The sequence below is a fragment of the Dysidea avara genome, chromosome 6 (assembly GCF_963678975.1).
Source record: "Dysidea avara chromosome 6, odDysAvar1.4, whole genome shotgun sequence".
NCBI classification, from domain to species: domain Eukaryota; kingdom Metazoa; phylum Porifera; class Demospongiae; order Dictyoceratida; family Dysideidae; genus Dysidea; species Dysidea avara.
Window position 1 is genome coordinate 34,400,723 of NC_089277.1, and position 112,625 is coordinate 34,513,347.

Sequence of the window (112,625 nt, forward strand, 5' to 3'; positions counted from 1 at the left end):
ACAATTTAGCTTCCGGCCACTGACACAGGATGTCAGTGGACCATCAGTGTGCTGCCATATGTCCCAATTCTATCATACCAACATCTGCAACTTGTATGTATGTAGGTATATGTACACTGTAAAGTTAATTATTATTATTATTATTACAAATTCGCTCACATAATATTATGGTAATGATCTATACATGCCTACACTCAGTTTACTATTGAAGCTATTGTTAAGTCATGATGAGTTATTGAAGAATGATCTTCTTGTTTAAATGTGCCGTAGCTATAAGATATTTTATACAGTTCCCATGTAAATGCTCTTGAAAAGCAAGTAAAATTACAACATTATTGTTGACTCAATTCACTTCCATACTTGTATGGGCTGATTACAGAATCATGATTCATACTTTAAGAAAGCGTTTTAACTATTATATTATTTGTCTTTAAATATGCATACATAATTATTATGGCTGCTGCTGCTGTTGCTGCTGTTGCTGCTTGGAGTAGCCGTGGAGCATAATACCAAATTTAAAGATAAGTACTGTGGTTAATTCATAATTTTTAGTATAAGCGCCCCGAGGAATGTAGTCATAAGCGCGGACAATATTAATTTCAGGCGTTTAAAAAAAATCCTGTTTCGTGTTCTCGTAATTCGAAGGTTCAAACTTGTGTTTTGGCAATATGTCCCAGGGTGCTGGTGATTCCAGTGGTCCCCCAGAAGCAACACGTGTGGAGCAGAGTCAGCAGTCCTCAATGATAGATCGTGAGTGATAGCTACACATAAAGTAGGCTAACTATGACTAGTTCATTATTAGTCTTACGACATATATTTCTCTGTGGTGGTCTCTGGTCTTGTGTTCGTAAATGATGTACGTAAGTACGTACACAGTACGTCGTTCAGTTTTTTCCTATTACGGCGAACTAGGGCGTCACTGTCTATTGCATAGAAAAAACCTGCACGACGTACTGTGTAGCTACGTACGTACATCGCTCACGAACAGAAGACGGCCAGTGACCACAAAGGAATTTAGTGATAAAGGGCGTGACCCTTTGTAGGGCGGATATTATGCATTGGTTTACCGGTATTCAACCCACCCCTTTTAGTATTTATTTTTGTAAATAACCATGCTTTTCGTAAATAACCATGCTTTCGTAAATAACCATGCTTTTCGTAAATAACCATGCTTTTGTAAACAGCCATGCTTTTCGTAAATAACCATGCTTTTCGTAAATAACCATGCTTTTGTAAACAGCCATGCTTTTCGTAAATAACCATGCTTTTCGTAAATAACCATGCTTTTGTAAACAGCCATGCTTTTCGTAAATAACCATGCTTTTGTAAATAACTATGCTTTTGGTAAATAAGCTTAACCATGCTTTTGTAAATAACCATATGCATGCTTTTGTAAATAACCATGCTTTTCGTAAATAACCATGCTTTTGTAAATAACCATGCTTTTCGTAAATAACCATGCTTTTGTAAATAACCATGCTTTTCGTAAATAACCATGCTTTTGTAAATAACCATGCTTTTCGTAAATAACCATGCTTTTGTAAACAACCATGCTTTTCGTAAATAACCATGCTTTTGTAAATAACTATGCTTTTGGTAAATAACCATGCTTTTCGTAAATAACCATGCTTTTGTAAATAACCATGCTTTTCATAAATAACCATGCTTTTCATAAATAACCATGCTTTTCGTAAATAACCATGCATATTCTACAATTATTTGCAAAAAACCATGAAATGTATGTAAATAACCATGAAAAACACAATGTCTAAAAAAAGTGGAGTTTTGACACAAATGGCACCCCATATTTTTCATAGTGGCTACTTTGATTGCAGAAGTGCTTTTCCAGCAGTTCTTGATTCATAATGCTGTGTAACAGGTCGAACATAGCTGACAACAAAGATTGCTGGGTTGCAAGGCAACTTTTCTTTCTTTTGATGTGGTATGTGTGGGTTCACCGGTCATAATTATTTTATTTTACAAAGAAAAGTAAACAAAAAGTAGACACAAAATTTTTGGATTTTTCAACTATAGCAGGAATCATAGTACATCAACAACTGTAGTAGTGCATGATATTAAATCACAGTAAAACTATTAAAAGTATTATATCCCTACTGTGCATTTCCATTATGTTATCTTGGGCATAGTAGGGATATAACACTTCTCATTGTTTTACTGTGATTTAATATTTTGCAGTATAGCTACTCCAACTTGTTTCAGTGCTTTTAAACAATGCGCTATATTATATGGTCCCTACTATAGTTGAAAATTCTAATATTTTTTGTTGCTTGTTTGTTAACTTTCTTGTAAAATAATACTATTATGAATGTTGAACCCAAGCATACTGCATCAAAAGAAAGAAATGGTGCCATGTGCTGCAGTTATCAATTACGCTTCGTAGTCAGCCATTACACAGCATTATGAATCAAGAACTGTTCAAATAACACCTCTGCAAATACAGACAGTTTCTATTAAGAAGGGAAGCCATCATGCACTACAGCCATATCAACACCTTTCGATGTCAGCAAAGATGAATGGGACACAAACTGGTAAGTCGGGAGTTTGTAAAAGGCGGAATAAGGAATAGCGGAATAACGGAATAATGCGCATCACAATGAACGGGCATTTATATGGCTTATGCAATGTTAGGGTGATTGTACTGTTACAGCTGTGAACTCATCCCTCGTAGATATCCTTGCAATGTTAGGGCGATTGCGTGTACTGTTACAGTTGTGAACTACACTGCTTCGTCGCTCATAGCCGTCCTAGCGAAGTGATTACTATATGCTCTTACTACTACTGTATGTAGCTAAGTATCATTGCGCTAGCGCAGCTAGAATATACAGTAGTTAGCTATTAGTTTCGTTTTAAGTCTTCATCCTTAACGGCTGTCACACCCCTTTTTGCTTTCGACATTGGTACCATACTTTACATACAGTAGTAGCTAGTAAGAGCTATAATCAAATGTAATTTTGCACTTCTTAAGCGGGTACTGTATGTTAAGTATGGTACCAACATCATGAGCAAAGGGGGCGTGGCAGTCGTTTTGTTTCATCCCTCCACTGGAAGGATTAAGACTCGAAAACGAAGCTAATAGCTAACTACTGTATATTCTAGCTTAGCTACATACAGTAGTAGTAAGAGCGTATAGTAATAGTAATCATTTCGCTAGGACATTTATGAGTGACGAAGCAGTGTAGTTCACAGCTGTAACAGTACATGCAATCACCCTACATTGTAAGGATATCTACGAGGGATGAGTTCACAGCTGTAACAGTGCAATCACCCTAACATTGCATAAGCCATATAAATGCCCGTTCGTTGTGATGCGAGTTATTCCGTTATTCCGCTATTCCTTATTCCGCCTTTTACAAACTCCATGGTAAGTCCATGATGAATGCATTGTATGATGCCAAAATGTATGTGTCCAGCTGAAATAACATTGAACAGTGAAAATATCAAGCCCGTAGCCTTAGTTGTTAATGTCTGAAGGTATATATACCAGTCAGTCGGTTACTCAGTCAGTAAGCCAGTCAACAGAAAATTCCATTTTTTTAAAAAATAATTCTTTTAAATTTTATAGCAACTTGTTGAAAGTGTTTTGAGTCATTCTGAAGGCTAGTTTGGACTTAGTTTTACCTAACCAATACTGCCTCATCATTGCCAGGGAAAGATGAGGGTAGTTTTTGGGTGATGTTTCTTCATGGGCCATGCCCAAACCCTTGTGGTCCCTACTATACAGTACGATACACAAGTATAAGGAAAATCAGAAATTTTAAGATTAGGTATCATAGAAAAAGTAGGGAAGCTTAAGATTGAGGATCATAGAAAAAAGTAGGGAGGTTATCTACACTTACAGATCAAGACACACGGTATGTCATTCCACCAAGAAAGCTGGCGCACCACACCATGAGTATATTTACAGGAAAAAACAAAATATGGTTTTCATGTATACATAGCTCCATGTTCCCTTCTCGATTTGGAATCATTTTTATACTACAAATGCCCTCCACCTTCAGGACCCCACATACCAAATTTGAGCAAGATTGCTTAACACTGTCGTGAAATATAAGCCTTCAAAATTTGGCTTAATTTCTTTTTTTATTTGTTAGTTCGTTTCGTTTGAGGGGATGGGGGGCTTAGATTCTTCTTTTGTACACTTTATATAAACACAAATGGTTGCTCTATTGTCTTGAGTTTTGGTTGAATACTTTAAGAATACATAGCAGCACAATCACGTACCAAATTTGGTGCAAATCTGATTAATACTAATAGAGCTATGGACAATTATTTGTGTTAAAAAAGATTGACTTGTTGTCATGCCTACACAGTAAACCACTTATGGAAATAACTTAAAAATCGGTATGCGTATAGGTTAACCATCTTAGCTGAAACCTTTATTGGTTTAAAAAGAAATCGCATTGACAGAGTTGCATGGCAAAAACCAAACAGCTGTAAATCGCGGGGTTGGAATGCTTTAATAGAGTAGTTGCCGCATGGTAAAAAAGGTGAATCAAAATGTCAAAAAAAAGTTACTGACTAGCATTCGAACCAGCAGCCTCCATATTGAACACCCAAATCCTTAACCATTGAGCCACTACTATCACAGCTGTTCACCTCACTTTATTTCTACTTTATAAATGAAAATTCTAGGTAAAATCTACTCAATAGTCAAGTTCATAATTTTATAGATCTACAAAGGAACAGCTAGATTGTTCTAGAACATTTTACAAAAATTATGAAAGTAGCCATGTCATGCGGCCAAGTACAGCCAGTATGGGCAGGCAACATACCCATTTTACGGAACCAGAATGCCGTTTTCATGCATCCTTTACAGGTGAGAATCTGCCTGCGATATGCAACAGCTAATAATGAGGATGGAGCTCTTGTAAATGTTTATGCTTCAGGATTCTGGGGAGGTAAGCAAACATGTGAAGGCATTTTTTGATGACAAATTTAGCTTTAACCCTTCTACAATTAAGCTCTGGAACGATTTGCCTTCGCATATTGTTGATTGCAGATCATTAGATGATTTTAAGGACAAGAGTGGAATGTACTTTAATTGAGAATGATTTTATTTCCCCACCTCCTTCATTCCCCAATTGTAATTATACTCATTATATGTGGTTATACAATTATGACTATAGTATATTATATTATATTATGACAAAGTTAAGGCTACTGCACCTTCATCATGGTACCCAAGTATCCTCACCATAGTTTATCGACGTTTTGAATATGAGAAACAACGGAAGTATGAACAACAAAATTGAGATTTCAACATTAAGGGTGGTATGGGTCATGCTACTCAGTACTGTATTTTACAGAATACGTGCTCTCCTTGGAAGGAGTATTATCATATAGTTCTGTGATGTCAGGGTGGTGGCAAGGTGTGCTGGTAACCCTAGGAAAAATAATAAAAATCTAAATAAAAGTTTTCATGTATCTGTAGCTCCACAGTGCTTGAAAGGTATAATTAACTAATTCTGCATTGGAAGCTTCTTCAGGGTAGGGAATCTTCCATTCCTAGTTTGAATCGAATCTGCCTAGCCATTATTGGGGTATATGCACCTTTAAAATTCATCTTATTTCAGTTCTTCATATAGCCACACAGTCCTGTAGTAAAGGGAAGAAAATTAAAAGGAATTATCAAGGTCAACCATAGACTGGCTTTGGAACTTGCAATTACAGAAAGAAGTAATATCTGCACAAAACAGTGAAGTTGTGAAAAATGGTGCAGCCTTGAAAAGCCTGGGTGAAAATAAAAGTTGTGAAATCAAAAGTGGTGGCCAACAAATGGCTGCAATGATGTTAATGCTAATAAAATTTAATAATTGTTAAAATTTATTAGTATTAACATGATTGCAGCCATGTGATGGCTGCCACCTTTGATTTCACAACTTTTTCACCCAGACTTTTAAAGGCCACATCTTTTTTACAGCTTGGTTGTTTTTGTGCGGATATATACTAATGGACATTTAAAACCTACATCAGTCTATACCCATAACTGGATTAGCAGGGCCAGAGGAAGCAATTCTAAAGTGGTCAGGCCAATGGGTAGGAACTATGAAATACTGAGTACTTTGTTGTGTGAATGCTATGGGGGTCTGGGGGCATGATCCTCCAGGAAATTTTCAAAATTGCATGCTATGAAATTAAACCTGAGACTATGTTCAGCTGTAAATTCCCTAGCAATATACTATCTAATCAAAAACAGCCAAGCTGTAAAAAAGGTGCGTCCCCCAAAAAGGCCATGGTGAAAAAAGATGTGAAATCCAAGGTGGCGGCCAAGAAATGGCTGTGATGGTAGGTTAATGGTAAAAATTTTAATAACGACAATTCAGGTGAATTTGGTGCCAAGACCAAGCGGCACAAAATTCATCTGAATTGTCGTTATTAAAATTTTTACCATTAACCTAACATCACAGCCATTTCTTGGCCGCCACCTTAGATTTCACATCTTTTTTCACCATGGTCTTTTTGGGGGCTGCACCTTTTTTTACAGCTTGGCTGTTTTTGATTAGATATCACTTCTTTTTGTATTTGTATACTGCAAAACCGGCCAATGGCTGGCTTTGGGGGTTTTTTAACCCATGTGTTTTTTCTTTACCACAGTAAGAAGAAAAGAACTTAAAGAAGATTTTTAATACTTCAATTATTTTTGATTTTATTAGTAATTATACAAATTATATACATCTATTTATTACATGCCCATTATTCCCCACAGGATATTATTTTGCAGCTGATCTCTCTACTGGGTGACTTGAAATGTAGCTGAACTATCTATAAGGTGACCTCTTCTAGCTGATCTCTCTACAGGGTGATTTGTTTCTAGATGAACTCTCTACAGGTGATTTGTTTGCAGCTAAACTCTCTACATGGTGGTTTCTTTGTAGCTGAACTCTCTACACGATGGTTTCTTTGTAGCTGAACTCTCTACAAGGTGACTTCTTCTAGCTGAACTCTCTACAGAGTGATTTGCTTGCAGCTTAACTCTCAGAGTCTACATGATGGCTTCTTTGTAGCTGAACTCTCTACAAGGTGACTTCTTCTAGCTGAACTCTCTACAGAGTGATTTGCTTGCAGCTTAACTCTCAGAGTCTACATGATGGCTTCTTTGTAGCTGAACTCTCTACAAGGTGACTTCTTCTAGCTGAAATCTCTACAGGGTGATCTTTTTGTAGCTGAACTCTCTACAGGGTGATTTGTTTGCAGCTGAACTCTCTACATGATGGTTTCTTTGTAACTGAACACTCTACAAGGTGACTTCTTCTAGCAGATCTTTCTACAGGGTGCTTTCTTTGTAGCTGAACTCTCTATATGATGGTTTCTTTGTAGCTGAACTCTCTACAAGGTGACTTCTTCTAGCTGAACTCTCTACAGGGTGATCTTTTTGTAGCTGAACTCTCTACAGGGTGATTTGTTTGCAGCTGAACTTTTTACATGATAGTTTCTTTGTAGCTGAACTCTCTACAAGGTGACTTCTTCTAGCTGAACTCTCTACAGGGTGATTTCTTTGTAGCTGAACTCTCTATATGATGGTTTCTTTGTAGCTGAACTCTCTACAAGGTGACTTCTTCTAGCTGATCCCTCTACAGGGGGATTTGTTTGTAGCTGAACTCTCAACAAGTGATTTATTTGCAGCTGACCTCTTTATGTGGTGGTTTCTTTGTAGCTGAACTCACTACAAGATGACCTCTTCTAGCTGATCTCTCACCAGGGTGATGTGTTTCTAGCTGAACTCTCTACTGATGATTTGTTGCAGTTAAACTCTCTACATAGTGGTTTCTTTGTAGCTGAACTCTTTACAAGGTGACTTCTTCTAGTTGAACTCTCTACAAGGTGATTTCTTTGTAGCTGAACTCTTTACATGATGGTTTCTTTGTAGCTGAACTCTCTACAAGGTAACTTCTTCTAGCTGATCCCTCTACAGGGCAATTTGTTTGTAGTTGAATTCTCTACACGGTGAATTGTTTGAGGCTGAACTCTCTACATGGTGGTTTCTTTGTAGCTGAACTCTCTACAAGGTGACCTCTTCTAGCTGATCTCTCTACAGGGTGATTTGTTTCCAGCTGAACTCTCTACAGGTTGTTTGTTTGCAGCTAAATACTCTACATGGTGGTTTCGTTGTAGCTGAACTCTCTACAAGGCAACTTCTTCTAGCTGAACTCTCTACAGAGTGATTTGTTTGCAGCTTAACTCTCAGAGTCTACATGATGGTTTCTTTGTAGCTGAACTCTCTACAAGGTGACTTCTTCTAGCTGAACTCTCTACAGGGTGATCTTTTTGTAGCTGAACTCTCTACAGGGTGATGTGTTTGCAGCTGAACTCTCTACATGATGATTTCTTTGTAGCTGAACTCTCTACAAAGTGACCTCTTCTAGCTGATCTCTCTACAGGGTGATTTGTTTCTAGCTGAACTCTCTACAGGTTATTTGTTTGCAGCTAAACTCTCTACATGGTGGTTTCGTTGTAGCTGAACTCTCTACACGATGGTTTCTTTGTAGCTGAACTCTCTACAAGGTGACTTCTTCTAGCTGATCTCTCTACAGGGTGATTTGTTTCTAGCTGAACTCTCTATAGGTGATTTGTTTGCAGCTAATCTCTCTACATGGTCGTTTCTTTGTAGCTGAACTCTCTACATGATGGTTTCTTTGTAGCTGAACTCTCTACAAGGTGATTTGTTTGCAGCTGAACTCTCTACATGTTGGTTTCTTTGTAGCTGGATTCTCTACAAGGTAACCTCTTCTAGCTGATCTCTCTACAGGGTGATCTTTTTGTAGCTGAACACTCTACAGGGTGATTTGTTTGTAGCTGAACTCTCTACATGATGGTTTCTTTGTAGCTGAACTTTCTACAAGGTGACCTCTTCTAGCTGATCTCTCTACAGGGTGATCTTTTTGTAGCTGAACTCTCTACAGGGTGATTTGTTTGCAGCTGAACTCTCTACATGATGGTTTCTTTGTAGCTGAACTCTCTACAAGGTGACCTCTTCTAGCTGATCTCTCTACAGGGTGATTTGTTTCTAGCTGTGTGAACTCTCTACAGGCGATATGTTTGCAGCTGAACTGTCTACATGGTGGTTTCTTTGTACCTGAACTCTCTACAAGGTGACTTGTTTCTAGCTGATCCCTCTACAAGGTGACTTCCTCGAGCTGATCTCTCTACAGGTTGATTTGTTTGTAGCTGAACTCTCTACAGGTTGATTTGTTTGCAGCTGAATCCTCTACAGGGTGATTTGTTTGTAGCTGAACTCTCTACAGGATGGTTTCTTTGTTACTGAACTCTCTACAAGGCAACTTTTTCTAGCTGATCTCTCTACAAGGTGACTTCCTCTAGCTGATCTCTCTATAGGGTGACTTGTATCTAGCTGTACTATCTACAGGATGATCTGTTCATAGTTGAACTCTCTACAGGTTAATTTGTTTGTAGCTGAAACCTCTTGTTTCAAACTGATCTCACTGTAGCATAACTTCTTTGTAGCTGAACTCTCTACAGAGTGATTTTTTTTGTAGCTGAACTGTATATAGGGTGATTTGTTTGTACCCGAACTTTCTACAGGGTGATTTGTTTATAGCTGAATGCTCTGCAGGGTGATTTGTTTGTAGTTGATCTCTCTACAGGGTTTCTTTGCAGCTGAGTTCTCTACAGGGTGACTTCTTCTAGCTGAACTCTCTCTTGTTTCTAGCTGATCTCTCTACAGAGTAACTTGTTTGTATAGCTGAACTCTTTACAGAGTAGTATTTTGGTTGCTGAAATAGTTTCTTTGTAGCTGAACTCTCTCCACAGTGACTTGTTTGTGGCTGAATTCTCTAGAGAGTGTAGCCGAACACTCTACAGGGTGCATGACTTGTTTATAGCTGAACTCTCTTCAGTGTGACTTGCAATGTTATGAATCACTACAACGATATATTTGTAGCTGAACTCTCTATAGGGTGACTTGCTTCTTGCTGAACTGTCTATAAGATTAACTGTTTGCAGCTGAACTCCCTACAGAATATGGTAATAGAATTCTATAATGGAGTAAATAAATTAGCTGAATGCTCTATTAGGGTGACTGTTCTATTAGAGTATCTCGATCTCGCAATTGCTACACGGAGTTGGCTTTAGAATCATAACTCAGTGGTTTGCAATCCAATTCTTCTATACTACTGCAAGGACTTTCAATGAAGAGTATTCCAACTATACACCGATTTTCAGCTCATTGCTCTAAGCGGTTTGCCTAGTATAGGCGTGAAAACTAATACTTTTTTATTCATAAAAATCGATCGCGTAATTGTGACACAGGTTGGGTTTTGTGTCATATCTCCATGGTCTTTATCTCGATTCCTTTCAAACCACCAAAAGGCACTCCTACGATGGTTACTCCATCTACATAGCAATTTTCAACTCATTCCATGAAGCGGTTTACCCTGTAGGCGTGACAACAAATCGATCTTGTTTTACGCGAATAATCGGTCATAACTCCTGAATCATTCACCGGATTTGCACCAAATTTGATGCTAGGATTCGCCTTTGTACTCCCCTTCTGTGTGCCAAATTTCAAGGCGATCGGAGTACGCGTTTGCGTTTTATAACAATTTTGCAAGACGAAGAAGTAGAAAAAAAACGAAGAAAATAAAAACGAAACTTTGGCCACTCGTATCTCGGAAATGGCTTGAGTGATTTCCTTCAAAGTTGGAATGTAGACTCCCCTAGCTGGCGGGCAACTCTGTAGCAAATTTGGTTCCAATCGGATGAGGTATCACCGAGATACAAATGTGTGAAAATGACGTTTTCTTTCTTCCTGTAAATATACTCACGGTGTGGCGCGCCGGCTTCTTGGGCCGCACGACACACTACCGTGTGTCTTGATCTAATCAAAAACAGCCAAGCTGTAAAAAAAGGTGCGTCCCCCAAAAAGGCCATGGTGAAAAAAGATGTGAAATCCAAGGTGGCGGCCAAGAAATGGCTGTGATGGTAGGTTAATGGTTAAATTTTAATAACGACATTTCAGGTGAATTTGGTGCCAAGACCAAGCGGCACAAAATTCACCTGAATTGTCGTTATTAAAATTTAACCATTAACCTACCATCTCAGCCATTTCTTGGCCGCCACCTTGAATTTCACATCTTTTTTCACCAAGGCCTTTTTGGGGGCCACACCTTTTTTACAGCTTGGCTGTTTTTGATTAGATATCACTTCTTTTTGTATTTGTATACTGCAAAGCCGGCCTATGGCTGGCTTTGGGGCTTTTTCAACCTGTGTGTTTTTTTCTTTACCACAGGAAGAAGAAAAGAACTTAAAGAAGATTTGTAATACATACTTCAATTATTTTTGATTTTATTAGTAATTATACAAATTATATACATATATTTATTACATGCCCATTATTCCCCACAGGATATTTTTTTGCAGCTGATCTCTCTACTGGGTGACTTGAAATGTAGCTGAACTATATACAGGATGGTTTCTTTGTAGCTGAACTCTCTACAAGGTTACCTCTTCTAGCTGGTCTCTCTACTGGGTGATTTGTTTGCAGCTAAACTCTCTACATGGTGGTTTCTTTGTAGCTGAACTCTCTACATGATGGTTTCTTTGTAGCTGAACTCTCTATAAGGTGACTTCGTCTAGCTGAACTCTCTACAGGGTGATTATTTTGTAGCTGAACTCTCTACAGGGTGATTTGTTTGCAGCTGAACTCTCTACATGATGGTTTCTTTGTAGCTGAACTCTCTACAAGGTGACTTCATCCAGCTGATCTCTCTACGGGGTGTTTTGTTTCTAGCTGAACTCTCTACAGGTGGTTTGTTTGCAGCTAAACTCTCTACATGGTGGTTTCTTTGTAGCTGAACTCCCTACATAATGGTTTCTTTGTAGCTGAACTCTCTACAAGGTAACTTCTTCTCTACAGGGTGATTTGTTGTAGTTGAATTCTCTACAAGGTGGTTTGTTTGCGGCTGAACTCTCTACATGATGGTTTCTTTGTAACTGAACACTCTACAAGGTGACTTCTTCTAGCCAATCTTTCTACAGGGTGAATTGTTTGTAGCTGAACTATCTACAAGGTACCTTCTTCTAGCTGATCCCTCTACAGGGGGATTTATTTGTAGCTGAACTCTCTACAAGTGATTTATTTGCAGCTGAACTCTTTATGTGGTAGTTTCTTTGTAGCTGAACTCTCTACAAGGTGACCTCTTATAGCTGATCTCTCTACAGGGTGATTTGTTTCTAGCTGAACTCTTTACAGGTGATTTTTTGCAGCTAAACACTCTACATGGTGGTTTCTTTGTAGCTGAACTCTATACATGATGGTTTCTTTGTAGCTGAACTCTTTACAAGGTGACTTCTTCTAGCTGATCTTTCTACTGGGTGATTGTTTGCAGCTGAACTCTCTACATGGTGGTTTCTTTGTTGCTGAACTCTCTACAAGGTGAATTCTTCTACCTGATCTCTCTACAGGGTAATTTGTTTGTAACTGAACTCTGTACTAGGTGCGTTTTTGTGGGTGATCTCACTGCAGGTTGATTTGTTTGTAGCTGAACTCACTAAAGGGTGATTTGCTTGTAGCTGGACTCCTTGCATTGTGTCTAGTTTCTAGCTGATCTCTCTACAGGGTGATTTATTTGTAGCTGATCTCTCTACAAGTTGATTTGTGTATAGCTGATCTCTCTGCAGGTTGATTAATTTGTAGCCGATCTCTCTACAGTATAATTTGTTTGTAGCTGAACTGTCTATAAAGTGATTTGTTTGTAGCTGATCTCTCTGCAGGTTGGTTTGTTTTAGCTGAACTCTCTACAGGGTGATTTACTTGTAGCTGAACTCCTTACATTGTGTCTAGTTTCTAGCTGATCTCTCTACAGGGTGATTGTTTGTAGCTGATCTCTCTACAAGTTGATTTGTGTGTAGCTGATCTCTCTGCAGGTTGATTAATTTGTAGCCGATCTCTCTACAGGGTAATTTGTTTGTAGCCAATCTCTCTACATGGTAATTTGTTTGTAGCTGATCTCTGCAGGTTGATTTGTTTTAGCTGAACTCTCTACAGGGTGATTTACTTGTAGCTGAACTCCTTACATTGTGTCTAGTTTCTAGCTGATCTCTCTACAGGTTGATGTGTTTGTAGCCTATCTCTCTACAGGGTAATTTGTTTGTAGCTGAACTCTCTATAAAGTGATTTGTTTGCAGCTGAACTCTCTACATGGTGGTTTCTTTGTTGCTGAACTCTCTACAGGGTGTTTTGCTTGTAGCTGAACTCTCTGCAGGGTGATTTGTTTCTAGCTTATCTCTCTACAGTTTGATTTGTGTGTAACTGGTCTCTCTACAAGTTGATTTGTGTGTAGCTGATCTCTCTGCAGGTTGATTTGTTTGTAGCCGACCTTTCTACAGGGTAATTTGTTTGTAGCTGAACCCTCTATAAGGTGATTTGTTTGTAGCTGATCTCTCTGCAGGTTGATTTGTTTTAGCTGATCTCTATACAAGTTGATTTGTTTGTAGCTGAACTCTCTGCAAAGTGTTTTGATTGTAGCTGACCTCTCTTCAGGGTGATTTGTTTCTCTCTACAGGGTGATTTTTTGTAGCTGACCTCTCTTCAGGGTGATTTGTTTCTAGCTGATTGCTCTACAGGTTGATTTATTTGTAGCTGATCTCTCTACAAGTTGATTTGTGTGTAGCTGATCTCTCTGCAGGTTGATTTGTTTGTAGCCGACCTTTCTACAGGGTAATTTGTTTGTAGCTGAACCCTCTATAAGGTGATTTGTTTGTAGCTGATCTCTCTGCAGGTTGATTTGTTTTAGCTGATCTCTATACAAGTTGATTTGTTTGTAGCTGAACTCTCTGCAAAGTGTTTTGTTTGTAGCTGACCTCTCTTCAGGGTGATTTGTTTCTCTCTACAGGGTGATTTTTTGTAGCTGACCTCTCTTCAGGGTGATTTGTTTCTAGCTGATTGCTCTACAGGTTGATTTATTTGTAGATGAACTCTCTACAGGGTAATTTGCTTGTAGCTGAACTCCTTACATTGTGTCTAGTTTGTAGCTGATCTCTCTACAGGGTAATTTGTTTTAGCTGATCTCTATACAAGTTGATTTGTTTGTAGCTGAACTCTCTGCAAAGTGTTTTGTTTGTAGCTGACCTCTCTTCAGGGTGATTTGTTTCTCTCTACAGGGTGATTTTTTGTAGCTGACCTCTCTTCAGGGTGATTTGTTTCTAGCTGATTGCTCTACAGGTTGATTTATTTGTAGATGAACTCTCTACAGGGTAATTTGCTTGTAGCTGAACTCCTTACATTGTGTCTAGTTTGTAGCTGATCTCTCTACAGGGTGATTTGTTTGTAGCTGATCTCTATACAAGTTGATTTGTGTGTAGCTGATCTCTCTGCAGGGCGATTTGTTTGTAGCCAATCTCTCTACAAGGTAATTTGTTTGTAGCTGAACTATCTATAAGGTAATTTGTTTGTAGCTGATCTCTCTGCATATTAATTTGTTTTAGCTGAACTCTCTACAGGGTGATTTGTTTCTAGCTTATCTCTCTACAGGTTGATTTGTGTGTAGCTGATCTCTCTGCAGGTTGATTTGTTTGTAGCCGATCTCTCTACAGGGTAATTTGTTTGTAGCTGAACTCTCTATAAGGTGATTTGTTTGTAGCTGATCTCTCTGCAGGTTGATTTGTTTTAGCTGAACCCTCTACAGGGTGATTTTTTGTAGCTGAACTCTCTACAGGGTGATTTGTTTCTAGCTTATCTCTCTACAGGTAGATTTGTGTTGATTTGTTCATTGCTGATCGCTCTAAAGGTTGATTTGTTGTAGCTGAACACTGTGCAAAGTGTTTTATTTGTAGCTGATCTCTCTACAGGGTGATTTGTTTGTAGCTGAACTCTCTCCACAGTGACTTGTGTGTAGCTGAATTCTGTGTAGCTGAATTCTCTAGAGAGTGACTTAATTGTAGCTGAATTTTCTACAGGGTGCATGACTTGTTTATAGCTGAACTTTCTTCAGTGTGACTTGTAATGTTTTGAATCTCTATAGTGATATATTTGCTTAACTCTACACATGATGACTTGCTTCTTGCTGAACTGTCTATAAGATTAACTGTTTGCAGCTGAACTCCCTACAGAATAACTTGTGATGCAATAAAATTCTATAATGGAGTAAATAAATTAGCCGAATGCTCTATTAGGGTGACTGTTCTATTAGAGTATCTCGATCTCGCATTTGCTACACGGATAGAATCATAACTCAATGGTTTGTAATCCGATTCTTCTGTACTACTGCAAGGACTTTCTATGAAGATTATTCCAGCTATACACCAATTTTCAGCTCATTGCTCTAAGCGGTTTGCCTAGTAGGCGTGAAAACTAATACTTTTTTTATTCATAAAAATCGATCGCGTAATTGTGACACAGGTTGGGTTTTGTGTCATATCTCCATGGTCTTTATCTCGATTCCTTTCAAACCACCAAAAGGCACTCATACGATGGTTACTCCATCTACATAGCAATTTTCAACTCATTCCATGAAGCGGTTTACCCTGTAGGCGTGACAACAAATCGATCTTGTTTTACGCGAATAATCAGTCATAACTCCTGAACCATTCATCGGATTTGTACCAAATTTGATGCTAGGATTCGCCGTTGGACTCCCTTTCTGTGTGCCAAATTTTATGGCGATCGAAGTACGCGTTTGCTTGTTATAGCAATTTTTGCAAGTGTGCGAAAAGACGACGAAAAACGAAGAAAAACAACGAAACTTTGGCAGCTCGTATCTCGGAAATGGCTCGAGCGATTTCCTTCAAATTTGGAATGTGGACTCCCCTGGCTGGCGGGCAACTGTGTAGCAAATCCTGTTCCAATCGGATAAGTGATCACTGAGATACAAAGGTGTGAAAATGACGTTTTCGTTCTTCCTGTCAATATACTCACGGGTGTGGCGCGCCGGCTTCTTGGGCCGCACGACACACTACCGTGTGTCTTGATATGTAGCTACATCCTGTGTTCACATTAATTTCTTACAAACTACTTTCCTTGAACGGAAACAAGGCCCCTGGCCCTGATGCTTTACATCCTCATTTTCTGAAATCATGTGCTGCCTCTTTAGCTAAGCCTTTATTTTTACTAACAAAGCAATCATTAAACTCTGGCACACTTCCAGACCTTTGGAAGAAGGCTCACGTTACACCTATTCTTAAAAAAGGCAGTAGATTGCAACCATCTAATTACAGACCAATAAGTCTTACGTCACAAGTAGGTAAGCTTGTTGAATCAATTATTATAGAACAACTGTGGGACTTTCTTGACCTACACAGGGTACTCAACCCAAACCAGCACGGCTTTGTGAAACATAAATCATGCTTTACCAACTTACTAGAATGTCACAGGAAATGGTCTGCTGCTGTTGATTCTGGGTTTGGTGTTGGCGTTATCTATTTGGACTACTCTAAAGCCTTTGACTCCGTCCCACATTTACGACTTATAAGTAAACTACAATCTTATGGTATCAATGGCAACCTTCTCACATGGATAAAGAACTTTTTGATTGGTAGACAACAACGTGTGGTTCTTAATGGTAGCAGTTCTAGATGGGTGAATGTTACAAGTGGAGTACCACAAGGGTCAGTGCTTGGCCCACTTTTATATGTTAATGACATAACTGATGGACTCCAAAGTACACTAGAGATGTTTGCTGATGACTCTAAACTTTACAGAATTATCCAAACACCTCAAGATGTCAATATTTTACAGGAAGACCTTAATTTTATCTCGAACTGGTCAAGACTTTGGTTACTGAAGTTTAATACTTTAAAGTGCACCGTGATACACTTAGGTAGAGGAAACCACAACACCTACACCCTGTACGATCAGGCCTCAGGAGCTCATAGTCAGCTAGAATTAACAACAGAACAAAGAGATTTAGGTGTATGGATCACACCAGACATGGGCTCAAGTCTTCATTGTCACAAAATTGCAAGTAATGCTAACCAAGTATTGGGAAGACTGAAGCGTAGCTTCAAGAATTATAGATCAGCACCATCATTTACACTGCTGTACAAAACTTTAGTTTGACCGCACCTAGAGTATTGTGCCCCAATCTGGAGCCCTCATTTAGCAAAGGACATTGACTACTAAGCTGATACCATCTATCTCTACACTATCTTATGAAGGTAGACTTCAAGAACTAGATTTGCACTCACTTTTTTGTAGACGACAAAGAGGAGATCTAATTGAAGTGTTTAAGATACTAAACTCATACTATCAAATTGACCCAAAAGATATTTTTACATTACAACAAGACAGTGTTACCAGGGGCCATCCAATGAAACTTTTTAAACAAAGAATTTGCAGAAGCATTGGTCAACACTTTTTCAACTTTACACCATGGAATGACTTATCTGACGAAGTAGTTCTGGCAAAAACAATATCTTCTATCAAACACTCACTAGACCAATATTGGAGAGAAACTGGACATGGACATTGTCAAAGGCCTTTGGCCTATTAATCAATTTTGTATTTTAATTGTCCATTAAATAATAATAATAATAATATAATTATGTAACCGAATTTTGGAAAATCACCCATTTGGGCGTGCCTGAAATAATTAAAAATTTCATGTTTAGTGAGTATAGCTATGAGAGCAGGACACAGTTTTAAAAATATTTCAAGAATTTTCTGGTAATTCAAGGTATTGATAATGGCTTACAATCATCAACAAGTAGATTGGCTCTATTAAGCTTGTTATTTCATCATTAAATATTTTAGGTGTCAAATGCACCAATATGGGTAATTTTCCAAAATTCGGTCACATATTATACAGTTGTAACACATGTAAATACAGTATTGTTCTCTTTTGTTATGGCTATATGCATACAGCATGAGTCTAACATTTAAAACTGAAAACTATATTAATTTTAATGTTATGAAGTCACAACTCAGTGAATAGCAAACTAGGCACTAAACTATATACTTAGTCTTAACCTATCATGCTATGCTGCAGTGCTCAAATATTCATTCAATTATGTACGCTTCCATGCAAAACTATTTATGTTTCATATTTGCGAGTTTTATAAAGCATTTGAGTAATAAATCAGTAAGTACCTGAGTGCTCTATTAGGGTGACTGTTCTATTTATAATGTTTAGATCTGATTGTCACAGGAAAAAAATTTAACAATATGATATAAATATTCTGCTGGCATTATATCACAATGCTTGCATGATGCTTTAAGCATCTATCATTCCCAAAAACACACCAGCATAATCGGCCAGTGTCTATCAGCAACTCGCATATGTATTATTAAAATTAATGCTGAAAAAGTGGTAGGACCACTTCCTCTGGCCCTGATTAGGGAGTAAATCTTCACTAGTATATCTGCAGGTGTAGGTGATGTCCCTTGTTTCATACCTTTTCTATGACCCATAACCAAGCTTAAAATTCGTATTATACTTGTTTATTTACCTTTTTGTAACAATATTATGACTGATGAACCATGTATACAACAAAAAGGATGGCACCAGATGTAATGTTTATGCCTGAGCATGTGCTACAGCTATCAACTATTGACTTGAGAGTGAAGTGGCTGCTATACTTAGCTTTCAGTCATGCTCAACCCGTTACACAGCAGTACAAATGAAGAACAGCAGTACACATGAAGAGCCGCAGGACAGCACCTCTGCAATCAATCCAGCCACCATAAAAATGTGGACGATTTGTGTGCCCCAACTATCAATTGCTGACTCAAAAGTGAATTGGCCATTATGCTTTGCTTTCACCTATTTTCATCCCATTACATGGAGTTACAATTGTGACACATCCGCAATCAATCCTGTTACCATGGAAAATTCCCATATACAAACTGGAAGCCATGCATCATCCTAGCACAAACCTACACTCTAGACTGTCTGCAAAAAGAAAGAGACATAAAGGAGGACAAGGTAAGCCCAACATGCACGCTTTTTACGTACTGCGGTTTGCCAAAGTCACATCTAGGGATAAAGTGATGTCAAACTAAAATAATCAAGCCTGTAGCCTTAGCCATGCTTGTCTGAGGGAATCAGGCGGAGGCAGGCAGGCAGGCAGTTAGTCAGTCAGTAGAATTCCATTGGATATATATATATATATATATTTAATGTTGTAGCTACCTATTGGATACATTTAGGATTGTTCTGAAGGCACTTTTGGGCTTGGTTATACCTAGCCAATGCTGTCAAGGCACAAGGATGATATTATGAAGCAGGTTTTGGGTGATAGTTGTGGCCAGAAAAACCCAAACCTCCATGATCACAAATATGTGATAAGTTAAGCACAAGAGGATATGAATAGTCAAACTTGAACACTTGGAAACACATTTACTGCCTTACAAGTGTACCACTATGGGTATACGCATATACACTGTGGAATGGATGTGAAATATATTTACTCACCACATAGCATAATACAAAGTTCACTGAGATCCAAACCAACTTTCTCTTAGTGCATGTGAAAACTTGAAGCTACAGTAGGTAGTCCATTTGGTGATGGTGTAAAGTGATTTAGGCAAATTGTAAAATTAACAGTGCTCTTGGTTATTCCATGGAAACTTTGAAACCCACCAAATCGATTGCTGCATGCATATGTATAAGTGATCTGCTGATCAAAAACCGGCTGTTTTTGCATATGCCTCATCTTCCATTTTATTGCTTTTTTGTCATCTATAGTAGTAACAAAGGAGTAAACAGCCAAAGTTTCCACCTTTTAAGATCAATAATCATGGAGTTATAGCACTAGACAGTTGGAACAGAAATGAACTCAATTTGTTCAGCAACAATATGGCAAATAAATTACAGCAGTTTATTTAATCAATCATAAGTCATGACTGAAACAAGCTACAGAGATAGGGTTTGGCTCAGTCTGTTCACCATGAACTGGCACATCAATCAGTCAAGTATAGTGTTTTCCCTGTGCATCTCCATGTGGACAAAGAAGAAGGCCATTCCAACAATGAAATGATGACAATAAACTTTATTTCTACAGCTTCGTAATTAGGCACCCATAACTCATGTACTGATTGCTGTACAAGCTCAAAGCAAGCAGTTTATTGTTACCCATGAACAGGGGAACTGGTGGTGTATAGGTTTAGATGCCAAAGCGATTAAAATGTGCAAAAAAATTTATGTAACATGCATATTTTGCACAGTTTAGTTCAGTACTTTTTAAAGCAAAATAGAATTTTGTGAAAATGGCCAGTTTTCGCTCACTGGATCACATATATTTGTGCAATAACATGTGTTTCTGTGAGTACTATAAAATTAATAAACATGGCAATGTGTAGCCATTAAATGTATCTTTTTATATAATTATATCACTTTATTTTTTAGCTAACTGCAGGCCCACAAAGAAGAAGATCCTTGATTTGGTAGTTCCTCATGTATCACCAAAATGGTATGAGTTAGGAGTGAAGCTACTGAAAGAAGAACAAGAGTCACAGTTAGATGTTATCCAGTCCAACAACAATGACAACAAGACATGTTGCAGAGAAATGTTTTGGTACTGGTTACGGAGTAATCCTAATGCCAGTTGGTACCAGTTGGTAGAATGTCTACGTTCACCAGCTGTAGAATTACATGCTTTGGCTGCTGATATAGAAAAACTCTATGCAGGTATGTACATACATTGTATCAACAGTATACTTGCACAGCGTTTGTGTACATTTACTAGTGTATAATTTATTGGGATTTAACCAGCATTTTTCAATACTTGTAGATAGGCAATAAGACTGGTTTTCCCAGAGATATTCACATATGTATACAATACATACATGTAATCCTTGAAAAATATTTCTAATTGATCCATTACAAAGAGTAGTGCAAGTACAATACCATAGACTTTGAATAGAATGTATATACCTCCTAATGTAAACCTGTGACTTGTATGAACCACTTTAATACATATTAATATCCAACTGAAGATCAAGAAGTTACAACATGATAACCTGATGTGCAATTGCATTGCATGATCAGATACGTACTTTGACAGAGCTGCCATATCAAACTTTCAATAGTAAATTTGCGGTAGAAGTTTACAGTTTGTTAAAGTAATTTTCCCCACAGCAAGTTCATGGCTGCACCTTTTATTCTACATCTTATGATTTTAGAGTTGCATGCTTATTTCACAGCTCAGTTGTTTTAGATTACGTATACTATCTGCAGCTCTTGGATAGCAAGATACAATATTTAACAAACTGCATATTGTTTGCCATGGCATTGTATAACAAAGCAAGTACAAATAGACAAAGTAACAAAACATGATGTAGAAATGTATACAGAAATGAGGACATGTCATAGAATGAGTTATATATTTGTAACTTATTATAATTTTATGTAATGGATGTACTTTATATAGGAGCACTGTGTATAAATGTTGAACAAATTCATTATAGTTTAGTCACCCAAATAACGAGACAGAGGAAACGTCTTCTCTAAATACCTCACTGCAAAGCAAATACGACATAGTGGTGCCAAAACCCACCTAGCGTCTGCCTATCTGGATGAAAGGTCATATGTATAAAGTCTACAATGATGTGACAAGGTCTAAGTAAACAAGAACGAGCTGAAGACATGGGTGCCTCGCACTGAAATGACTGTAATCGAGAACATTCTCTAGATTTTCCTAAATATCTATTCCAATATGATGTCTTGTTGGACTGATGAAGGCATGTCTTCAAGGCTACATCAAACAGGCAAGAAATATAGTTGTTTACCAATAATTGATGTGTCAAGCCTTGAGAAGAAAGAACGAGAACTTGAGGATCTATTTCAACGGCTTTCAACTATTGTTGCCATCTGTGAAAAATGTAATGAAGAGTGGTTTAGGCTTCTAAATAAAATGAAAGGTGATGTGAAATTAGAGGAAGAAAAGGAATATTGCTGAACTACTGATGGTGGTGATAGATTAATTAGACTGCTGTTAAACTTGAATGAAACAGTGGCCAGTCTTCAAGGACATTTGTCACAAGTTTTAAGAAAAATAGGAAAGGGGAACACAGGCTTGGATAAAACATTCACAACCTTTACTAAATACAGAACAAAGGGATAAGGGTACCCCTCAGATTAGGCTTCCGAAGGTTAATTTACCTAATTTTGATGGAAATGTCCTTGATTGGCAGGAGTTTTGGTTAATTCAACCATTCACGAACAAGATTTACCTATTGTTACAAAGTTAGTTATTTAAAAGGTGTTGTGTGGTGCCTGCTGCTACTGCTGTCAGTGGTATATGTTACCAATGAAAATTATGATACTGCTATAAGTTCCTTACAGATAATTTTGGGAAAGGGAGTTAATCACTGACACATTGTATTCCCAATTACAGTTTCTTCCAGTAGCAACAAGCAGGAGCAGTAATGTGAAGTCTACATTTGAGAATATTGAAAAGATTTTAAAACAACTAGAAGTGGTGAAAGAAAACATGAACAGCCCGAGGAACAGCCAAAAGGTCCTCATTCAGCAAGTGTTATCATCAAAGTAGGTCATTGTTAACCTGCAGCAACCAAAACCTCTAGATGAATCATGGAATCTTCCATTGGTCGGGAAGTCCCTAGAGCATTACATTGCCATTTTCACCAATGCTCAGTGTTATGAATCTAATGCTAGATTTGTAAGTGCCGGTGTGCAGGGTGTAGCCAGACCTTTGGTGATGCCAGGGCCTAGCTGTAGACCAAAAAAGTGGAATATTCTTGGGGGGAGGCCTGGGTGCTTCCCCCTAGACCACGTCTGAACGAAAATCATGCATACACAAAATACACCCTTAGGCAGTAACATTAAAAGGTGCTGTTTGTGCATCTAACTAGCTAAAACCTACATATTGATGTTTAATCAGCTTATAGAAACTATAAACCTATTGTAGCTAATACTAACTTAATCTTCACTTCCAGACAGCCAACTTCAAATTTTCTAGTACATGGGAACCCTCCACACTCAAGTCGCTTAGTTGGCAATACTTCCTTCAGGGCATACATTATTTTCTCGGTCGGTCCTCCTGTTGATGTCAGTAACTTTAGACTTGACTTGTTCTCCAATGTATTCAAGACATCACGTGCCCGCAACATGTGACAAATACACAAACCGTTCATCAGATAAATATACATCAACTATTCACTGTTTGTGCTCACCTCACACATGTATAACATGACCACTCAAGTTTATCACAGCTGCTGCCTTTTAATATGTCTGCCTCAACCACTCAACACTCCTTCGCCATTTCCACCATGCATCACATGCGCTACTGATCATGTGATGCAACAGATCTTGATGATTTGCAATAGTTCAGCATTAATGCAATGTGACCCTCAAGAGTACTACAGAGGAGCGCTAGTGTGCAAGTATCTACCAGAGAGCTCCAGGACTGTAAGACTTGATGTGATTTTCAGTTTTGAAATATTCTGCTTCTGAAAGGGGGGTTCATCCGAAACCCCCCCACACCCCCCTCTGGCTATGCCCTTGATCTCCCCTCCACCAACTACACCTAACTACACACATAGCTTGCTACATTGTCTCTCTGAATACTGAGACTAATATATCTCGATCTGACGAAAGAAAAACCATCATTAGTAATTGATGAGTAAACACTCATGACTGATTACAAACAAATGATATACTACAGGAGAATGTGTCCTCGGACAACATGCAACCACATGTCTGACCAACAGTGGAAAGCAGTGGGCATGGCAAGGAAAAAAAATTAAATTACAAAACTAAAGTTACAGTTTATATACAGAATTAAAAGCAGTCTGGGTTGATTGTCCATTCTTTAGAGTTCCTACCATAAAATATTCTGCTCTATTAGAGTATATCGAATTACTGATGCCCAGGCCTGGGCCTGGGTGGCCCGGGTTCTGGCTACGCCCCTGCCAGTGTGAGCAAAGTAAATCCTTATAAGCAAGTGAGAGGTAGTTCTGTTGAGACTCCACATTCTTCTGATACATTTGTCACAAATCCCAGTACTGGAAGGTATAAAGGTAAGTCTTATGAAGCCTCAAGACCTTGAATTTTTGCTAAAGCTGAACATTTTTATGACCAACATGTTGATGTTGTTGATAGAAGGAAAGAGTTACAAAGGCTAAGATGATGTTTTATTTGTCTTGGAGTTGGTCACATATCTAAACAATGTCCGAATATTTCTCGGAAGTCTCCTTTTTATTGTAAAAAAGTTGAACATCACAGAGGTATTTGTTTGTATTTGTATCGTAAAATCAGTACTAATTTTGTTCAGTGGCATGAACTGTGTGATTCATGGAGAAAGTGCCAGCAACAATTAAAGTATTTAATTGGGAAAATGAATATTTAAGAGAGAAATGTTCTATGCACATGCCATCGCAAAGAAAAGAATCAGATCAATACGGTGCCCCACATAGGGCAATTTACCATCATAAAAAATGAAAAGGTCCCCAAAAGTTAGATTGTTTTACAGCAATGATGAAAATTTTACAGCAATGATGGAGAGGTCCAAACAGCAGATTTCTATTTATCTGGACACGGACACATTGAGCATTCTATTACATTATAGTATCCATTAAAATTATCTGATCAATCTAAGAAAGGTGTTACTGAAGTTACTTCAAAGTCTCAACATGCTGGATGTGCTGAGCTTACAAACAAACAAAATAAAGCGTACCAATGTGGCAAGGTGCTGCCATTAGGCACCGGCCTATTATGCCCGAAATTTTACCTATTATGCTTTTGAGCATTGCTCAAAAATTAAGCCTATTATGCTCAAAATTATGCTTTCAAAATCAAGATTATGCTCTAGAAGTGACTGTTTTATTAGAGTATATCAGCCTTTCCTGACTGCAAGTGACTGCTCTATTAGAGTATCTCGATCTTATTTCTGCAAAGTGTGAATAACCAACAAAGAAACAGTTTAATAAGTTATATTATGTGTTTTTGATTATAAAATGCACTAATAATACTATTGGCAGTGAATATTTGCTTTCTTTCAGGCGCGCGTATTGCGCATTTAATTAATTCTTCAAACATCGTCCCTATTATGCTGGCATTATGCTTGATGCTTTTGGTCACCTATTATGCTTTAAATTATGCCGGCATAATCGGCCGGTGCCTAGCTGCCATTGCAAGACAGATGATTCAGTAATTTTTGGAGAAAAACACTTCAACTGTTTTATGTATTGTAACATTTTATTTTTATCTTCAGAGCATCATAGAATGAGCTATTTGTAAATTATCAATGATGTATTTTTACGTAATGGGTGTACATTATATAGAATCAATGTAATTTAATTTTGAGCAAATTTATTATAGTTCAGTCACCCAAATTATGAAACAGAGGAATCGTCTTCTCTAGATACCTTGCTGTGAACTAAACACGACAGCACATGACAATATGTATAGCTATGTATGTATGTAAGCATGCATGGGCAATACATGCATTTTAAAAATTCGATTTGATACAATATGCATTGATGCAATCATAATTCATTACTGTACATCTATTTATGTATGTATGTGTGTGTTGACAGAACCAATTCAATCAACGGTTCAGCCAACTGTTGGTACTGATAACCAGGCAAGGATAAATGATGAGAGAAAAGCAACATCTCCCAATGGTATGACTTGTATTGAAAGTTTGTCATCACCTTATATTGCATTGAGGTCCCAACCTAAATTTTACTTATACACTTGTTCATTAACTTGTTATAACCTTTATTTGACCATTAGTGTACTGTTATGGACCTTTTCCAAGTAAACAACTTAAGCATTTTACGGAATTGCTAATTTAGCAAGCAATGCTGCAACTATACCAACTATGTGTGCGATTGTTAATTGAACCAACTAACAGCAAAAAAAAAGAAAAAACTGGATTTTACCATTATTTTTCTCAATTCAAAGAAATATCTTGAATGTTACTATTTTCCATACAAAGTAATGCTAACAATGGTCATGATTAAATGCTTAGTTAGCATTTGTATCACTCGGATCCTAACTATATACGTACCTTCGGTATACCCACAGAAGAAGACATACGATGAAGATTATGACACTGGTTCAAGCCGAGGTTCAAGTTCAGTGGCATGATTCCAGAGCTCAACATCACCACAAAATGGCTTCTGAGCCAAGGCATCTTCTGTCACTCTAGAAACTTTGTAATGTTCTTTATCATCAGATTTGTCCTATGATGTGTAGTCCCATACCAGATAAGGTCCTTTGCAGTGTATGCAGCAGAGTTTGTAATTTGTCCTCTTGAATTTCTCTGTGCAAAGGATGTCTTGAGTCAAAATGACTTTTAGAAATGCACTGAACTTCATCTACTGATTTCTTACTGTCTGTGTGTGATGGATTGATGTATTGTGTTCAAGCAAGAGCTATTTCCTTTTTTAGTGGTTGGTTCCACTTGATTAGTTGCGGTGTCTTCAAAACTTCTAATGGTAGCTTGTCATTACAAGTCAATGAAAAAAACTACTAAAGCTGCAATAACTATGATTGCATGTTTGCCCCAACCTACAGTTTCAATAGTAAATTGTAAAATACTAGAACAAGGATATTTATGATGATGCAGCTATAGAGTATTGTACACTGTAATTTGTTGTTTACAAGCGCACATGTGTGTAAATATATAGTGTGATTACTGAAGGAAACACCTGGGGTATCAGTCTTGACTTTTGTGTTACATAAATTTCTTTACATCACAGATCTTTAAATCTATGTATGTGCCAACAATGTCACATCCCACCTATCAAAAGGTCAGGCAGCAGGTGTGAATTGGTCACCCCTAGGGTACACACAAAATATTAGCATCTTCCCAGAAACCATACTACTTAGTGCGGGGTTTGTTAATTAAATGTTGTCTGTTTATTTGTGAATTCCCACCTCTAGCCAACCTTAAAGGAGTGGCCATTACTTGATAATTTATATGAAAACGATGTTCAAGAGCTTATAATTTAGGTCACTCCAAATAAATTCTCTGTTTTCCGTCCTAGACTCAGGCATATTTGCATGCGGGTGGGTGGTCCATTTCCATTATTTCATTTAAAGGTTGGCAGCTTTCCAAGCCAGCATTTTCCTGGCACAACCATAAACAGTTGCATAAAAGCATGCTTAGGCTTGTTCCTTCCTTTATAGTTGCAAAAATAGCACAAAAGTGAAGTTTGTGCCGAGTTGATAGTACTGCTGACACCTGAGCTGACACTGTTTCAAGATGGCTTTTACTGAGCCTGTGAGTATGGAATAATAACCGGAAGAATACGGAATAATGGAATATTTAGAGCTGACAGTAACCAGATGCGGGCGGTGGACGGGAAACAGAGAATTTATTTGGAGTGGCCCTAAATGTCAGTTGTGGCATCGTTAACTTCAGTAACCTGAAGCACGCACTGCAGCCAGCCAAAATTCAGTTTCTTCTCAGGATACAACATTTAACTAGTACAAGTACACGAAAAAAATTGGAATTTTCAACTAGAGTAGGGACCATAGCACATCGATGAAAGGTACTGAAACAAGTTGGAGTAGTCCATAATATTAAATCACCGTAAAACAATAAGAAGTGTTATATCCCTACTGTACTCAAGATACCATATCGGAAATGCACAGTAGTGATATAACAGTTCTTATTGTTTTACAGTGATTTAATATCATGGACTACTCTAGTCTTGTACCCAGACCGTTTTTTTTTCTTTTTGTGTGGGGGTGGAGAAAAAAAAGGGTCTGGTAGATCTCCAATACATTTTTTGTGTAGCGGATCTACTACTTTTGGGGATCGTTGATTAGTGGTGATGAATAGCAAAGGCCTGTTAACGAAGCAATAGAAAATACGGTGCATGTACCCAAGGATGTAGCCTTGCCAAGCAAACACGTACCGTAATTCCTATTGTTGCTTCGTTAACAGGACTTTGCTATTCATCACCACTAATCAATGATCCCCAAAAGTTGTAGATCCGGCTGCACAAAAAATGTATTGGAGATCCACCAGATCCTTGTTTTTTTCTCCGCCCCTACACAAAAAGAAAAAAAGTGGTCTGGGCACGAGACTAGGACTACTCCAACTTGTTTCAGTACCTTTTATCGATGTGTGGTCCCTACTCTAATTGAAAATTCCAATTTTTTCGTGTACTTGTTTGTTAATTTTATTTTTGTAAACAATTTTATTATGATTGGTGAATCCACGCATACCGAATCTGAAAAGGCACCGCGCACCCCATCAATATCAATTATCGTATGAAATGTGAAGTATCCATTACGCTTCGCTGTAGGCTATGTTCAACCCGTTACACAGCAGTACAAACAAGAACTGTTTCAAAAGCACCTCTGCAATCAAAATAGCCACGATGAAAAATATGGACAACTTCCGTTTCGAAGGGAAGCCATCATGTGCTAGCGCCAAATCGACACCTTTCCCTGTCAGCAGAGATGAATGGGACACAAAGGGGGACACTGGTAAGTCCATGAAGAATGCATTGTATGTACTGACCAGTCGGGCTGAAGCAACGTCAAATAGTGAAAAAATCAAGCCCGTAGCCTTAGCTGTTATTGAATTACGCTTGTCTGAAAGCATCAGTCAGTTAAAAAAAAGTCAGTTACAGTCGATTGCATGTGCATTTGAACATTGTGTATGGCAAAAATGGTTCCGTGTTGTTCATAGGTATAACTGAAATGTTACGGAACGCTTGCTATTCTTTTTTTATGAATTTGAACTTGTCTAGTGCTGTTTGCGTGACTGTGTAGATGTAGTAGGCAGGCCAGATGAATTCACACACTACGCAATGTTCAAACGCACGTGCAATTGACTGTACTGTTGATTTCATTTTCGTTTGAACATTCCGTCCATGCTGTGAATTATTCCGTGGCAGTTTTTTAGCCACCAGCAGCTTACGGATTGATCACAACCACTCATAAGAAATCACTGTGACCATACAGTGGCAAACCTAAGCTGAAGAAAGGCTTGAGCTTCACCTTATACATAACATGGAACTTGTATCGCAGACGGAACTGTTCAAGCAAAAATGAAATCAACAGTAGTCAGTCAGTAGAAAATTCCGTTGAATAAAAAAATTTCAAAATTCCATAGCAACTTGTTGAAAGCGTTTCGGGTCGATCTGAATGCTCGTTTGGGTTTAGTTTTACCTCTCCAATACTGCCTCATCGTCGTAAGGGAAAATTGAGGCTGGTTAATGGGTGATATTATTTCGTGGGCCACGCCTACTCCTTTGTGGTCCCTACTATACAGTTACTATCATACTGTATGATGTATCTTTACAACTGTAACAAGTTGCTTCTACCAGATACCATGAAGCTAGCTAATTTATCTGAAATTAGCCAACTATGTACGTATTGCTAGGTTATTATTTCAGCTATTAAGTTTTTTGTTCTGTAATAATACATTCGTTATTGTAATACGGATTTTGGTAATTCATGTTATTATTCAAATAAATTGCTTTGCATTTCTTGTCAAACAAACTGCTTTAAACAGCATCAAGACACACGGTAGTGTATCGTGTGCCCCAAGAAGCCGGCGGCTTTGTTGAAAGTGGACATGAAGAATGCCTTTAATGAATGTGATCGCTCTGCCTTTTCACTCGTGTGTCTGAAGATTTTCCTGAGATTTCTGCCTGGGTGAAGTGGTGCTATTCCCAACCGGCTGAGCTTCGCTTTGGCAATAGAAGGCTTTGGCTTATTCCGAGGTGCAACAAGGTGACCCTCTGGGCCCTTTGCATTTTTCACTTGTAATTTTACAGTTTATTGATGCTGTAAATCTCCGTGACTTTGTAGAGTTACATCTTTGATACCTTGATGATGGCACATTAGTTGGCAAGCAGTCTTCTTTATCATCTCTTTTGTCTCTTTTTGCCACTCGAGGTCCTGAGTTTGGATTACATTTGAATCTGTCCAAGTGTGAATTATTTTGTCCTTCTGGAGACTTCTTTCCCAATCTCCCAACTGACATCAAGCGAGTCACAAGTTTGGAACTGCTGGGTTCTCCTCTTTGGTGTGATGACATTTTCTTTCTTATCGAATGGACAGAGTAGCATTAACTCAGGAGAAACTTTCTCAGTTGGATGACCCTCAGGTAGAGCTCCATCTTTTATGTAGTTGTCTCAGTAGTTGTAAAATTATTCACCTCCTTTGCACTGTGCCTTTCATCATCCTGAAACCTTTCTTCTTCAATTTGATCATAATCTTTGTTCCTGCCTTGGTAGGATTATGCTGCAATGCAGTCTTTTCGACACTTCTTGGAGACAGGAATCTTTGCCTTTTCGATTAGGAGGCCTGGGGTTATGTGAATCTGCTTTTTCTGCTTCACTTGCATTTTTAGGTTCAAGTAACAGTGTTCGTGAATTAGCCTCCACCCTTTTTTCTGTTGATATTAATCAGCTCAGTTTCCCTAATGAGGAGGATGCTGCCACCTTACTTTCTGAATTGGATATTTCCAGTGGTCACTTGATTTTCTCGGCCTCTCAGAAGGACCTGCAAGTTACATTAGACAAACATTTATTTGATGACTTATTTGCATCCTTTGCATTCGCTATCAAGCTCGTTTGACTGCTTTGTCACACCCTTCTGGCACAAGTAGCAGCTGGCTCAAAGCTATTCCTCAAGTCAGTCTGGATTTGGCTATCCCTGGGCCTGAGTTTGTTATTGGATTACATATATGGTTGGGTGTTTCTTTGTTTCCGCTCTCTCCTTTGTGTATCTGTCTTTCTACCATCGATAACTATGGTTACCATCTGTTAGGTTGCTCTCAAGGCCCAATGAAAATACGTCCACATGATTCTCTGGTAAACATCATTTATAATGCCCTTTCACAGAATCACCCTGGGGTTCTTAGGAAACAGAGAGCTTCTTATTATGATGGGTTGCGCCCTGGCAATATTTTTCATCCTGACTTCCAGCATGGTCATCCAGCTTACTTCAATGTCTCCATATGCTGCACCACTCAGCCTGCTTTTATCTCCTGTGCTTCATGTACTGGGGTGGCTGCTGCTGCTGTAGAGGTTGCCAAGGTTGATAAGCATTTGGCAGCTGTGGAGAAGGTGGGGTCAGATTTCTTTCCATTAGTTGTGGAAACATTTGGAGTTTGGACATCTTTTGCTCTAAAAGCTTTACAGAATATAGCTGACCGTACCACTCCTCACAGCAGTGTCCCTCAGAAAGTTGCTAAAAAGAACTTGCTACAACAACTGTCTGTGCAACTGTGGTCCAACAATGCTAAGATGATCTTGAGGTACTGGGCCCTTCAGGGCTCAGATGATGATGATGACAATCCCCTTTTCCCCTAGTAATAGTTTTCCCCCTGTAGCTAGCTGTAGTTGTAATAGTTGTTTGTAATTGTAAGTTATTTATATTCAGTGTATTAAAAAAAGAAGCCGGCACAACACCCGTGAGTATATTGGCATGAATGAAAACGCAATTTTCGTACTTTCGTGCTGCCTTGATGAAACAAGACGATTTTTGCAGTGGACACGCTCTCCAACTTCAGTTCTCCACATTCCAAATTTGAGCGAAATCGCTTCAAGCGTTCTCGAGATATGCAACTTCAAAAATTGGTTAGTTTCTTCTGTTTTGTTTTTCTTATTTTTCTTCGTCTTTCGCACACTTAAAAAACTGTTATAAAATGCGAACGCAATATTGGCACACAGAAGGGGGGTATAAAGGCACATCTCTATACCAACTTTGGCTAGAATACGATAAACACTAAAACAGGCAAAGAGTTACTAACAATTATTCATGAAAAATAACACCAATATGTTGTCACGCCTACAGAATAAACTGCTTATGGGAAGCTGAAAACCGGTGAGTGAATAGGTTAACTATTGAACCTCAAACCTTTTGTGGTTTGAAAGATATCGAGCTAAAAACCAGGAAGATACAACGAAAAAACCAACAGCGTGTAACAATTACACAATCGAGATTTGCTAATTAAAAAATGACTGCTTTCCATGCCTACCAGAAAAACCGCTTGGACTAATGCTTTGAAATTTGCTGTACAGATGGAATAATCATCTTAGAAAGGCTCGTCAATGGTGTAGAAGAATCAGACTTAAAACCACGGAGTTATAACACAAAGGTGTAGCAAGTGCGAGATACTCTAATAGAGCAGTCACCCTGAAAAGAATTCAAGACATCAGCTAGAAAGTAGTAACCCTGTATAGAGATCAGCTACAAACAATTCACCCTGTAGAGAGATCAGCTAGAAGAATTTACCTTGTAGGGAGTTCAACTACAAAGAAACCACCATGTAGAGCTCAGCTAAAAACAAATCGCCCTGTAGACGGATCAGCTGAAAGAAGTTACCTTGTTGAAAGTTCAGTTACAAAGAAACCATAGTTCAGCTGCAAACAAATCACCTGTAGAGTTCAGCTACAAACAAATCACTCTGTAGAAAGATCAGCAAGAAGTCACCTTGTAGAGAGTTCAGCTACTAACTAATGAACCTGTAGAGACATCAGCTAGAAGAAGTTACCTTGTAGAGAGTTCAGCTACAGAGAAACCATTATGTAGAGTGTTCAACTACAAACAAGTGACCCTGTAGAGACATCGGGTAGAAGAAGTTACTTTGTAGAGAGTTTAGTTACAAAGAAACCATCATGTAGAGAGTTCAGTTGCAAACAAATCACCTGCAAAGAGTTCAGCTACAAACAAATCACAGAGATCAGCTAGAATAAGTTACCTTGTAGAGAGTTCAGCTACAAACAATTCACCCCGTACAGAGATCAACTAGAAGAAATTACCTTGTGAAGAGTTCAGCTACAAACAGATCACCCTGTAGAGGGATCAGCTAGAAGAAATCACCTTGTAGAGAGTTCAGCTACAAAGAAACCACCATGTAGAGAGATCAGCTAGAAGAAGTCACCTTGTAGAGAGCTCAGCTACAAGGTAACCATCATGTAGAGAGTTCAGTTGCAAACAAATCACATGCAAAGAGTTCAGCTACAAACAAATCACAGAGATCAGCTAGAAGAAGTCACCTTGTAGAGAGTTCAGCTACAAGGTAACCATCATGTAGAGAGTTCAGCTGCAAACAAATCACCTTTACAGAATTCAGTTACAAACAAGTGATCCTGTAGAGAGATCAACTAGAAGAAGTTACCTTGTAGAGAGTTCAACTACATACAAATCACCCTGTAGAGAAATCAGCTAGAAGAAGTCACAGTGTAGAGAGTTCAGTTACAAAGAAACCACCATGTAGAGTTGTGTAATAAATGTATGTAGTATATATATAATTTGTACATTTACTGATAAAATCAGAAATATTTATTAAAGTATCTAACATCTTCTTCATCTTTTCTTTTTCCTGTGGTAAAGAAAAAAAGATAGGTTAAAAAGCCCCAAAGCCGGCCATAGGCAGGCTTTGGGGTATACAAATACAAAAAAAGAAGTGAAATCTAATCCAAAACAGCCAAGCTGTAAAAAATGAGTGCGGCCCTCAAAATGGCCATCATGAAAAAAGATGTGAAATCCAAGGTGGTGACAAAGAAATGGCTGTGATGGTAAGTTAATGGCAAAAAATATAATAACGACAATTCAGGTGAATTTTGTGCCAAGACCAAGTAGCACCAAAATTCACCTGAATTGTTGTTATTAAAATTTTTACCATTAACCTACCATCACAGCCATTTCTTGGCCGCCACCTTGAATTTCACATCTTTTTTCACCATAGCCTTTTTGAGGGCCGCACTCTATTTTTGCAGCTTTTATTTGGATTAGATCAAGACACACGGTAGTGTGTCGTGCGGCCTAAGAAGCCGGCTCGCAACACCCGTGAGTATATTGACAGGAAGATAGAAAACGCAATTTTCGCACCTCCGTAGCTCTGTGCTGCCTTGATGAAACAAGACGATTTTTGCATTGGACACTCCCTCAAACTTCAGCACTCCACATTCCAAATTTGAGCGAAATCGCTTCAAGCGTTCCCGAGATATGCGACTTCACAAATTGTCTTAGTTTCTTCGTTTTTTTCTTCTTATTTTCTTCCTCTTTTCGCACACTTACAAAAACTGCTATAAAACGCGAACGCCATATCCGATTGCCTTGAAATTTGGCACACAGAATGGGGGGTATAAAGGCGCATCTCGCCACCACCTTTGGCTGGAATACGATAAACAGGCAAAGAGTTATGAGCGATTATTCACTAAACCTCAAACCTTTGTGGTTTGAAAGGAATCGAGCTAAAAACCAGGAAGATACAACGAAAAAACCAACAGTGTGTAACGATTACGCAATCAAGATTAGCTAATAAAGAAACGACTGTTTGCCACGCCTACCAGATAAACCTCTTGGGCTAATGCTTTGAAAATTGCTGTGCAGATGGAGTATCTTCTTAGAAAGGCTCTTCAATGGTATGGAAGAATCAGACTTAAAGCCACAGTGATATAACACGAAATCCAACTTGGTGTAGCAAGTGCGAGATCGAGATACTCTAATAGAGCAGTCATCCTAATAGAGCAGTCACCCTGAAGAGAATTCAAGAGATCAGCTAGAAACAAGTAACCTGTATAGAGATCAGCTACAAAAAGTCACCCTGTAGAGAGATCAGCTACAAACAATTCACCTAAGAGAGATCAGCTAGAAGTAGGGAGTTCATGCAACTATGGAAAGAGATAGTTCAGCTAGAAGAAATCACCTTGTAGAGTTCAGCTACAAAGAAACCACCATGTGGAGAGTTCAGCTACAAACAAATCGCCCTGTAGAGAGATCAATAGAAGAAGTTACCTTGCAGAGAGTTCAACTACAAAGAAACCATCACGTAGAGAGATCAGCTACAAACATATCTCCCTGTAGAGAGATCAGCTAGAAGAAGTTACCTTGTAGAGAGTTCAGCTAAAAAGAAACCATCATGTAGAGAGTTCAGCTGCAAACAAATCACCTGTAGAAAGATCAGCTAGAAGAAGTTACCTTGTAGAGAGTTCAGTTACAAAGAAACCACCATGTAGAGAATTCAGCTACATACAAATCACCCTGTAGAGATATCAATAGAAGAAGTTACCTTGCAGAGTTCAGCTACAAAGAAACCATCATGTAGAGAGATCAGCTACAAACAAATCTCCCTGTAGAGAGATCAGCTAGAAGAAGTTACCTTGTAGAGAGTTCAGTTAAAAAGAAACTACCATGTAGAGAGTTCAGCTGCAAACAAATTGCCCTGTAGAGAGTTCAGCTAGAAGAAGTCACATTGTAGAGAGTTCAGCTACAAAGAAACTACCATGTAGAGTGTTCAGCTGCAAACAAATTGCCCTGTAGAGAATTCAGCTACAAACAAATCACCCTGTAGAAAGACCAGCTAGAAGAAGTTACCTCGTAGAGAGTTCAGTTAAAAAGAAACCATCATGTAGAGAGTTCAGCTGCAAACAAATCACCTGTAGAGAGTTCAGCTACAAATAAATCTCCCTGTAAAGAGATCAGCTAGAAGAAGTTACCTTGTAGAGAGTTCAGCTACAAAGAAACCATTCTGCAAAGAGCTCAGCTGCAAACAAATCACCTGTAGAGAGTTCAGCTAGAAGAAGTCACATTGTAGAGAGTTCAGCTACAAAGAAACTACCATGTAGAGAGTTCAGCTGCAAACAAATTGCCCTGTAGAGAATTCAGCTACAAACAAATCACCCTGTAGAAAGATCAGCTAGAAGAAGTTACCTTGTAGAGAGTTCAGTTACAAAGAAACCACCATGTAGAGAATTCAGCTACAAACTAGTGACCCTGTAGAGACATCAGCTAGAAGAAGTTACCTTGTAGAGAGTTCAGCTGCAAACAAATCACCTATACAGAATTCAGCTACAAACAAATCACCCTGTAGAGAGATCAGCTATAGAAGAAGTTATCTTGTAGATAGTTCAGCTACAAACAAATCACCCTGTAGAGAGATCAGCTAGAAGATGTTACCTTGTAGGTAGTTCAGCTGCAAACAAATCACCCTGTAGAAAGATCAGCTAGAAGAAGTCACCTTGTAGATAGTTCAGCTACAAACAAATCACCCTGTAGAGCGATCAGCTAGAAGAAGTTACCTTGTAGATCGTTCAGCTACAAACAATAACAATTCACCCTGTAGAGAGAGAAGCTAGAAGAAATCACCTTGTAGAGTGTTCAGTTACAAAGAAACCACCATGGAGAGTTTTGTGATAAATATATGTATTATATATATAATTTGTACATTTACTGATAAAATCAGAAATATCTAAAGTACATCTGCTTCATCTTTTGTTCTTCCTGTGGCAAAGAAAAAAACATAGGTTAAAAAAGTCCCAAAGCCGGCCTATGGCCGGCTTTGGGGTATACAAATACAAAAAGAAGTGAAATGTAATCCAAAACAGCCAAGCTGTAAAAAAAAGTGTGCGGCCCCTCAAAAAGGCTATGGTGAAAAAAGATGTGAAATCCAAGGTGGCGGCCAAGAAATTGCTGTGATGGTAGGTTAATGGTAAAAATTTTAATAACGACAATTCAGGTGAATTTTGTGCCAAGACCAAGCGGCACAAAAATTCACCTGAATTGTCGTTATTAAAATTTTTACCAGTAACCTACCATCACAGCCATTTCTTGGCCGCCACCTTGGATTTCACATCTTTTTTCACCATAGCCTTTTTGAGGGCCGCACACTTTTTTACAGCTTGGCTGTTTTGGATTAAATAATATTATACAGATAATATCTTTCTCCACTGTTTTATGATTTATCTGTCATGTTTTTCTACAACAAGTCTTCGAGGCTGCTTTCATTTTTGTTTGTGTATAGAACTTTTATGTCACAAAATTATGTTAAAATGATAACTTCCGCAGAGCAAGAAGTGGGAACTCCTTCGGGAGGCTATATAAAACTTGGCTTTTGGTGGTTTTATTCTACAATAGACATAGAACAGATGTTGGGAAATATGACAAGAAACATTATTTTGACATCTGGTTGGTTCTACCAAGTAAGGGATAAAGTGGCTGTTTTGGGTTCAACCAGAGAAAATAATTCACAACAAAACAGGACTTCAGCAGAAAAGAATGAACAATAATGAACTGCTGTATGCTGATTTGTCAATTTAAACGTTGGGTGTGACTCTTTTATCATGCTTATCAATGTATCACAATCCTTGTGCCTATACAAGTTTTGCTAATTATCAGCCATAAGTCATCAGCACAAATCAAAATAATTAACTGTAAAGCATTATTTAATTATACAACCAAGTACTAAGAATAATACAAAATGCGGTTAAAATTACGTCATTAATAATGAATGAAATAAATAGTGCATTAAATAGGTTGGTAGTGTAATAATGAATGAAATAAATAGTGTATGCTAGTGTATTAGATGGATATTTCAAAATATTAACACCTTGAAAACAGATTAATACTCTCTAATAGAGCAATCACTGGAAAATACAAACTGCAACAGAAAATGCCTCCTACACTCTAGAACAATCCCTTTAGAGTTAAATTCCCTAATAGACCATTTCACTGATTAAGGATATTTGACTCTGGCTTAATTGCGTCTCTTCCCTTCAAAGCATATTGTGTAAATGATGGTTGTCATAGTTTTCAGTCAAATCATATACCATCTGCCTTTATTTATTAATGTCGTTGTAAACTAACTACCTGTAGTGGCCAGCCATATTAACTTATTCTGAGCAACTACAGTGCTCCCTTGATATTTAACTTCATCAGTATCAAGACATGTTGAAATAATCAAAAAGTTTGGATAGTCAAAGCCCATTCATTTATATATGGAGCCTCCTTGTCCAAATACTCTAATAGAACATCCATATTGGACAAAATACTCTAATAGAGCAATCATTTCTACAATTTGAATATCCAAGTGTTCGGCTAATAGAGGGTTTTGAATAACTGAGGGAGCACTGCATGTAGTTGAGATACTATAGAAGTTCCAACTTCATCAGTCTATCGATAACACAGGGTTCAGCTGTACAGATGTCTATGCACCAAAATAAAATTATGAGAGCTAACTTAAACCAAAGTATGTACCTGTCCTTGTAAGTAGCTGTCTTTCCTATCTTGCAAAACAGTGGCTAAGTGACAGTGCTATAATCACTATAACTTAACAAAGAAGTTTGTCACTGAATTTTAGAAAATCTCCTATATGGGTGCATTTGACACATAAAATATTCAATGATTAAGCAATAAGCTTCTTGGTACAAATCCACTTGTGAATGACATCAATTCTCAATTCCTTGAATTACAATTTAAATACTTTTATTTCATGTATGACATTATGGGTGATTTTCTCACAAAGTGAGTTAAGAACTTCGTATCGGGTAGTAAATTATAGACAAGCTTTTTAATATAAATATTTTGTTGGAGAGTTTAGTGGCATCTTTATGTAGGAATGATTTGAAATACTGCTTTAAAGTAAATATCCAATTTAGTGCATACTTAAAAGGCAGATAAGCAGTTGGTGCAAAGTTAATCAAAATGCAACATGCAGCACACGTCCATGCTGGGTATTTGCATCAACTATAAGTTGCCGTAAGATCCTGCAATTGTGTCAAATTGAAAATATAATTTCCTGATTAGCAGTAGGTGTACATCTGCCATCTGAGACTATAGAGCCTTTCGTTTACATGTAGACTGTAGTTATAAGTCAGTAGACTTTTATTAGTCCACTTCATTAAGGATTTTAGCTGCTGTTGGTAATTGGTTCGAGTAATTGGTTCAAGTAATTGGTTGTTTGCTGTGGATAAAATACATGTACATTTGCTCTGTAGTCTTATATTAGGCAGGAACAAAACGCATTAAACAATAAGACAACACACTGTGTAGAAATTTAATAAACACGCATGCTAATGCACTGTAGGACAATCTGCTTGAAAGACAAATGCACTATACAGATTTGAATTTTTTGAGTAATAAACAGCTAGGGTGCTAGTATATGGCATGCAACTTTTCAGTGACATTGCGATGTTCATACATCGAATAAGTGGCTATGGAGATCATGAAAATGCATTATTCCAAAGAATAACAGTGTCCAGAAATAGTATATAATATGAAACACGTTAATTTTAGTGTGTTGTATCTAATTCTGATAGTTGAGACTCCAGACATTCGTCAACATATGACCATTCACTGATGTTACATGCCCTAGAGTTTCAGGGAAATCAGAACTTTTGTTACAGACTTCAGGGCCACTATCTGGATTATTGATTGTTTTCTTCAGTTATTGTATGGTTGTTTTTCTATACATATGTGCTTTATATTCCTAGCTGCTTCAAATGTGTTCTGGCTGATATTCTGTATTCAAAGTACTTTAGCCAAAACCTTGTACGGTCCAAATACCAGACTGATTGGTTCAGCCATGCGACAGCTATACAGGTGCCTGGAGAAAGATTGCTTGGTTATTGACGTATCACTCTATAAAGGTTGAGCACTTTGACTATAATGCCTTAAATGGTGGGCTAGCACCCCTGCTAATTGAAGAAAATTCTTTCATATTGTATCCTTTATATCATTAAACTATCTCAAAACCATCATACATGTAGAGATTTGGACTGCATGGGCATGTTAATGCACTGTATACTAGACCCATCTGTTCAAAAACATTAGTTAATGGCATGTAAGTAGTTGCTGCAGACAAATTGGACTATACCTGGATCAAACAGCAGTAGCACAATGTTCACAGCAACTGTTTCCATCAGTTAAGTGGCTGTGGAGATCTTGTAAATGCATTGGCTTCCCAAAAACCAAAGAATAGCGGTGTCCGGAAATAGCAGTCAACGAAACATGCTGACTTCAACAAGCCGTGTCTTCCAAACCAAACAGTTGAGACTACAAATTTTTATCAACTCACGACCATAGACTGATGTTACTTGCCCTAGAGTTTGGAGGAAATTGGAGCTGTAGTTACTGAGTTCAGGGCCACTGTCCGGATTATTGATCGCTTTGTCCGGTTATTGATTGCTTTTCCGGACAGATATATTGGCTTCGTATTCCTAACTGCTTCAACCGTTCAGGCTGAAATTTTATATTCGAGGTACCTTAGTCTAGACCTTTATACGCTCCAAATTTTAGACTGATCGGTTTATCCGTTTGGCAATTACAGGTGTCCGGGAAAAATCATCCAGTTATTGATGACTTACTCTATCTCTTATTGTTATAGATATTCTCTTTTTGTAAATAGTGTTTTCTTTTGGAATTGTATTATACGTACCTTATTCTTAATTTGCCTATCCATAACATATTTAAATCTCAGCTGTATTTGCAACTATTTAGTTTTGTTTCTGTGTAATTATTTAGGTTTTTGTAGCCACTTAACTATGTTTTGTGCATGTATAGGTGTTGCTTTTGTAGGCCTATAGCCTTTTGCATTCACTATGTCATTGTTGTACTAAATTATAAACTAATAACTGGCAATAATAATACCTACCTCTTTTCCAAAAAGAAATTATTATGAAACTATATACCAGCTGCAGGAGAATAAACTCACTTACTTAAAAACAAATATATTTGTTCCCCTGCTTCCCTGCAGCTGAGTCTCTACTCTGTGGCAAACACTACCTTACATGAAGTATAGTTAGACACTTAATATGATATTATGCTTGTCACTTTCCATATACAGACTTGGGTGGTCAACTGAATGTAACAGGTGAGGGCAAGGATATAGATGGGGGGTCGATTATTTCAGCTAAAATATCTGGACCCTCCTTTGAAAGCATGCAAATAGTGTTAATAAAATTTGTAGGGGGATAGAATATTTCAAAAGGGGTCCATATATTTGTCACTTTTTTGTATAGAGACTGGGGTCATTAGCTGAATTTAACAGGTAAGGGCAAGGTTAATATAGTCAAGGGGGATTGATTATTTCAACTGAAGTGCCCCTTTGAATGCATGCAAATGGTGTTAATAATAAAATGTGTAACAATGGTGGATAGAGGATGGGGAATTTGGGGCAAATGCCCCCCTCCCCACCTTGTGGAGGAGCCAGCCATGCTTCTGATTAAAATAGCTGCTAAACTTTGTCAGGCCAAGATCAGTTTATGAACTCATGAAAATATGCACATATTACTAGCATTTATTATAAATTCACCTGAAACCAAAGTCAAACTAATTGTAAAATAGTCACCCACCACCTTCGTGCGTACTAAGCGCCTCTAAAAATAATTATCGGGTTGCTTAAGATTTAAGATTAGGTACTGGGCAGTCAATTCAGCTGGTTTTCCCAGGGGGTGAATACCCCAAATGGTACAATCAAATACATAATACATACATACAATTTGATAATTAATTACAGTAGCGAAGGTTAAGTACGTAAATAAATTCATCGGCAAGTTTCTTGATTCCATTATATTAATTGGCAACTCATTCCAGTCTTTAACAGTTCTAGGATACAAACTATATTTATAAGTGTTGAGGGTTGCTTGTGGCAGAATGAAATGATTAGGGTGATGTTGCCTGGTACAAAATTGAGTTCTTTGATAATGTGAGGGGGTGGAGATCGGTAGTGTATTATTATGTTAATCTTGATGACTGACGGCGTTGTTGTAATGTAGGTATACTAAGAGAGGACGATAATAACGTAACACTATTTCTGGAGTAATCTGATAAAATCCATCGAGCAGCTCTTCTTTTCTAACTTATAATGTGAGTGTTATAATACGGATCTCAAACTGGGGCGGCATATTCCATAATTGGTCGAACCAATGTTAAATACGCTGTTCTTTTAGTATCAGATGGGCAGTTGTTTAGGTTTTGTTTAATAAAATTTAGCACTTTGGTTGCTCTGTTACTTACTGTTTGTATATGTGATGACCATGACATAGTGTTATCGATCGCTACACCTAAGTATGTATGGGACTTCTTTATGTCGAGATTATGACCTGATAAGGTATACGTATATTGTATGGGGTTCAGGGAACGAGTACACCTCAGCACAGCACATTTCTCAACATTTATTTTCATTTGCCATTTGTGAGTCATTCACATATTTTATGTAAGTCTTCCTGTAACTGAATCTTGCGGTGTTGTAACAGTCTTGTTGCTGTTGTTTGGGACATTCAGTTGATTCAAAGCCTTTTGAGCAGCTTTAAGACATCACAACCATCTGAAAAGGCCAAAATAGCAAAAATCAACATTGAAACACTACTAAGAGGTTATTATTTTCTGTTTCAAAAATGCAGCACTAAACTAGAGAATATGGCTCTCCCCAACCACCTACAACTTACCCTGTTTGTGCCCCTCCCCTTACCAGCTCCTGGATCCGCCCTTGTGTAAGGGGGATAGAATATTTCAGAGGGAGTCCATATAGCTATTTGTCACTTTTTCCGTATAGAGACTGGAGTGGTTAGCAGGTAAGGGCAAGGTTAATATAGACAGGGGGATTGATTTTTTCAGCTGAAATATTTGGACCCCCCCCCCCTTTGAATGCATGCAAATGGTGTTGATAATAAAATTCGTAGGGGGGATAGAATATTTCAGATTTCAAACGTTTTTGTTCCGGGGGATCCAAATCAGCGTTGAAACCGGGTCGGGTCATCCGGGTCATCCGTAGTCTGGCAGCACCCGCCCCTTCGCATAAAGAGGAAGGGTCTGGTCACTCTAGCATTACGGAGTTGTAACAATGGAATGTAATTAAACAATGATGTCACAACAATGGCAGCAAGAATGGTACGTCTAACAGCCACACAAACTAAGCTGTTCGCGAGATAGATTAATAAAAGGCTGCTAACATAACCGAGATTCTTCCCATATTGATTAGGCAGCTCTACGAGTACATCAATTCTAACCACAAGGCTCTTTCACTACCTCCATCTTTTGTTCTTTTAAAGAACATACTATTGGCGACTACAAGCAGCCTCAATCATATCGCATCTTCACGAAAACTCTTTTACGCATTACGGTATCTATGGTAACTCCAAAACAAACGTTAGAAATATTTAGTAATTACCAATAACGCAATCTGATTGGTCTTACCTGTTTTCGGTAACACGCTACAAATTTTGAATGCTAGAGTGACCAGACCCTTCCTCTTTATGCAAAGGGGCGGGCACTGGTCCGACCCGGTTTACAAATTATCCCGGATTGGATCACGTAAGAAACGAAATTGTTCGTTTGACGACGTGGAAACTTATAAGCGCTATCGCGTAGCTCTTCCGTGAGCCACGCCCACTTATCGCGTTACCAACATACGCTCAGCTACGCCCATTTGTTAGTAAGTGCAGTATGTAGCATGAAACTGAGGGTATCTATGGTGAGGGGTAGCTATTGTCAGTAGGTGATGACCTTTTTCTTTTTTTGGGGGGGGGTCTTCAACCTACAGCTAGGCTGAAGTTGCAATATTTACTCAATACGAATCGAACGCTCAAAACGTAGCTAGTCTCGCTCGCTCGAGACTAGCCAAAACATAGCTCTTGTCGCACGCCTCGGCTTTAATTAATCTGGGTCAAATCCGGATTGCTATCCGGGTCAGTGGGTCATCCGGGTCAGCAGTAGTGACCCGGTTTCAACGTTGGTCCAAATATTACGCTATATTTGGACCGGGGGAAACCAAAATAAGGACCAAATTTTTCGTTACAGGTGAATTAAGCCGCCAATGTATAAATCCTGGGAATTATTGTGTTCGCCTGTCCCCATGGGGAGTACAAAAATCTTCGTTTTATCTCCATACACGAAAAGATTCCAAAGTTACAGACGTATGTTTACGTTGCGGTGACGAAAGAATTTACCGACAATCGTTTTTCAGGTGAATTCAATGGCGGATCCAGGATGGGGCATTTGGGGCAAATGCCCCCCCTCAGCCCTAGTGGAAACTTTGTCAGGCCAAGATCAGTTTATAAAACTCATGAAAATATGCACATTTTTACTAGTATTTATTACAAATTCGCCTGAAACTAAAGCAAGTTAAAGTCAAACTAGCTGTCACAGTGAAAGTCACCCAGCACCTTCATGCGTATTAAGTGCCTCTAAAATAATTATCGTATTGTTGTTGTTCAAGACATTTAGAACCTTTAAAACAGCTTTTAAGACTTCACAACCATCTGCAAAGGCCAAAATGGCAAAAATCAACAGTGAGACACTACTAAGAGATGATTATTTGCTGCTTCAAAAATGCAGCAACTAACAAGAGAATCTGGCCATTCCCCGACCACCTACAACTTAGCCTATTTGTGCCCCTCCCCTTGCCAGCTCCTGGATCCGCCCCTGGAATTTGCCTTCCTTCTCGAGCAAAGACGCATGCCTGGGGGAAAAATCTATACCTTGGTGGATGCACAAATTCATGGCGAACACAATGAGCCAATATTTAATTCCGCACGTCGTTGTATCAGTACGTTATGATAGTTTATGTAAGCGCCTTTAGATTATTTTCTCGATAGCTTCTGTACATATCAAATTATTTGCTAGTCCAGCTGTCTAGTGCTGTATTTCCAATGCTGCTTAACTTAGGAAGCTGAAACTTGGCTAGTCTATTCTTCTGTCTCTGTAGAAAGCAAAGAACAAATAAAATACATTTTGAAAATTGTGCGGATGTCGATGGTTTTCTAAAAGGCAGTGGTTACTGAACTGAAAGTCGGTTCAATAATCCGGGCTCGCTATTGAACCGACAGTAAAACTTAGACAAAAAGGGTCACTAAACGAAAAAAAAAAACACCACAAAACTCAACCTGGGCTCGAACCCTGGACTACCGGAACTGTAAGCTAGCTACCCACTACCAGAGGCCGGTAGCCAAGTGGAGCAAGGGGAGGCATTTATCCCCCCCCCCCCCCCCCATCATCGTAGGGTTTTTTTTAAAAACATCCGTCACAAGCTTACCAGTATTAAACTGACACGCAAATGACAGAGAATAAATTATGTGCGCTACTACGCGGTATCACCAGGGGTTGCTAGTGAACGCACACACACAACATTCAACTCGTTCGTAAATCCACCGAACGAAAATATTAGAGATACACTTCTAAATTAGCCTAGATTACTCACGTGATAGAGCATTTCCGAATCTAAAGAGTGACCTGCTCAAAAGATCTCGCCGCGGCAGGAGTCGCAACTCACAAGTGACAAAGGAGAGCAGATGACGCTATGAACCTACTGCTTACGAGGTGATAAGGTGTTAAATGTATCAAGTTTATTTTCTCCGGTAGATCTTTGTACGGAAGTGCAGTCTATTTTTTTACTTTATCAATCAGTCAGGTGGATCAGTCACAAGCTTACAAGTTCTGCTAGCAAGAAAGGCAGGTGGGATTTCATGCAATACGTGGCATTTGAATTTCGCCGAGTGAAATGAGTGAACATGTCATCCTGTCAGCAGTGTCCTAGGACTGCAGCACAAGTTGTGGCTAACATAAAGGAACTTCAGTGCATTAGCACTAAAATATTAACAATATAGCTCTACCGGACTGTGGATGAAGTTGTTGGAGTACAGTTGTGGCATGTGCGTTGATGCTCGGCGAATATACCTCCATTGAACCATTGATAAGTGATAAGCAATCAGCACTGAAATAGTTATAGTTACGTAGCTAGTTGTGTAAGCTGTAATACAGCACCATATGTTGGCTAGCCCACCATTGGGTCATTAGGCCAATGAAACTTGATTAGCATTTTCGCGTCATCGCCCGCATGCTTTTGATACACCCGCATGGAATTTCATTATTGGCATTTCAGATCGAAATACTATTTATTTTATTATTTTCCAAAAATGTGCAGCCTCAGTTTGAGGATTAACGCACATATGAAACATGCATACAAAATGTTTTACAATATGATTGATTATGGGATTACTGATTGGTAGGGGAAAGTAATAATAATTTCAGTTGGTACTTAAAAAATTGTAATGATTGTTGTTGGATTAGGTCAGGTGGGAGTGAATTCCACAGTCTAATTGATCTAGGGAAGAATGAATTACTGTAATGATTGGTCCTTGCATAGATATGATGAAATCTTTGATCATGTCCTCTGGTGTTAGAAGTGACAGGGATTAAATCAACTGGGGGTATATATACTCTAATAGAGCAGTCACTTTTTACTCTAATAGAGCAATCAGCTATACTTTAATGGAAAACTCACTTGTTATCTGGATTAGTAACGTACTTTAGCTATTTAATGCAATGTAGATCTCACTGTTTTTTGGCAGAAACCTTCATGTTTGGGATGTGTGTTGTACTTTGGAAAATAATGAATAATAACCGCCCGCCCGCCCGCATCAAATTTTCAAAAATCTGAGCGAGAAACTGGTAATCAAGTTTCATTGGCCTTAGCCCTTTTTGCAATCATGAATAAATTTGAGCATTTCGTGGGGGCATGCCTGCCCCTCCATCACCTTTTGGCTAGCTACGCCCCTGCCCACTACCCCTACTTTTCTACCTTATAAACACTACTCACGTAGTACTCTCACTATAATACAGTAAGAAGAACGTAACCTAACGGTGAAGAAGAAAGCAAAGCTGAACCTGAGCCTAATCCTAACACTAATGTTACTTTTCGCATCCCCTAAAGTTGAATGCTTGGGGAAACTACTAGACGCGAAAATAAAACCCTTTCGGTTCAGTAACCACTTCCTTTCTAAAATTAGGTCTCTTTAGTTGGATTAGAATTTTTCCCCGTAGCATGTACCTCATGTCAACAGTAATCCAGAGGATAGAACTATTCTGCCTCCATTCACTATGCTCCAAAGTAATCCGATCCAAGCCAGATATCAACAATAGTGGCTGAACTAAGTCACATTGGAACATTGTCAGCTAATTTGTCTAGATTAATTGTATTAAGATGTGCAATATCTGTTTGGTTTAAAGGACCTCTTCGAATGTGACCACTGAACTTTGGTAACACATTAGCATTTAAGCCCTCCTTTGTGGTGATACTAAACTCATTAACTGAAGTTTCCAAATTCTCATATGTGGCTTAATATGAGGTAATATTCCCCTTAAAAATCCTGAAAAAAATCATTGTAACCAGTTACACAAGTTACAAAGTTACAACTTTAGCTACTAATATCTTAGTTACAAAGCTATAACTTTAACTATTAATATCTCAGTAATCTTTTATGACTTTAGCTGCTAATATCTTACTACAAATGGTTAAAAAAGTATTTAGATGTTGTGAAAATTTATCTTAGAAGTTACTAGGTTACAGTGGAAATGAACTGAATGGCACAACAAATTGTAGTGGGAAATTACAAATATTTGAAGTGGTTAAAGCAGATGACAGTGGGCATATCAAATTGCAATAGGTTACGATGGGTTACAGTGGGTTATAGTAGGTTACAGTGGGTTACAATAGGTTACAATGGGTTACAGTAGGTTACAATGGGTTACAGTGCATTGTAGTAGATTACAATGGGTTACAGTGAGTTACGATAGGCAACAATGGGCTACAGTAGGTAACAATGGGTTACAGTGGATTACAGTACATTACAATGACCTGTGCGGGAAATGTTGTTAACACTTGTTAAATGAGAACCTTCGGATGTTAATGTCCTCTTTCACCACTTCTAGTTGTCTTAAAATATTCTCGAATGTCAACTTCACATCACTACTCAGGCTTATCTGATTTGATTTATAAATTACCCTCTGACAATCAGCAACTACCATTCTTCCTTGCCAGAACAGCCTTTTAATACACAAAGCTAGCTAACAAGTACAAAACTTAACACATAGATGCAAAACAAATACATGGACAAAACAAAATAAATGCAACAGCTTTCAGTTAAATTTGTGAAATCTGCTGTATATGTACCACTTAGTGTGGACATTCAAAGGCACCACTTAAAGTTTAACTCGCGTATTCACCTGGAAATATCTATGTAGATATTACCCTGGCAATATCATGGAAACGTGGCTTGCTCATGGCTTTGATGCTCAACCAGTTCAAAGATATGAAACACTTTTGCTTGTTTTATTGAGTGGCACAGTGCATTTTATTGTGAGTTTTAGTTTATACAGTACATTAGGCAAAGCTCAGTGTAGTTGCTAAGTTTAGATTACTAAGTTATGTAACACTTTGGATGTAATAATTATCTGATATTACCCTGTGGTCAGGGCATTATCTGTATAATGCCCTGTGGTTAGGGCATTATTTTTATAATGCCCTCTAACTCACAAAATAGCAGCACCACCCGGTTTTTTTTTTATAAAAGCTCAGACAGAAATCGATATGGGAATATATTAATGCTCACGTGACTATTGTCATGTGAGCATTAATATGAGTACTCAGATGGAGGCATTTTAGTATCCTTGCACATTCTATATACTAGTTGGGAAACATTACTAGAAGGTGACAACTAGTCTTATTGTGTATAGAAGCATTTCAGCACATTTTTGAATACTGACCATACCCACATTACAGACAACATGAGTTAACAATGCTACAATGAAGCTTGCCCCTTTATTCCTTTAGTATATGCTGTAATTGGTGTTTATACAACTCAATAGTATTTAAAAACTTTTCCGTGATACCTATAGGACTCGGCCATTATTATAACAAACATAGCTGCAATGTTACCTACTGCCTAGCCACAATGGAATCTGTCAGATGTGCATATAAAATTAATCCAGTGGTTACACTCGTATAGGCATGGGTGGTTAATCACCTGGCAGGCTATTAGCCTGCAATAGAAGTGTTATATAATAGTTGTATCACAGGCACTCATGGTCTGCATGACATGTCCACCCTTAGCCTTCATACTTTGGGTGGACACATCAGGCAGACCTCTCATGCTCATGTATAAAATATTCTGAGACAAATGATCTGTAAAACGATTGCTTGGGTGATGCATGGATACGTACTTCTACCCACTGCGTGGTGGAGTGTCAGCCATAGAGCAGACCATGGAAGAATTATGACAACTAGGTGAGTAGCTAGTACTTAACTTAATGTATTACTTACTTACTACTGCAATAGCAAAGGATTAAAAACCATAAATCCTTTACATCCCAAAAACCAATCCCACAATCAAAATGTTCTGGCATGTGTTGAAAAATAATAATGTAGGAATAACGAGCTATTAGCCCATGCTATTGAAACCACAATCGATCATCAGATACTAATGTATAAACAAATGGGGTGAGTGATCTGTAGTTCTCTCACCTATCAGGTGAGTGTGCCCTGAGCGATATACCATGACTACATCGGGATTTTGCTGATATATACACCCTTACCCCTCAGGCCTGCATCCCTAATTCGGGTGTATATATCAGCAAAATCCCTCACAGCCATGGTATAACTATTATTTATATATGTGACTGGATGTGGGAAAACTGGTGTTATCTCCCACATCAGTAGATTTGATTTTTCACCAATAACACGAAGCTACATAAATGAACTATTAATTTACTCAGCTAGACTTGAGTGGTATACTTTTGCTGGTTGCTTTTCCCAAGCACAGTAGGAATCTATATGAGTGGTTTGGGGCCCCATATTGGAGCTTTGGCCAGCCTGGGGTTGGTTGTACGTGGCTGTACAGCACCATGGTGATGAGTAGAGTCCTGTGCTGTAAATGTGCTTTCATTTCAGCCAGTTGTGAGACCTTTATGGCCCTTAACTTGGCCTAATTCTTCCCTATGCCTTCCTTTTTAAGATTTTAAAGCAACCTCTGACCCTCCTCTGGGCCCCTGCCTCCCACCCCTTTTGGACCTTGCCTGATACGTATCAGGCAACTTCGGTTTAAAAATTATGTAAAATTGTTAGTTGTTGGCTACTTGCACAGTGGATGCTCTGGAAGGTAAGGAATTGGTGTAAAACTTGTCAAATTTGGTACACGTAGCTTCAACCAGTGGTGAGCTACAACACACTGAATACTTAAAACTGGCATTTCTCAATACTTTTAAATAGGCGATACGACCAATTTTCCCAGACTGGGTCACATAATATTATATTATTTTAAAATGATACAGGTACCTCTGCTTGCTGCAGTTACAGTTAAACAGGATAATTTTATTATTAATTTAACCATTCACGAACAAGATTAATTTTACCTAATGTTACAATGTTTAATTGTTTGAAAGGTGTTCTGAGGGGTGCTGCTACAACTGCTGTCAGTGGTAGATCCGTTACCAATGGAAATTACAAAGCTCCTTACAGATAAGTTTGGGAAAGGGGTGGACACATTGTCAATTACAGTTTCTTCTAGTGGAGACACAAATTGTCCACAAAATTCTTCTTATATGTGGTCATGTGTTAATAACTTAATTGGAAGAATTATAACAAAAAGGCATCATCAAATTATTCACTTACTTTTGACTTTTAAAAACATTTTCAAACTTTAGCAGTCACCTCATCACATCAATCTACTGACAACTTTGCAATACCTGCTACTTCATGTGACACTAATCCATTCACTTTTTCTGAGTGCGTCTTTGGTCCTGTCTCATCTGAACTCTCTGGATCCCAGGAAGTCCACAGGTCCAGACGACTTGTCTGCTGACTTTCTGAAAGAGATAGCTGATTGCTGCTCTGTTGGCCACCATATTTTAGTTATTTAATTATTCATTGTAGAGTGGAGTTGTGCCTTCAGACTGGAAGTGTTCACATATTACTCCAGTTCATAAACACAGGTGTGGTACTTTGGACAATCCTGGTAACTTCAGATCAATTTCTGTTGTGTCTGTTCTTGTTACAGTATTAGAGAAAGTTGTGTCAGTCCAACTTGGCACTTTCCTAGAACAAAGCAATCTACTCAATCCCCATCGGTGAGCATACTGTGCATGCAGGAAAGTCAACTGAGGATATTTTGTTGCTGGCAGATGATTATACTGTTAACTCCATGGACAATAGGGTGGTGCTGTCTGTGCTGCCTTTCTGGATATTTTAAAGGCATTTGATTCCTTGGATCACTGTATTCTACTGCGAAGGCTCTAAAATATAAATGTCAGTCCACTTGTGTTACAGTGGTTTAAAAGCTATTAAAGTGACAAAACTCAGAGAGTTAAATGTGACTCTCAATTTTCTTCTTATGAATCCATGAAAGATGGCATTCCTCAAAGGAGTGCACTTGGTCCTTTGTCGTTTTAATTTATGTGAATAGTCTTCCTCATCTGATTACTGAAGGTCTTCTACTCTAATATGCTGACTACACCGCTCTTATTTGTAGTGGAGACACCCCCAAAGTTGTTGCTAGTGTTATGAATTCACAACTTGAACTTCTTAATCAGTGGACAATTGATAGTAGAATGGAATTGAATTACTCTAAATCAACAGTGATGTGGTTCAAGGCATTTAAGAACAACCAGAGAGCTCATTATCCTCCTATTATGGTGAATAATGTTGTATTGAAAGTTGTTACAAGTCAGAAGTATCTTGGCCTAGTATTTGATCATAATTTATCCTGGGACCACCATGTCTCGCAAATATGCAAGAAAACTTTTTACTGTTTGCATATTATTCGCTGTCATAGGAATGTTCTTGGTTCCAAATTACTGAAACGTTTGACTGAAGTACTTGTCCTTTCCCATCTTAACTATTCTCTTCCAGTGTGGGGGCACTTCACTACATACTCATATCATTACAAAAACTCAAGAGGATGCAGTATAGGGCAGTGCATTTTTTTAGGAATTTGCACAAGTATGATCACATCTTGGAGCACTACCAGCATCTTCAGTGGCTTCCACTGGACTCTTGTATACAATATTGTTCTTTATGCTCGATGCATCGCCAGTTTCATGGAATGCAGTGTATACCACTGCAACCACCTATTCTGTTTGGTAGGCATCACCATCATAATATGAAAACATACACTCTTACTATGCTTATTTGCCTAAATACCATTTAACATTTTTATAGTCATTTTTGTTACAGGACCTCACAATAGTGGAACAGATTACCTAATAATGAGAATTTTACTGTTGCTATTAACAAAAGTCGTTCTTTCTGTTTTCATGTAATTTGTTTAATCATCTTTGTAATTTACCTTATAGTTGTTGCATTTGTTTGTTTTGTTTTGTACTTGTGTTCATCATCTATAGCTATTTGTTTGTATCCATGTGTGTTAAGTTTGTGCTTGTTAGCTAGCTATGTGTATTATTTTGTCTGTATTGTATGCTGCTCTGGAAAGGAAGAATGGTAGTTGCCTATCGTTAGAGGGTTATTTATACATCAATCAATCTAGTCGATCTGCTTGTACATATAGCATGGTAGTATTTATAGCTTGCAAAAATATTTTTTCTAAGTAAATTCATGCCATGCAAATTATTGTCTGTAAACCTCTTTAAAGCTAACTGATCTATACTATATATAGAATAATAGTTCATAATAGTGATAATGATATAACCATGTACTCTGTACTATTTATGTAGCTTCCCAACATGTTGAGAAGTCTCGGGAGCAAAGAAGCAAAGAAAACCAAATCCTTCCAAATTTCACTGCATTTGAAAACATCAGTACAGCTTTTGTTCGTTTGATATCGGGTATTAATGCACAATTGGCAGAGTCTAAATTCTTTGACTTGAGAAGAGCCTGTCTAGCACAGATCAAGACACCAAGAGGAGCAAAACTATCACCTACTGCTATAGAAAAAATCAAATGTACAAAAACCCTTGATGACTTGCTAGATTTACTAGTAGACACACCATATTGCAGCTGGATTGACTTGAGGTTACTTGAAGCTTTGGTTGCTGCATCAGGCTCAAGCACAGCTGAGGAACTGTTGTCTAGTTACAAAAAGGCTATTTTCTCTAAAAAACTATACGATGTTTTGCCTAGTACTCCAAGTAAAAAGGTGAAGGAAGAATTCTACAGCAGAATTGTTTCAAAAGTTGACAAAAAAGCAGATGAAATTACAGTGGCTGATTTGTTAGATTTACAATCTGATTTGGAAGTTGTTATAATGGAAATTGGTAAAGGCACTTGTACACTGGACCACTTTACAGATGGCTGTATCGAAATTCACTGGCACATTCCAAATCACTGTGCAGAGCATGCCTATCACAGCGCATGTGTAAAACGTCACAAGTTTCATGAGCTATCGTTGCAGTCCCTACAGATAGGTGATTTTCCTATGATCTATGATCCGTTGACAGCTCATTTATCATGGCCTATTGTATCAGAGCCTCAACCACCAATTTCTGCTGGTAAGGATATACCTATATGTCTATTAGAACATTGTTATTGTACATAAATTACATAATCAAATAACTATATTTAAAGGACCTTTATTACATTTTTTTGGAAATTAATGTAATGTTCTCTTACTACTTGTGTATGTGCACAGCAGGGTTAAATTAAAGTTGGTGGGTTATACACTGTTTTATATGTACATTATGTTATGTGTGATAGACTGAACCACAGTACTTGACTTTCTCATGAAGGATCTAAATAATAGTTAGATACCAAGACCAAGAAAACTAAGCAGTTAATAAATCCCTGAAGGCAGTGACATCCCAAGTGCATCAAGGGTGCTACTATTGGACCAATTACTGTGGAGGGATCACCAGTGTACTCTATTGGACCATGTAACCACCAAAACTTCTTTTTCAATCCGGGCATAACGCTGTTCTGTTTGAGTCATAGAACTTGAGATGTATGCAACTGGCTTCTACTCACCTAATAGCTGTTGCTGGGTCAATACCGCCCCTAGGCAAAATGAGGATGCATCTGCACTTACACAGGTTTTCCTGCAAGCCTCAAACAAAGTAAGTACACACTTTGAACTCACCAGGCTTTGCAGTTGGTCAGTCTCCCAGGTTCACTGATTCTTTGTGCTTTTGTGTTTTGAGCTGACCTTTCTGGAGAGTGCCTTGAAATTTTCTCAACACCTATAGAGACTGTTTACCTGGGCCACGGAGAATTCTGTCTGGAGAGCTCAGTGGTCCATCTCTAGACCCGTTGCAAACACACTGTGAGGTGACTAACATCTGCTCCAGTGTTAATTTTGAATTCAGTCTGACTACTGTTAAGGTTGAGAACAACGGTCCATGGTTCACTTCCTCCATTCACAGTGGATACTTCAGATGACACTGTGTCTAGAAAAGAGAGTTCTCCAGTGCTTGAGCTGAGTTACTGTCTGAATTTTATCCACCGCTTTAGATCGGCACACTAATTGAAAGTGCCCTTTCTTGGAACAACAGCAACAGATAGTGCTTCTGACTGGACAGCGCTATCATGCATGTATTAGTGATTGGCCACATTGAGAACAAATGTTTTTACTCATAGTAAACCATGACACTCACTGAGGATTTTATGCACTCATTCGTCGCTAAGTTGCTCACTGAGATTTCGTTGATGATCCTTTTGTGAGCATCTGCCTTTTTGGTCTGTTCTCAATCTTGACATTCCAAGTATATAGTGGCTTGCTATAATTAACTACTTGATGGTACAACTCTCAGGTGAATGTAGACAATAACTGATTAAACAATAGCACAGAGTACAATACAGTAGATCAACTACAACAATAGAACAATAGGAAAGCATACAAGCCAAACTATACAATTACAAAACCATGCATACCCATGCAACTACAACCACATATTACTACAACATACTCCTTAAAGAGTTCTCGAACCCATTGTAAGTTAAAGATTTACTCCATTACTCGAGCCTATATTATCCAAACACTTGGTTATCCGAACAGTAGAAATGACTGCTCTATTAGAATATGTGGCCCAGCCTAGGAAAACTGGTCTTATTGCCTATTTAAACATATCAAGAAATACTGGTTTTAAGTATTTTAGTGTGTTGTAACTTGACAATGATTGAAGCTATGGTGTATCTGTACCAAATTTTCACACATTATACACCAACTCCTTACTTTCAGAGCAGCCACATAGCTAATTGCTAAGCTTCCTGCCATTTTAGATAGTTTGTTGACTGTATCTAGTTAGTTCCAAAAGGGATGGGTGGTGGAGACCCAGAGAGAAGGCAAGAGGCTGTTTAAAAATTGAAGAGGAAGACGTATGGATGGAAGTTATGGGCCATCCGGGTTTTATAATTGAAAAGAAATGTATAACACAGGTCTTTTTTCAACACCACAAAGCTGTATAGCCACATACAGCCATCCCTAGGATGTCCAGAACTTCATTACAGTACACGCTGTCTATATGGATTACTACCAAGCTTGCAAAAAGCAGCCAGCAAAATCAGACCACTCAAGTCTAACTGATTTTGATTGTGAAATTAGATAGTTTATTCATGTCATGTAACTTTTGATTATGATGAAAAGTCAAATCTGTTGAGATTGGCAATAAGACGGATTTCCAGACCCATCCACATACTTTGTCTAAGATGTATGTTATTTGAACAGGGTTCTGTATAAATGAATGGGTATTCATTAACCAAACCTTGTGTAATTATCTGAACATGTCTTGATCCAAAGGGAGTTGGATATTGGATAATTGAGAGAGCACTGTATACCACAAGCAAAAGATACTCTTGTTTGCCAGGTTTTAAATATATCTTAAAGCCACTAAACAATTAAGACAAGTGGCTGGCACTACACAGAAACCTTAAAACATCACAATTTACTTTGGGCACGGCTCATGACCATCGCTATATGAACCATCAACACACCTTAATTAAATGCTACATCAGGACTCCCTTGCATCACTACACTAAGCATGCAACCATCAATATAACTGATTGGCTATATGTATATATATATATATATCATATCACCACCTCATTATTTTTTGTACATATGTATTGATATAATCGCAGCAGCACTAATGCAATACATGTTGTGGCATGCAGGGTTTCTTGGGCTGCATGGCACACTAGTGTGTGTCTTGATGATTAAAGCAATTATAAGATCTTGCATGTATCTTTTTAATGATAGAGTCTTCCAAGGACATCATTGACCACTTCTATCACTACATGTCTCATGCGCTTGATTCAGATTTGATAGTTCATCAAATGAGCACTCAAAAGTTACTCAGTGAGGATGAAGTACACAATGTTAAAATAGCCACAAGCAAATATTACAAAAACTGTCTTGTTTTGGAAAAAGTAAGACTCATGAATATAACATCACTGACGTCTTTTTGTAATTTTCTGATACACATTGACCATCAAAAGCATGTTGGTACCACACTACTAAAAGGTAAGTAATTAATTGACAAATGATTACATATTATGTATTATTCTATATAGCCTTACAGTCTTTCAACATGATCAACCCTCATCAGGGTTTACAGATCGAAGATGACCATGATGCTTCTTCACAAAGTGACAAGGATGCATTTATACCCTCCCAATCAGCTACATCAAGAAAGAGACAATTGTCTTCTGATCAACCTGAGCCATCCAAACACTTTAAGCCATCCACTGTCATTACAGAATTCCTTGACATGAAGTGTCAACTCCAACATGTCCTTCAGTCTTATGATGCAAAGGTCGTATTTGAAAAATGTGAAAAGTTAATGGCCAGTGAAACTGATGGTGTTTTACTTTTTTCCAGTGATCACCTTCAAAAGCTTAAAGATTGCAGCCTTGTTCCAGCACTTCTTCAAAAGCTTAGCCCATATTTTAACTGGAGTGACCATTCAGTTCTTTCCATGGCAATTAGTGCTTGTGACAATCCTGTTGCTACAAAGCTCCTAGATCAGTTTGATTCAAAAGTGGACAAATCCTTACCTGTTACAGATTATCCTATCCCACAACCATCTCCCAATATGGTCCCTTATGACAACAGTACTCACACTGTGTTGGCTGTTAAGCTCAATACTGATTTGAGCACTTTTTCTCTACAAAATATCTTGGATTTACGCTACTTGCTTCAAGAGAATTTTCAAGTAACCTTACACGTTTTTCAACTGCTTGCAGCAAAGAGGAGTTCAACATTTCTCTATTGGACAATACCCAAGTGCATTGTTTCAATAATTACAGCAAGAATTTCACAGCGACGCAGCTACCTTTATCAGAATGATATAGTGGAGCTGTCAGTTTATCCTGGTTCAGTTTTCATAACTACAAGCAGCTTGAAAGTTGGATCACTATCATTTTTTACTCAAATCGATTTTTTGGTAAGAACTATTAAAACTTTGAATTAATTATACCTGCATTTTTACAGTCACATGACATTGACAGAAACGTATTATGTTCTCAGCTGAGTCACTTGGAGGTACATTAAGTACACATATACACACAACTGCATACATACTAATAACTTTGCAGGAGCTTCCCAAGGTGATGGCTAAACTGCATACTGATGTGGTTGAGATGGAGAAAACTGCAGTTGGAGAAAAATCTCTAGTGGTCCAGGATGCCACAGTGTCAAGAGTGCTAGACTCTGATCAGGTTAGAGATCGCTGAGGTTGTGATATTTGATAATCCTTAAGCGATGGTAGTCATGGCCCCCAGCTACAGGCAGCTGCAGTGCATTTCTAGATCCTGAAAATTTGTTTTTCTGTTACACAGTAGTATGAATCAAGAACTGTTTGAAAAGCACCTCTGCAATCAAAGTAGCCAGTATGAAATATATGGACGATTTCCATTATGAAGGGAAGCCATCATGTGCTACTGCTAAGTTGATACTTTTCACTGTCAGCAAAAGATGAATTGGACACAAAATAGGACACTGGTAAGTCCATGAAGAATGCATTGTACATACTGCGGTATGCCAATAGGCACCTCTCGGGCCGAAGCTACATCAAACATTGAAAACATCAAGCCCAAAGCCTTAGCCATTGTCGAGTTACACTGTCTGAAGGCATCAGTCATTCAGTTACTCAGTCAATAGAAAATTACCCCTTAAATTCCATAGCAACTTACTGAAATCATTTTGGGTTGATCTGAAGGTTTGTTTTGGCTTAGTTTTTCATGATCAAATACTGCCTCATCATCATCACAGAAAATTGAGGATGGTTTTTGGTGATGTTATTTTGTTGGCCACGCCTACTCCTTTGTGGTCCCTACTATACAGTGATAGGTAATCAATATTTGTGACTGGGATTTCGAAAATAGGGTATGTGGGTACATGATTTTTGTCTACTTTTCAAATGTTCATCACTCATAACTTTCTGTACCATTACACTATGACAATGCAATTTTGAGCATCTAGTAAGAATTTAATTGGCTTTATGATGCAAGTAACAAAATACAAATATTCTGTTTCGGTACTGAGGTATGACCTGTAGAGTGATGGGGTGTAGTTTGTGCCCACATGCCCTGTTTTCACAGGCCTGGTCATATTTGAGGAGTTAAACTTGCTGTGGTTTAATGAGCATCGTATAGTGATAATTATTTTGAACTGCTTTACAGATTTCCCCCATCTTTAATATAATTATGTTACATGATGTCCATCTACTGGTTTTGTCCATTTGTTGTGTACAACAACTTACACAGATGTTAGTCTCAGCTCTTCCCATAGGTATGTTTCAGCACATTGTATACAAATTTGCAAAACAAAATGGCCAGACAAAAATGGTATATGCAGAGATTAAGGCTACGCGATAATCCAAATGCTTGATTATCATGATTAGAAGTATTATTAAGGTAATAAACATTTGTGACCCAGTCTGGAAAAACCAGTCTGATCGCCTATTTAAAGGTATCGAGAAACAAAGCCGTTTTAAGTATTTAGTGTGTTGTGGCTTGCCAATGGTTGGAGCTATGTGTGCCAAATTTTCACATGCATTACACCAATTCCTTACCTTCCAGAGCATCTACTGTGCAAGTAGCCTACAGCTACGTTTCCCACCATTTTAAATTGTGAAATTAAGTGGTTTATTCATGTAGCTTTGTGTTATAGGTGAAAAATCCAATCTGCTGACATGGATGATAAGACAAGTTTCCCAGACTGGGTCACATTTATGAATATTAATGTGCATGTTCACTGACAAATGGCACAGAAGGCAAACACTTGTTGGAACCAGATGCAATTTCAAAATCTTCATCCTCCTTTAGTATACAGGTCATCAGTGCTTAGCCTTTCAGCATTTCTTTAATTACATGGTCATCTTCTTCATGCAAGGAGAAAGTGTGCCAATGACCTCTAGAGAAAGCAAAAGGCCCTTTGTGGGAACACATATTTGCTTCAAAGCCAAAGACAAAATGAGAGCACAACCAATTTGATGGTTGATTTAACCGTTGTAAATGGGCTGGGTCATCCAGATGTCCAGGTCATCTGGGTTACATTTCGTCCAGATCAAGTGGGTCTTATCCACTTCATTGAATATCTGGGTGTGACCTGGATGAGATTACGTGTGACTTAACAAGCTTGATTGTATTGGTGTAAATGCAGTTGTAAAAACTGAAGAAATGTACGTGGAACCACACCCACCATTCAGGAATATGCTTTGCTGTCTGTACAGGATATGTAGAACCTCGTCCACTTATTAGAATTGTATCAGCTGTTCTCTGTGGGCATGCATGTCATCACCGGATCTGTGTTCCTACTTGAAATGTAGGTAACTAACTTCTGGAAATTCTTAGTTGCTGTAGCTGCTTGTAGACTTACGTGGAGTCACACCCACTTGATAATATGTAGCTACTCGCTTCTTGCAGACCATCCTTTCTATATTGTAAAAAAGCTCTAATGGAACTTGGAACTTGTGGACATTTAATCTAGCTCTTGAGGTACGCCTCTATTTTAATTAAACCGGGTCACATACGGGTCAGATCCGGGTCCCATTCGGATTACTATTTGGGGCAGTGGGTCAACTGGATCAACAGTACTGACCCACTTACAATACTGGTTGATTTGCAGTGTCACCTCTCCACCAAACAGAGTTCAGATAAGTTAGAAAGCACAGGAGAAAGAAAAGGCAACTGAAAGTTCTGGTGCATCTAGAGTGCAACTGAAATCTGGTCAGTATACTACTGAACATTCATTTGAGCTTGCCTGCCCAATTTCAAGAAGTTGATGTCAGTTGTTCATATGTGTGGGCTATTTTGACTATATAGCTGACCACTTATCCAAAAATCAAATGTGTGTTACTTTCAGGTCTCTGATGTCCAGGTTGAGGAGCCACTGTAAAATAGAAAGAAAGACTATAGATTGAAGTTTATTAGCAGAGGGGTGAATCTGGCAGTTCAACACTTTTGTCAATAAGGCATAACCTCTTCAAGACTTACCAGTTCAACACTCCAGAAATTTGCCACCTTCTGTTCAATGTACTCAGTAATGACTCGTTCCCAGTATCAGAGCCTCTGCTGTGCTACTTTGCTATATTTCTAGGATGCTCCAAATTGGCCCCACAAACAATAAAAGTGCATCTAGCTGCCATAAGGCATATGCAAATTACAATTGGTTTGCCAGAGCCGAAACAATTTTCTTCAATGCCCCACCTCCAATTTGTGCAGTCCAGTATTCAAAGACTCCAATGATCTCTGGGTATTTGTAGGCACACAACATGTTTTTGGGAGGCTGACTTGATAGATCCAGAGTTCACCAGCCTAATGCAAAACCCTTTCTCAATACCAGTCAGAATGTATCTGTGAAATCCTTGTGAGGGTGAGTGTGAAGATGGTGCTCCCAGGAACCCAGGCATAATGGGATGTGAACTTTTGCAAGGCGGAGATCAAGTGGGCCTGAGAAACATCTCCTTCTATCCAATTCCATTAAGTCCCTTGTGTAGGGATAGGAGCCATTAATACCTGCAAACAATAGTGGTGAAAAAGATGTGAAATCCAAGGTGGCTGCCAAAAAATGGCTGTGATAGTAGACTGTAGGTTAATGGTAAAAATTTTAATATTGACAATTCAGGTGAATTTGGCACCGCTTGCATGGTCTTGGCACAAAATTCACCTGAATTGTCGTTATTAAAATTTTTACCATTAACCTACCATCACAGCCATTTCTTGGCCGCCACCTTGGATTTCACATCTTTTTTCACCATAGCCATTTTGAGGGCCGCACTCTTTTTTTACAGCTTGGCTGTTTTGGATTAGATTATATTATTCCTATAACTGAGGCTAAGACTCTTACAATCTAACATCTAAGCTATAAAAATGCATTGAAAAAAGCAACTACTACTATAGCTAAAACTTTTACATAGCTGTAATATAAACTAAAATTCCAATACAATACTATAACAACACTTGACTAAACTAACATTAGTGAACAGGCATTGCTTATTTCCTTGAACAATAAATCATAATAGAAACATTATTGATGGTTTCTCTCACCTTCCTCATGTAATTATAAATGGCATGCAAGTACTATGTGCACTAAGCCATTTTAATATCACATTCCATCTATCCTCAAGTATAAGAAAAGATGGCACTAGAGATTTTTGTTCCATGTGTTTGTCTCTTGGTACCTTCATTGTGCTGTAGTTGGTCTGTAAACTTGCATTAATGTTTAAGAAATTATTAAAACTCCTAAGAGTAAAGCTATAATTTATAAGCATTTGCCACAAGTTAATATGAAGTAAAAGTTTCATTTGCCTGATCTACAAATGCAGAAATTATACTTAATTTTTTATCTGTAAATCATGTAGGACGCTCCTAGCAGTATTGATCAAGGTTCTACCTTATATTCAGATGACACAGAAATGTTGAAGCATACTAGTAGGGTAAGCACAGTGCTATAATGTACGTATTGAGTGTACATGTTTGAATTTCAGCTAACCACTCATAAGAAACAGTTACTTGCAGAAAGACAACAACACAAGGCTGATGAAGTATCATTGCAAGAACAGCTTAACAGAACAAGAGAGGAATACTCCAGCCTACTTCAAGAACATGAGGGACTTAAACATCTTCTCAAAGGTGATGAAGTCAAACTGCAATTTAGTAATTTTCAAAGAAAGCTGGAAAAAATACGAACATCATGTGAAAAGATGGTGAGAATATGTTTATCTGACAAGGTATGTAGTTGTGAATAGTATATTATATACTTAAGTGACCAGATCTGTGAAAACCCAGCATATCTGCAGGGGCGGATCTAGGATTTATAAAAGGGGGGGGGGGGCTAACTCAAGGTACCGTACTAAACTCTTGGGTAGAGGTGTGCAAAACACACTTCCCAGCATGCAAAGAACTAGGGGGGTCTGGGGGCATGCCCCCCAGGAAAATTTTGAAAAAATAGATGCTAAAATACTGCAATTTGGAGACATTTCCACATAAAATTCATAATATTTTCTGCCTGTAGATATTTTATATACTGCCTTTAGATTATAGGTATGGCTCTCTAAAGCATTTTGCTAATGGAAAAGTTTGGGTAGGTACAGACAACCATGCACCCCTCTCACAATTGCACAACACTGAATAGGTGCATGTTAGAATAAGATGTTGAAAGTGGAAAATTTTGAAATTTGAATAATACAAGATTGAATCTGAGAGCAGTTTCACTTGAATAGAAATTGTGTACCTGAATTAAGTATTGCCATACATATTAACTACACAAGTAGATGAATGAAGCCCTTTAAACAGACCAATGCACTTCATTGTACATATAGGTGCAGGCAGATTTGGAAAAATTCCATAACAGAACCAACAAAAATTGATAATAAATAAATAAATGAATAAACTACATGTTTCCAGTGGATGTTCTATTAGAGTAGTTAACTGACTGCTCTATTAGAGTATCTCGATCTTGTACACCTCCAATGCTGATCCGGGTCCTTGTTGCATAAACTTTAGCATAAATCCACTGATAATACCTTGAAAAGATGTTTATCAGGTAGTTTTATGAGTATTTGTATTATTAGTGATCATATAATTATGCTAAGACTAAATTTCATTATAATACTCAGCATATTAATCAAGTAAAGCCTAAATTTGAAGGGGGGGGGCTTCAGCCCCCAAAGCCCCCCCCCCCCCCCTGGATCCGCCCCTGATCTGTGCTTATAAATAATTATTATAATCTACCTACACTAGTTTACTTAGCTACGTAAGTATATGCTCTATATCAGCCTCATATGCCAAGAACATTCAGAGTTACTATATATAGCTCGACAAAGTAGTACTAAAAGAAAGATTGATTTTACAAGTATACTTGTATGAGAGAAAATAACTAAAACGGTTGTAATTTACAAATGTAATGATATATGGAGTAGGGACTTGCACTGTCGTGTTCAACATAAAAACTACTGGCTGGTAGTCAGTGATCACATACTATCTTTTAGATATAACATAAACTAATGTCCATGACTTATGTTCCTGTTGGTCTACTGTGATGAAACAATATTCTAAATGAGTCAGTAATATGATATCTAAATGATGTGATATCCAGGTTTTTACCATTAGATGCTTTCTCACAATGTACAAAAATAATTACAGAATCGGTACACAATAATACAAAAGTATTTAACCTATAGTAACCAATGGTTTTTACTAATTATGTCTGATTAAATCACTTATGAATTTTAAATTTGAGTTGGGAGCATAACACTGCAGCAGTAACAAGGAAATTTAACTACACCCGAGGTCACACTGGTACACAATTAACTAAATAATGTGTAGTTGTATGTGTGCAGTAGCAATTATATAGCCGTAATGGTAGTGGAGATCAAGTGATCAAGTTTTTACATGTGTTGTTTGGGTACTTTGTCATTGCCAGATCTAGAGTTGGGGGTAACTTACATAATAATATTACTTTTACAGTAACAAGTAATATAACACGTTACATGACGAAGTAGCAAGTAATATGTAACAGATATTACATCTGGAAATTGTAACAGATGCAACGTGTTACTTCCTTTTAAGGCGCATTGTATCCAGGCACTTGATTGATTGCATTTGGGTCCAGACAAGACTGGAGATAGCATTATAGGCATGGACAAAGAATGATAGTGTATGGGGAGTGCCCTTGAGGCCAAGATACAACAACAAAGTATGTATTTGTGGCTGAACTACACCAGAAAAACACAAGTCTCACTCGTGTCACTTATAGATGTACACTGGTAGAATGCATTTAGAAGGTCGGGCTTACTTTATAGTTTGTAACAAACAAATGTAATAATATGTAATCTAATCCAAAGCAGCCAAGCTGTAAAAAAATGAGTGCGGCCCTCAAAAAGGCTATGGTGAAAAAAGATGTGAAAACCAAGGTGGCGGCCAAGAAATGGCTGCGATGGCAAGTTAATGATAAAATTTTAATAACGACAATTCAGGTGAATTTGGTGCCGCTTGGTTTTGGCACAAAATTCACCTGAATTGTCGTTATTAAAATTTTTACCAATAACCTACCATCACAGCCATTTCTTAGCCACCACCTTGGATTTCACATCTTTTTTCACCATAGCCTTTTTGGGGGCCACACTCTTTTCTTACAGTCTGGCTGTTTTGGATTAGATATCACTGCTTTTTGTATTTGTATACCCCAAAGCCGGCCTATGGCCAGCTTTTGGAGCTTTCTTTTTTTCTTTACCACAGGAAGAAAAAGATTTAATGATAATCAAGATTTAAAGTAGATTTTTAATACTTTAACTATTTCTGACTCTAATAACTAATAATACTTTAACTAATACTTTACTCTAACTAATACTTTAACTCTCTTTTCTGCAGATAGCTACTGCAGCACAAAACAGCTTAAACTTATAAAAGTATAGTGAGCCAGCTAGGAAAGAAGTCAGTATCAGTCAATCAGATAGTCAGCTACACAGAACATGTAACAGCTAACCAGCTAGTCAGCATCCTACCAGCTAGTCAGCATCCTACCAGCTAGTCAGCAGCCATACAGCTAGTCAGCAGCCAACCAGCTAGTCAGCAGCCAACCAGCTAGTCAGCAGCCAATCAGCTAATCAATAGCCAACAGTTTGTTCAACTATGTAACCAGTTCTGACAGCAGGAGGAACTGACAGACCAGCGACCAGGATTAGTAGCAGCAACATTTATAGTGTGAAGCACCTACAGTAGCAACAGGCTCAGTAAATTAGGCAACATAAGCAACAGTTAATCTCTGTAAACCTTTCAGGACAGTAGCTGTGCACAGTAGAAAATAAAAGCTTTGCCCTGAGAGGTGTCTGGGATTAAGGTTCAAATTAAATATCGGTTGAGGTATACCATAATTATTGCATAAAAAATATATTCTTCCATGTTTCATGTGATTGTCTGTAATTATTTTGAGTGCTAGTCTTCTTTATCAAGTTGACATACCTATATACACCTGATAAATATACAGTGTATCAGTATCACTAAACCAATGATAGCAATAAAGGGAATTGGCTAATGTTAAAGTTCTGGCACTGCCAAGCGGATCCCTGAAGCCATGGCAACATGTTTGTTTGTACAACCCTTGCTTTAGCAAGCTGGAGTTAGATTGGGTGCTTATTACACTTTCTTTGTACAATAACTGTTGAATATTTAATTGGTTGAATAACACAGAAAACTGGTGAACAAAGATCCATTACCACGTACGCATTTCAAATTACAATTACGTGTAAACAGACAGTCAATTATTACTGAAATATCCATGTTACTTTATGCAATCATTAATCACAGGTTAACACACTGTTTGACACTCTTGGTTTCTATTATATACTCTTGCTAATACTGATCAGCACATGCTATGAAGATATAGCAAAGGGAACAAGCACAAGCGAAAGGCCAGTCACTTGTCACACCACCAGGCTCTATCACTGAAGCGTTTTCCAAGATCAGAGAACAAGGATAGTGATAATGATCCTGAACAACTGTCAGCATGACGACAGCATGCCAGAAAGTGTACTGGATTGTTGGGACAGTTGGTTGCTTGTGTGATTTATTGTCTTTTATTATGTCATAATTCAGTTTTATCAACTCATTAGCTACCTGGTGTTAAACATTTAATGATGGATTAATAATGGGTTATTTATTACTCTTATAAATGGCCAAATACTGTTGAAAATAACTATGCAATTACTTAGAAAAGTATTTGGTCACATGTCCCAACACGTATTTTTCCTTTTTTTGAGCTCTGTAAGTGTAGTGCTTGACACTATGTTATAAACTGTAGAAGAACGCAAAAGCTAAACTGTCATTAGCCTTTCAACAGAAAAGCACATTTGGACAAACATACCTACCTTTTAAGGTATAAAAAGGCACTAACTCTTATGGTACTGCCTGTGTTACTAGCTTAGAAAGAGTTCAGTTATGCATAGCAAGAAAATAACACAAAGCACATTGTCAATGCTGACTTGTACAGCATTGATGTTGTTTTGCACCAAGGCCAGAGGAACAATTGTACATCTTCAGCAGCTCTACAGCAGTACATGCATGGGATTTCAAGAAATCATTTTGCAAGGGAGCACACTGTACATGTGTATAATGTGGGAATAATCGTTTATGGTAATCATGAGTCCTGAAAAGTAGGGCTGCAAAAGATTTACTTGATAAAATTAATTTGTGTTTCCAGCTACCTGAGTTTCAGGTCTGTCATGAATCAGTGTTGAGGCTGCAAGAAACTACAAAGAACTGGAACTGGAATGTACAGCTCAGATGTCTACCACAGTTTTAGCAAGGTGTTCCATTGTGTATAGCTCCTTTTGTACCATATTTATATAATATGACAATATTATATGGTATTTGATTGTTCATAGGAGTCATTTCACTATTCATATTTCTAAAAATCCAAATAGTTTATGGCTTATTTGCAATTGTAGAAAACAGGGACATAACCAATTAAAGGAGACATGGACTACAGTGGCTCGTTATCCAGATTTATTTGTTGTGGCTTTCTCTACTTCTGTGCCAAATTTGGTGCTTTTATCACAAAATGCACAGGCCAGTTTCATGTAAGGGAAAGTATTTTAATTGATCTTTTAATTGTGGTTGCGCAACCGCTGTGGTTAGCCATAAAAATGTACAGAAACCATTGGGAAACGGACAACCACGGACACAAAATCTATTGTCACATAGAATCTAATGGAAATATCCGAGTTTTTAAAGCAGCACTGTAGACTACATTGATTTCTACGCCCTGTGGTGTTTGTCTGCCGTAAACACGCTAAGTCACTAGCGAGTTATGAGCCAATAAAGGTTAGAATGCGTGATAAAAATGTTTTCTGGAGACGAAACACACAAGCAGCTGCTTGTTATTCTTGTTTACCAGATGTACAGTACAAGAGCAAGCCGTACTATCACCTGGATGATGTATCTGGGCTCCCTGAACACGCTGTTAACTTATTAGCTCTCATGCCAATTCAGCGCTTTCCTGCGAAGCGATTCGCAACAAAAACTATTGTTAAGACTTGTTGAAGTTCCTGTGTTATTTTCTGACTTCGAACTTACAAATATCAGCTGTGGAAGGCCTTGTCTGGTGACATTTCTAACTTCACCACCCTATTAACTCGGGCATCTTTCGCCCTATTCACAGCGGACAACCACGAAACAAAAGAAAATCAATGTAGTTTCTTTCCATGTACAGAAAATTAGAACATACCGTATACTTTGTAAGTTACCAAAGTTTTGCTGCCGGTTATCATCGTTTTCCCAATGGCTTCAATACATTTTTATGGGCATCCACAGCATCCAGTGGTTACGCAATAGACAATTAACACTGATTGCATTCTTAAGGCCTTATGTGAAACTGGCCTAGCTACTGCACTATCAAATGGTACAGTAGTACTGTTTAAGTAGGGGTCACCCTGAAAATTTCACATGCCGCCAAAAAATTTGCTTTTAAAAATCATCCTATATAGAGACATTTTACGTGACAAAAATCACCTTACTGAATAGTTGTACTAGTCCACATAATTTATTACATACAACAGCATTAAATATAACAAAACACATACAGGTGGCCGGATATAGAATTTTAAAAAAATCACCAAACTCGAAATTTAGCCTCACTGACCACAGTTGCAAGGCTAGAGGCCAAATAAAGCGGCGCACACCTACCATTTTATGCCACAACAACAAACCTCCAATGGGATGTGGTTCCGACAAGTGTTGGTCCTCTGCGTCTTGTCTTTTCTTTTATCTTAAATCAGGCTGCTTGTCTTCTCATCCAATGATACCCTATTGAGGCATTAATTTTCCGTTTTAACACTTTCTATCTGTAAGTTCGTGATTGGGATCCCGTTTGCGATAGGCTCGCAACCACTCCCATCAATTAAAGATCTAGGTGGACTAATAGCGATAGAGGATGGAACTACACCTCTTAAACAATCTAGCTGTTTACTTATTGATAACAGTAAACAAGAAGACCTCACCCCTTATCGGTGCTAACTGCACACTTCTTGGCTGACTCCAGATATACTCTAATACAACAGTCATTGCAGCTAGCTGTGCTACAACAAAAACTAAATGAACTAGTATTGAAAAAAATTGTTAATTTAAAATGAAGTAGGGATCTATGCAATAAAAAGTAGTGAAACAAGAGATGACTGATGCTATTACAGCATAACTCAGTGGGAAAGTTCCTTACCCACAATAGGATTACCAAAACACACATCCAAATGTGCTCTACGAATATAGTAGAAACTGAAAATTTAATCAGGCCAGAGCTGCTGCATAGCACAGCAACATGGTAAAAGTTTAACTGTATTTAAACCACCTTTAATAATTATACAGGTATTAAAAATGGATATCTATAAAGGCTATGAGACCAGCCACTTTAGGCTAGGTCACAACAGTGAATAAGTTAGCAAGGGCGACAGCATGATTTTGTTGTGAATAGGCTGGCTAATAAGCACAGAAATAAAAGGTATAATAAATTATACTAGAAGGCACCATGCACAAGAGACATCTACATACAGTAACATGTCATACACATATCACGCATAAACCATATGCCTGCTATAATAGCACAGTGCAAACATGTACAAAATGAAAAGACACGCACACAAAAACTGCACACTGAGAGGCCCAAGCAAGTGACCAAAAAATTAGCACAGCACAAACCTTTGCAGTAAAAAGCATGCACACAGAATGCAAACTAAAATTCCCAAACAAGTAACCAAAAATGCATATACTGCTCCACACAAACCTCACACATGCTAGCACAGATATAGACTAAACATGTACAATATAAGACATACAACATACGCACAAAATGCGCAGTGAAAATATCCAAACAAGTACCTAAAAAATGCTTACCAGTTGCAAACCAGCATAGGAATTATTATTATATTATTGTTATAGGTAATAATTATAGAACTCACATGAGTGAGTATGTTACAATAGGTGTAATAATTAAGGCTAAATTACAATGTAGTGTTATTTACATATTCCTTAAAATTATCTAAATTGTTACAACTTATAGTATCTCTAGATAGATTGTTCTATAATCGAATTGAAGTAGGAAAGAAGCTGTACTTGTATGCGTCAATAGCTGTGTCTGGCTGTATAAATTTACGGTCACTGCCCCTGGTATGAATATTGACAGCCGCTACTTCCTGGCAATTGGAAATAGCTGGGATGTAACTAACTTATTATTAGCCTTACCCATTGACACAACTGTTTTGCGATGCAATATGCTACTGTGAGTGCTGATTGAAAGGTTATAAAATACTTATTTTGCCCATAAATATGACATTGGACGTGTGACATTAAGACTCATTTTTCCAAAACCAAGTTATGGAATGATAATGTTTACCTTTATCAGTACAGGCAATAAAATTAATGCTATGTACCAATCCCTTGTGTAATAAGTGAAAACACATATATGTATGTATGTTTTACAATGTGATACTCCAGAACCTTATAATATATGTATCATATATGTGACTGAATTTGACAAAACAAGGCTTCGACGCACAAAGCTTTGTTAGGAGATATGGCGATTTTAAGGAATCATTGTGTAATAACTTCCCAGTGCCTACAGCTGTGCAAACAAAATTTGCACCAATTGTTCATCTGTTCACTAGCTATCACTGAGTGGGTGTATACATTTCTGATACCCAAAATTTGCCCTGTTTTGAGCAGCTTTTTTCGAGCGGGTAATAATATCACAGGCGGTAGTAATAGAGTGGGAGGGTGGGGGTGGACGGTGGTCTTAATATACGGGTATAAAATGAAGTAAGAATACGATTGGAATCCAGAGGCCAAGTTTGGGCTCTCCATGGTCCTCCATGGCCCTCAGATTACTCCAAATTGACTGAGAACACTATTGGCGAGCTCTCTGTGAAGTTCCAGCTCACTACACACCATTATCACAAAGCCATGGCCATTTAATGGTGCCAATCTCACACTCGTGGCTTTGACAGGGTCGGAAGAAAGCTGCTACAGAAACCAGACTTGTCAGTGCTGAAGGAAGTGCAGTGTGAAATATGATAGTGTATTAGACCAGCAATCCATTTCTGGTAAAATCGTAAGTTTGATTTTGTGTGTGTGGAAGCCTTGTTATGTGAAATCCGGTCACATATAGATATAGCTTATTATACTAGTATTTCAAAAAAAATGGAATTTGTAACTAGAGTAGGGACCATAGCACATCAATAAAAAGTACTGAAATAAGCTGGAGTATATAGTGCACAATATTAAATCACAGTAAAACAATAAGAAGTGTTATATCCGTACTTGCTCCAAGATACCATAATGGAAATGCACAGTAGGGATATAGCTAACACTTTTTATTGTTTTACTGTGATTTAACATTGTGCACTACTCCAGCTTGTTACAGTACTTTTTATCGATGCGCTATGGTCCCTATTCTAGTTACAAATTCCAAAATTTTTGAAATACTTGTTTGTTAACTTTTTTTGTAAATAATTTTATTATGATTGATGATGCATACTGCATTTGAAATGGCACAGCGCACCCCAGCCATAGTGAAGTATCCATTACGCTTCATTGTCAGTTATGTTCAACCTGTTACACAGCAGTACGAATCAAGAGCTGTTCAAAAAGCATCTCTGCAACCCACGCATACCAAAAGAAAGGGTTGGTGCCATGCGCCCCAGTTATATAAGTTATCGTCTAAAAAGTGAAGTATGCATTACGCTTTGTTGTTGGCTATGTTCAACCCGTACCACAGCAGTACAAATCAAAAACTGTTTTAAAAACACCTCTGCAATCAAAGTAGCCACTATGAAGAATGCAGACAATTTTCATTACTAAGGGAAGCCATCATGTGCTACCACCAAATCGACAATTTTCCCTGTCAGCAAAGATGAATGGGACACAAAGGAGGACACTGGTAAGTCCATGAAGAATGCATCGTATTTACTGCGGTATGCCAAAAGGCACCTCTCGGGCTGAAGCGACATCGAACAGTGAAAAACTCAAGCCCGTAGCCTTAGCCGTTATCAAGTTACACTTGTCTGAAGGCATCAGGCAGTCAGTCAGTCAGCATTCAGTAAAAAATTCCGTTGAATAAAAAAAATTTAAATTCCATAGCAACTTGTGGAAAGTGTTTCGGGTCAACCTGAAAGCTTGTTTGGGCATAGTTTTACCTAACCAATACTGCCTCATCATCATACTGCCTCTGGGAAAATTGAGGCTGTTTTTGGATGATGCTATTTTGTGGGCCACACCTACTCCTTTGTCGTCCTTACTATACACTACTATCATAGTGTATGATTATGGAAATTTCTGTAAGCTCTACATTCCTAAGATATAATTGTTTTCATCAATCCAAAAGAGTAATGTTATTTAAGCAACTGCCCAGTAGTCATCTATGAGTGTGGTGCAGATTACTTATGCTGTGCAATTATATTTTTCAACAGTTGATAAAAGATGCAGAGAGTGAGGAGTCAGAGACTAGAAGATCATTACAACCCAAAGATTCTTTCTTAGCCCAATTAAGAGGATTGGATACAGAAATAAACATAATTACAGTAAGTAACTTTAATATTATGTACAGAATCATTTAGTGTTTAGTACATCTCGTTGTGTATGTATACGTATATGCATGTACTGGAGCATTATGGGAGTGCCAGACTCAAACTACTTACTAGAATAACATATGTTTAAGGTTGAAGTATTATTTGTACAAAGCTCATAATTGTTTCTGCTGTCCATGAAAACAAACACTTTCAGTCATGATTTACAATGAGGATCAGCCCATTCAGTTCTCATGGAGTAATGCCTAGTAGCGTAATCTTAAAACTGTATGATTGGTTGAGAGAAATGCATCCTTTGCTATGCAAAGAAAGAATGTCACAAAATTTAAACATTTGTTCATATCCATAAAAAATCAGAAGGAAAACCTGAAACTCTATTCCTTTATAAGGTTATTTGGTATTTGGAGGCGCACTGCAAGATAATAAAGGTACAGTAAATTCCAATACTTCAGATGTTTTGGCAAAAAGCACATTTTACATCTATAGTGAAAGCCATTGTCACCATTTACAGCATAAAAGGTTTATTAGCCACTTACAGAAATTGCATGACCATCAATTACATTTATAAATTTGTAATAGTTGATGTGCATAATTTTTTTTTCTGAAAATTTGTACTGCAAGTAAACTTAGAAGTTAAGCAACTACCGTGCAATTGATTATTATGGGATTTTACATGTTAAATGTCATTGCCAGTACTGTTGGCCATTAACTTCAAAACTCTGACAAAGTTCAGGAGAACTGTAAAGGCAATAACTGTTTATTAATTTTGGTAGTAAGACTAATGGTCCTTGGATACAACCCCCGTCCTAGGATGGTGGTTGGGTTTGGTAAATGTACAGGCTCCCAGAGTCCCACTGCAGCACTTCCAGTATTCGCAAAGTCCTTTCTCCCTCTCTACTGGTATGATACTACAAACATAAGTATCACACTGGTCTCATTTACCAACCAACCCAATGGCTTGGCCCCATGCTCTTTCGCATGGGCTTGCATTCACACTATCATAAAACAGACATAGCTACATGGAATGGGCTCACCAAATTCGAAGTACGTTGGCGCATTCACAGACTGGCTCTTCCTGGCTGTTGTCTTCACTCCATGCCACTACTATGATATGTGGTGCTGTTTCTCACATGTATAATTCCAATAAGCCAGATTACAAACTGTCTTCACTCCACACCACTGCTATGACACATGGTGCTACTTATCACACATATAATTCCAATAAGCGCACACACGTGGGCACATGATGTAATAACAATTAACGACACTGACTCACTCAACTGATGGATTATTGTTCAACTGCAGCCCTATCCACATTAACTTAGTTTAAGGTCTTAAACTCATCATATATACACCTCTTGTATAACATAATTGTAATCAGTTGAACTGTTTTGCACAGTGAAACAAAATAAGCAACATTATAATCAATAATGAGTATTTAGTAATAAGATACATATGTACTGGTGGTCAGTTGTGCATTTGACTTAAGCATGCAGGTTATACTAACCTCAAACCTAAATGTAATATATGGCATAGGAGTTAGAGAGAGTGCTCAGTAATTACAAGGTATATATTGCATTTTATTTTTTGTTGTTGTCTTCAATGCAAGTGTTTTAGTCTTATTTTGAACTATTCTGGTTCAGAGTCTTTTGCTATGAACTTTTCCTTTGCTTGCTTTTTTGCTCTGTTGCTGTAATTATACCTCCGTGTACCTTCCTACCTGCTTCAAAACACCAGCATTTTTCTGTAGTTCATTTCTTCTATAAGTGGACAGTAGCTTACTTTGCTGCGTCTTTAAAGGAAAATGATGACAACACTATAGCAAGAAGATAGCTAATATGTGCCTGTTCTATTAAGGTGTCCAATTACCACTTGCTCTTCCTGTAACAATTAGCCACGTATTTTTGATTAATTTATCATGTGTGACTGTTCTACTAGAGTATCTTGATATTTTGTGTAATTCTTATGTCCACTTCACAAATACTGCATCTATTATGCCAGCATTTTGTTCATTGCTTTTTCCTACCCATTATGCTAAAAAATTTGTCAACAAAAATTGACGTGTCCCTAATGATTATTATACATCATTAATTCCCCTCAAGGATGTTTATTCACTGAAGAATCCTAGCACTGCAAGTCTAAGCAACCTTAAAGTGTACTAGTATTGTGTACTAATTTTCTCCTATCTGTGTTTGGGAGGCTGAGTCAAATATGCTCAAAATTTTGTCCAAAATGCTTTCAGGAATATAATATTATGCTCATTAGTGTTCCTACTATGCTTGCATTATGTTCCTAGGTTAGCAAAATTTCTTTCAATGATTTTGGACCAATATAATCAGTGAATGCTCTATTTACAGTTCACTACAAACTAAGGAGCTATGTATTATACATTTGAGTGTTCTATAAGCCAGTGGCATGTAAGTCCTTATGAATGCAATCAGAGTTAATTGCCTATTGCACAACCACTGGATGCTGTGTGGATGCTATAAAATGTACTGAAGCCATTGGGAAACAATGATAATTGACAGTAAAACTTCTGTTACTTATAATTAAAAACATACAGTATGTTCTAATTTTCTGTACATGGAAAGAACTACCATAATTTAACTTTTTTTCTTATTGTAAAATAATTTTCGTATGCAAAATTTTTACGAAAATTTATATTCAAGATCAAACTACTCTAATGGAACAGTCATTTATGTAAATCATATGAAAATATATTTACACAAAAATTTTTATTGCATTTTTTTATTTTTTTTGCATGAAAATAAAGTGAATTACAGTAAATTTATTTTTCTGTCGTTTCATGGAAAGATTCCTCAGATATAAAGCAGTGAAGCTAGAAATGTTATCAGACAAGCAGTGGCAGATAAGTGGCAGATACAGGGGGTTGCAATAGTTTCAGCTGAAACCCCCTCTGAAAATATAGTGCATGCACCCTAAATTTATTGACGATTCATGTCAGTGGTAAAATCACCAACCGTTATACATAGTGTATCACACTGAAACCTTTTCTACTGGTCAAACTTCACACTTTTATCTTTAAAATCACTAAAAATGCGTGCAAGTGCTGTTTTGCTTCAAAACTTTTTCTGCGAAGGCTTAGATTGGTAAGATTCAATTGTGAAACAATGTTTTGGAGTGATTTTTACTGATTCATTGTTGAACTATAGATCTATAATGCTATAGGCCACTGAGCTATCAAAGACTGAGTTAACTGTTCACCCCAGCTGGTATAGTACAATTCTCAGTCTGGGATCACAGTTACTGAAAACTTCCTGAACCTGAACTCCCTCTGAAATTTTCTGGATTTGCCACTGACAAGGCTGAGTTCAGAATTAGAAACTTCTTCAAGAATTCTTAACAATAGGCTTTGTTGTGAACTGTTTTGCAGGAATGTGAAGAATCAACATGACAGTTAACTATGTAAGCTAACAGCATGTTTAACGAGCACAGATACATTATCCAGGTAATTGTAGTACTTGTTACCATCTTTGGTAAACAAGGAAAACAAGCAGTTGACTGTGTATATACTGTATTTCATCTCCAATTTTATACTTAACTTGCTATTGGCTTGGTGCATTTGCAGCAGACAAACATCACAGGCATAGAAATTAATTTAATTTCCAGTGCTGCTTGAAAAAAATTTGGTTATCTTCTTTTGATGCTAGATTTTATGTCCATGGTCATTCATTTCCCAGTATATTCTGTACAGTTTTGTGCCTAACCACAGCATCCAGTGTTCACACAAATGCAATTAAAAGATAAAGTAAAATACTTCCCCTTACATGGAACTGGCCTATTGCAGTTTCCACTGACTGATATATTAGGGAGTATCAATCTATTTTCATGGAAATAGGTTCAATAGCAAATTATTCAGAAATCATTTCTGAATCTTTTTACTGCTCATACTCCCAAAATTATTATAGCATAATGTACATAATATTATGCATGTCCATTTTAATCATAGTAAAATAACATTAAATTCTCAAGCTATCAATCAGTAGGCAGTACATTGAATTACAACAAATTCCACGAAACAATCCAACAGGCCTAGTAGCACAGTGAATTGCAAAATTCTAAATATTAATATTTTATGTGTAACATCAAAGATGCATGGGTTTTAGAAATCCAGGCTATATGTATAGTTGAAAAGCTGTCCGTCCATCAGAGGAGCACATAAAACTACATTGCCTTATTTTCATTATCATGATATTATGTATGGTGTAGTGATACCAGTTAATATTAGCCTGGTGTATTGTTTGAAGCAATTGTTGTAAAGTATTGTATACACAGAGGATACTGTAGTATGGAGGTTAGGGTTTTCTGGCCAAAATATTACTCAAAAATCAACTTCACAATACCATCCAGGGACCTTGGCAGTATTGGTTAGGTATAACCAAGCCCAAACATACGTATCTTCAGTACATTCCTAAAGGCTTCCAATAGATTGCCACAAAATTAAAAAGAAAATCAATGGGATTTTCTATGTCTGACTTACGAACTGCCTGATTCCTTCAGACAGCTTGATTTATTTCACTGTTTGTTATCACTTCAGCCTGACAGGTGCCTTTTGGCATACGGCAGTCCACAAAATGTATGCATCATGGATTTACCATTGTCCTCCTTTGTGTCCCATTTCTCTTTGGTGACAGCCCAATGTGTCAATTTGCGATAGAGCAATGGCTTCCATACATTTGTAAACAGGATATTTGTCATGGTGACTGGATTGATTGATGGGCACTTCTCTTACTGTTCTTCAATTGTAATGGCTGAACACAACTGAAAGCGAAATCTAATGGCTAATTTACTTTCAAGTCAGTAACTGATAGTTGGGACATGCGTTCAGTTGAAAACATTACCTCTGGCACCATCCTTTCTTTTGATGAGGTATGTGCGGGTTCACCAGTCATAATAATGTTGCAAAAATTAGGCAAACAAGTAAAGGAAAAATCAACTAGTTTGTTTAGGGAAAGTATAGAGAACAAGCTAAGGAGGTCACCTACATCTATAGAAATCAAGACACACAATAGTTGTCGTGTGGCCCAAGAAACCGGCGTGCCACACCATGAGTATATTGACAGGAAGAAAGAAAACATCATTTTGACACCTTTGTATCTTGGTATACCTTATCCGATTGGAACCAAATTTGTTGCAGAGTTGCCCACCAGCTAGGGGAGTCCACTTTCCAAATTTTAAGGAAATCCCTCAAGCTATAACAACTGCGCAATCGAGATCCGTGAATAAAAATAGCAATAATTTTCACACCTACCAGGCAAACCGCTTAGAGCAGTGAGCTCAAAATGGGTAAATTAGCTGATGCTCTATTAGTGTGACTGTTCTATTAGAGTATCTTGATCTCTCATTTGCTACACGAAGTTGGCTTTAGAATCATAACTCAGCGGTTTGTAATCCGATTGTTCTGTACTACTGCAAGGACTTTCTACGGTGACTTGCAAGCTATGCTGTAGGGAGTCCAGCAGCAACCAGTTAATATTGTAGACAGTTCAGCTGCAAACAAAACACTCCGTAGAGAATTCAGCTACAAACAAATCACCCTGTAGAAAGATCAGCTAGAAGAAGTTACCTTGTAGACTGTTCAACTACAAAGAAACCATCATGTAAAGAGTTCAGCTGCAAACAAATCACCTGTAGAGAGTTCAGCTACAAACAAGTAACCCTGTAGAGAGATTAGCTAGAAGAAGTTATTTTGTAGAGAGTTCAGCTACAAGGAAACCATCATGTAGAGCGATCAGTTGCAAACAAATTACCATGTATAGAGATCAACTGGAAGAAGTTACCTTGTAGAGAGTTCAGCTACAAAGAAACCATCATGTAGAGAGCTCAGCTGCTAACAAATCACTCTGTAGAGAATTCAGTTACAAAAAGATCACCCCAAAAAGAGTTCAGATAGAAGAAGTCACCTTGTAGAGAGATCAGCTAAAAGAAGTTACCTTGTAGAGAGTTCAGCTACAAAGAAACCATCATGTAGAGAGTTCAGCTGCAAACAAATCACCCTGTAGAGAGTTCAGCTACGAAAAGATCATCCTGTAGAGAGTTCAGCTAGAAGAAGTCACCTCATAGAGAGATCAGCTAGAAGAAGTTACCTTGTAGAGAGCTCAGCTACAAAGAAACCATAATGTAGAGAGTTCAGCTACAAAACAAATCACCCTGTAGAGAGATCAGCTAGAAGTAGTTACGCTGTAGAGAGTTCAGCTACAAAGAAACCATCATGTAGAGAGTTCAGCTACAAACAAATCACCCTGTAGAGAGTTCAGCTAGAAACAAGTCATCCTGTAGAGAGATCAGCTAGAAGGATCACCCTGTAGAGGGTTAAGCTATGAAAAAATCACCCTGCAGATAGTTCAGGTACAAACACGTCACTCTGTCGAGAGATCAGCAAGAAACCAGTGACCTAGCCTGTAGAGAGTCCAGTTACAAACACAAATCACCCTTTAGAGAGACAAGCCAGATAAAGTAACCTTGTAGAGAGATCACATAGAAACAAATCACACTGTGGAGAGTTCAGCTATAAAGAAACCATGCTGTAGAGAGTTCATCTACAAGCAAATCACCCTGTAGAAACTTCAGTTAAATTTCAAGTCACCCAGCAGAGAGAACAGCTGCAAACAAGTTATCCGTAGGGAATAATTGATATGTAATAAATATCATATCAAAACTAATGTCAAATTTACCGGATTCCGCAAGGTTTTGCCTGTTTCCGGTAAAAATTACACCACCTCGTAAACAAACTACTATAACTTCCGCATACTTCAGTTTACGGAAACACCATTTGGTTTATCGAACTCGTTAATGTCAGGTGAGTCATGTGGTATATTAGCTTTTGCTCTGAGACAAACAGGAAGGGCAGAAAGAGCCTTGTTCTGGTGAATTACGCATCATCAGGTACGGAAAAACAAGGTTTTTCGAGTACTTCTCTGTAAAATTACCATTTAAACACTTAGTACGGGTGGATTCTTAATCAGTACGCTTCAACACATACAATGATACCAAGTTTTGGGGATTTGGTGGAGGATAACAGCCTGTACTTTTGGGATTTGTCCATCCGCGTAATCAATTTCTCCAATTGGCTTTTGTACGGAGTGCGCATTATGCTGTATTAACATCTACTTCATCTTTTCTTCTTCCTCTGGTAAAGAAAGAAAGATAGGTTAAAAAGCCTCAAAGCTGGCCATGGGCTGGCTTTGGGGGTATACAAATACAAAAAGAAGTGAAATCTAACTCAAAACAGCCAAGCTATAAAAAAAGAATGCGGCCCTCAAAAAGGCTATGGTGAAAAAATGTGAAATCCAAGGTGGCGGCCAAGAAATGGCTGTGCAATGATGGTAGGTTAATGGTAAAAATTTTAATAATGACAATTCAGGTGAATTTGGTCTCTTTTTCACCATAGCCTTTTTGAGGGCTGCACTCTTTTTTACAGCTTGGCTGTTTTGGGTTACGGTGGCACTGAACCGATTAAGGGCAGCTGCACAAAGTTAATTGTACAGCATGTTTGTGGTAATGCACGAACAAACACGGAAATTCATAGACCACAGCGAAGCGCCTCAGTTGACTAACAGAACAAGCTCTATCAGACCGCCCAGCTACTTTTGTTGATACAACTAACGTTATTCATGCTTTAAATCTATTAGCTTATCACAACTCTGGTTAATTCACTGGTGAACGGCACCAGCTGCCATCGCGTGATTACTGTTATACGGACCGCGCCCTGATTAGCCACACCGTCTCCTTTCTCACTAAATAATTTCAAAACTATGCACCACAGACCATTAAGATTTAGTATAGGCATTGGGTAAGTGATACTCTACAATAGTACGCTTCGAATTTTCGCGATTCAGGTTTGATGGAGTTGTTAGCCAATGTTGTAGCCCACGGGTATCCGTTTTCACTACTTTCCATGTTGTTATCAGTGAAAAGGAAAGCGTAGAATTGTTCTACAGGGTGAGAAATGGTTGGAACCAAAGTGGCTTAGTGCTACATTGTTTATTGGCCAAGTTATTTTAAAAATCGGGTTAAAGCTTGAGAGTCTTGTAGGTAAAAATGAAGGCGTGTTATTTAATGAAACTTTGTATGGTAAACCAAAGCATCACAGGCTATTACAACAGCTTTATAGGCGTAGTTGTACACTAGCGAAGTTTTGGGCCACCCTAAAATTGCTCATTAAGCGTGTGGCAAATTGTTTTGTGCGGCTGGACTTAATCGGTTCAGCGCCACCATCCCTAATTGTAGACTGATGCAGGGATTAAATGTCTACTAGTATATTTGCAGGTGTAGGCGACCTCCCTTACGTTTTTTCTATGATCCATATAATTTTTCCTTATACTTGTAATTATTCAACCATTGCCTGTAGAGCTATACAGGTCTAGACGTACATACATATGTTGTGTTCTCAAATTGAAAAGGGTTGGATGGAGCATCTTCAAGCATTGCCAATAGAAATGGCAGAAAAGAATGAGAAACTTGATGAACTTACGTCACTTATCACCACATTGAAGAAAGAAAATTTAGAGTTTAAGGTTAGCATGCTGTATGTAAACTGTTAAATGACAAACTAATTTACTTACTAATTAGGTAAAGCATGAAGTAACTAGTGAGGAGGTGAATGAGCTAAGTTCACAACTGAAGATGAATAAAAATGAAATTGCAAAATTAAAAGAAGAAAACAAGTTACTAGTCAAACAGTTTCGTGAGATAAAGGACACAAAAGTAGAACAAAGAAGATTCTCTCAGGTTAGTGCAGTTCCCTTTTGATTGCACATTACAAAATTAATGCTATCTAGGAGCAGTTAATTCAACAGGAGGTATTGGGATATGGTCAATATGGAAGTGTATGTAAACTAAGTGATCACAAGAAGTTTTATGCTGGAAAAACAATATTTAAACGCTTTGTTCTTGGCTATCCTGATATTTCTAATGATCAACTTGTTCAATATATGGAAAAACTTAAAGTTCGTTCTGTAAAATTTACATCTTTCAGTCACTCTAACATTGAAATCTTTGAAGCAGTATTGCAGTTAACACCTGATAGTCCTCCTACATTAGTGTCTGAGTTACTTCCTGTAAATTTGGATACATTTACTGTTCGAGTGAACGGCAAATGCCCTATACACAAACAGCTTGAGTTGTGTCATGACATGGCATCAGGTTTACAGTACCTTCACAGTGTTAATGTAGTACACTACAATCTTCATGGTCGCAACGTTTTGATAAGTGGCAGTGGAAGAGCTAAAATCTCAGACTACATTTGCCCACAAGTGATATCTACCAGTACTACTGCTGCTCCTATTAATGTTGCTTACCTGCCACCTGAAGTCATTAATGACAGATCACATTACACTGCACTATCAGATATATACTCCTTAGGAGTTTTGTTCCTTCAAGTAGTAACACAAAAACTTCCAGATCTTACTGATAAAACAGAGAATGCCAAAATGAATAAGAGAAAAGAGGAGCTTACTGTCATCAAAGGCCATTTATTGTGGAAAGCCATTTTGCAATGCTTGAATACCATTAGATTAGCTAGACCACCAATTGATAAAATCTGTCAGGCAGTAGCAGCTGCTAAAGAAGCTCCTCAAAATGTGATGTCCACCATATTTCATAACATAGTAAGTGCATGTTATGTAAAAGCATACACATAATACAGTAGGGTTGTTTTCTATTTAAATTTATGCATGTGGTATACATTCCAAACATTCGCTGCTCAGCTGTCAGCTCAATACTACTCTGATCACCTTAAGATCATTACACTACATGCTCTACAGTTTTCATTCAACACCAAATAATAAAGTTTCAGTCAATGTGGAGGCTATGTTTTACAATGTTGTTTTCCACAAAACTAATTTAGTATAAAGAGCCATTTGTCATTAGACTACACCAACAGCTTTGTAGAAACAACTTATGACTAAGCATTCATTTTCTTAAAAAGCTACCTTAAGTTTTGAATTCATTACTGTCATGTAATTTGCAGGAAGTGCAGCATTAAGAATGACAAAATCTAACAATTTTATTGCATTGTTAGAACACTATTTCTGTGAATCAAATGTACACAAAAATTGCTAGTTCAATTATAAATTATTAACTTTAAAATGAAGTAGGGTTCCAGTGATAAAAGCAGTGAAACAAGAGACATGAATGATGGTAACTACTCCATGGGGCGATTACCCAAGGATAGTAATAATTGATTGCAATTACTTTGCATCTACTGTATGATTACAATTTAATTGTATTCAATTAAATTATAATTACTGTAATCCCGAATGCATTGTCTGGTTATACAAAAAAATTATGTGGAAGAATTGTATTAAAAATCTTAAAATTGTATGTCTGTTCAAACACAATGGATAGTTACAGTTACACGTATATCACGACACATTTGGTGGTATGACAAAGTGAATATATAAAATTTGGAGCAACCAAATGAGAAATACACTGAACTACTTCCTGGACACCCAATTCAGAAAATTGCAGTAATGGCACATCATCGGTATATGAGAGAGAAGAAGTTTGTGAAGACAGTCTTTTAGGCAATATATAGTAATACAGCCAAGCTATAAAACAGGATATGGCTCAAACTACCAGGATGAAAAGTTATGAAATCTAAGATGGCAGCCAAGACTGCAATGAAGTGCTATTGCCAATAAATTTAATAATGATAGTACCTATTACCACGCAGAATTATTTAATTTTACTGGCACTAACATTATGGCAGTGATTTCTTGATGCAAATTTTGATTTTACAACTTTACATTTTGGCTTTATTAAGACCACAACCATTTTCACAACTTGGCACAGATAAAGTTTTCTGTAAGTATTACCGCACAAAAACAGCCAAGCTGTGAAAAGAGGTGTGACCTTAAAAAGCCTGGGTGAAACAGGTTGATGTTGTGCCACTTCTAAAAACCAGGTGCTATGCAGCAAATAAACCTAGCTGGAATTAATCAACAGTGAACTAAACTACTAGTAGGGTAGCTTAGCAAAATTATTGTTACAGGATGGCATTTTGGTACACAATTTCTTTATGGTGTATACTTATCAATATTATAAACTTTGGCACAGATCCCAGTAAATCAAGGCAAAGTAAGTTGGCTAATGACTACAATAATTGCTTTACTTAGAAGGGATGCCAACCAAACCTAATTATCCGTGGGCTGAAAACAAAACGACCATCACGTGGCCCCAGTATAGTACATTCATGGTATATCATACATTGAGTGAAATGAGTATGTAGTTTTCCTATTTTATATTTTGCATTCAGACGTGTTAAATGAATTAGCAAATGGCACTGTAAATTAACTTTTACATGTGTGCAATTTAAGCAGTCTTCTTAGACCGGTTTGTGGAAGTTGATACTAATGTTTAAGACGCATGTTCACAACCATGCTGTGGTCAATGCATCAACAGGCATTTGTACTAGTCAATAATACACAAAGTTTGCCTCAAGCTATAGCCTATGCACACAGTCATAGGTGGCAGAAGAGAATTTTACTGGGGGTGCTGAGAACCCCCAATTTTAAAGGTATATTGTGCAACAACAATCACATGAACTGGCGCCACATTTCATTAAATAATTCATTAGTGTGCATGAACTTCAACTGCATAGTGACATTTGCTGAGCAATGAATGCAACTAAACAGCCAAAGAATTCGACTACTGACACTTCAGCTTCTTTGTTAAGATTATTTAAAAAGCTGACAGCGCTAGTAAAAGAATCAACATCTTCTAGCATTGAACATAGCTTGGATCAGAGTAAGACCGCACCGTTGGCGCTGAACACTTATTCCTCCAGCCAGGAAATTGCTAACCAGATACAGGAAATAGTCACTATAATTCATCTTCTGAGGAGGACAATGTTGATGGATGTGATGATAGAGGATCACGAGTGGTAATAGACAAAAAGTTGGAGACAGGGGTAACCTAGAATTGCCGCACTGTGACATTGCGACTAACAGCCATGGTAGAGAGGTAGATACAAACTGACAAGACGGCATGCATACTAGCCACTCGACAGTTTCTTGTTCTTAACATGTGCCAGCGTGACCGGGAGTCAAGTAGAAGTATCTTTTGAGGATTATCAAGAGATGTGTTGCAATGTAGCTAGACCAAAACAGCCAGCCTTTTCAACCTTGTGATGCTGTAACTATCAATGAGTTGTTTTTTTGTTGTTGTAGGTATGCTATAAGACACACCATGTTAACTTTTAGTGAGTGAGCTGAGTCTACCTTTTCAACTAGTGGTTTTAAGAACTGAAGAAAGGCTCGTAGTAAGTTTAACACTAACCAATCTAGTGCAGCCCAGAGAAGCAGTTTTAAAGTGGGAGTTAACTAAGCAAACTCCCATCAATGTACAATTCGACTCGAAAGTATCTAAACTCCAAGCATGTCGAAGGCAATGTTTACTTAAATAGTTGCATTCTTTAAGATATCTCCTTCATCAAGGAATGGCTATATGAGGTCATACAAAAAAAAACATGGTAACTTGTACCACCTACTCTTACTTCTAGCAAATAATGATTTACAGATGTGGATAAATGAAAATAATAATTATTACTTGTCTCATGACATAATCACTGACCTAATTGTATTAATAGGACAAACATTGTTGAGACAAATATTGCACAATATTCAGCAAGTTTCACAGCCTTGGTATGGCCTAATAGCAGATGAAGCAACTGATGCTGCTAATAGAGAGTAGCTAAACATGACAATCAGACAGGTGGATGATAACTACAAAATTAACAAAGATCCAATTGGACTTTTTTGCTTACCTTCTACTACTGCTAACATCATTTGCACTGGAATTAATGACATCCTTCTATGCTGTGAATTACCTCCTCTTCCTCTGTAGGGGTCAAGCATATGATAAAGCAGCAAATATGCAAGGTCACAAAAAGGGAGTAGCTACAACTATAAAAAAGAGAGTCCCCATATGCTGTTTCTGCACATTCACTTAATTTATGTTTGCAAGATGCTTATGTTGGAAGAAAGCTAATTAGCTATCATGAGAGATGCCTTGGAAATTGTGAGAGAAATTACTAAATTTATCAAATTTTCCCCCAAAAGGGCGAGTCTTTTCTCACAGGTAATAGTGCAACCTGAAAATAGTGGAGTTACCATCAAGCCGCTCTGTCTTACCCGATAGACCGCTATATACGTTGCCATAGAAGCTGTGCTTAAAGATTATGGACTGTTACTGGAAATTATGGAAGAAATTCATCTTACTACTCATGATGAGTATGGGATGAAAGCAGGTGGAGTATTGATATGACTGGAAAACTTTCAAACTTATCAAACAGTACGGTAGTACTGTTTAAGTAGGGTTTGCATCAAAAGTGACGCACGCCGCCAAAACTACTGCCTTTAAAAACCAGATTAGAAACTTCTTACGTGACGAAAATCACTTTTACGGAATAATATTAGTCCATCTAACATCAAATGTAGCGTTAAAAACAAGAAAACACTTACTGGCGGCCAGATATAGAATTTTTTAAAAATCGTCAAAACTCAAAATTTCGTCTCACTCACTCTCACTCACTCACTCACTCACTCACTCACCCACCCACCCACGCACGCACTCACTCACTCACTCACTCACTCACTCACTCACTCACTCACTCACTCACTCACTCACTCACTCACTCACTCACTCACTCACACTCACTCACTCACTACAGTCGCAAGTCTAGTGCCCAAACAAAGCAACGAACGGTCACCATTTTACGCCACAACAACAAACTCACCGGTGGGATGTGCCTTTTGGGGTTCCGACGAGTGTGCGCCCTGTGCGCTTTGTCTTTTCTTTTATCTTCACTCAGGCTACTTGTCTTCTTCTTCATCCAATGAAACCATACTGAGGCATTAATTTTCCATATCAACACTTTCTTTAAGCAGCACAACAGACGTCACAAATTTATTTAAATATATCGATCGAGACCACGCCCCTTTTACGCCAGCTGTATTTGTGACTACACACCCTCAAGTTGGTGGGCTGATTCGAGATACTCTAGTCTAATAATCGATCAACCACGATGACCACACCACTTTTTGGGGTAAGCACATCTTCGCAAGCTGACTAGAGATACTCTGATACAGCAGTCACCCTAATAAAACAGTCACATGTTTATAACTAGCTGTATGCTTTAACAAAAAAATCTAAACAAACTAGTATATTAAAAATTATAAAATTAAAAATGAAGTAGGGTTTCAAGTTATAAAAAGTAGTGAAACAAGAGATGAACAATGGTAGCTATTACAGCATAGCTCAGTGTTAAATCCCTACTTTGGCATTGAACATAAAATAATTGTTATACCATGCCAAAGCAGGGATTTAACACTGAGCTATGTTGTAATAGCTACCATTGTTCATCTCTTGTTTCACTACTTTTTATAGCTTGAAACCCTACTTCATTTTTAAATTTATAATTTTAATATATTTTGGTTTAGAAATTGCATGCACATCGTTTGGTGCCACAGAGTCACTCTCCCGAAGCTCACAAGCTATTGATTTGTCATTGCAAGAAGCACTGTCAGCTGTGAAACTTGCAAAGTTTTTTTATCAGTGCCAGAGAACAAATAAGTCTTTCAATCTGTGTTATGAAAAGCTATTGAAAATGCTAAAGCGGTACAAATAGATGAGCCAAAACTTTCCCGATACAGAAAGCGACTAATACGCTATGATCAAGGAGTTCTCCTCATGTGTTCGAATCACTTAAAGAATATTTTTGACAACAATATTTTGAAGCATGTGATCTAATGCTTGGTGAATTAGATGATAGATTTGATCAACCCAGCTTGTCTTTAATGGTAGCAATGGAGAACACACTGTTGAATGCAGCAAATAGTTTGGCATATAAAGAGCCAATAACAATTCTTGAAAAGTCACTGTACAACCAATGACTTTGACTTTAGGAAACTGAGGTACCATCTTTCCCTTTTACCGGATACAATCAAAGTAGCTGACCCATCTATCAAGAAAGTAACAGGTATAAGAACACTATATATTGCAACTACGTGGAAAACAAGGTGTTTCCCAGGGGATACACAATAATAACTGATTTGCCATCACATTTTTGTATTATTAGGAGCCATTACCTTGCAGTGCTTATGGGCTAATGATCTAATTCATACATAAAATATATGAGCATCTGAGCAAAACCCATCATATGTTACATTGCTGTAAAAATACATCAGGACACATGGTAGTGTGTTGTGTGGCCAAGGAAAGCCGATTCGTCTGCTACACAACAGACAAAGTATATTGTTTTACAGAAAATATACCACTTTAGTGTGGGTGTTCAAAGGCGCCGCTCGTGGTTTAACTTGCATATTGCCCAGGAAAAGGCAATATCATGGGAAAATGGTTCGCCAATAACTTTGATGACCAGCCAGTTCAAAGAAATGATACGCTTTGACTCATTATATTGAGCCAAGCTTTGTATTGTGTGACTCGTTTTTGTAGTGGTTGCTAAGCTGAGTATATTTGCTAAGATAGGCTAGTTGGTTGTTAGTAAATGACAATGAAAGCACAAAATAATTGTTTGGGCAAATGTGGATTCATATTTCTACCCACTGCGTATCAGCCTTTGAGCAGACCACAGAATGGTAAAACTATTGCTGCTATTCTGAAATAGGTTAGTAACTTATAGTCCTAAGTACTTAATTTAATATAATAACTTATTTATTGTCCCAATAGCAAAGTTAGTTGGCTTAACTTAGTACAAAAATAATGATAATATAAACTCCATCCCACAATCACAGGTTTTCTAACATTATGCATTGAAGCATAGTAATGTATTAATGATGTTTTAACGTATGGATAACATTCTGGTGGCTATTAGCCCACATTATTAAAACCACAATCGATCTTCAGATGCCTCTGTATAAAACAAATGGGGTGAATTCTCATTGGTTCTTTCACCTATTAGGTGAGTGCGCCCGAAATGATATATATCACTTATACCACGATTGCTCGGTATTTGCTGATATTATACACCTGCAGCCCTTGAGCTTTGGGTGTATATATCAACAAATCCCTCGTAGCCATGGTATAACTAAAATGCAATTTTCATGCATTTGTATCCCAGTATAATGCCTGAACACAAATAACCAGTTTTTCTTTGTAACATTCCTTGCAATGGGATGGGACATCTTTCATAGCAAACTTGAGCTAAATTGGTCCTGAGATATGTAACACTATATACTGACAGAAACAAGGTATATTGTAGCACAGACCTTTTGTGATTTAAAAGTACTGAGAGTAATAGTTAAGGGGACATTAAGCAAAATCCGAACATGTGAAACATGCACAATTGAGATAGTCTATTAGAATAGTCACTACAGCAAAAAAAATGTGTACAAGAATACCAGAAAAATATGTTCAGGATTTGAACCAGGGACCTCAACACCTAGACTGCTAAACCCTTTACCACTATTCCATTGCGGTCAGTTGCTCTTCGCACTTATAAACATAAAAGTTATAGCAAAATGTAATTTCATAGATCTATCCATGGAAATTCTGGAACATTCTCATGTGATCAAGATAGTTTACTGGAGCAGTCACCTCACTGTGATTTGTTGTCACATCTACTGGCTAAACTGCTTATGTAAACTATTCGAATTTTCTTGCACGTGTCAGGTAACTATCAAGATACAAACCTTTAGTAATGTAATGGAAATCTGTTTCAATATCGATGATTTATAGCTTGAAAACCAACCATGTATGTATGCACCAAGCACCTTCTGAGATCTCTTTATAGTACAGTCATATACATGCAACGTTCGGCAACTAATACGGAGTAAAATTAGTAAAACATCTCCTTCACAGCTTGGCTGTTTTGAATTAGATATCATTTTCTTGTGTATTTGTGTCTATCTTTTGTATTTTCCTACAGGTAAACAGAAGAACTTGATTTTAAATAGGGTGCAGCCTTCCAAAAATAGGCTATAGTGTGATATCAAAGGTGGTGGCCATTAAATGGCTTCAGAAATACCGTATAGCAAAAAAATTTAGCAAACTGATCATTGGCAGAAATCGGTGAATAATATTTTGTGCATGGCATTACTTTGCCTACACAATTTCATTAAATCTGACAGCGAAGCTTTGTGATGTCTACGGATGAAGTACGTACTACAGTTCAATGTCTTTCATTCGAATCGACACGCTCTTATGCAAACAGATAGTTGTAATAAAAACAACATGCACTCGTTAAGTCAGTAATCAAGACTGATACGTGCGTGGCAAGCGAGGCAAGGCATGTGCATGGGAAGTGAGCTGAATTGCTTGAGCTGAATCGCTCAAGCTGAATTGCTCATCTGCCTGAGCTATTAGTCTAAAACAGCACTGCATTCAATTGGATACTTGCGGAAGACTAACGGTACTCACTGCTGTAACAACATTCACTCACTGACTTGCTCACTGATGAACAGCGTCTACTACAGTTTCAGTGTTTAGAATAATGGCGATTCAAATTTTGGTGAATCCATGCATACTCACCAAATTTGCCAAAAATTTCTCCCACCAAAATTTTCCGCTATGCGGTATTATGTCAATTAATTTGTGATGTAATAAATTATAATATTATTACTTGGTTGCCACCTTTGATATATCGCATCTTTTTTTCATAAAAACCTATTTTTGCACCTTCTTTTATAGTTTGGCTGGTTTGGATTATACTAGGTGAAACTATGCATGCCACGTATGTAATAAATACAAAGTTACATTGTTAATCAGATCAGAAGGCTGTGAAGCAAGGCTCTACCTTATAAAACACATAGATCATCAGATTCAGTTTAGTACAGCAGCATAGTCCAACATATCAAACCTATTGTGCACTTTTTGATAAAAGCACCAAAATTGGTACACATGTAGACTAACTTCTAACGAACATTTTTGGATATGGAGGCGCTTGCAGTTTTGCTCGTGGTAGCCGTAGCAACAATTTATAATATGGATGCCATAATGCATATTATTTAGTTAAATCAGTATCAGTCTTCCATTTTTTTAAAGACAACAGTGAACAAGTGGACAAGAAAACAACTACACAATAACAAGAAAACATGAATTGAGCATGTGCACACAGAGCAAATGGCATCTATTCTAATTGAAGCACTCTGAAGTTCAGTACTTTCTGGTTTAGTTTTTTTAGCGAATGTTCTAAAGTTAGCAGTCCAAGAAAGGTTTGTGTGCATGTTATTTTTATGTATTTAATACAATGCATTACACCATTTTTTATATTAGGCCAGTTTTTGTTTCATTGGACCTAGTTTGGCTTTATCAGTACAGCCATGTCATCCTCCAAGAAGTTTAAACTTACCGACACTTGGGAGATTCAACAGCCAGCTAATACAAACTGGGAACTTTGTATTATATGACAGGAAGTGACAGCAGAGCCCCTTACTTCTCCTTTGCATTCAAAAAGAAAAGACATTGGTAAGGGATATCAATCACTTGCTGAAAATTTGATAAAATTTAATGAGTTGGGAAAGTTACCAATGACCTTGCAGTTAGACAGACTAAATGAAGGGCAAGGTATTGAAGTAGCTATGGTTACCAATAAGGCTAAGTGGCATAAGTCATGTAGGCTCCTCTACAACAACCAAATGTTGCAAAGGGCAGGGAAGAGGGAGCATCAAAGCCCTGAAAGAGATGATACTCCACACAAGAGTAGTAGATCGCAGTCTTCACTTAAGTTTAGTGAGGGACTGTGTTTTTTTTGTAGTCAGAAAGCTGGTAGTGATAGTCTACATGAGGTGACAACACTTCAGGTGGACCACCGTGTGCGTAGAAGTGCTGAACTTACTGGAGACAGTGTGCTCTTGGCCAAACTGAGCTTGTGTGATATGGTAGCTTCGGAAGCTAAGTACCACACTAAGTGCTTGCTGGCTCTTTACAACCATGCAAGGAAGGCACAGACTGTACAAAAACAAACTGCTAGTAAAGATGATGAAATATCAGGAATTGTATTTGCTGAGCTTGTGACGTATATTGAAGAAGTCTGCTTGGAAGCAAGCACCGTGCCAGTTTTTAAACTCGCTGATTTGGCACAACTCTACGTGTCTAGAATGCAACAGCTTGGAGTCATGAGTGACAAAAGAATGCATACAACCCGATTAAAGCAAAGACTTCTTGCTCATTTTCCAGATATGCGAGCTCAAAGTAAGGGAAGAGATGTAATGCTTTTATTTGATAAAGATATTGGTGCTGCACTTGACAAAGCCTGTGAGCAGGACAGTGACAGTGATGCTGTTCATCTTGCACATGCTGCACAAATTGTACGCCGAAACATGTTTGACCCTACACCCTTCACTGGGTCATTTGAAGATAACTGTCAGGAAAAGTCTGTGCCACACTTGCTTCTTTCTCTAGTAAGTATGGTGTTGGAAGGTCCAAGCATCAAGGACCAAAGTCATGATAGTTCCACACCAGCAGCACTTTCCATTTCCCAGATTCTAAAATATAACAGTGTTAAGCACATACGTAAACAGGCTGACACCACTTCAACTGTACGACACAGTTCTACGTAAGAAACACCACTTCCTATCTATATTGGGCTAATGCTACATGCACAAACGCGCAAGAGAGATCTGGTGAACAGGCTGTTCAACCTTGGTCTAAGCATTTCTTATGACCGTGTGTTGTGCCTTTCAGCGGAGTTAGGAAACAGTGTGTGCCAACGCTTTCATATGGAGCAAGTTGTCTGTCCACCAATGTTGATGGGCAACATATTCACAACAGCTGCTGTAGATAATCTTGACCATAATCCCAGTGCTACAACTGCCAAGGACTCATTTCATGGAACTGGTATTTCTTTGTTGCAACATCCCAGTGGTGCTACTGAGGAAGTGCATAGCGGCACTGTCATCATAGGAAGTGATGCTGGCTCAAAAACTGTTGGTTGTCTGCCGCATTTCTATATGGATGTGCCACCTATTACATCCAGTGTGAAAGAGTCAGTGATTCCTGTTGCTGGTGTGCTATCTCTGGAATGGAATACCTACAAGAAGCATGCTGAAGACGAGTACAGATGGCTGGAGAACACAAGGCATGTTTTGGAAGAAAATTCTGCACTTGGTATCTATGAGAACATCTCATGGGCTGCATACCATGCAGAGAATCAGGAATCATGCAATCAAATCATCACACCAACAGCCTTACTCCCTTTATTTCAAGAGAGTGCTCACACAGTTGCAATGATTAGACATTCAATGGATGTGGTGAAGAGTGCTGTTGAGCACCTCAACTCAGGACAGACTCCAGTTATGACGTTTGACCAGCCACTCTTTGCTTTGGCTAAACAGATCCAGTGGAAGTGGCCAGGGAAGTATGGACAGGAGAAGTTTGTGATTATGTTTGGTGGTCTCCACATTGAGATGGCAGCATTGAAGACCATTGGTGACTGGTTGGATAACAGTGGATGGGCACAAGCTCTGGTTCAAGCAGAAATTGCAACAGTAGGAATGGCTGATTCTTTACACAAAGCATCTCATGTTATGCGCACAAGAAGGGCCCACCAAATTACTGCTGCTGCCTTATATATTCTGCAACACCATGCCTATGATCTTTACAGTCTTACCTGCTCCAGAGATAATCAAATTGACTTTGAGGCCTGGTGTGATGAGAGAAAACATCACTGTCAACAATTTCATTATTGGGCAACAACAATGGAGCTAGAGCTTTGGATTCTCACTTATGTGCACTCTCTGAGAGAAGCTAATTTTTCTATGTATCTTGATGCCTTGACGGAACTTGTCCCCTGGTTCTTTGCACTAGACCACACTAACTATGCCCGCTGGATACCAGTGCATTTAAGAGACATGGCTGATCTTCCAAGTACACACCCAGCCGTTTACAGAGAATTCAACAAAGGCCACTTTGTAGCGCAGAAGACCAAGCAAGTTTTCTCAGCAATTTCTATGGACCAAGCACATGAACAAAACAATGCCTGTGTCAAGGGTGATGGGGGTGCAGTCGGTCTCACTGATAATCCAAGTGCTTTGCGGCAGTGGATGATTTCTGGACCAGAAGTTGCCAGAGTAATTGGAGAATTTGAAAGTTCTCAGTTGAAGGAAAGTAGAAAAGTGAATACACGGCACCATGACCAGACAGCAAGTGTACAGAAATCTTTTGCCGAAGATGTTTGTCGTCTAGTGATGGTAATTGAAGAGTTGGGAAACCTATTCGAAGAGAAGAGCCAGGATTTGCTTGTCCTAGATACCAAAGAAATTGCAGATTCTGCTGTAATGAATACCATTTTTAATGCCAAGTATATTGGTCAGGATCAGTTTAAAGCTTTCACAAAGGAATGCTTAATAGACAGGACAAAGTCAATAGATGATACAATTCATCGCAACAAGCTGCCACTGTTTGGCACCCCTGTATCCAAAGCATCCAAAGGAAAGCAACAGCTGAAATCCCTGAAGTGTGATGTTGAACTCTTCTCACGATTATATATTGGCTGTCAGACACGTGATGGAAATCTGGAAGCATTTTTCCGACATGAAAATCAAGCATGTCCTCCATCACTTTCTGTTACAGGAAAACTTTACCTAGGTACCAAAAGTGATATGCTGGTGTGTCTGGATGGTCTTTCTGAGGCACAGTATGAAGCACCCATAGTCTCTTTTGTAGTCATTGATGGAGCTGCTGTTGTTCAGATGCTGAAGCCAGGTACTGCAGAGACATTTGAGCAATATGCTCATCAGGTCTTTCTTCCTTACTTATCTGGACAACTTCAACACGTATCACGGCTAGATCTGGTATGGGACAGCTATGCGGTGGACTCCCTCAAAGCAACAGCCAGGGCAAAACGTGGAAAAGGAGTACGTCAACGTGTTGCTAATTCTGCACCAATACCCAGAAACTGGAAAAAATTTTAGCGTGTGGACCTCAACAAGAAAGAACTCTTTAGTTTCCTTTCAAAAGCACTTATTAAAGTATGCAAACATGATGGAAAAGAACTGGTTGTAACAGATGGGGATCAGGTTTTGTGTGTGCCACACCAACTGGATGCTCACTTAATTGCTCCTTGTAGTCACGAAGAGGCTGACAGTCGTATGATGCTTCATGTAGCCCATGCTGCACAACAGGGCCATCACCAAATGCTAGTGCGTACTGTTGATACTGATGTTGTGGTGTTGGCGGTGATGGTGGCTGAAACACTACTAGCTAATGATGAAATTTGGATAGCCTTTGGGGCAGGTAAAAATTTCCGATATTTGGCAGCTCATCAAATAGCAGCTCGTCTGGGATCAGATAAGTCACGTGCCCTTCCAATGTTCCATGCCCTAACTGGATGTGACACTGTGTCAGCATTTGTTGGACATGGCAAGAAAACTGCATGGGCTGCATAGAATGCATTCCCAGAGCTTACAAATGCACTGTTGGATCTGGCACATGCACCTACTGAAGTTTCAGAACAAAGTATGCATGCAATTGAAAGGTTTGTCATACTTCTATATGACCGAACGAGCACCTGCACTGAAGTAAACCAGGCCAGGAAGAAACTCTTTGCGTAGACATCATCTGTGCAGAGAATTCCACCTACACGTGCTGCTCTAGAGCAGCATGTAAAGCGAGCAGCCTTTCAAGGTGGACATGTCTGGGGTCAAGCACTTGCTCCAGACCCTGTTCTTCCTTCTCCAAGTACTTGGGGTTGGATCAAGACAGATAATGGCCTATATGAACCACATTGGACCACACTTCCCGAAGCATCCAAAATCTGCTATGAATTGATCAGTTGTGGCTGCAAAAAAGGATGTCGTACCAACTGCAAATGTAAAAAGGCTGGTCTCCAATGCACTGCTCTCTGCAAGTGTGAAGGGGAATGTCCAATAAACTAAACTAAGATCATTTTCAGCACAAACCAATACATATATTATACTGTGTATTATTATTCTCATGCCTATAGTGCACTGAATATACGAACAGTAAATATGACTAGTATTGTATTTTCACTTCAGTAAGGATCAAGTGTTAGTTTCTTTGGAGGAAATACAGTTATTTTGCACACAATTGTTGCCAACAACTTTTCTTTGGGAGTACTGAATCTTTAACAGTGGTTTGAGACTAGTTATATAGCTGCCATTTTTATACAGCGTTGCTATGGCTACCATGAGCAAAACTGTGAGCGCCTCCATATCCAAAAATGTTCATTAGGTGTTAGTCTACATGTGTACCAATTTTGGTGCTTTTATCAAAAAGTGCACAATACTTTTGGTATGCTGCTGTACTATACAAACAAATCACCCTGTAGAAAGATCAGCTAGAAGAAGTTACCTTGTAGAGAGTTCAGCTACAAAGAAACCACCATGTAGAGTGTTCAGCTGCAAACAAATCACCTGTAGAGAGTTCAGCTAGAAACAAGTCACCTTGTAGAGAGATCAGCTAGAAACAAGTCACCCTGTAGAGAGTTCAGCTAGAAGAAGTCACATTGTAGAGAGTTCAGCTACAAAGAAACTACCATGTAGAGAGTTCAGCTGCAAACAAACACCCTGTAGAGAACTCAGCTACAAACAAATCACTCTGTAGAGAGTTCAGCTAGAAGAAGTCACCTTGTAGAGAGATCAGCTAGAAACAAGTCACCCTGTAGAGAGTTCAGCTAGAAGAAGTCACATTGTAGAGAGTTCAGCTACAAAGAAACTACCATGTAGAGAGTTCAGCTGCAAACAAACACCCTGTAGAGAACTCAGCTACAAACAAATCGCCCTGTAGATAGATCAGCTAGAAGAAGTTACCTTGTAGGGAGTTCAGCTACAAACAAATCACCCTGTAGAGAGTTCAGCTACAAAGAAATCATCATGTAGAGAGTTCAGCTGCAAACAAATCATCCTGTAGAGAGTTCAGCTTTGAAAATATCACCCTGTAGAGAGTTCAGCTAGAAGAAGTCACCTATTAGAGAATTCAGCTACAAAGCAACCACCATGTAGAGAATTCAGCTACAAACAAATCACCCTGTAGCAAGATCAGCTAGAAGAAGTTACCTTGTAGAGAGTTCAGCTACAAAGAAACCACCATGTAGAGAGTTCAACTGCAAACAAATCACCTGTAGAGAGTTCAGCTAGAAACAAGTCACCCTGTAGAGAGATCATCTAGAAGAAGTCACCATGTAGAGAGTTCAGCTACAAAGAAACCACCATGTAGAGAGTTCAGCTGCAAACAAATCAGCCTGTACAGAGTTCAGATACAAACAAATCACAGATCAGCTGGAAACAAGTCGCATTGTAGAGAGATCAGGTAGTATAAGTTACCTTGTAGAGAGTTCAGCTACAAAGAAACCACCATGTAGAGAGTTTAGCTGCAAACAAATCACCCAGTAGAAAGTTCAGCTATGAACAGATCACCCTGTTGAGAGTTCAGTTAGAAACAAGTCATCCTGTAGAGAGATCACCTAGAAGGATCACCTTGTAGAGAGTTCAGCTACAAACAAATCACCTGTAGAGAGTTCAGCTACAAACAAATCGCCCTGTAGATAGATCAGCTAGAAGAAGTTACCTTGTAGGGAGTTCAGCTACAAACAAATCACCTGTAGAGAGTTCAGCTACAAACAAATCGCCCTGTAGATAGATCAGCTAGAAGAAGTTACCTTGTAGGGAGTTCAGCTACAAACAAATCACCCTGTAGAGAGTTCAGCTACAAAGAAATCATCATGTAGAGAGTTCAGCTGCAAACAAATCATCCTGTAGAGAGTTCAGCTATGAAAAGATCACACTGTAGAGAGTTCAGCTAGAAGAAGTCACCTTTTAGAGAGTTCAGCTACAAAGCAACCACCATGTAGAGAGTTCAGCTGCAAATACATCACCCTGTAGAGAATTCAGCTACAAACAAATCGTCCTGTAGAGAGACCAGCTAGAAACAAGTCACCCTGTAGACAGATCAGCTAGAAGAAGTTACCTTGTAGAGAGTTCAGCTGCAAACAAATCACCCTGTAGAGAATTCAACTACAAACAGATAACCCTGCAGAGAGTTCAGCTAGAGTCAAGTCACCCGTTAGAGAGAATCCTGTAAAGAGTTCATCTACGTACAAGCAGATCACCCTGTAGAGATTTCAGCTACATTTCAAGTCACCCAGTAGAGAGATCAGCTGCAAATTATCCTGTGGGGATTAATTGACATGTAATAAATATATACTCTCTTTTTATATTATGAACTCTTGATATATGCATTATATATATAATTTGTACATTTACTGATAAAATCAGAATGAGTTAAAGTGTTTATAAAATCTGCTTCATCTTTTTCTTTTTCCTGTGGTAAAGAAAAATATATAGTTTAAAAAGCCCCAAAGCTGGCCATAGGCCAGCTTTGGGGTATACAAATACAAAAAGAAGTGAAATCTAATCAAAAACAGCCAAGCTGTAAAAAAAGGAGTGTGGCCCTTGAAAAGGCTATGGTGAAAAAAGATGTGAAATCCAAGGTGGCGGCCAAGAAATGGCTGTGATGGTAGGTTAATGGTAAAAATTTTAATAACGACAATTTAGGTGAATATTTTGCCAAGACCAAGCGGCACAAAAATTCACCTGAATTGTCGTTATTAAAATTTTTACCATTAACCTACCATCACAGCCATTTCTTGGCCGCCACCTTGGATTTCACATCTTTTTTCACAATAGCCTTTTCAAGGGCCGCACTCCTTTTTTTACAGCTTGGCTGTTTTTGATTAGATTCTCTTATCTGAACACTTTTACCATTGCCTGAGACACATTGGGATTAGGATAACCAAGGTTCCACTGTAGTTAGATATAGTGAAATCCACTTCATAGCTGATTTACATTGCACAAGCTTTTGCTATGTCACACACCCTTATCTTCTCTAGTTTAAAAAGTCCTAATTTTTTCTTGTACTTGTTTGTGGACTTTTTTTGCAAGTTCATGACCACTAAATAGCCAGCCTTTCACAAAACTAGACACACCATTATTCAGAGAGTTAATCACAGCACTATATACTAGATTATGATATATACAATAACAACTGATTAGTGGGCATGGCTTTACATAAGTCTGCAGAAAATAACGGATGTGAATTCGTGCATACCGCAGGCAGGCAGGCAGGCAGGCAGGCAGGCAGGCAGGCAGGCAGGCAGGCAGGCAGGCAGGCAGGCAGGCAGGCAGGCAGGCAGGCAGGCAGGCAGGCAGGCAGGCAGGCAGGCAGGCAGGCAGGCAGGCATTAGAAAATTCTGTTGAATAATTAAAAAGAAAATCTGTAGCAATTTGACAGAAATGTTTTAGGGTCGATCTGAAGAAACTTGGGCTTGACTTTACCCAACCAATACTGTCATGCTGTTATGAGAAAAAATCGAGACAGGTTTTTTGGGTTCTATTATATCACAGGCCACGCCCACACATTTGCTTTTCCTACTAGACAGTACTATCGTACTATATGATACAAAGCTCTGTTGAAATACTCTAATAGAACACACACTTGTATTCAAAATACTCTAATAGAATGATCATTTTCAATTTCAGATAAACAAGGGTATGGATAAATGAGGGTCAGATAATTGAGGGTTTACTATATACAGAATATTAATTTAGTTTTCTTTAGTTTATACCATATAACAACATTGGTGAAACTAATATTTGGTGATTTGTTATAAAATTGAAGTTGGTGAGATTTTAAGTTGGCAAAATGCTCTGATTATAAAATTAGCAGTGTACCGTTGCTATGAGGTTTACATGGTGTAGGCTGACAGAAGGACAAAGTGTTGTGGATTCAGTTACTGAATGCATCTGGCCGAGTCTCTTTCATCAGAGGCATACTGAGTGGGGTTTCCAGGGGTTCCTCATTGGATTTTACACACTACAAGAAATTGAAACTTCAGGTTTCCAGAATGTGGAATCTATCACAGAACAGGACACATTTCAAGCTTTAAGTTATATAATAGTTTCTCACATGATTGCAACATTGTTCTGAATTATGATTCTGGTTAAAACATCAAGATACTCTAATAAAGCAGTCAAGCAATATAAACTACTCTAATATAACACTCACTTAGTTGTAGTGGAAACCTCTTTTCAAAATCCCTGCACCTGCTTTCATAATTGAAACTGGGTCGGGTTATCTGGGTCTGACCCACTTTATGGAATATCTGGGTCCTGTTGCAGCCTGGTTTCTTTCATGGGATACACCCATTTGTGTTTCTGTCTGTAGGCATATGTAGAGCTTCACCCATATATCAGTGACTGTATATGAATCCATGTCTGTTGCTGTCTACAAGTTAATGTAGAGCCATGCCCATTAACCAGTACAAGTTCTAGTCTAGTTTACAGCAGGTACAGGTAGCTTCTGTCATGAGCCACACCCATTTGCATATATGGAGCCATGTTAATTCATCAGTGAGGTGTGTTTATGTAATATCCATGAAGCCACATTTGGTTTATTACTGTGATTAAAAGCTTGAACACAAGGTATGAAAACACTATTGACAAATTTTAAATCTGGCAGTTTGGTGACAAATCACTTAATTTAGTTTATCACAAAATTTTGTTAGTTTATATAGTAAGTATATGGCTACTGGTTACCATAACAACTAATCAGTACAGCAAATGTAGTTTACCAAACAATACAATAACATGTTGTTGTGCTTCTCCTTATACAAATTATTGTCAGTCACTACCTGTCACATCAAGAAATACATCATGTAGATATTGCTGTTATAACATTCCTAGGGCAGGTCTGTCTGACAGGATTACTGTAGGACGGTAATAGTACTGTGGCAGGTACATAATTTCAATTTACAGGTCTGTCACAGTCATGTACCATGTATCTAGGGATGAGCCTATTTTGCTTTTTTTCCACCTATTTTTCTTTCCAGCTATTCTTTTATTTCTTACCTATTTCGCTAAATATTTTTCTATTTCGCTGAGCATCATTAAAAATTAATTACAATATCTCAAGCTTACAAGCATGTGTGACTATTCTATTAGAATATTATTTACGCAGTGACTGCTCTATTAGAGTATCTTGATCTTCAGTCACCATTTCCTGTGAGCATATGCTGTCCTAATACTATGTGTGACTGTTCTATTAGAGTATCTCAATCTTTAGTCACTATTTCCTGTGAGCATATGTTGTTCTAATACTATGGGTGACTGTTCTATTAGAGTATCTCAATCTTTAGTCACCATTTCCTGTGAGCATATGTTGTCCTAATACTATGTGTGACTGTTCTATTAGAGTATCTCAACCTTTTTCATACAAAATGTGCTAAGTTGCTATTCCTAGGTGCCCATTTTTCCAGCATTTTGCTCTTTGTTTTTACCAACATATTTTTCCAAAAATTTTGCCAGCAAAATCGGCACATTCCTAAGTGTATCCTGTAAAACAGTTTTGGAATACAAATATAATTAGTTGCTATGGTAACCACTGTTGCCACTGGTTACTGTATTGTTTAGTCAGATTCTATGAACGTAGCCAAACTGGCTGTTCAGCAATGTTTAGTGAAGAAACACATGTTGTGTAGGGAAATGAGCAACTAATCAAGCTAATATAAACAATTAGCAAGCTGTTATGTATGTAAACAAACACCTGTCGAATGTTAACAGCTAAACAAAACTGTGATAAACAAAACTCCATGTGATAAAATATGTGGCAAATTTTAATACTGTGAGTACCCAAAACGCACTATTAAAGCCCTCATGATAAAAACCTGCTATACGGTAAGTAATTTCACATTGATTGTGAATACAGAAAGGCTACCATGTTATCCCTGTGCTACTATTCTTCCATCATGTCATTCAACTTTGTTTCCATAGCTTCATTTCAGTGATGCCAGTAATGTGATGTACTCAAACACTGTATAATGTCCTAATAAGGAATTTTATAAAGCTATTTTTATAGTGCATGGCAGCCATGTTTGAATTTTGCTATTTACGGAGTTACATGTTCCCTTGTCCATACGATGTGATATGCTCTTGCTCATGTGCCACACCATCTTTCTATTATATTAAAGGTTTCATTTTATATTTATAATCTTACTAACAAGTGAACTTTTCATTGTGGGATTCAAAATGGAGCAACATTTACAAGACTGTATTAGTTAGTACTGGCCTGGTACAGGACTAAACAGTACACCTCAAAATAAATGAATCTTTACATGACTACAATAAGATTTGAATATTTCACAGGCTTGTTACCAGTTTACAATACAGGCCTATCATACTCAATAGAACAGGTTAAAGGCCTGCTGACATTTATAAATGAGTAATTCCATGTCTGTACCAGGACTAAATTTATTGCAGCCATACAACAGCTACATCACTGCGTGTATGACAATGTTAGAATTGTTTAGATAATGAAAATACATAATAGTGATTTGAAAACTGTACCACAACGTTAAGTCAAATAAAATCACAAAATACATAAGAGTGATTCACGTCACAAGATTATGCCAAATAAAATCTCCCAAGATCATTACTATCACATGATCTACTGATACATGTAGTAATATCCCATATTTGCACATTATTAGTTGCCATGACAATACTTATATGTATATAATACATATCCATATGCATTGTAAATATACATTGTAATGGTTGTCCTGGTAACTTGTCTTCTCTTACAGGACTCACCAGAGTTTTCACTAGCCCTACAAAGTGGACGATATCAACTAAACTGGACAACCTGTAGTCCATTACCAACTGCAATGTACTGGGCAAATGCTACTGTAATCAAATCAGTTATGTATATTGGGGGAGGACCCTGTCCTGATCGTACTAAAGAAGAAAATGTATATGCTTATCATTTAGAAGAAGACAGATGGGATAGCTTACCACCACTCCAACAATATCTTGGTGTTCCAGTCAACATCACTGACAAGTTGACCATCATTAGTGGATATGACACTGCTACCCGCAAAACTACTAATAAAGTGACAACATTCACTGACAACAGTTGGAGAAATGATATATTCCCAAACCTGCTAATAGCAAGATTACAGCCTGCTGTTGTACCCCACCAGTCATATATCATTGTGGTTGGTGGTAAAGGTGATGATGATACTGTACTGGATACCATAGAAGTACTAGATATTAACACATTACAATGGAGGATTGTGAACACTCACCTCCCCCAGCCAATGTATGCTCCAACTGCCACCATGTGTGGTGAATCATTAGTGATTGTTGGATTTCATACTGCAGATAACCTGCGTTCCAATAAAACATTCCTAATTGACATTAATGAAATAATCAGTAAACAACAACTTACAACTTCAACTGGTGAAGACAACAAGTGGAGCAGATTAGCTGATCCTCCATACCGGAAGACAACTCTCATTCCAAATAGTTCTCCTCCTGTTATTATAGGGGGTAGTAAACAAGGCAAGACAACCAATGACATTACCTTATATGATGATGTTACAAAGAGTTGGAGGAGAGTATCTTCCATACCTACAAACTGTGCATACCCTACAGTAACAATCATCAATAATGTGATAATAGTGGCTGGTGGATGTGTTGACATTAAGACTAGAGAGACTGCTGATGCTACTAGCCTGACCAGTGTTGTTATGGGACATCTTGAAGAGATTAATTAAATAGTTTAGTTTTATCACAATTTTATTGAATATCTTTTAGCTAATCAGTGATTATTTATTTGTGGTTCATGTTTACAAATTTGTAATAAATATTTAATTACTGTCAATTAAACATGTTACATGTACCTCACTTGACACTATACAGTAAATACTTTCTGGAGGTGTACTAATTATCTATAACACTTTCATGTTATATTACATTAACACTGTTAGTGTTAGTAACACATGTACATCACTACTGGTAATGGTCACCACATGTAAAGCCATAACAACAGGTTTACTGTTGTCATGACAACAGTCACAGGTGATGTAATGGGATGGTTTATACTAATTAACACTACACTGATCTGTCACAAACAGCTGTTAAGGTACAACAATTGTATACATGGGGTCTACTGTAGTTCATGTTGAATTGCTTTCTGAGAAATATGACAAGTGAGATTTTTCTCAAGGTTTGGTGATAGAAGTGAATATACATTATTATTATTATTATTATTTGTTAATTGGTATAAGGAAGACAAAGTCTTATAAAAACCAATCTCAAGTACATCTAAATAAAATTAAACCGGCGGTCATATAAAAATACATCTAATTTAGTCTTAAAGATCAGTACATTAGGTGCAAATACAATTTCATGGGGTAAGGTGTTCCAATCATTGATGATTCTCTGTGAAAAACTATGACCTCTAATAGCAGTGTTGAAGTAATTTTTGTAAAGTTTGAGTCCATTAGATCGGGTGGGGTTGGTATTAACAGTAAAAAAACAGTCTTTGTCCACAGATACTAAATTGTTCAGGATTTTGTAAGTCATAATCAGATCCATTCTGGTTCGACGGTAAAGTAAGCTGGGTAGATTAAGTTCTTGGAGTCTTTCAGAGTATGTCAAATTATAGAAGGAGGGTATAAGTTTTGTGGCTCTTCTTTGAACTGCTTCTAATTTACGGATGTTTTTCATAAGATGAGGGTTCCAGACAGTTGACGCATAGTCCAAAATTGGGCGAACAAGAGTAACGTATAATAATCTTATTGTGTTGGCATCCCTGGAGGCAAAGGTACGTTTAATAATTCCCAATACCCTGTTAGCTTTCATTACAATTTGATTAACATAAGATGTAAACTTCAAATCTTTATCAAATACTACACCCAGATATTTTTCCTCCACAACCATGGAGATCATATCTACATGTGTTAAGGGTGCTCTGTACAGTCCGCTTATATGGCTTCCCATGGAATTTAATTTGTTCTATAACTTACAAATGGTTTTAGCAAATGTTCTGTACTTTTTTACTGGTTATAAGCTAACACTAGTTCACAGTTTAGTCCAAACCTAACCGCTAAATTTGCTTTAGAACATGAGTTACAGTTTTTCCTTTTATACTAGAACTAGTCCTACAGTTTATACACTAGAGCCTTGATACTTTTATGATACACTATGCTAAACAGCACAAACCATTGTGCGTTTTTATTTTTGTCTTCTAGCTTCTCAATCATCACATATTTATCTTTCAGGTTGACACTCCCAGAAATCCTTTTCTTTACTTTCATGTTATTCATCATTTGAACTTGCTATTTAAAAATGGCAAACGCTCTTCTTTGGCAAAATTACTAAAGTAGCTTGTGTGAAAATTGCATGTCCATTGGATTAAAAATGATGGAGTAGTTCTAATTTAAGTGAGAGGGTGTAGAATAGCAAGATGCATGTACTTGTTGCTACGGGATACCTAATTTATGGGTACTAAAATGTGTCATCATGTCACAGACTAATTAAGTGACCATAATATTTCTTTTAGGAGAGCAATGGCCATACCAGTCCAGATGATACCCTTTTATGGATTCTCCACAATTTTGGTGAAGTTTGATGGACCAAAAATAACACGTCAAATGTTTACACAAAAATAATTTGAAATACTATTAACAGATCAGCTATTAGTACAAACGAGACAATCTTGTGTAACTGAGTTTTAAATATTTTTGAGGATTAGTTCAACATGAGCAGACTTTAGACTTCTGGGGCCTACCCTCATGTCATAGTAAAACCTTAACACAAAGCCTTTTGGTTACTATTGTGAAGATGATGACGTGAGAGAAAGCTAATGTATGTAGTTATTTTACATGTTTTGGGCTGGGGCTTGGCCAGTTTATGAGGCATCGATCGATATCTTCCACGATGTCTCAGAATTGAACAATGAAATATTGTCATAGAGTACTTTTACAAGAACAGTTTTTGGTAATAATAACTGTACAAGTTGAGCTGAACCCTGAGAAAACAGCTAAAAGATAAAGGTAGATTTTTCTCAAGAAAATTAACATCTCAGTTAACCAGGTGATGTTGTTAAGCTCTATTACAAGTTTTGGGAAATTGAAAGGCCATAACAAGCTATACACTCTAAGGCTTCACCTCAGGAAATTTATGGTGAAATCTTTGATTGGCCATAAATATCGTATCTGGAATTTTATTTCAGCAGGTCAAACAGTACTACAGATAAGCAAATTTTAAGAATATGTGTAATCCAATTCTTGAGTGGATCAGCTCAACATACAGAGTATCTCTTGGAAAATCACCTTTTTCAGCATTACCAGCTGATTGTGAATTACTCACAAGAATACCATCTGCCTGCTTTTAATAATTTACAGAGATCAAGACACACGGTAGTGTGTTGTGCGGCCAAGGAAGCCGGCACGCCACACCGTGTGTATATTTACAGGAAGAAACAAAATGCGATTTTCACACATACATAGCTCCGTACTCCCTTCTTGAGTTGGAATAATATTTATACTGCAAATGCCCTCCACCTTCAAGACCCCACATACCAAATGTGAGCAAGATTGCTTAATTCAATTGTGAAATACAAGCCTACAAATTCGGCTTACAGGTAATTTCTTTGTTTTTACTTCTTATTCATTAGGGGCTCAAGGGGCTTAGATTCTTCTTTTCGCATACTTTTACAAAACCATTATAAAATGCATATGTGTAGCTCAATTGTCTTGAACTTTGGTGCACTTTAAGAAAGTATTGCGGCACAATCACGTACCAAATTTGGTGCAAATCTGATTAATATTCATAGAGTTATGGAAAATTATTTGCTTTAAAAAGGCTGACTTGTTATCATGCCTACAGAGTAAACCACTTGTGGGAATAACTTAAAAATCAGAATGCATATAGGTTAACCATCATAGCTCAAACCTTTTGTGGTTTAAAGGAAATTGTATTGACAGCTACAGAGTTACAAGGCAAAAATCAAACAATTGTAAATTGCAGAATTGAAATACTCTAATAGAACAGTCACCGCTGGGTAAACACGGTGCATTAAAAATGTTGGAAAAAATTACTGACCAGCGTCCAAACCACAGAACTACACACTGTACATATTGAATACCCAAATCATTAACCTCTAAGCCACTGTTATCACAGCTGATTATTTCTACTTTATAAATGAAAATTCCAGCTAAATCTTCTAATACGTAGTCAAGTTAATAATTTCATAGATCTTTCATAGATCTACCAATGGAAAATCTAGAACATTTTACAAAAATTATGAAAGTAGCTGTGTCATGCAGCCAAGTACAGCCAGTGTACGCAGGTAACATACTCGTTTTACGGAACCAGAAAATGCTGTTTTCGTGCATCTGTTGCAGCCGCTTTACAGGTGATCTGGTGAGATCCGGCCTTCGACATGCAACAGCTAATAATGAGGATGGAGCTCGTGTAGACGTTCATGCTTCAGGATCTGGGGAGGTAAGCAAACATCTGAAGGCATTTTTATGTCAAAGTTAAGCCTATTGCACCTTCATATCAAATATTCTCACAATAGTTTATCGATGTTTTGAACATGAGAAGCAACAGAAGTATGAACAACAAAATTGAGATGGTTTTTTTTACCCCACTTGCATTTTCAACATTAAGGGGCAGTATGGGTCATGCTGCTCAGTGCTGTATCTTACAGAAGACTTGCTCTCTTTGTCTCTCTTCAGAAGGAGTAGTGTCACATAGGTCTGTGATTTCAGGGTGCTGGTAAACATGAGAATAACAATAAAAAATCTAAATAATAACTTTTCATGTATCCATAGCTCCATACTGCTTGAACGGTATAACTTACTATTTCTGCAGCGGAAGCTTCCTCAGGGTAGGGCATCTCCCATTACCAGTTTGAGTTGAATCTGCCCAGCCATCATTGGGGTATACGCATCTCCATAAATCACCTTCTTTTAGCCACGCAGTCTTCGATAATTCCTGCAGTAAAGAGAAAAAAGTTAAAAGAATTATCAAGGTCAACCATAGGCTGGCTTTGGAACTTGCAAATTACAAATAGAAGTGATATTCACACAAAAACAGCTAAGCTGTGAACAAAGGTGCAGCCTCAAAAAGCCTGCATATGTAAAAAAAAATTTGAAATCAAAGGTGGCAGCCAACAAAAAGCTGCAATGATGATAAAATTTAATAATGGCTGTGTATTGTTAAAATTTATTATATTAGTATAACATCATTGCAGCCATTTGTTGGCTGCCACCTTTGATTTCAAATTTTTTTTTACATATGCAGGCTTTTTGAGGCTGCACCTTTGTTCACAGCTTCGCTGTTTTTGTGTGGATTTACTAATATCTTGAGATAGTGATAACATGGGCAGATCCAGGAGCTGGCAAGGGGAGGGGCACAAACAGGCTAAGTTGTAGGTGGTTTGGGAGAGCCAGATTATCTTGTTAGTTGCTGCATTTTTGAAGCAGCAAATAACCACCTCTTAGCAGTGTCACACTGTTGGTTTTTTGCCATTTTGGCTTTTGCAGATGGTTGTGAAGTCTTAAAAGCTGTTTAAAGGCTCTGAATTTCTTAAACAATAGCAACACGATAAATATTTTTAGAGGCACTTGCTATGCACGAAGGTGCTGGGTGACAATTTTGCAGCTAGTTTTCGCTTTGGTTTCAGGTGAATTTGTAATAAATGCTAGTAAAATGTGCATATTTTCATGAGTTTTATAAACTGATCTTGGCCTGACAAAGTTTAGTGTTTTAATCAGTAGTATGGCTGGCTCCTCCACAAGGTGGGGAGGAAGGGGGAAGCATTTGCCCCAAATTCCCCATCCTGGATCCGCCATTGGATAATAGGAAATTCATTATCTTTATCACAATAATGACACAGGTATCATAACAACCACATTATCATCATCACACAGCTTTGATCATTTTTAGTGTAGCTTGTGTGACTAAAGACATCAAAATGTTTTATAAAACACTTTTAATATTGAAGTTGTTTCCATATTTGGTTTAGTAAGAGTAACAATTATCCATAATTGTAGATTTCCGTTATGTGTAGTAATTTATGGTTGTACGATTTTAGACCAAATTTTTTCTGACACTCAATAGATTATTTATTAGAAAGCATACAGCTAACCTGATAACATTAATTTTTGAGGATGAAAATTTCCCAGAAAGCCAAGCAACCATGAAATCCACAAAAATTACTTCCCTTGAAGATTTGTATGTATACAGTGTTCAGTTGGTTGGTATAGAGGTAGTTTAACCTTCTATCATTGTGTTATATAGTTCACACAAGTACACAAAAAGAAAGATTAGGAATTTTCAGTCTGATTAATGATAATAGCCATAAAAAGTAGTGAAACAAGAGAGGTAGCCTACACCTACAGATATACTAGTGAACATTTTATCCCTACTTCAGTCTAGCTATACCTATAACTGAATTAGGGATTAAACATCCAAAGACAACCACTACTTTTTATAGCTATGATCCTTAATCAGATGGGTAATTCCCTTCTACTTGTTTGTTTACTTTGTGGCTGATCAACACAAGTGTGCATGCCACATCAAAAGGAAGAATATCACACCGGCTAGTCATGTCATTACAATTAATTTTGTGTCTGCACACATGTCCCAACTATCAATTATTACTGAAAAGTGAAGTCCTAACATGATTTGTTTTCAACTATGTTCAGCTTGTTGTACAGTGTTACAAACAAGAACACTACATGAAGGACCTCTGTAATCAATCCAGTCACAGTGGAAAACTTGGATGATTGAGGATTCCCACGTTTTGCCAGTTAGCAAAAAATGGGAGTCATGGGACACAAAGGAGGACACAGGTAAGTCCATAAAACATGCATTGTACGTACGTACTGTGGTATGCCAAAAGTCACCAGTCAGCTGCAGGCCCATGCATGCCTGCCTGGAGGCAGTTATAAAATTATTCAAATTTCACTTCATTTCTCATGCTCTTCAGCTGCTTCAATTCTTTTCTAGATCACCCTACAACAGTGTGCAAATAACTTTTCAGACATGTGCTGACATACTGGCAGGACATTGTGAAAGTTGAGTGGGCATCAAGCAATTTGACTGGACTTTTTAATTTCAACCACTCACTGACACTACAGTATTTTAAAGGATAACTATAAACTGATCACGTTAAAAAGCTTCTGTGGAATTGATTCTGTTACAAGGGGTTTTGTAGGAAATGAGTCATAAAAGACTTTGTCAAGGCCTTATACTTGCTTTTTAGTAATGCTGCCATGGTTTAGAAAATATTGTGGGTCTATCCCTAATACAGTGTATGAACATAAGAGATGCACTGATGTCTTGTTCATTCTACCTTAAAGTATAAACTAGTTGTACAGGTGATCATGAACACCACAAGTACAAGTACTACTGGCAATCAGGTCATATTTTAATACTGTTGTACCAGGTGACTGAGACAAGTATGTTAGCACAGCATACCTAGTAAGCTGTTAACCTCAGAGTGCAACTTGGGCATGCCTTTGTGGTCACCACAGACCAAAAACAAATAACTTAAACTTAGTTACATGTTAACACCATCATGTCTGGCCTCCCTCCTAGCCCAAGCTACACTTTGAAAGGATACTATTTCTGGATAAATTCAATAATGGCCTGACACCTGGTGTAATTGACCAGAAATTGTCCCGTGTCCAGATGTTATTTCACACATTGCTATAACATCACCGCATTGCAAAATATCCAAAGATAACCAAAAAAGCACAACATCTTCCATTTATTATTCAAGGTGCAGAGGGTGCTCTTCATAAGCTTCTGGTACGGTATATCACATAATATCATATTACTATTATTATGAAATCACAGAAACACCAACAACTGTTACCATGCACTGCCTAACATTTTGGGCCATCATTTATCATCATATGAAACAAAAATAAGTGACCAGTGTGGCATCAGAAGTACCGTAATGTACTTTATTTGTGTTGGATGTAGCTATACAGCTTTCGGTAGAATTTTTTGCAATTTTATAGCTACCCACTTGGTAAAATAACTGAATTTCTGCAATCTAAGATTGTTGCTACAGTTTGGCAATAAACTGACACACATCAAGCATCAAATGTGTTATTAAAGCAATATATCTTTTTTATCACTGTAAACTAAAATAAATTCTATATGGTTCAACCCTTTCAGACTCAGTGGTATATATATATATTTCAAAAAGGAGCTTCTACTCTGAGGCATGGCTGTAACAACAGCTATATGGTCTAGCTAGCTGTATATGAGTAAAGCTACTGTATTTCATTAACCTGCCTTTTAATGAATACTACATGTAATCTATCTAAAGCATTCGGTATCCATTAACAACATTCATAACTAGCTCACTTTACTGTTTCTGTACTGATACAGGTAATTGATAACAAAATGGAATATTGTGGTTAGTGGGAGTTTCTTTATAGTATTTATCCTTCGTAGCACTAAATGCTGCTGACTAGATATTTTCCTAGCCAACTGGTATACAGGGTATAAAGGTCTGAGAGAAATTTCTGACCACAAGGTGTACACAGGTTCCACTGCAGTATACTATAAGTAATCTCTTTAGTATTAACTAACTTCAACTTCAAATTACTCTGATTTCTGGAAGTTGGTGACCCCCACAACCACCTGTAAGCAACTAAACTAATGTACACTGTATACTTGCATCATGTATCATGGATCTTGAGAGCATATAAAATTTTGGAAACATAATTCGCCGGTATTACAACAAATGCATCCGAGTCACCGTAGTAGTTGGGAGAAATTCAACATTTTCAGTTATTCTAGCATCTCAGACAGAAACATTACGATTTATCAATGGATAAAAAGACTACAGGTAAATGTCAGCAATGTTCAACGTGTAGCAACCAAGACTGATGTTTACTAATGACCCATTCTTTGTCTTGTATCAATAAAAAGTTGGTAATGATTATGAAGATTGAATTTGAAGTTTGGAGCAGAAAAGACCACACACCTAATCATTTAAATACACACAGTTACATTCAGAGAGAAACCATATTATTGATGTAAACAACAAGAAGTACAAGTTGAGTGAGGTGAATCCTCGGACACACACTATATACTTACAATAGTTACAGTACAAGCATATAAGTACGTACAATAATCAAACTAACCATAAAATGTAAATCTCGAGTTATAAAGTACACCTGTCAGTGAAGTATAGATGAATTGAAATCATCTAAAGAAGTGCTTTCCACAATATCACTCATAAAGTTGTAATGAACTGTATGTTAATAAAATAAGTGTCGTTAACTTACAAGGCTTGTTAAACAAAATAAATATGGAAAATACAGACATGTAGTCAACTATTTATCCATCTCAACAATCACCACATGCAGAATGGCCTGTTGTATAGGCTACCACGGACAAAAACTGGCACTTTCTGACACAGAAAAAATATGGAACCCAACCATAAAATGTGTCTATTAGATAAAAGTTGCTACATGTAACTGGATTAAAGGTAACTTAATATTGCACTGATGGCTGTTGTCTGCATGAGTTAGCAATGATTATTGGAGGCACCACATGTGACATTACAGTACTTTAAGGCCATTCCAACATGATTTCCTGTTTATTGTCCTCAAGCCAGAAAAAATTCCATTGCTCTATAAACTGAGTATTCTAAGTATCATGTGATCATATTAGTAGTCTGGATTCTCAAAAGGAAAAGCATGGTACAGGTGAGTGTGATGACTATTTAAGATAAATGTCAAAAGAAGTCTGTACTACCACATAGCGGGTTATTTTCAAAACAGAAAATTTCGTACAAAAAGCAAAACCTGAATTTTGAAAGATATTACTTTTGAAGAGTATATATTTCAAAGTCCGGATGGATTTCAAATAAACGGAAAATCGTATCACAAATGATGAAGATGCGTGAATGTTTGCCAAAAACTGACTTACTGATGGAATAACCCTCATCCCTGTGCACTGGAGAGAAGACTGAGGGAGTTTCAAGTGGAGTAAATTCACTGGCTCGCATGCTCGATCATAGCTAGCATAGATTCTAGAGCAGACGGCATCAATTCCCATTCTGGATCACTTGTTTTCTGGTTATTGGCACAGTAATAATACAGCCTACCCATTATCATCAGTAATACCAAGCTAAAACTTGAGGAATACGCAAGCGAATCACTGAAAGTTGGATAGTTGCTTTCACTTGTGGGAATTTATTTTCAAAGAACAACCGGATGTGGGAATTTATTTTCGAAGAGAAGGGCCTCTTCGAAATGTCCAAAATTAAAAACCTTTCGAAAATTACCAGTTATATGACATATAAATTTAATGTAAAATGCTGCATGTGCAGCTGAAGTAATAGTTAACATGAATTGTCCACCTTGTAGCTGTGTAACAGACATGTACAAAACATGTGTAGTTGTGTTCATGTAGTAGTTAGCATAATGGAATTTGCTGCCTGCCAGCATGGCAAAGTTTGTTTGGCCAGGATGGGAAACGGGGAAATCAATTTGGAGTGGCCTATAGTATGTTCACGTTGAGCTGAATCCTCAAAAACATTTAATAACTCATGGATGCAATTACACACGATCTTGAAATTTGGCTCATTTGTAGTACTGCTTGATCCGCTATAAATATTTCGAAATCTTGTTGTTCAAATGTTTGACATAATATTTACGGCCAATCAAAATTTTCACAATACATTTCCTATGGAGAAGCCATATGAGTACATTGTCCATTAGAGCCCTTTCCCGAACTTGTAATGGAGCCAAACTGTACATGTCTGTTGTTGACACCTTTGCTGTTACCAGTAATCATCTGGTTGGCAGAAATGTTAACTCTGTTGAGAAAAAAATTAATTTTTAATTTTTAGCTGTTTTTCAGGGTTCAGCTCAACGTGAACATACTATATAATCAAAAGCGAACACCAGCTAGCTATTGGTCTTCTGATTCATACATACATCTGTATGTGTCTTAATACCAGACTAGGTGAAAAAGGCAAAACTTGAGTTACAGTGATCAAGAATGGCCATATTATCATAGTAACAGAATTTCGTCATAAAAATATTTATCATACAGTATGGTATCATACAGTACAGTAGTCCTGTACATCTATATTAGGGATCATGGAGATTTGGGTTTTAGTGACCAAAAAATTTACCCAAAATCCAGTTTCACAATACCATCCTGGCACCTTGGCAGTATTAGTTAGGTATAACCAAGCCCAAAAGTGCCTTCAGTACAATCGTAAAGGCTTCCAATAAATTGTTACAGAATTAAACAAGCCTGACAGCCTAAGGTGTCGATTCTCAGTAGCACAATGACATGGCTCCCCTACAGTACAACAGATTTCAATTGCATTAGAATTTTCCATGTTCTGTATCTCTTTGAACCCCCTTGATAA

General features: G+C 37.8%; 1 protein-coding gene across 1 annotated transcript; it reads left to right on the forward strand.

Moving 5' to 3' along the window:
• The first annotated feature begins 598 nt into the window (after window positions 1–598).
• Window positions 599–102,230, forward strand: LOC136257832 (uncharacterized). The gene is made up of 15 exons (XM_066051131.1): window positions 599–750; window positions 20,319–20,600; window positions 25,472–25,558; window positions 52,137–52,910; window positions 55,610–55,873; window positions 55,924–56,795; window positions 56,843–56,893; window positions 56,947–57,069; window positions 61,215–61,289; window positions 61,341–61,583; window positions 71,307–71,417; window positions 79,847–79,960; window positions 80,016–80,174; window positions 80,225–81,052; window positions 101,002–102,230. Exons 1-15 carry the CDS (start codon window positions 669–671, stop codon window positions 101,971–101,973), a joined length of 5,037 nt encoding a protein of 1,678 aa, XP_065907203.1. The 5' UTR covers window positions 599–668; the 3' UTR covers window positions 101,974–102,230.
• The last annotated feature ends 10,395 nt before the right edge of the window (window positions 102,231–112,625 follow it).

Bases quoted from the DNA above. Each gene is read 5' to 3' on its own strand.
- LOC136257832 (XM_066051131.1), top strand. From the start codon at position 669: ATGTCCCAGGGTGCTGGTGATTCCAGTGGTCCCCCAGAAGCAACACGT. The intron at 751-20,318 runs GTGAGTGATAGC...TTTATTTTTTAG, and splicing joins GCAGTCCTCAATGATAGATC to CTAACTGCAGGCCCACAAAG. The intron at 57,070-61,214 runs GTTAGAGATCGC...TAAATCATGTAG, and splicing joins GAGTGCTAGACTCTGATCAG to GACGCTCCTAGCAGTATTGA.